General features: G+C 42.8%; 1 protein-coding gene across 1 annotated transcript; it reads left to right on the top strand.

Annotated features, from left to right (window-relative positions):
• Positions 1–12,077: 12,077 nt before the first annotated feature.
• On the top strand, positions 12,078–114,756 carry GNB1L (G protein subunit beta 1 like). Its single transcript, XM_063454449.1, has 8 exons — positions 12,078–12,147; positions 15,292–15,390; positions 62,441–62,572; positions 63,320–63,445; positions 82,169–82,325; positions 104,835–104,933; positions 112,859–113,074; positions 114,323–114,756. The coding sequence occupies exons 3-8, from the start codon at positions 62,445–62,447 to the stop codon at positions 114,578–114,580; spliced, it is 984 nt and encodes a 327-aa protein (XP_063310519.1). The 5' UTR covers positions 12,078–12,147; positions 15,292–15,390; positions 62,441–62,444; the 3' UTR covers positions 114,581–114,756.
• Positions 114,757–144,179: the final 29,423 nt, after the last annotated feature.

Raw genomic sequence — 144,179 nt, forward strand, 5'->3', positions numbered from 1 at the left:
GCAATAGTGACTCACGCCATCCCCTCCACGCCACTGCGGCAAAGCGAGAAGCCGCAAAACTGCACACTCCACTGCATGCAGAGAGAGCCGACTCCCGATCCAGAAGCGCCCCTGAGTGGAACGCCACAGGCAAGACACAAGTAGCAGCAAAGGGCATCGGCTAAGAGGACTAACTCTGTGCCTCATGAGCGGGCACGCCACCATGGGGACAGTAAGCAGCCACCAGTTGGTCCAGTCAGACCCCACCTTGAGGGACACTACGAGACTCTCACTTACCTGAACGTGCCTATATGCATATGCCTATTTTATTGTTACGTCTAGCCACTTTCACTACTCACATGCTCGCACTGCTAGTTACACTACAACACCGTTTTTTCATGCAACAGTGAGTTACCAAATGCACCTACATATACTCCCACAAATTTTATCGCTGTTGATAAAAGCAAAGGTTAAAAGCAACCGTTATATGCCTTGTTATAGGGATAGGCTTTCTGAGTTCACACATGACAGCAACCGAAGCGAATACAGCTGGGCACAAACTAGCATGTACCTAAACGTCTAGACCTAACTAGATACCATAACCAGACAAGCAACGACAAGCGTAGATTGATTTTGTTTTCTCATTTGCTTTACACTTGTTTACTTAATTTAACGCTGACGATACATTTGCACTGTTCAAAGCTACTCTCACAATTGTTATTTAATGCGGTTTAGTATCTCTCTAAAAAAGCTTGCTTAATATAAAATGAGGCTGCCATTCGTAGGAGATGTACTGTTGTGTTAACGTGTTCCCACCCTGTACAACTACTGTGCATCCCCTCTTCTTTATTTTGTACCCCATTCATTTCCTGTCTCAATAAAAGAAAGATTGACAAAAAAAAAAAAAAAAGAAAAGAGAGAAAGAAAGTTAGTTGGAGTTCATAGCGTCGGCTAATGAAAGGTTCAAAGGAAAGTTGATATTGAGAATAAAAAGTAATAGAATCGGCTATAGGGAGCTCGACGCGCGTTTCGGCGTGTTCCAAACGCCTTTATCAAGAGCTAACTGGCAAGTGACACAGAGAGCGCTTATAAATGATTAAATACCCACCCCTTAGAGGAAAACCTCCAATCGGACGTTTTCAAATGACCGGGAATGACATGGTGCTAATCAAGGCGTCCGGACCAATCAGGGACGATGGGCGTGGTTTCACTAAACCACGTGTACGGGTCCCAGAGAGGAGGGAGATACGGAGGGAGGGACAGGTCAAAAGAGTCAAAAACAATCGCGAAAAGATCGCGAATCAATGGTATTTGCTTCTAAAAGAACCAAGCTGAAAAAATGTAGCACAGGGCAATTTGGAAGTATATGTAAATACAACTACATCCTAGTATAGTAAGTCACACTTAGCCCTTGGACAAATTTTACATGATTAAATAATGATTGTTAACAGGTAGCAAGTAATCATATGTGTAAATAAAGTCATTCTACAGCAGAAAATTGTAATGGTTCTAAGTGGACCTTGAGTTCAGATGCCAGAATAAAGGGAATATAAACAACCATAAATAGTGTACTATAAAATCACAAAAGTAGATTAAATATAGAGGCCGGAAAAGTACTTGTTGTTACAAAAAGATTGACTTAAAATTAAATAGATTTCAAGTTAAATTAAAGTGAGTAAAGGTGAGTAAAGCATTTTGAAAAGGTGGACCTCAAATATAAGGGGAGAAGGAAAAACCTTCATTTAAACCCCTTGGGTTGAGGGTGTTAAGTTTGTAGATCCATCTACATTCTCTCTGACGTAAAATTTTATCATAATCCCCTCGTCTCTGTTCGCGTCTGGCGAGTTCTAGGCCACAGAAGCGAATATCCTTAGAAGACCCTCCATGGTGTTCCTTTAGATGTCTTGAAATTGGAGTATCAAGGCGATTTTTTGGGGATCTCACATGTTCCTTTATGCGCTCTTTAAACGGCCGGAAAGTTTTGCCTACTTACAGTAAATTGCAACTACAGGTGAGTAGATAAACGACTCCTGCAGAGTTGCAATTGAAGAACTGTGTGATTGGAAAATATTGTTTCCCTTTACTATCATGTACCTGCTTGGAGTCTCTAAGGATATATTTACAAGCCACACATCTGCCGCAGACATAGGTACCCACTGGGATGTTGCGAGAGAGCCACGTAGTGTTGAGAGGTTGTTTAGCTACAAAGTCGCTGGGTACAAGGATATCCCGGAGGTTCCTACCTCTCCTGGCAGTAATGGTAACTTATGGGCCTAAGACTTCCTTGAGGTGGGGATCCTTCAAAATGATAGGCTATTATCTTTGAATGGACTGTTTGACTACTTCCCAACCGGTATCAAACGTACCGATCAGCCTGATAATTTTATTAGAGTTTTTGTCTGACATTGGTAATTCTGATATAAGATCAGTTCTGTCAGATGTCAATGCTCTAAGGTAAGCCCTCTTAAGGCATCTGTTGGGGTAGCCTTTCTCTTTGAATCTACAAACTTAACACCCTCAACCCAAGGGGTTTAAATGAAGGTTTTTCCTTCTCCCCATATATTTGAGGTCCACCTTTTCAATATGCTTTACTCACCTTTTTTTTTCTTTTTTTTTTTATTCTTTATTTTTGCAGTGCACATGTTAACAAACGGGCCCATGGTGCCACAATAGCAGTCCAGGGCTAAACATACATATAGACATACAACGTGGCTAAGAGAGGGTCCGCACATTTTTTTTTACTTATATGAGTTTGAGTCGTGTGACTGTTGTTCTAAGTGGGTATGTGTGCCATAACAGAGTGTGTGTTGGGTGCCTATGATGTCTGACATACCAATTGTATGCTAAGTTCTAGCCGTGGTCGCAGGCAATGCGTCTCAAGTGAAGCCTATGGTCTGCGTTACGGTGTTAAAACGGTGCGTTTGGTCTGTCGTTGGAGCTAGGGGTGCAGCGCCTGGTTTAGGGGCTGCTTGCGCCGGTCAGCTGGAGGTTCAGTCGAGGTTAAGGGGGGGTCAGGTAGTCTGACTATAGGAGTGAGTGTGCGCTGCTGTGGTGCTCAAACTAGATAAAAACTATAACGAGGATAACATGGTTTGCCAAGTAGGGGTAACTTAGGGTTGTTGCTTGTAATTAGACATAACATGGCAGTAATGAGAGTTCAGGTAGTCCCTTCCGCATGTCGGACCGCAGGGGGCTGTCGTGGGACGAATACGGTCACTTTCGCCGGGTCCCAGTGTTGCTTTGCAGTTTCTCCTCTTTGAGATTCATCTGACAGCAGTGAGTCTAGAGATAGTCCCAGTGTGTGCATTATGGCCGTTGCTTCGGCGGTGTCACGGACTGGATGCCATGTTTCTCCTTGGAGAATCAGTAGGATTCTCGTGTGCCGCCATCGGTATTGTACGCCATTCTGCCGGAGAATAGTGGTGTAGGGCCTGAGGGTTCTCCGCCACGCCAAGATACCTCTGGATAAATCTGGATAGAAGGTGAGCTGCATTCCTTCGAAGTTGTATGGGTCTTGGTTTTTGAGGGCTGCGAGCATTGCTGCTTTGTCCCGTCCACTGCGTGGACTATTAAGTCCCTTGGGGCTGTTGCTGGGGCCTTTGGTGCTTTCGGAATGCGGAAGCAGTCTTCTAGGGACAGGGATTTCGCCTGTCTTGGGGGTAGCAGCGCTGCTGCGAGGCGTCTCAGCATGTGAGGCAATTCCTCCGTGTGTACGGTTTCCAGGACCCCCCTAATTTTCCAGTTGTTCTTACGTCTCGCATCCTCTAGTGTAGCAAATCTGGTGTCATAAATTTCATTTTGCTTTTTGAGCCCCAGTATTGTTTGTTGCATTGAGGCTATTTGCCGTGTATGTTCCCCTGCCGTAGTTTCCACCGTGCCCAGCCGGCCTGTCAGGCCCCGGAGGTCCGCACGCAGGTTCGCCATATCTGCCAGTATGGTTTGTTGTAAGCCCGCCAGCAGGTCTTTAAGCACCGCCGTTGTTACCGGATCCTTGTCTGGGCTGGGCAGTGGAACGGCTGGCGGTGGTCTCGCCATTGTTGCGGCCATCTCGTCGTCCAGTGATAGGTCGTCGGATAGGTTTGAATAGGCCCAGTAGTCGGCCATATTGGGCCTATTGGCCTGATGTGCCTGTCTGAGGAGTGCGCCAATGTCTTGGCCAAGGTGAGGTTTGTCGGGTTTTATTTTTTTGTTTTTCCGACCCATTATGTGATTCGGGTCTCACCCCTGCCTCATCGGTTATCTCGGTCGGGTTTTGCTTCGGTAGGATGTCAAAATTTCTAGCCGTGTCCCGGAGCTCTGAGACCATGCGTCCATTCAGTTCAATCGCTTGGCCACGCCCCCTGCTTTACTCACCTTTACTCACTTTAATTTAACTTGAAATCTATTTCATTTTAAGTCAATCTTTTTGTAACAACAAGTACTTTTCCGGCCTCTATATTTAATCTACTTTTGTGATTTGATAGTACACTATTTATGGTTGTTTATATTCCCTTTATTCTGGCATCTGAACTCAAGGTCCACTTAGTAGTCATTTTTAATTTATGCTCCTAATTTTATGTGAACCATTACAATTTTCTGCTGTAGAATGACTTTATTTACACATATGATTACTTGCTACCTGTTAACAATCATTATTGAATCATGTAAAATTTGGCCAAGGGCTAAGTGTGACTTACTATACTAGGATGTAGTTTTATTTACATATACTTCCAAATTGCCCTGTGCTACATTTTTTCAGCTTGGTTCTTTTAGAAGCAAATACCATTGATTCGCGATCTTTTCGCGATCGTTTTTGACTCTTTTGACCTGTCCCTCCGTATCTCCCTCCTCTCTGGGACCCGTACAAGTGGTTTAGTGAAACCACGCCCATCGTCCCTGATGGGTCCGGACGCCTTGATTAGCACCATGTCATTCCCGGTCATTTGAAAACGTCCGATTGGAGGTTTTCCTCTAAGGGGTGGGTATTTACTCATTTATAAGCGCTCTCTGTGTCACTTGCCAGTTAGCTCTTGATAAAGACGTTTGGAACACGGCAAAACGCGCGTCGAGCTCCCTATAGCCGATGCTATTACTTTTTATTCTCAATATCTACTTTCCTTTGAACCTGTCATTAGCCGACGCTATGAACTCCAACTAACTTTCTTTCTCTCTTTTCTATCTGGGTTTTCAGGGCGATATTTATGCGCCTGCCACTATAAGACTTAGGATTTTTTGTTAGGCTGCCTTGAAGCAGCAGCTAGCTTTGTGGACTTAGACAGTTAGCTTAGGGAAGATCAGGCTTTATTAGGCTTTGTACCTTCTATCTTTTTGGGTCTTAAACCCCTACTAGCTCAACCTGTCTCTTTGTTTTACTGATTTGGATATTGGACTTGTCTCTTTCATTGTGGTTTACCCTTTAGAGACTCCTCTGTATATCTGTCTCAGCACTGCTACTTTTGTATCCATTGCTAGATACTTTTTTCCTTTAGCCTAGACCACTTTGTTGCGTTTTTACTGTAACTCTTTATAGTGACTCCATTGATTAAATTTATATTATCCTATTCACCAGCCCTACCGATTCATAGTTACAGTTTAACAGCTCTAAGGTCTACTTTACCCAGATTTTTATTGGTGTCGGTATCTGTAACTAATTATCATTATTATTATTATTATTATTTATTTATTTTTTCAATAAAGGTTGAATTACCCAATTATTTGTGACACTTTACTTGAGGAGGTATTACATAGTGGGTTGGAGTCTCCACCTGTCTTTTGTGGGTGGATCCCCTATCCCACTTTCTCTGCCTTTTGTATATTACACTGTATGATATTCTGCCACTTGATGAAAATAGGCAAATTAAAAGGAATTAACACAATAACAGTACAAAAATACAATAAAAAAAAATAGGAAGGCATAGATCTTCTAAAAAAATTTAATGAAGAGAGAGAGAGAGCGAGAGAAAATAATGCCTGGTTCTGAGAGAAATATATATTTTTTAAAGACCTGCACAACGTAGAGAAGCTAAACCTTAAGGGGCAGATCATACATCCAAGTAGCAATCTCCACTGATTTCTGCAGATAAATCATTTGGAAAGTTTTTCTTATAGTATTAAATCTTTGGAAAGCTTATTAAATCGAGGCCAATATGTTAAATGTAGGGATTAATGGAATTTCACAAAAGGCATTTTTAGACCTAGAGATGGCCATTTTGGAGATAGAGCACTTTATGCTATGATTTTCACTCTTACCATAGTTACTAAACACATTGTGTTTCCACTGACTTGGACATGTGAGGACAGAATATAGAGGAAACTGGGGGGAAAAACAAAGCTTTGAGAGAACAACAGAATTTATAATTGCCAAGCTTTTCAGTGTGATAATAAAGCATATTATAATTAATAATAATTAAATAATTATTTCTTGGATATGTTCATGCTTCCGAGTTTCCCTGTAGGAAATCATTGCTTTCCAATGGGCTTCCACGTGGCTGAGTTTTGTATTGGCCTTTGCAGCAGAAGCCCCTCTAGTGGCTTAAGCCCTTAAGGACTGGATTGTTTTTGCGATGTTGTACATTTGCGACCAGGCCTCTTTTTACACTTTTGTGGTGTTTGTGTTTAGCTGTAATTTTCCGCTCTCTCATTTACTGTTCCTATACAAATTATATATTGTTTTTTTCAGGACAAAAAAAGGTTTTCTTTACATACCATTATTTATATAATCTCATGTAATTTAATTTAAAAAAAAAAATACATGTTTTTTGACTTTAACTTGAAAAATCTTTTACTCATCTACAAAAGCTAATAAAAAAAACTGCTAATTAGATTGAGAATTTTGTCCTGAGTTTTAAAATACCCAGTGTTTGCATGCTTTCTTGCAAGTTATAGGGCTATACGTACAAGTAGGATATTGCGGTTTCAAAACATAAATTTTTTCAAATTTATCAATAGTGAAATTGGGGGCGAGTCCTGACTGCAGAGCGGGACGGTCGCAGGTCTCTGTTGCTCCTGCACTCTACCGCACCAAGAACCGATTCCCGCGGAGCAGAACCTGTGACCCGATTTCTCTTGGCTCCCAAATGACTTAGGTCACCGAGACCTGCACAATGACACCACTCTCGAGGCTCAGCGCACTGTTCCCGCTCGCACAGCCATTGAGGCCTACACACGTGGCGGAGGCGGGGGAGAAGGACGCTCTCCCGCCGTCCCACCGCAATAGGAGACAAGGCTTGAGCCACCGCCCCCCCCCCCTATGGACCGGCGGGGGTTATCCCGGTCCCCACCAATCTGACACACACAGCCACAAGGCCTACGACTGCCCACCCTGGTTGGGGCCCTGTCAGTACTGAGCCCAACAACCTGGCGGACGAAATACCAAGGCCTCCACCTACACAACCCCAACTTACCAGCCTGGACCTGATCTTTCAGAAGTTCTGGGACCGGCTGGAAAAACGCCTCGCCAAGACCTCCCTCGTCCATGGAGTGCAGACAGAGGGGATGGCGAAGAGGAGACGGAGCGGACCGACCCCGGGTAAAGCCTGTACCCTTACGCCCGCAACAACCGCTGTCCGCCCACCCGAGCCGCAGGTCACTAGTGGGCACCCTCTAAAGCTTCAGCCACCTCGCCGGAAGCCCGCCCGCCACTGGCGGCGGCGAAACACCGGGGCTATCCGCAGCGCCCGTTTAGGGAAAGGCCCGGCTCAATTGCATACCTGAGCCTGTGACACGCCCCAAGCCGACCCACCAAGAAGCTTGGGGCTGGCAAGAGGTCCCTCCTTTCTTACGACTACCCTGCACTCTCCAGATCACCCACGCTCCGACCGCCACGCATCCTATCACGGGCATTGGATGAAGCAGAGACCCGAACACTGGGCCGGCACACGAGACCGATCACCCTACACGAACTGCCGGCGGGAGAGAAAAGTACCCCCACAGCTGAGTACTGCCTAATACCCGGGCGGACATTGACTCTTAGTGACCCAGTCACTTGACCCATGGACTCATACTTAATGACCCTCTCCACACTTTGGCTATACCCTTCTCTTTTACCATGAAGTAGTCCGGTCTGCTCTCTAAGCCCTTGGCAACCCTCATAATGGCAGTTGTTTAGACGCTTCTGTGTGTCCCTAGTCAGACCCTAGCATTTAAAGGGGGCTATCCCCCATACACTTGAACTCCAGCTTGTAACCAACCATGTCTTTCCTGAGCAAAACTTAAATTGAACCCGCGTTACTAACTGTTGCAAGAAAGCTAGTATTAGCCTATAACAATTACCATGAACGTCGCACTAGAATAATCATAAATGCTTATCTAACTTGCTAACCTTATATGTGTTTGCGCTACTAGAAATGTATGTTTAAAGCCTGTAATATAACGCATAGTTTTGATGTAGATTAATTTAGAAATAAACAAATATGTTTAAATGTCTATCTGTTCCTGTCCAAATCTGAGATGATTAAATTGCGTATACGCAGAAGTAAGTTCACACTGACACATGGAGTTCAGGTTAAAAGCACTTCAGAAAATTTAATGGCATCTGGTTAGAAAACGAGTATGCAGACCCTTTTAAAGGCAAAATGACATCATCATTGAATATCAGATAATAACAAATAAACATCATTAATTGGATTAAATGTTAAGTGTCTGGGTTAGTGTCCACCTATCAATATTATTAATTGGCTCAGGGATTTGAGTGACTAGCTAGGTGTCCTCCCACCGGGAGGTGGTATTGTTCTGGACACGGGTGTGGACAGAAGGCTCAAGCGCCATCTTTCCCAGCATGAGGTTTACTCGGTGGAAAGGGGGGCTTGAGCGTCATTTTACACAGTCAGTGATGTCAATCTTTTGGTCAGGTGCAAGGTTCTCTTATGAATAGAACATTTCATTAGTACAGTGTTCTCATGGCCTTGACTCTGGCCTTGGTTATACTTTGTTGCATGTTACAGGAGATTCAATAATTCCGCAGTCAGCTATGTCTTTATAGAAAATACAGTCTCTGTTCATTGTATTAAATGTGCTGGGAAACTCTGTCATGTAATGTAGTTTGAAATGGATCAAAATGGAGGATCTGTCAGGTAATGAGGACAAAATGGAGGGTCTGTCACAATGTGAGGTTAAAATGGAGTTAGTACAATAATTCAATACAAGTTCAATAAAGATTTTTTTAATAATTCTACATCAGTTTAAAAACAGAGTGATGCCTGAATAGCCTATAAATCCCTTACAATTAGTCGGACGCATCACTGTTGGCTAGTAGTTAACCTGTACTGTTACCTTAAAATATAAAAAGAGGCTGACTCAAGCAGGAGTTTACGCACTGAATATGACTTGTATACCATATGTTTATATGCTCTAACCCCCTGATTTGCATTCTGTACTGTCTTAATCTATGCCTCAATAAAAACAAAGATTGACAAAAAAAAAAAATAGTGAAATTGTAACACTATTATCTGTCAAAAATCTCTGAATAACACCCCACATGTACATATTTTTTTTAAAGTAGACAACCCAGGGTATTCAATATAGGGTATGTCCAGTCTTTTTTAGTAGCCACCTAGTCGCAAACACTGGCCAAAGTTAGCCTTCATATTTGTTTGTGTGTGAAAAAAGTAAAAAACTATATTGAACGCTAATTTTGGCCAGTGTTTGTGACTAAGTGGCTACTAAAAAAGACTGGACATACCCCATTTGCAATATATTGGGTTGTTTTCTTTTGCAAATGGTATGCCATAATGGGGGTAATTCTCATTCCTGGGCTACCATATGCTCTCAAAGGCAACGTAACCAACCTGGCCATTTTCAATGTAGAAATATTTGACCCATATATTTGACCCAGTAACTTTCAAAAATGCTATAAAATCTGTACATGGGGGGTACTGTTATACTCGGGAGACTTTGCTGAACACAAATATTAGTGTTTCAAAACAGGAAAACGTATCACAACAATTATATCATCAGTAAAAGTACTGTTTGTGTGTGAAAAATTAAAAAAAAAATCACTTTCACTGACAATATCATCGCTGTGATATGTTTTACTGTTTTGAATCACTAATATTTGTGTTCAGTGAAGTCTCCTGAGTAAAACGGTACCCCCCATGTACAGGTTTTAGGGTGTCATAGAAAGTTACAGGGTAAAATACAGTGCTAACAAATTAAATTCTCTGGAATTTCGGCCTGGGTTGGCAGGCAGGTCCCTCAAATTGCAATTAATAAAATTACTTAATTATGTAAAAATATTACATAAATACGCACGTAGAATTTAAATATATATGCATATTTATATATTTGAAGTCTACGTGTATATTTATATAATTATTTATGTAATTTTGTATATGGACATATGTATATTTCGTATTATTTTTATTTATTTATATATACATAGATATATATACAATTTCATTCTAAGTGTATTTTGATATAAATATATATATTTTAATATCAAAATACAGTTAAAATAAAATTTCATATAGATATGTAATTTGTTTTAAAAATATATTATTTTTATTTATTTTTTATTTAATTTCATTTACTTATTATTTGTATTTTATAATATATATATATACAATATATATAGTTATTATATATATATTATATATACGTGTGTAATTTAATAAGTGTATTTTTATATTAATATATGTACATATTAATATAAAAATACACTTAGCATGACATTATATATATGATATATAGACATATATTATATACATATAATATATGTCTATAAAATTATTATTATTTTATTAACTTTAACTTAATTTTTTTAAATGATTTTACACATGCAGGGAGACTGCCTGTCAGCACAGACAGTCCCGCTGCAGGCAGACACATGGACACCTATTGTGACCATGTGATCGCTGTGTTGAGCGATCACCTGGCCCCAGGGGTCCTAATCCGCCATGGGGAGACTGTCTGGGCTGCAAGCAGTCTCCCCACACCGGGAGCACCGCCGATCGCCGCCGGGGGAACGACGGCGATCGGGTAAGTACATAAGACCATTAGGACGGTTCAGGACCGTCACCGGTCGGCAACGCTAAAATGCCGATGACAGTCCTGAACCGTCCTCGGTCGCTAAGGGGTTAAGATGGATTTAACCCTGGAATGTAAACATTACAGCTTTTAAAAAAACTGCTATGTTTTACCTTGTAGCATTAAAAGGACAAGACCACTGCACCCAGGCTACTTCAGTGAGAAGAATCAGTCTGGGCGACTATAGTGTCCCTTTAAACTTCATCAGAAATGGCTGCTGGCTGTGGTAACGTGTTTCCCTGCAGTAATCTCTGGGTTGAAACAGCCTTAATGTTTCACATGTGGACACAAGCACTCCCTGCACATATTCTCAAACTTAGTGCAGGTTTTACACAAGTTTTTTGTTAAAGGGACACTATAGTCACCCAGACCACCTCAGCTCAATGAAGTGGTCTGGGTGCCAGGTCCCCCAGGTTTTAACCCTTCAGATGTAAATGTTAACATTGCAGGGTTAATCCAACCTCTAGTGGCTGTCTTCCTGACAGCCACTTGATGCTCTTCTGTGATGCTGGATGCGAAATTCGCATCCAGCGTGCAGAACGTCCATAGGAAAGCATTAAGAAATGCTTTCCTATGGACTGTTTGAATGCGCGCGCGGCTTTTGCCGCGCATGCACATTCCGCTCAACTCAGGAGCTGACGTCGGCGGGGGAGGAGAGGTCACCAGCGCCAAGGGAGCCCAGTACTGTTAAGTAGCTGAAGGGGTTTTAACCCCTTCAGTGCCAAGGGAGGGGGATGTTCTAAGGATGATATAGTGCCCGGAAATGGGTTTGTTTTCCTGACACTATAGTGATCCTTTAAGCTACAATTTTGTTTATTTTAGAGAATTCAACCTGGTAGAAAACAAGACCCTTCAGGTGTATAAAATCCCTAATGCTTTGCTGCTTCCTAACACTGCTCCAATCATGGACATTGTTTATATTGCTCAGTACAGTATGGGTCTGTAAAGCTTGGCAGATCCTATATTTTCCTTCCATACAAATTAGAAACCCAGCCATCACAGCCTAGCTAGCTCGTCAGTGACTGCGCATGCGCAATGCGTTTCCCAGCGACCAGGACATGCAAAGGACATGCAGCATAGGGGGCGTTCTGGGGGCGCGATGTTATGACGTTACAGCTAACGTGGGTGGAGCCTTGACTGACGTCGGAAGAAGACTCCGGAAGTGTGGTATGTACATAGAGCAGCTAAGCTGAGTGCATGGTCAGTGCGCCATGTTTATCGTGGTACCTGCACTACATGCCGAGCTCAATACGGGCCACTGTGTGTAATGCCGTGTGAAGGGACTTTTTAGACTGGAAGACATCCACATCCTGTTAGCTGGCATTTTATTTTAGTCCCATAATATAGTGCCCTGCTGGTATCCCATTAACTGTTATAATTCATTACATAGATGGGATAATCTGTAGTATGCAAAGCAACTTCTGTGTGCTGTACCCTATGCTTTAAAAAATAAATACAAAAAATCCATTCTAATGTACGTGCAGTAGCCAATGATGAATAGTTTACTGTATTTATATAACAGTCAATATACACTTAGAGACTTAATAGTACTGAGAAATAGCCCAGCACTCATAGCATTGTGGCCAGACTGGTGCAAGTAGGCAAAGTGCTTTAGTGATATAGTTATGGACACAAGGGTAATTTACAGAAACTAAACTTTAAATTGTAGTAATTTACATTCCAAATGGCAAAACTGAGGGTAAAATAGCCATGCTGTGACAATAACAGAGCTGGAGAATTTTACTTCAGATTAGCTACTGTTAAACAAATCGTCTTCCTGGCACTGCAGGTACCTTCTCCCTCCCACCACCCATCCCATGTTGCTGAAAGGGTGAAAACCCCATCAGTGACTTACCTGAGTCCCCCGCCGATGTCCCTCGGCGGTGGTTTTGGGTCCGCCCATGCTCCTCCCCCGCCGACGTCATCCGGCAGGGGAGACCGATTGTGCGGCTGCCGGCTGGGGAGACCTAATGCGCATGTGTGGCAATGCCGTGCTCGCGCATTAAACCTCTCCATAGGAAAGCATTAACAATGCTTTCCTATGGGGAATTGAGCGACGCTGGAGGTCCTCACATAGCGTGAGGACGTCCAGCGACGCTCTAGCACAGAAAACCTGTGCTAGATACCAGGAAGTGCCCTCTAGTAGACAGCCACTAGAGGAGGAGTTAACCATGCAATGTAATTATTGCAGTTTATGAAAACTGCAATAATTACAGCTGCAGGGTTAAGGGTAGTTGGAGTTGCATTTGATTGGACAATTTCATCGCACACTCTGAGCCAGCGAGGTGAGGAACCACAGAAAAATAAAGCAACATTTCAATCTCCACTGAGATCTTTTTCAAGCCGACACCACAGTGTGAATCCACATATTATGTAAAACATACAATTAACCCCTTAAGGACCAAACTTCTGGAATAAAAGGGAATCATGACGTGTCACACACGTCATGTGTCCTTAAGGGGTTAAACAGAATAAAAAAAAAAACAATTGGGTAAACAATTACAAAACGGTGATACATTTGAAATACACATAAAACATCAATAATTAAGTGCTAAGCAAACAACAACTTACTTAATCAACTGTCCAACTGGGATTTGTCGAGCTATGCTTAAGACATTAGCCCCTGGCACACAAATGCAAACATCTTTGGATGTAACTTTTTATATGTTGTTGTTTTAAGTGTAATGAAAAACACAGTTTATATTTAGGTTAGGGTTAGGACTCATGGGTTCTGTAAGCGAAATGGTTAAAGGAATACCCCACTGCCCAAACTTGACAAAATAGTAGAATTCACTCTTTAGTAGATATACCCCCAATGAATACATGCATGCACTTCTTATGAACTGCAGCCTCTGCAATTCCCTCTGTTTTCCTTTTGGGAAAAGATTAACAGTCTCTTCATGGGGAAATATCCAATCAGGGACTTCTCATTAAGAAGCCCTCACAACATTCTGACCTGAAGTCTGACAATTAGGTATGCGGGGGGGAGGCAGGCACACTCAAGTAGAGTGGGTCTGCTACTTCCTTTAACTCGGGAGCTAGTGGATGTAGGGAAGCAGACCTTCTTGGTAGTCTGACAGCCAGGGTGGAGGTGGGGAGTGTTTCATTGATTATATATAAAAAAATAATTTTTTTTAATTTGTCATTATAATGGGATACCCCTTCCCGCTTTATGGGTATGGAGTGTTCTTTTACGTTATTAGGGTTTATGTAATGTGCAATGGCGCACAGGAAGATGGTAAACCTAAGCTATTGAGCAAAAAAAACGAAACTTTTTTCTAATGCTGTAAAAGAAGAGTTTTGATAATTTGTTTATTTTGCAGATTAATAGGGATTCACTTAATTACTATTCGATATCTAAAGCTTAACCCCTTAAGGACACATGACATGTGTGACATGTCATGATTCCCTTTTATTCCAGAAGTTTGGTCCTCAAGGGGTTAAAGGAACACTCAAATATTAAAACTGATATATGGTTTTAAGTTTTGGAGTGTTCCTTTAATATATTATATGCAGCATCCAGTGGAGAGTTCTGCTGCGTTGCTCTGGCAAGACTGTCCGTGATGAGTCTCCCCTTACTGTCCTATGAAATTGATCTATCAGATACTGATATCAGCTTTGCAATGAAATTGGACATGGGCAGCATGCAGTTAATCCATAATGCACATCAGCAAGCTTTAGTGGTTTGTGGCATCCTATTAAGATTATGTTGTGCATCAGCATGTCCACAAAGTATCACAGCATGTGTCATACTGTTATTTAGAAGCTGGATGTATTTTTAAGAAAGGGAATAATTTATGTTTTCTGCGCTGCTTAATTTAAAGGTAATAATGTGTTTTAGTGTGTTAATCCACTGTTTTAAGTTCTTAAACTCTAAGTATATATGACCCTTCTAAATATGCTAAAACATGACGTAATGTGTGTAACCTTAATAATTACAATAAATTGTGACTCTTACAAATTTGCTTTTGTCCCTTATTTTAGGCTATTCCGAACTTTGAGGGTAATACCCGTGAGGAGTTTGTTCTTACTTTTTTGTATATATATATATTTTTTTAAATATTATTAATTCTCCAAATACGTATCCATTATAAGACAGTATTTTTTGTTTAATTAATACATAAGCAACCCTTTACTGTCGGAGAAAACGCCGGTGCTGCAGGTATTGTTTCTCAGTAATAAGCTCATGCATTATGAGTATATTTTATCGTAAAAAAAATAATAATAATAGAACAATGCTGAGAACTTGCATTGCTGCCTGGTTACGTGATGCTTTTGCTTTTTCAATTTCTCACTGGAATTCCACCTTAGGATCTGCATCTTTGAAGCCGACACTAAAATTACTGCCCCGTCTCTTCCAAAGTCGGATACTGATAGAAGATTCAATGAAATCGAAGGTCGCCAGCCTGGGTAAGTGTTGAAAGATACCTGGCCTATGATACTATTTCTGATTTAATAATGCGAATAGGAGGCTAGGCCTTTGTAATAATTAGGACTAATTACTGAAGAGGTGTTGACAGATAGGCTAAGAGGAAACAAACTGCCTTTATCCACTGGCTTAGAGTCAGATTACTAGTCTTGTCTTATCTGTTTCCCAGAGAGTAGAAGCCTCAATCAGTGGCTATGTCTTCAAAGGGGAAAATATCCTGACAATATGCAGGTTTTGGGATGGAGTTATGAGAAGCAGCTTTTGACTCTGTGTTGTTAAATGAATTCTCTTTCCCCCATTATCATGGTCTCTGATACACAGGTTGAGTTACAGAAGAGGATTTTTCCATTTTAATTCCTTCACAAGTAGTAAATTCTTTGTTTGATAACTTCTCACATCAGAATCCTAATTTCCCCCTCTCTAAGAAACAATTTGGGTCATTTTGTCCTAAATGAATAGTTCTGATGGGAAACATGTTTCATGTTGTTCTCCTTTATTAACATTTTTCTTTTCATGGTGTTTTAATATATTACAAAGAAAATATTGAAACATCTACAATTCTATTATGAAACTAACATTGTTAGGTTAGCATTTTTTACTTGCACCCTGCTAGTTAGTTTTGATTATTTATGTTATTAAAGTATCTACGTATTCTACGCTACTGTATTGAGATTAAACAAAACAAGTGGGTCAGTCAGGAACGTGTAGTAATTTAGCGGCTTTTTTTATACTGTCGACTATTTTATACTGTTTGTGCGCTCTCTTATAGTATATGCTTGTGTGTTTGTATTCCCTTTTTAAGAGTAGCAGAAACTGTATAGACTAGAATGTCTTTATTTACATTCAGAGATCAGTGCAAGATAGATTTAGCTTTATAACAAGATTCAGGGACTTTTTCAATAACGACAGTCACTGCAGAAAAGAAGTATTACTTCTTGAAAAAATACATAACTAAGTAGATAAAACTAAAACTAGAGAAAACTAGCAAAAAGCACCCACGAAAAGGGGGATACCCCACCCCAAACATACACCGGAGGGAACACACACCTCACCCGTACCCCATGGGTCGCAAATCCAAAAAGCAAAAGCCCGACATACCCCGACCGGGCATGAACATCGGGGAGATGTGGAAGCAGGCCCTGAGCGCACAAGGCCCCAACATGGCGTCACTGCACGGCGGCTGTTCCGACTTCGACGTCGGGATGTCGGACGAAACGGAGGGGGAGTACCTACTGGTACCACAAAGGCGATCGCCGGCACGACAGGTACCCCTACCACCCACAGCGACGTCCACGCCGGTCACGATGGAGGCAATCAGCAAACTAATGGCGGACCACCACCAAAAGATCTTTACGGAGGTGGCCACAATTCGGGACGACCTGCGCGGTCTGTCAAGCAGACTGGGAGTAGTTGAAAGCTCGTCCAATGTCCAGGCAGACCAAATCAAAGAGCTGCAGCAGGCGGTCTCGGAGCTTAAACAGCAAAATCTCCTCACGGAACGCAAACTCAACGCCCAAGAAGATAAGCGGCGTCAGAACAACTTAAAAATCAGAGGAGTTGGGGGGCGGGGCCTGACTACTGAACGGAGCGGTCGCAGGTTGCAGAGGCTCCCGAGCAAAGCGACAATACTGACCATATTAGCCTGACCCAAGACAGATTGAAGGTCCCTGGCGGCCACATACCGCCGGGGAAGCCCGAGACGAACCCGCAGACACCAAGCATGACGGGGTCCCGAACCGTGCGATCCGCTAACTGCCTGAAACCACGAGGCGAGGGCGACATGGGAGAGACGGCCGCTCTCCCGCCGCCACGACCCTATGTGGACTCTACACGGAACCCCTGTCCCCCCCCCCAATGGACCAGTGGGGGTTATCCCGGTCCGCTTAAGCACGACATGTGGACTATCGGAGGCTGAAGGCAGAATGCATGAGGGCAACACGGGGCCTAGCAACATGGCGCCTGCAGACCACGCTGCTGAGCCTGACCACACCCAGCCCCTACACGAGCGCTTAGACCTTCTGTTCCGTAGCTTCTGGGCACGACTGGAGCAGAGACAAGCCCAACATCTTATCACTAATTGCAAGGTGATGGAACCGGAGGAGAGCATGTGGCAAGAAGGGCAGATCCCGGGCAAGGCAGCCCCACACCAGCGGGCTGAGCGCCCTTCCAGGCAAGGGGTCAACAGGAGACTACCTCCAAGACACAAGCCACCTCGCAGGAGGGTTACCCGCCGGCGGCGGCGGAAGACCATCAGGACCCTTCGCTGCGCCCAGAATGGGAGAGACCCGGCCCCGAGCAGGACCCGAGTCTGTGGCCACAGGGTGTCGACCCTGCACGAGACCTGGAGCTGGGGAGCAACCCCCTACCGCACGCAAACCTCCCCCACACCACAACACCCACAACCGCTGCTTCAGGAGATGCCCAGTGACGGGGCTACTGCAGCTGAATCCCGGGACATTCCAGCACTGGGTATCGGTTGAAGCACTCGACGCCGAGACCTGCGGCAGACATGCCCTGCGAACGAACCGCGAGCATGTTCCAGCTGAAGAGCGGTGAAGTATACGCCTGGGGGGCCTTACACTTTGCCGATACTCTCACCTCTCCACTCCCCTGGCATTATCTGTGACCCACACTCTGCTGGAGTTGGGTCCAACGTAAAAATGGGTGATCTAGTGACTTTCTGGACAATCTTTAGCGCATACTTGTATTGATAGTATTGTTTCAGCGGACTGCCGTTAAAATACAGCCCCTATTGAGGGAAGGTTCATATAGTGTTTCGCTAGCCAGACCCACGAGACTGTATACATGTATAGCCTAATATGTTCACCACTACTGTTAACATACTGACACTTCATAGCTTGCTCAATACATGCCACGCCAAGTTTCACTACATACTACTCGGCTGAGTACTGTAAGCGTTTGCCGTAACACCTACTACCTTACTAACATAAACCGTTCCACTGGTGCGAGATAAGCTTGTCTATTGTAACACACCAAGCTCCTTACTCAAACACAGATAACTTAACTCACATTTTGCATATACCCTCTCTGGTAGAGCTTTGCTATGCTTTGTCCTGTTTAACACGTCTGCCTTTCATTAAATGCTGATATTAATCAAAATACACTTGATTGGCACCAGGAGGCACTAAACTGTATTTTGTAAAACGCACCACCCTATCAGTCACACATTAAGCACCATTGAAATGTTTAGATCGTTGGGCCCAGGCAGACCAGCAAGGTAACCTAATTTGCAGGCCAGGCAACCAGCACCAGCACTAGGCCTCGTGCCGATGGGTTTTTATGTAGCTCTAACAGAACAGCCCTAGCTCAGGTCATTCAGCCTGTACGTTCCTGTATAACTGCTCATGTTGATAAGGTCACACCTGTCTTATAGCATCTACTGTTAACCTGTTTAAATTGTGTTCCCGTTTACCGACTCATAAAAACATAAAAAATGAGGCAATACCACTCTGGAAATGTAATGCACACTGTTTTTGCTGTACTAATCCACTTTGATGACTACCCATGCATTTCCCCCTTTTTTCTATTCTGTACCCCCCACAAGTGCCTCAATAAAAGAAAGATTTACAAAAAAAAAATCAGAGGAGTTGCTCTGAGTATTACCGGAGCTGAACTACCGCATTTCACCAGGCGGCTCCTAACAGCACTTCTGTCCCCCAAGACGGCCAAAGCGACCCAACTAACGGGCATTTTTCGCATGCCGAAACCAGCCAAGGCACCGATTACTGCCACTGGGGACTTGGTGGTCCAATTTCTAAACCGCAGAGACAAAGCTGCAGTACTAGCTGCCACCAGAGCCCGGCTAACCTACCACTTCGAGGAGATGGAGCTCTCCTTCTATGCGGACCTCTCTGGTGGAACACTAGCGTGGAGGAGGTCGCTGAGACCATTCACATCCCTACTGCGCACACATCAAATGCAGTACCGATGGGGCCCAGCCAACACCCTGTTGGTCGCCAAAGGGGATATAACACACGAGATACATGACCTACAAGAAGCGGCAGCAGCTCTCAGAGGCCTAGATCTCCCCTCGGACTCCCTCGGACAGGAGGCACCTACTAACTCTAGAGGCCTAGACCCCGTACACGCAGCGGAATTCCGGCCCAGACAGAGAACCACGGAGGCCTATGCAGCGGCCACATCTTAACTCTTCTACCGCACGGAACTCACCAACGCCAAACATGGATGGCACTGCCCGCCACGCTGCCTTTCCAAAATATTTTGGACTTGGTCTGGAACGAACTCTTGCTACAGGGACATACCTGACCTTCGGCATCACACGCAGGCCACAGGCGGACTAAGCCTCCATTCCAGCGTGGTCCCAAGCTGACAAGGTTGGGTATGCCACAAAGGAATCTCCGCAGCATATCACTCTATGGGACTTATCCAGAGGTTACTTACTGTTGTTTTTACCGTTACAGTTTTCATATATATCTGGTTAACCTTGGGCAGTCTGCCCTTAATTGCATGCATTTAATTTTATCTCAGCCTCCCCTAGCGGCGCTAGACCGCCACGGTAACCAGTGGGGCACAACCCACACTTGGGGTCGGTCTACACTACTATTGTAGGCGATCAGTAGGAGCCAATAACTTATGCAATTGCTGTAGGCGAACACTTTATGCACCAGTTGTAGGCTAACGCTATATACCACCATCTCACGCAGACATCCTACACAATCATTTACGCGAATAGTAGATGCACACGGTCTGTGCGATTGCTACAGGCTACTATCTTATACAATCGATAAATGCAAACGTTTTAGGCTAACATCCTGTGCAGTCGACATAGACCAAGGTTAAGTGCACGGAGTCTGTTCAATTACCATGGGCAGATATCTTAGGTAGCCGCTCTAAGCAATAGATATAGGCACTTATTTTCAATATACGTTATATGCCACTAAGTTATGCAAATGTACTATATATGTTTTGTTATTTTTTCTTTTTTATGCAACTATTACGCAAATGTTTTGTGCAATTGACCTACACAAATGCTACCCACACTCGTGAAAAGCGAATGGTCTCTATAAGTGTTATGAACAGGATAGGTATACATGGGTATACATATGCAGGTATGGATATAGACAAAAAATGGGATACAGCTGAATAACTAGAAAAAAAAGAATATATAGCACATAGTGAAGTACATTAACAATAATTGGATTTAACCCACAAAGATTGCACTCACGAGATGGTGTAGGGTAATGCGCCTTTAAGCCCACAATGGGCTGAAATGGTATTTGCCTTCCACGGATAGGTTGCTCTGTCTTTCACAGGAAATGGAAGAATGCCAGTTGAAATGTAAAAAAATTTTTTTTTTTTTCCTTTATTCAAAAGGCAATAAATAGCCTTGAAAAATTCAATCAGTAAAATTTTAAAAATAACTGCAATCTAACGCGTTTCGTCCAAACAACTTGGACTTCATCAGAGAAAATTCTGCAGTTTAAACAATCACATAAAATACAAAGCATGCATAATCCCACCCCCAACAGAGTCCCTTAAATACAACCAGTCCGTGTGTTGATTGGAGAATTCTCTCCTGGAACCACTTCTCCCATCAGTGTATATTGCCTCCAGATGGCTCTCATTCTGTAATTTCCATGCGTTCCATGCGCATACTTCCGGTTGCGGACGGCGACGTACGTCGTGACGTCAACGTTGCGTTCCAAATGCGGCATATGCGTTCCAAGCATGGAACAGCCACTCGAGTAGTTAAATAACTGAAAATAATCTCAAAATGATCGCAATCAGTCATCAGACTTTCAAATTAAAAGTAAAAACTTATAAATAACAAAGAGATACATCATCATCCAATAGAGCTGTAGGACTTTCATCTTCTGCCAATTGCTATAGTATAAATATATACATAGACTACAAAAATATAAAAAATATATATAATAAGAAAAATTATATAAATACTATATGTATACAATTAAATAAATAAATAATTAAATAAAAAATAAAAAATAAATATAAATATGAATAAAATAAAATGAACTAGAAATAAACCAAAAATAAATAAATAATATTAAATAAAAATAAAAAAAATATATGAATAAAAATAAAAATAGAAATAAAAATAGAATAAAATAAAAAATAAATAAATAATAAAAAATAAATAAAAAATAAATAAAAATAAGAATAAAAAAAAAAAAAAAAAAAAGTATAAACAAAATTGTAATAATAATAAAAAATAATAAACAGTTAAATAAAATAAAATAAAGTAAAAATAAATGTAAATAAAATTAAAATGAGAACAAAAAACAAAAAAGATAAAAATAATAAAAATAATAATAAAAAATTAATTAAATTTAAAATAAAAAATAAAAAATAAAATATCAATCTAGAGAAAAAGACTATGTGGCAGAAGGTGGAAATCCCCCCTTAGATCCAAAAACATCTTTAGAAAAAAATACCCTTATACCATGAAACTGGCCAAATCAACATCTATATTTAAACCTTTGGGTATTAAGGTATCCAATTGGTATATCCAATAGGTCTCCCGTTGTGCTAATTTCAATTCCCTATTTCCTCCTCTCCAGTGGGCGGGCACATGTTCTATACCACAACCCTTAAAATCTCTCCAATTAAAGGCCTGGCATGTATTGCAGTGTACCGGCACTGAATGAGTTGTTATGCCTTTCCTTATATTATTAATATGTTCCATGAGGCGTATTTTTAGAGGTCTTTTTGTTTTTCCCACGTACTGTTTGCCACACGGACATTGCAATAAATAAATCACAAAATCCGTGTGGCATCCAATACTGGACTTCACTGGGAAAGAAATTCCAGAAATATAACTTGTAAATTGAAGGGTTAAGCCTAGGTTCATTCTTGAGCAAGCCCGACACATTTGGCATCCCTTAGATCCCTTTGTATGTGAAATGACTTTCTTTTTAGGGATATCCTTTCTAGGAAAACTGGGAGCAACTAGATCTTTAAGGTTTTGACCCTTCTTATAGATAATAGATGGCCGGTCTGGAAGGATACTTCCAAGAACTGGATCCTGGAGTAATATGGGCCAATGTTTTTTAAGGCACCTATTAATTTTCCAATGGTCTGTATTGTATTTCGTTATGAATGAGTGTCTAAAATGTTCATTTGGATTATTTTTTGGACGTTTAATCAGTAAATCACTTCTATCTTTATTCCTTAATATTCTAATTTCTTTTTCAATCGTGTTTTTATCATAACCTTTATTCACCAATTTATTTTTTATATGTTTCGCCTGAGTTTCAAAATCTTGAGTATTGGAGCAATTTCTACGTACCCTTGTAAGTTGACTCTTGGCAATGCCTCTCAGCCAAGGTTGGTGGTGGCAGCTTGACTTATGGACATAACTGTTCCCATCAGTTTTCTTAAAGAAACATCTGGACCTAATTTTATCTCCCTCCCAATATAGACTTAAGTCCAAAAAATGTATAGTGTCTTTGTGCCACTCCGGTGTAAATTTCAAATTAAAGGAATTAGAATTTAAATACTGTACAAACAATAAAAAATCCTCTTGAGTACCCTTCCAGATGACAATCACGTCATCGATAAATCTCCGCCATAGGACCAGGCTCGCCCGCCAGTCATGCCCGCACCAAACAAATAGGTCCTCCCATCTGCGCATATAGATGTTGGCATAACTGGGGGCGAACCTGGTTCCCATGGCGGTCCCTGTCAACTGTAGGTAAAATTTACCCTCATGAAAAAAATAATTATGTTCCAATATAAATTTAATTGCCATCAAAATAAAATTTTGAAGTGCATCATCAACCTCAGGATCATTTTCTATGAAAAAATGAACTGCCTCAATACCTAGCTGGTGATGGATGACCGTATATAATGATGTCACATCCAATGTTGCCCAGCTGTATTCCTCCTTCCAATTTATATCTTCAAACTCATGTAAAATGGCTGTAGTATCTTTGATATATGAAGGGGCACCCTGGGCATATTTTTGGAGCTTTGAGTCAATAAAGGCTGACAGATTTGCTGTGATAGAGTTGATGCCACTGATAATTGGGCGTCCAGGGGGAGAAAACAAATTTTTATGTAACTTTGGCAAAAAGTAGAAAATGGGGATAACGGGAAAATTGTTAAACAAAAATTGGAAATTCTTTTGAGATATTACATTATTTTCTAAGGCTCTTAATAACAAACTTTTTAGTAGAGAGTTAAATGTTCCTGTCGGATCTCTATGGAGTTCTACATAGGTTTCTGTTTGACCTAAGATATTTAGGGATTCTTGATGGTAATACTCTGCAGACAGGATGACGATCCCCCCCCCTTTGTCAGCCTCCCTTATAACTATATCCTCCCTTTTAGTTAAATTTTTTAAACACATGGTCTCTTCCTTTGTCATATTAAAATTCTTTTGTTGGTTGCTATTTATCTTTTTGAAATCCTGGCAGACCATATTCTCAAAGGTTTCAAGATGGGAACCCTTGCTTTGGACAGGATAAAATTTGGATTTTGGCTTAAATTTCGAAAAACTATTATCTGTACTTGAATTAGATTTTAAACTAGTGGGTAGATTGGATGTTAATGATGAAACAGCATTATGGTTAGTTCTAAGATTAATGGAAGTATTAATCATTGGTGATGGAATGGTACTTTTTTCAAAATGTCGTTTAACTGTTAATGTTCTTATAAATTTCTTTAAATCTATAAATAAGGCGAATTCATCCACTGTACGTGCAGGAGCAAACTTTAGGCCCCGTTCTAATACACGTATTTCCAATTCAGTTAGTGGTATTGATGATAAATTAAATATACCTACATTTCGTTCTTTTAGTGGGAAGATCTCTCCTTTCTGTACTGATTTAGGGGTTCTTCCTCCATTCTCATCCTTTTGAGGGGAGTTTGTGTTTGGAGGGGGGAGTAACGATTTGGATGTGCCCAAGTGGTTTTGCGTGGTAAAAAATAATCCGTTATCCGCTGATCTTTTTGTATATGGCTTCTCTCTAAAAAATTACTGTTACTGGGAGGAGTATTCTCTCTGTGATCAACTTTTTCCCTTGTAACGTCTACATATGACCTCCTACCTCTATAGTCAATTTTTTCCCTTGTTACATCTGCATATGACCTCCTATCAAAGGACTCCCTCTTTTCCTCATTTCTTTTAGGTGACCTTTTCTCGCCATTCATTCTCCTATTGATAGGGGACTTATAGGAATATGAATTACTTTCATTTGGCCCCACTCTGTTTGTTTGTGATACTCTCTGTGTTCTATACATCTCCCTATCATCAACCTTTGGTCTCCATTTATATTGGTTAGTACTGGTGGAGTTTCTATTTGCTGTTTTCTGGGTTTCAAATCTATTATACGGAATTGTTTTTGTGGACCGTCTCCTACGGGACAGTTTGTTAACTGTAGAAAAAACATTATTGTGTTTATCTTCTTTGTCTCTCCTATATTTTTTACTTTTTGTCTCCGCTATTCTTTCATCTAATGCCTTCAATTTATTATTTAGTTCCTCCTCATGTTTTACAAGTTCAGAACTATCTAAGTCAAATGATTGTTTATTATCCAATTCTTGTAGCTGTGTCTCTAGGTTGCTTTTCATTTCTTTAGAGAATTGGATAATAAGTTCCATGAGCTGGAAAGAACAATTATTTAAAATTTCATCCCATTTATTCATGAAAGCATCATTTTCCATGCCAAACGCTGGTATTTTTTCCACCCTCAGGCCTCTTGGTATAAGGCCTTCTTTGATGTAATTTTCTAAGAAAGCTATTTCCCACCATTTTTTATTTTCATTAATTAACAATCTTTCTTTAGTTTTGAAATAGTCCTCTAATTTCCTAATTGGCTCAGGTTTTTCCCATTCGTTAAATAAAGCCTCAAATTTTTGTGATCTAGCTCTCTGTATCCTAGACAGAAAATTCCCAGCAGTAGCCATATAATCTCACAATATCTTATATTAGGAGGCACAAAAATCAATATATAGACAAAGGGAGCAGAGACCAAGCTCACAATACTGGGGGAAACAGTATATGTTTGAAAATATACTTGAAAATATACATATGCAGGCCTGCCCAAATAGCGGGGATCACTTTTACTCAGATCCACAGCGGTGTAGGTACAAACGTACCTTTGCTTACTGGGGAAAACTACAACGCCATGTCCCTGGATTTCAGCAGCTTGTTTAACTTGCGACACCACAACTGTCTTGGGATGGTAAACAAAGCGTAGATAAGCGTTATTTGTCCACACGCTCATAGTCACCCTACCGTTCTGACTGTACGGCTTAGCTTGAAAAGGTTACATAAAGCAGGGACTCACAGTGTAAATTCACTCACTAGTATCGTTTACTCCACCATTATCACACTAGAGGAGCGGCTAGAAAATGTTTGGGCTAGCTGGTAATTTGAATATACCACATTGAGACCTCCATGTGCTGACTGCATTGTTCACTTTTATATACCTGTAAGCTAATGCACTGATAATATGCATGCTTTCTATTATCTCACCATGTCTAAGCTTTCTGCGCAAAGCTCATTTTCTGTTTTTATAAAAAAAAAGTGCAGTATATCTCGACAAAGCTTGTATCTAACCCTGCACGTCTAAAATAAAGAATAAAAAAAAAATAAAAAAATATAAAACTAAAACTAGAGATTGCATCTCTGGAAAAATATTGGGAGAACTGTATTATTCCACGTGGTCTTAGAATTAGGCTACAGTCAGCCACGGATAAAGACGACCCATAGTATGGGACAAAATATTGGATCATTGCTCTTTTGAACTTATGAATCATATCACATGCAAAAGAAAAAGGATGTTGGTAGCACTAGATGGTGAAATCAATAATCTTAAAGAAAATCTGACTCTCCATCTAGAGCGCCCAGAATATATCTCTTTAATGGAAAAAAATTGAGAAAAAACTGGAGAATACATTTAACCCCTTAAGGACCACACTTCTGGAATAAAAGGGAATCATGACATGTCACACATGTCATGTGTCCTTAAGGGGTTAAAGAGATCATTCATATTAAGAAAAATAAAATTTTAAAGAGGACCAAAGGGATTTTAGTGAAAATATTTGAAATTTCCGTAAGAAAGATAGACATCTGAATAATAGAAAGCATAGTGAGAATGAAAACAATATATTCAGACCAAAGGGTAATACAGAAAAACCTAAGTTTATTCTCTTAAAAATGCTTTCCACCCTAAAGGATCCTCTGTTATTAGGTCCGAACAAGTCGTCCACCTAAAAAATTCTATACTCCTAGAACACCTAGAGAACAGAAATGGACAACGGTTTCATATAATAAAAGAAAATATCCTCATCATCAAAATACCAAACACATAGAAACACCTGAGATTCAAAGGCAACACAACAGGAACAATGCATGGCGCAATAGTAACAGATTTGCAGCCCTGAGCCACACAGAGGAATTTAATGGAGATCAGGAAAGGAATAAAAAAAAACAGAGTAGAGGACAGCTTATTAGGTCCCAGAAATACGTACCTAAATCGCAACATTACCGAAACAAATCATCCCAGATGTAGAGGAGGGAAGAGAACCCAGAAAAAGAACCAAGTGGTAGAAACAGTAGGTAATTTTAACCTGAGGTTGTACTAATGAGGGACCAAATCAAAGTCCTAAATAAGGGTCTCAAATATGCTCCCACTATCAAATCAGATCAGTTTCTGAACTTTTTAGATCTACAAACCTTTACGAGAACATTAACATTAAAACTTTTTTTTTCATGAATAATCTATTCCCACCCACCACCGTGCCAAATATGAGTACCTTTAAACATACTACCCTGAAAAATAAATCTACCTTTTGCCCTAACAACTAAATGAGTGTGTCTATGAACGCATTCAATCTAGCAGTTATGGCTGATTTGGAGAAGATTCCAAGCAAAATTCTGGGGAGTAAATATAATCTTGCATTACAAGAAAAAAAGGCACTGCAGGACCTAAGTGAAAATAAAACCATAACGATTAAACCTGCAGACAAAGACGGGGGCATAGTATTAATTAACACTATTGATTTATGATAAGGAGTGCAACAATATCTTTACCGATAAAGATACGTTTAACCCCTTAAGGACACATGACGTGTGTGACACGTCATGATTCCCTTTTATTCCAGAAGTTTGGTCCTTAAGGGGTTAAAGGTATCCTACAGTGCCAGGAAAACAAACCTGACACTATAGGCTCTTGGAGTGCCCTCCTCCCTTGGCGCAGAAGGGGTTAAAACCCCTTCAGCCACTTAACTTAACCCAGCGCCGGGCTCCCTTGGCGCGGGTGACCCCTCCTCCCCCGCCGACGTTCACTCCCAAGTGGAGCCAAATGCACATGTGCGGCCAGAGGCACACGCGCATTCAAGCCCGCCCATCGGAAAGCATTTCTCAGTGGTTTCCTAAAGGGATCTCTTTTGAAGCTGGAGGTCCGTGGGGATGTCCAGCGTCAAATAAGTGCGATTTACTCTGTGTAAATCGCGGAAGCGCCTCTAGTGGCTGTCAGGGTTTCTCTGGTAACCGCTATGTTTTCAGCTGCAGGGTTAAAACTAGGGGGACCTGGCACCCAGACCACTTGAGCTGAAGTGGTCTGGGTGCCTATAGTGGTCCTTTAAATAAAGATCCCACCATAGATATCAAAAAACAATTTTTTACTCTTTTAGAAAAAGGGAGGTACATGGGAATTTTCACAAAAAAGGAATTTGATTTTGTTACTGTTTTATACCCTAAAATAAACTGTGTTTTATTATCTCCCTAAGATACATAAGTCTGGTACAACCACCTGGGAGACCAATTATCTGAGGGATACAGTCTTTCACATCCAATCTTTCCCAGTACATTGACGTATTACTTCTACCGTTCATAAAACTAGCCAAATCATATTTGAAAGATAGTGATTGCTTGAGAACGTTTCAGGGAATAGAATGGAAAGAAAATCTATGGCTGGTGACTTGCGATGTGTCATCACTATAGACAGTCATTCAACACCATTTAGGGATTAAGGCTGTGAGACATATTCAAAAGAAATGTGTATGGAACAAATTGAATTTTTGATGGAATGTTGTGATTAGTTTTTTATGAACAATATATTTCTGGTACAAGGATGATATTTATCTATAGATGAATGGGACAGCTATGGGGACTAGGTTTGCACCCAGCTACGCTAATATTTTTATGTCCTACTGGGAAAAATTCCATATTTGGGAAGGACATTGCTGGGCTGCAAACCTAGTCCTATATAAACGCTGCATAGATTACTGGGGTTTTTTTTTTTTATATGGGAAGGATCTGAGACGGATCTTCTCAATTTTTTAGCTTATATTAATAAGAATAGTTTTAATCTATCTTTTACTTACAAATACAGTACCAGTAACATTGACTTTTTAGACTTAGTTTTGTATGTGGATGAAGGAATTTTAAAACCCAAAACTTTTTTTAAAACCGTCAATGTCAATAGTTTTATCTGGACATCTAGCTGTCATTATCCCTCCTGGCTACTAAGTGTTCCATATGGACATTTCCTCAGAATGGAAAAATAACTGTTCTGACCAGGATGTATGTAGAAAACAAATAGAAAACGTAAGACAGCAATTCATAGACAAAGAATGTGATCCACAACTTCTATCTACATCTATAGAGAAGGTTGACACCATAGATAGAAATAATCTCCTTGTCCCTGCAATAAAGAATAAAAATAACACTATTCACTCCTGTCCAATTGTTTTTAATTTTAGTGCCCAGTCCAATTTTTTTAAGAACAGTATTTTTAAACATTGGGACTTATTAAAACAAGATCAGGTTTTATCTTCAGTACTACCTTCGAAATCCAGAATCATATTTAGAGCAGCACCAACACTTGGACAAATTGGTGCACAGCTATATGAAACCGACACCTGAAAACCATTTTTTAAATTCCCATATAGGTTTCTTTAAATGTGGAACCTGCAGCATATGTAAAGCAGTAGGTTCACCTTCTGGTAATATTGCAGATTTTCAATCCACAGTGACTAAAAAGGTTCGAAATAAAAAAAATATATCACTTGCAATTCCAAACAGATTATCTATTTACTGAGCTGCTCTTGTGGTTTACAATATGTGGGACAAACGAAACGAATGTTGAAAACTAGGTTGGCAGAACATGTTTATAACGTAAAAAGACAATTGCAAAACCATATGTTTTCTTACTTTGTGTGGTATCCAACAAGTTAAAGGACCACTCTAGTGCCAGGAAAGCATACTCGTTTTCCTGGCACTAGAGTGCCCTGAGGGTGCCCCCACCCTCAGAGTCCCCCTCCCGCCCGGCTCTGGAAAGGGGAAAAGGGGTAAAACTTACCTTTTTCCAGCGCTGGGCAGGGAGCTCTCCTCCTCCTCTCCGCCTCCTCTCCGCCCCGTTTAACCCATTAATAAACATAGCAGTTTCTCTGAAACTGCTATGTTTATAAAAAAAATGGGTTAACCCTAGCTGGACCTGGCACCCAGACCACTTCATTAAGCTGAAGTGGTCTGGGTGCCTAGAGTGGTCCTTTAAGGTACCATGTAGAGGGGTAGACCTGGTTAAAAGTCTAACATGCAGGGAAACATTTTGGATTTATAATTTTAAAACTCTGGTTCCGTTCGGACTGAATGCAGAGCTAGAATTACCCAATATACTATAACCACTATGAAAATCATTTAGTGGAAGTGTGTTTTTATTAGAAGTAGTGTGCTCTTTTATTTTATTTTGATAGAATTTTATTATGATGGATTTTTATCTCCTGACTTTCTTTACAGTTCATTTTAATCAGTTGTAAGGGAAATGTAAGTGAGACTTAAAGGACCACTCTAGGCACCCAGACCACTTCAACTTAATGAAGTGGTCTGGGTGCCATGTCCCTCTAGGGTTAACCCATTTTTTTTTTTTATAAACATAGCAGTTTCAGAGAAACTGCTATGTTTATAAATGGGTTAATCCAGCCCTCAAAGCCTCTAGTGGCTGTCTCATTGACAGCCGCTAGAGGCGCTTGCGTGATTCTCACTGTGAAAATCACAGTGAGAGCATGCAAGCGTCCATAGGAAAGCATTGATAATGCTTTCCTATGAGACCGGCTGAATGCGCGCGCAGTTCTTGCCGCGCGTGCACATTCAGCCGAATGGGAGGAGAGGATGAGGATCGGAGGAGGAGAGCTCCCTGCCCGGCGCTGGAATAAAGGTAAGTTTTTTAACCCTTTCCTCCTCCCAGAGCCCAGCGGGAGGGGGTCCCTGAGGGTGGGGGCACCCTCAGGGCACTATAGTGCCAGGAAAACGAGTATGTTTTCCTGGCACTATAGTGGTCCTTTAAGCTAATGTCTTCTTTTACTTACCATTTATGCTTTATTTGCAATTCTATTTAATTTTATCGTAAGGTCTATTTGACTCAAATCGAAATTTTTAAGTGTGTCTCTCTCTTTTTTTTTTTTTTTTTAAATTCTTTATTTTATTCGTGCATAGTGTGAACAACCATGTTTGCACTGCCACAATATCAACAAGTCAACATGTAGACATACAATATCGTTAGTATGGCATTGAAAAACATTGCACATTTTTTTTATAATCAGAACAGGTAACATGTTAAGAGTTAAACAAGCTTATGCGATTCGCCATGTTGATAGATTGAATTAGGAATTGATTGCCTATATACGAGTTAACTCGCTAAAGTCGTAGTGCGTCAAACTATGTTTTCGTGAGATAGGCATTGTAAAAGGCATTCTTAGTAAACGATACATTGGGTAAACTATGTGTGTAGTAGTATGCTTAGAGAGACTGCGTATCTATACAGTAGTTAGTCATGTTAAGATAGGACATGAGTAGGCGCATGTAGCGGTGTTTAGAACCACCTGATCGGCTAGCGCGTATTATAATGTATCATGGCTCCTATATAAAGTTGCCAAAGGGGCATAGCGATTTCAACAGTGAAATTAAGGCAACATGGGGCATGGCTCACTGCGTAGGCATTTTGGTCGCTGGCAGCCAGTGCTATTAGTACAGTGATATTGGTGTAAAATTGTCGAGCTAGTGAGACATAATGGGGGTGAAGTGCTAGAGAGTGCAATGAGTCAAAGTCTGCCTGTTTGGAACTGAGGAAAGTTCTCTTTAAGTGACAGACCGGATCATGTCCTCCGACCGTGCTGTCAGCCGATCCCCGTGCTTGGCAAGCAGGAAGCTGATGCTTGAAGATCTCGGAGCGTGGTGGTAAACTGAGGGCAGAAAGAGGCCTCTCTCCAGCCCCAGGCCTGATATGATGTCGGCATTTGTTTCCGGCTGACTCCGGAACTCCGTGGGACCGGGTCTCTCCCTGTGTGGGCACCGTGGGAGGTCCTGATCTTATTCCGCCGCCTGCGGCGGGTAGCTCTCCGGCTGTTTGGGTGATGCCGCTGAGGGGGACTCCAGATGACCCTCAGCCTGGGTAGGTTTTTGATGCGTGGGACATATGCTGGGCAAAGTGCTGTGCCTGAAGCAAGCCCATTCCGCCTCCTTGTCTCCGGTCCCTCTCCTTTCTTTCCCTGGTCAGAAGGCAATTGAGCCTTGAAATACTCCTCCAGCTTCTCCCAGAATTGGGTGAGTATTGAGTCTAGTCGTGTGAGTAAGTACTGCGTGGGCACAGGCCTTGATGAATGGTTAGTGTCCGCCATTTTGTGCGGCCCGGTGTAGTCAGAGCCCACGACGCAGCAGGCAATAGGAGCTTGATACTTGATATGTGAGTGCCGGGTCGGTGGGGACCGGGATGACCCCCGCAGGTCCATAGGGGGGGAACAAGAGCCCAATCCGGAGTCTGCAGTGAGCTGTGCCGGCGGGAGAGCGTCCGTCTCCCCCAGGCCGACCATGCTGCTAGGCCGCAAGGTTTGTCTGCTTGTAGACGGCAAGGAAGTCCACTTGTGTGGTATCAGCTTGGAGGGCCGAAAGTCCCCGTTCATGAGTAGGTAAGATTGTGCCGGTTTGTGGGCTCTGCTCCGTGAAAATTAGGTATAGTTATCGGTAAAATGCAGGAGCTGTTGCAGCTTGCGTCTGCTCTGTTCCGCAGTCAGCCCCCGCCCCCCTGTGTCTCTTTTTTTTTTTTATCTCTCAACTACTTGATTGCACTGATCTCATGAATCTACACTATATGGGATCATTTTATCTATTTATGTTATCATTGACGCCAGAGGTAAACATGAGCATTGAATACATAGTGAATATATGTTGGCAGTAATATAAATTCATCTCTGCTGGTCATTTTAAAACAACAATATAATAATCACAATACCATATGTAATGTATAATGTTTGTATTTATATATTTTATACCTTTTTATGTAAGCACATAATTGCCGACATTCATTCAGTGAACTTTAGACATGTCAGAACTGTTACAAGCGATGTGCCTTTAAGAGCAATGATAACTTCATCCATGCGAAGAATATATATCTGCATTGCTACATCCACGGCAACCTATCTTGAGAACGCCAGTCTCACGGGCGAAACGCGTAGATCGTTGTGTTGATGACAGTTTCAAACTTGGAGGCAAGTACCACGAGATTACAGGTCGGCGTCCTCCCGAGATGTTTGAGGTCTGGGTCGGCTCCAGTGCACGCGAGCAGCTCGAAGCATCACACCAACGGAGTGGTAACCCTGAAATCCTCACACTGTACTGCACCATTTACCTGTTTGTGGTCCTTAGAAATAAGCACTACCACTATTTCGTGTGGCTATTTACTTTCCCTTGGACTGAAGATTCGAATTACAAAGTAATGATACAGAATTCTGTGTCATTCTACACTATACCCCCTGCATTTTTGGAATACATCATTTTTCTATTATTATCATTGACTTTGGGACTCTCACTATTTGGGAATTTTACTGGTTATGTTTTTTTCCTACAATCTCTTTAAGGGAAATTTTGCCTAAGAGCCGATACTAGTTATTTTACATAAGTGTAGTGATGAGTACCCAGCAGTACTGACTTAAGTCTTGCAGGGTTATTTTCCAAAGTGATAATTGTCAAGAATTCTTAGTGAATTTAAAGGACCACTATAGTGCCAGGAAAACAAACTTGTTTTTTTTTTGGGTCTCCCCCACCCTTAGGGTCCCACTCCCGCCGGGCTGAAGGGGAGGAAGGGGTTAAATTCTCACCTTTCAGCCCGGCGCTGGGGACTCTCCTCCTCCTTTGGCCGTCATCGGCTGAATGCGCATGCGCGGCAAAAGCCGCGCACGCATTCAATCAGTCCATAGGAAAGCATTTCTCAGTGCTTTCCTATGGACACCGGCGTCTTCTCACTGTGAAAATCACAGTGAGAAGCGCGAAAGCGCCTCTAGCGGCTGTCAATGAGACAGCCACTAGAGGCTGGATTAACCCATAGGTAAGCATAGCAGTTTCTCTGAAACTGCTATGTTTACAGCTGCAGGGTTAACCCTAGATGGACCTGGCACCCAGACCACTTCATTAAGCTGAAGTGGTCTTGGGTGCCTATAGTGGTCCAAATGGCTGAATTAGAAAAGTTCTTCAAGTCACTCTTGTTTTTAATTGGGCTGTTTCGGCCTCATATTAGAAATTCACCTTCATTCCCAGTAATTATCACTTTAGTGAATAACCCTGTTAATAAAGGTAAAAAACAGATAAGTGAGAAAAACGAGTTTGGTAGTTGCACACAACCAAACTTGTTGGTTTGCTTATTTATTTTTTCAAAGTTAGGAGGACACCCTTTTTTTTTTTTTTTTTTAATTTAAATTGTGCCTTCTAATTAATTGAAATGAGTATAGCTTAACAATGGATAATGGTATAACTTCCATTTTATGAACAACATTAAATGTCTTCAGTAGTTTACCTGTCTACATTTTGTATCTTTTTTTTTAATAAAATGTATCATGTTTTTTTTTTTTTTTTTATGCTTTAAAATAGAAGTTAGTTTTTTGTTTTTTTTGTAAATCTTTATTTTTCAGTGCCAGTTCAATATTACAAGTTTGAAATATGCCACAACAGCAGTCGTACAAAACGTTTCAACAATCAATGTATATTGCCATTGGGGCTAGGAGTGATCGTACACATTTTTTTCATACAAGGTTAAATTCTTATAACGACATGGTCTCCAATACCAGTGTGGACTATGCGTGTCATGTCTAGTGTGAAAGTAGGGTGTTGCACCTAAAACGAGATGGTACTGGTACGGGGGTTGTGCTATGAAGCCACCTGTCCCCTTTAGTCGTGGAGAGGCATTGGTGAATGTACTAATGTAGGAACTAGGGGTTTGAGTATCGTCTATGTGTGGGTTGTCTATAACCCAAGATATTTGTGTCTGAGCCGTGTTGAGATGGGGTTCTCGAAGATGGCAATGGAGGTCTGCGTGAGTGGAAGCTTGTACCATTCAGGGCGTAATGTGTTCCAACGGTTGCTACGTCTCTTAACCCCGAGACATTAGGGGGGGGGGGGTCTACGGCAATCCGCTGCCGTGTCGCCTTACGGGCCCCTGGTCAGTTACAACCTAACGTCGTTAGAGAGAGGGAGCTGACTGTATACAGGTTAAACATAACTCAGCATGGTGCGTTAGACAAAGAGTAGAGCATAGAAAAACTTTAACAATAACAGGAACTGAAGGTCTGGTCTTTGAACAGTTCATGTTTCAGGGAATTGGTTCTGGGTGCGAGTCGTCTTCACTGGTAGCGGTGTTGTAGAGTCCCAGTGTGTGCAGCAAGGCCTGCCCTTCTTCCCCGTTAGCGATTCTGTAGTGTTGCTCTCCTTTGGTGACCCAAAGCGTTCTGGGGGTTGCCCATCTGTATATCAAGCCTGCTGTGCGCAGGGTGGTGGTTATGGTCTGCAAACTCTTGCGCCATGCTAGTGTATCTCTGCATAAGTCCTGAAAAAACGTGATTTGGTGAGTCTCAAAGTCATATGGCGTTTTCCCTTTTATGGCCGTTATTAGGGCTATTTTATCTGTGACGGTTTGGCAGCGTAGGATTATGTCCCGTGGGGCCGCCTTGGGTGCCTTTTGGGGTTTAGCAATGCGGTACACCCCGTCAAACGTAAAATGCTTCGCCTGCTTGTTAGGAATGAGCGAGGCCACCAAGCGTCTTACAAAGTGGGGTAGTTCGTCCAAAGGAATTGACTCTGGGACCCCCCTGATCTTAATATTTTTCCTCCTACCCCTGTCATCAAGGATGTTTACCTGCCTGGCGACAGAAGCTTGTGTTGTTTGTAACTGGGCCACTTTGTCTGTCAGTGAGTTCAGGGCTTGGCTCAGGTCTTTTACTTCTTTTTCCGTGGTCTGTGTTCGGGCCGTCAATGTCTGTACCTCTGCTGCCAGCCCTTTCAGGTCAGCTTGCCACATGATTTGCAGGTTACTTTGGAGTCCCATTAACATGGTCTGGATGTCCAGTTTCGTCGCTGGGGTTATTGCACTATGGGCTTGTGCATTCGAGGTGCCTGCAGTGGTCTCAGCTGTGCTGTGTATGGAGTCCTCATCGTCAGACCTTTTAGGTGAGGTTGCCTTGGGAGCCTGGGCCTGTGCGGGCGGATGGTGCTGCAGTATGCCGCTGATGTCCCTGTTAAGTGTGGGGGTACTTGCTGTCAGTTTGTTGGACCTCCGTCCCATATCTGCAGCTATCGGGGAGTCTACCTCTGTGGATTGCGGGCTTTGTTCAAGCCACGTTGTCAGCTCCCTGGTGAGGTACTGGTCGCGTGTGCGATAGGCCCCTTGCCCCTTGCTCCGGCGTTTCGTGCCCGACGGCTGAAAAAAAGACATCTGCGTGTTCAGCAGGGTGCCCAGACGCTGTGCCCGTCGTTGGTTTAGGTCGATGGGTGTCGGGTATGCTCGTTTTTGGGGGTCTTTAGTGCCCGTTGTGTGGAGCGCTCAGAAATGGCGACTGCCTCTGTGCGCCGCTGGCTCCGCCCCCGAAGTTAGTTTTTTACAACAACAATTGACAAGTGATAATTATTGCCGTTTATGAGTGGTTGGTTGTGTTAGTGCATAGCGGCAGAATCCAGAAGCCATGGCTGAGAGCATCAGCTGACATTCTCCCCAAAGACTCTGCCAGAGATGGAGTTACACCTCCTGCAGCAGTAGGGTTAAACATATGTGCAGTGTTTCATTGCAAAACGCTGCACATACAGACTGCAGGCACTATGACCATTTGACTATGACAATTGGTCCTAATTGTTTAGCTCAGTGGAGCTAACCACAGAGAACCTGCCTTGCAAAGACCTCTCATTGAGCTGTATTGGGAAGACTGTGATTGGACAGCTACAGAAAGTCTGGAAAAAGAAGGCTTCCAGAGGCTATAGACAAGAGATCTGAAATCTGTTGATAGATATAACCCAAAATATATATATATATATAATTAAATGCGTGCATGTTTTCATTGGGGGTATATCTACTAAGCAGCGATTTTTATTTTTCCTATTATATATTATTATTTTTTTCCCTTTAATACTGAACGGGGCCATATGCAGTTAACACCACACTTATTAATTTTATTGGTCTTTATATTTAGTCAGAATTCTCTTATATGTAGTCACAGTACGAGCTCAATGTAGAGGTGGAAATCCTAAGCCGTACAACTTTGGGAGATATGCAGTGGAGTGGAACCGGGATGAGCCAGCACTGTAGGGGGCATGTCATTGATTCACTGAGTGTAAATGAATGTCCACTGGGGCCATGAGCTTTGTATGTCCAGATAAGACCAGAGTTTATTTAGTGCAGGACACTTCCACTGTGCTTATTGAGGGCTTACCTCTGGTGTCCCCAGACGTGGGATAGCAGATCAGAGCTGTGACCATCCCACAAAATCTGGTACATTTGGAGAGTATAGTAAAAAAAAACCAGATGAAAAGATTACTTTTCTGAACATTCTAACACTGTTATTTATTCACCTAAGTGACAATTCCAAGTGAATTTTACATAGAAGACCAAAAATAGCCAAACTAGAAGTGTAGCTGACTTGGAGAATTTTTCCTCTTTGGATGTTTTGACCTTAAATTTGAAATTCACTTTGAACTCACTCTGAATTCTCACTTTAGTGAGTTACCCCGTAATTATATTCTCTGTTATATATGGTATTTTGCCCATTTCTGATTTCTAATTTACTTGTATAACCCGGTTCAGACAAATATTTTCTCACACAGTCTCAAAAAAATAAAACCTATATCCTGCACATTTTTCATGGTTGTCCTTTTTCCATAACCCTTTTTTATGAAGCTGTAACTTAAAATATACATCCATGTTATCCACATTAGGTTTAGGAATACAAAAGGCTTCTATTCAGAGGTCTGGGAACAGCATGTGTGACTTTGCCATAAAGCTTTTCACGGCCAATAGCAGAGGTCATATAAACTTGCGCAGCTTGCGTTTTCTGGGTCCGTTTATTTGCTTCTGTATGTTCCTGGGATATTTTGTGCTTGTGAGACACGGGACTACTTTAGGGAGTAATAAACTTGTAACAAGGAGACCACTCAGAGTTTAACTAAACTTAAATTGGCAACAACATCATTTTGATTCAGATTATTATTTTTTTTTTTTTTTTTGTCACACATAGCTGCTATAAAGCTCTCTTTAATTAGTAGCCTTTGTGTACCAATTGATCATCTTCCTGATGCTGTAAGCATAGCATCTCTATAAAAGTTAATCATTTAAAAAGCATTGCTTGCAACGGGGCACTTTTAGTTAATTTATAATATTTTCGTATATAAAGAAAGCACTTTGATCTCCCAGTGGTGGGTTGGGGATCTTGGTTCTGGTAAAGGTTGTCCTAATTAAGTTGGTCAGAACATACTGTAATCAGCTCTCCTGTTGACAGACTGACGTGTCCTTTTCTGCCAGAGCCAATCTCTAACACAATAGTGGGCTGTTTGGTGGATGCAGAAGATGGAAAGGTTCAGGTTCGGGTACTGCATTGATACTAGGGCCTGAAATTTAAGGTGACAAAACAAATGTGGCAGTACACTGCACCTTCTATATTAGCGTATCCATGGAGTCTTTTCCACGAACGGGTGCCAGCTGTCCCACAGACTGAAAGTTAATAATGTGAAAAATGATTGTAAGACTGAAACAATTACATGGAAAATTCAATTCTGTTTATATTTTCTGGTTTTTATTTGCTCGAGAGAGAGAGAGAGAGAGAGAGAGAGAGAGGCTTTAAAATCTATAGATGTGAATCTGACATGGTTACTCCAACCCTAGGATGGATTAAATATGTTTAATAGTACTTGGTATACAGCACCAGGCAAAGCTCCCTGTGCTGGTTTCTACTTCTCTTCTGGTGTCACAGCTCCCTTGCTTGTTCCAGTTAAATGCTTCTCATAGAATTGTCATAGAGAAGCATTTAACTGGAATGTTTCAATGCGCATGCGCACCTTCTGAGTCTGCAAGGGTAGGGAGGGTTTTCAAAAGCAAACAAATGCAATGCAGGGATGAAGGTAGGAGAGATCAAGCTTCCCCTTGCAGGTGCACTGCCTGCACAGGAGAAGATCATTACATCTGTGACCAGCGCACTGACGGAAGATGTAATTTGTGCAGATAATTGATATCTTGTAGCCTGGAGCAGAGTGTCAGTGGGGCAACAAGTCCCCGGCACAAAAGTGGAGATATATCTGTAGACGCAGCATTTCAAGCAAAAATTCAGCACACGCAGGCTCCTACTTCCATGACCACTCCAAACCACTAAAGTGCTTATGGTGGTTGCAGTAACTTTTAAACATACTACCCACATTAACTGTAGTTGTACATTCAAATACACCTGATCCACATAGGTTTGTATTTACTTTCTTTCTGATACAGAGTGTAATATCATGTAAAGTCATCCAATATTATTGGAGTTCCAATCTTGAGTCTATGAAGTTTATCCTGCTCACTATCATTTTGTGTACTTTTTTGTTTTGATTTTAGATTCCTTCCACGTCTAATGGTTTTGTGTTGTTGTTTTTTTATGCTGTGCATGAGAATACAGGTAAGTTTACAATGCCACAAGAGCAGTAATAAACAGTATGGAATAACAAGTTTAGGAAGACAATAGTATGGCATTTTGCGATAACAGCACATTTTTAGAAAATAAATTAATAAAATCAGTCTAATAATCACAAGATATAGAGTATGTCAGAGAAGTAGTAGAAAACAAAATATTAAGTCAGGTTGTACTAACTGATAATACTGTACTACTGCTGGGAATGAAAAATCAACATAAAAAGAAAATAACTTGAGACAGAGCAAACCATGAGACATAAAATGTAGGCAGAGAACTCTGGATTGGGAGCAGGTATATATCACTCATTGCGCTGGGATGCCACTTGATTGGATTGCCCTATGCCACAAAGAGGCCATAACTGAAAGCCCGGCTCAATGCCAGAGCCACTGCTCATCCCACCTTCCACTGGACTGATTAGGTTATGCTGGGTATCATGTTGCAGAAAGTGTAGTAGTCTCCAGTGCCCTATCTCCATAGATCATCATTCTCGTGGTGGCAGAATATTGAGCCCACAGAGTCTCTGGGATACGAGGATCCGTATGGGTGTACGGAATGATGCTTGGATGTTGCTCCAAGCGGGGCCCCTGCCCATAAGAGAATTTGGGAGTGAGATCTGCTGTGTTGGTCATCTGTGAAGCAGGAGGGGTAAGCAGCTTAGGTCCGGTGCAGGTACGATGCCAGAAGAACTCTTGGTAAATAGCCTTAAATCGGGTGTTGAAGGAGTCCTTCCACTCCTGGCTCGTAAGGCCCGTCTGGTAATGCTGAAACTCCAGCACAGAGGCCATTTTGGTTGCATCACGTGTTTCATGAGACTCCTATCATACAAATTGCTGTCTCAAATTCTCTGCGCCCCAATGGAGATCGGGGTATCCCCCACGTCCAAAGAGGGGGAGGGGGTCTAACTGGGCTGCAGATAAGTTGCTGTGGGATGCACTCCCTGTGCAGGGAGATCGACAGCCTCTCCCTGCCGTCGGACACCCACCTTGGGATGCTGCCGGACCAGATGTGGTTTGACCGTAGTTGAGTATTGCGAGGCATGCCGTGGTAGTCGCCCTTCGTTGCGATAGTCACTGCAGTCTGTTTCAGAAGGCATAAGTTCTAAATAGACTAAATGTTTACACTCAGAAGCCGGAGCTACTGAGGAACACTTCGGGCCATCTGAGAGTTGTCCCTTCCAGACCATTTATTTATTTTTTAACCAACTTTGGGCCAGAATAAAGTTTTTATTTGTAGAATAACTTCTTCAGTCCTGCTTTAATTAATGCTACATAAATCTTCATTTGAGAGAATACAAACAAGTTCTATGCTTTTGCACCTCAATACATAAGTTCTTTATCAAATGGATTTATGTTTATCCCATTCCGACAGATCATTGCCTAATCTTTTGCACTGTCCAGAAACATGCTGGAAATTCTTTCTTGGTTTTATCATCACTTTCAATGGGAAGACTATATCCAATTGTCTCTTCTCAGGACAAGTTTATAGGATATGTTCTTCGTGACTAATTTTCTTCACAAAGAAAATACGTGACCATTTAAAGGTTTACCGTATAGCTTCATTCGTGGTTTTTGATTAATGCGGCTGTTTGTGGGAGCACATGCGTTTGGCTACTGTGTTTGTGCACGGTAAAGGAGCAAAATCGCCTCCACATGTGCTATGCAGTGGGAGGGCAGCATTTCTAATTGCAGCGAAGTTTGCCATCACTGCAGCTATAATAATGGCTAGCGGGATAGGGGACTCTTTGTATGCAAGGGGCATAGGTGCTTATGGTGCATGTATGTAGGCATTCTTTAACCATTTCAACAATAAAATGTAGCAATTTCCAAGTACTTGGGAAGTAAAATAGCTGTTTTTTAACTCCCTTCATCTGCCATGTACCACATAACTAAATAAACGTTTTAGTTGTATTATGCATATAACTGTTGGTTTTCTGCTCTCACGTTTTTTTTCTCTCTCAAAGAGTCTTTATGTACTTAAATAAGAAAACAAACACATGCATTTTCCAGTGTGAAACATCTATGTTTCTTGAGTGAAACCCAAGGGGAGCTTGTGCAGAGCACGGTGCTTCAACTCAAGAGGGGAAAAAAAGACTTGCAACTGACAAGTGTATAAACACGGCCTTTATAAATGGAAATCCAGATTCTGCTCTTAGTCAACATGACTGCAGGCAAGTCACAGGCTTGACTGGACAAATGTCAGAAAGATATATATCACAACATTATACAAGGCTAAATGAATAATGAGGTCATTAGAAAAGCATAAATTAGCTTGAGCTGTAATAAACTAGAGACATCGTCATGGTAGAAATATGTGCACAGCATAAATTAGTTTGCAAATAATATTGTTTACATTAATTGCACAACTGACAAATAATGTCATCCTTTGGCAATAAAAACAAAAGTTGTTTGCATTCAGTCCCTTTAACTTAAGATATTGGAATACTTTATTTTTTAAATAGTTTTATATGTACTTTTTTTTTTTTTTTTTTTTTTACTATTGTATAACTTTGCTTATTGACATTTATTCTTCCTTTTTCATAACGCTGCATTGTTTTCTGAGATATAATTTTCAAACCTTGATCTCCTTTCTATAAATACTGTTGGCATTTAATATCTTGGTAGATATTGTACTTTTACAAACACCCATAGCATTTATCTGAAAACTCTTATGCCACTTGTTCATAATGTCCAATGCAATTTAATGTAGCACCCATGTTTTTTGAGGGGGAGGGTAAAATGCCATTTAAAAATTTACAGGATGACCACAAACCCTAAAAAAATCAGTTTTTGCTAGAGTAACCCTTGGGGGCATGGTCCAAAAAAATAAGATAAGAGAATACATACCTGCGATCCCACACCAAAGCCAAATTCTTCCTGCAGCTGCTGGTTGAGGTGTGTAATTTGGCGGTGCAAGGTGGAGAGGTGTAACGGCGCTAGTTGTTTGTCTCCAGCATGCACTCATTTAACATTCGCCAGGTAATGCCTCTGCCAGACTCTCTACAGAACCCATATGGTTTCAAATCATTGACATGGTCATGGTGCTTGGAGTAACCCTTCACAATGTGGCTTAGTGCTATCTAACCCTTTGTTTTTGTAAGGTGGCACTTTGAAAAACAATAGTAGGTTTTATTATTTATTTGTTTGTTTGTGTTTTTTTTTCTAATCATTTCTATCTAGTTAAAATAGAAATAGTGGTAGACCGCGCCAAAAGAAGAGTAATCAAATAATCATATCATACATACATATCTTCTTGAGTAATACAGCATGTAAAAACTTCAAAGGGAAATAACAATAGTAAAATAATAGTGCAGTATGTTAAAAATATTATGGTGGTGTATATATAGAATAAACTGTGGATGAAAAGCAAACTCACACTTTGCAGAGCTGCTAAGAGCTCTGCTGTATAGCGCCTGGACGGTACAATCCCCGTCTTAGGATCTGAAGATATCGGGAGGTCCAAACTCAGCGGTCATATGTATGTGGAAAAAACAAAATACACAGACCAATGGTACAGTATCATAAACTAAAAGTAGTATAGGAAAATGTAGGTATCCTACTTACAATATCCAGAGCAATGACTTGCTCTGGTGATGATAGCTTATGGTGGTATAATCCCCACCAGAGGATATAGCAGGAAACCAGCAGCACCAGGAGATATGCAGAAACCGAAGGATTTGAGGAAAAAGCTTCAATTTATTAATAAAAAATATTAAAAAGTATATATATAAAAGTATATATAAAACATATATTATAGCTTTAAGTCCTTCCCTTGACGCGTTTCGCCCGGGTTTGGGCTTTATCAAAAGTGTGGATGTCCTTGGCATTCCGCCCGGTTTATGAAGGGGAAGTTGATTCTTCAATATCGATCTGGTGTGGTGCTGTTCTTCCTGTTTCCTGTTTGGTCGCGGGCGTCGACCGGAAATGACGCGCCACGACCATTAGTGTGTGCTGGGAAATGTAGTGCATACAGATGTCCGTAATGGTAATGCAGTTAGATCGCGGCCGTCAAACGGTAACCGGAAGTGACGTGCCGCGAGTTATAGTGTATGTTGGGAAATGCAGTTTATCCAAATGTCCATTTAGTGATACAGTATAGTCACGGCCGTCTACCGAAAACCAGAAGTGGCGTGGCGCTGATTCAGATGGTTGCTGGGATCTGTAGTCTTTTAAAGCAACCATGTTAAAGTGCATATTTACAGTGTACAAATACAATAGAATCTATTAACATTCTCTGTGAGGCATGCAAAGCATAGCATATAGTGATCAGTGCTGGAGAAGCAGATTCTAGTAGTATATTTAGGTCACTTATTCGGAAAACATAGCCTATAGTGATCAGTGCTGGAGAAGCAGATTCTAGTAGTATATTTAGGTAACTTATTCGGAAAACATAGCCTATAGTGATCAGTGCTGGAGAAGCAGATTCTAGTAGTATATTTAGGTCACTTATTAGGAAAGGAATTGTAGACATACTTTATAAAATAAAAATAAAAATATACTTCATAGCTATTGAATATGTATGGTGTAAATAAGGAACCAAGTATAATATATACCATAGAATCCTGTTTCTCCCAATATATATAAACAACCAGTATAGGGAATATTCCTAACTTTGAGGTAAGGATGATATAAGGAAGAGTTAAAAAAGAGAAGATTACTTCCAGTAATCACTTTTGGCAATAAAATAAATGTGGAAAAAAATGAAAAATAAAATAAAATAGTTAAGATAATGTGTTAAGTGGAGTGTCAAACCTGTCTGTTCTGTTACGTTTATCATTGTTGTATTGAAACAACGAAAAGAAGAAATACAGAAAAACTCCTTGACGGACAGTGACAAAGATGACACCAACGCTGGAAAGGACATGTCACAGAACAACCACATAGCATGACGATGTTGTACTTACACACAATATATTATGTGGCTTCTGCGTAAGCCCGCACGCTACTGTCATATCACCTTGTCCGCCAAGATGCAAAAATAAAGAATTAAATAAATAAAAAAATAGATTTAATCTGGATGAAAAAAGTATACATATATATATATATATATATATATATATATGAAAAAAAAAAAATATATATATATATATATAAAAAATACAAGTAAAAGGCTATTATAGAAAGTTAAAAAGGTAATTCAGCATTTAATCCTTTAGGGTGTAGAGTAACCAAATAGTACACCCATTCCATCTCTTTTTTGCCCAATCTTTTAATCATATCTCCACATCTCCACCTCTCCAGTATTGAGGCATCTTGGTGATACCCATCAATTTTAGCTTCATTCTTGTGCATTTCAAAATGGGATGATACTAGGTGGTTTTTAAAACCTTTTTCTATATTTCCACAATTTTCCCCTATTCAGGTTTTTAAAGGTCTTATAGTTCTTCCTATATACTGTAGGCCGCATGGACACTCTAAGAGGTATATAACGTTTTTGCTCATATAGGTAATGGTGTCTTTGATTTCATAAATTTTATTGGTGTTATTTGATTTGAAGTTTAGGGTGTGTCTGTCTATCTTTTTCTGTATCTGTCTATCTATCCTTCGGCTTCTGCATATCTCCTGGTGCTGCTGGTTTCCTGCTATATCCTCTGGTGGGGATTATACCACCATAAGCTATCATCACCAGAGCAAGTCATTGCTCTGGATATTGTAAGTAGGATACCTACATTGTCCTATACTACTTTTAGTTTATGATACTGTACCATTGGTCTGTGTATTTTGTTTTTTTCCACATACATATGACCGCTGAGTTTGGACCTCCCGATATCCTCAGATCCTAAGAAGGGGATTGTACCGTCCAGGCGCTATACAGCAGAGCTCTTAGCAGCTCTGCAAAGTGTGAGTTTGCTTTTCATCCACAGTTTATTCTATATTTACACCACCATAATATTTTTAACATACTGCACTATTATTTTACTATTGTTATTTCTCTTTGAGGTTTTTACATCCTGTATTACTCAAGAACGATATGTATGTATGATATGATTATTTGATTACTCTTCTTTTGGTGCGGTCTACCACTATTTCTATTTTCACATTCACCATATAGCAGGCATTGGGAAGTCCTGCAGGTTCACTGCTGCCTTATACATCTTTTGGTTTTTAGTGAGCGCCTATACCCTTCTTTTTTACTCGTATTTCTATCTAGTTACTGGAGTTTTGTCGAAATAATGATAGAGAGGGTTGAGTAGGTTGACTCCATACCTACAAAGTAAATTTACAGCCTAGAGTCCATACAGTCGTGGTAAATTATTATATATTTTTATTTTTTTTAAATAATGTTGTTTTAGGATGGGGCCCAACATGAAAAATTTAGGTTTTAAAGGAAGGCAGTCAATATGTGAGTTATTTTAGATTGTTTTGTACTTACTTCTAGAGGTTTGTAATCACAAAACTTAGCCAAAAACATTGGTACATATTTGCATGGATCAGTTGAACATTTAAAGCATTTGGAAACAGGTTTTCTGCTGATTGCACTCAACTGGACAGATGTAAAATATACCTTAGTTACCTTAAAGCTCATATCCTGATAGCGATAATAATTTGACTTAAAACGTATGTACCTTTAGAATATTTTCTGGTGTTAGTATGAATTGTGTTATGGAGAAGGTAGGCAAGATAATTCTTCCAGTCTGTATCAGTAAAGTGAGTGAATGCAGTGATGGAGTTGCAAATATACAAACCGTGGAAGGCCCAAAAGGCAGTCTTTTGGCTCTAAGTAGGAGAGAACTGACTTGATCGCTTTGTTTATAAAACAATATCAAATGTGGAAATTTTGTAGCCCACGACTGCCCATGATGAGAAAGACTGATTGGTTACTTAATCCTGAAACATAGGATTATTGAGTAAAGAAAAATGAAGAGATTTCATAAACTGAGTACCTATTTTGAGTCCCACAGGTTTCCATGCCTTTATTGTGGTCACTAAAAGCGGGTTTGCTGCTATGTGAGGTAGTACAAAATGAAAGGAAAACTACGCTAAGGCTGGCAGAGCTTTGTCTGAGGTCCAGTCAAATATTTATTGTAGACAAGCATTATTGGATCAAAGGCGCATCAGCTGCAAGCACTGTAACTGGACAATCAGATCATTATGAAAAACATTGAATCTAATGTTGTGTGTGTTCATAAAAGGTTTTTGAACAGTTTGACTTCTTACCTACTCATGGCCTCCTCTTCCATCTCCAGAAACCTTGAGCTCATATGGGGAAACTACTGTTGGCTCATTGACTGAGATGGATCAGATTACACTCTCAGCAAATGAACGAAGTAGAACTTAATGCAGGAGAGCTGATGGAAATTCCTGCTTAAGAACTTCAAGCTGTAGTAGTTATGGTGCTTTAACTCATCAGCTTGAAATGCAGTATTTCTATATCTTTACCCACCTCAAATGTAGGCCCGAGAGATCTCATTATAGGACCCTTGGATCATCACTTCATCTCCTACCCAGCAGGGACCTTGACTCCATACAGCTGTGGGGTGCCGGAAGTGCAGTCATCAAAGCTTTTACCTACATATTTGATGGTCATGCAGTTCAGTGTTTACATTATATGAACTAATAATTTTGTGTGTAGAATTTTTTTCAAAACTCTGCTGGTGGTATCAGAGTTAATCATTCTACAGCTTTCCACCTTGCATTAAATTGGTAGGACATATGTGTCTAGCTATAAACAAGCCATTGTCCATATGTGGTATTCTCTGAATGTTGCCTTGCACCAAGCCAAAGACCCATTTCGATGATATGATTCATCAGAGGGGCACTGGGCAGAGGGTAGGTACTGTTAATGTCTGCATGACGGGAATTTCCAGAGTATAATTTAATATCTCTTCAACCTGCTAAATTAAATGCCTTTATTGTGGTCAGGTGCTTGTGAAAAGATGTATCTGTCTGTTCCTACCAGTTGAGAGTCACAAAAATGACATGATGACACATTTTTGAGTCATGGCCCATATTTTAAGAGCCACAGGTTTAGGCAACCTTCAGTACTCCAAATGCAGTAGACTAGGTCTTCTTTAATGCTTTGTCAGCATTATAACTGTAAGAGCAATATGGGAGATACACAACAACTGGAGTGCCAAAGGTTGCCTTCCCATGTGACAAGTCTAACTGGAACATGAACAGACTTCGGTCCTACATAGCAGTATAGATGTTACACTGGCTCTGTATACTTGTCAAGAAGATGTGGTTAACATTTAGGGAATTATTGTGCCATTTTAACTTATTCCTATTCTGTAAATTTTCTTCCCGTTACCTTTTTTTGTATAGATTATCACTTTATTTTAAAAAGTTTAAAGAGACTGTTAATCTACTTTAGCTTCAACGTATTGTTTAATAAGCCGGCATAAATAATTAATGACGCGCAACATGTATCTTAACCATACGTTCAGTCTAGCATGCTAAACTATTCTATCTGTATGTTTCACTACCTGTATTCCTCATGTCATATATATAAAAAATGTGTGCTGTCTACACTGTTAAGTTATGTAAATGTGCGCAGAAGCTATCGTTGCTCTGCGCGCCTGTTGTTAAGCAGAGCACATGAAAAATAAAGAATTATAAAAAAAAAAAAAGTTCAAGTTGTATAGTATATTAGCACACCCTACAAGAAGTTACAGTGCTCCAATAGTATGTGGGTTTTATATTTTATGGAATAAGTAGAAATAAACATTTTGATAAATTTAAAAAAAAAAAAACGTTTAAAGAGAGACTCTTGGTGTTGTATGTTCTCCCTATATTACAAAGCATTTAAACATGTCTGTAATTCCTTTCTTGGACAATCTGGGGAAAAAATATTTCCAAAGTTTAACTATAATGTATTTTGTACCAAATCCGTTATATAAGTAATGATTTTTTTTTTTTCACTCACTGTTCTTTGGATGATCATGTTTTGATTTGTTTTTTCCTTTGCTTTATTTGTGTTATGGAAAGGATAAATAACTTTTATTGTTCCGCTAGTTAAAACTTTTCAAAACACAGATTAAGTTTTGCACCGGATACTGAAAAAGAGCCATTAAGTAATACATATGTAAAGTAAATAATTCTCTATTCCTTGTGTAAGTTAAAATGTTAAGTAACATCCAAGCGAAAGCTGCAAATTACTTAAAACAACAGGCACATTACTTTGTCATTAATTACCTTAACATACACTACAGTGAAATAAAATATATGTAAATAAACAAAGGCTGGAACGTTTTGCCTGAAGACTGAGATTCTACAAGCAGTGATTCCAGATAACTAGAATGTTTAAACAGAAAAAGAAAATGTACATTCTCTTTGTTGTAACAGTGGGCTGTATGACATTATACATTAGACCAATATCTTTCTTTATTGACTTTCTTTAACACTTTGAGAGCCTATTTCCACTTCACTGACCACTTTAAAGCACTTTGACCTACTGAAAACTGTGCTATGTTGGACAGGCTTTCTTTTTATAACAAAGATATGTTCATTGAATTTTGTTTGAAAGAAAAGAAAACCTATTTTAAAGGGATGAATTAAAACACATTTATATTATTTGTCAGTTTTAAAATTATTTATTTTTTCAGTTCTATCAATATATTCAAAAAGGGTTTGAAACCTTTGTGTGGAAATTATAGACCTATGAGCTCAATGGCTGTGGCTGGGAAAGTATTTGAAGGGTTATATCGCGAGTATCGCGATGTCTAGTAAACAGTGTCTAGTATGTCTAGTAAACAGTGAGCAGCCTGTGGCTGCTCACTGTTAAAAAAAAAAAAAAAAAAAAAATCTCCCCCCCTCTCATAAATGGCCCCACGGTGGCATCTATCAACTAGCGAGTGGGGGCTATTTAACCCCTTAAGGACCAAACTTCTGGAATAAAAGGGAATCATGACATGTGTCATTAAGGGGTTAATTAAACGAGAGACATAGGACTTCATCGGCCCACACAAAGATGGTGGCGCCCAGGACCTAGGTCCGGGTATAAAATAAAGATGAATACAAATAGGTACATTGGGGGGCTTAGGGGCATTTGAGGGTGACTAGGGGGCAATTAGATGTAGTGGAGTCGGGAGGGGGGTTAAAAAAAAAACAATTGATGCGGCCATGACAGTGCCGCTTTAATTGCGTTTTACGAAGAAGTAAGTACAAGGATAGTGGATGTGATCTACTTGGATTTTGCTAAGAATTCTATACAGTTCCATACAATAGGTTAGTGTTCAAACTAAAAGAAATTGGTCTAGATGAAAATTATTCTTCTTTGTTAGATCATTGGCTTAAAGTACAAAGAGTTGTCATTAATGGTACATTGTCAAGCGGGACAGAGGTGGTAAGTCTTGTCCCTCATCTCTTCTGCTACCACTTCTATTTAACATATTTATAAATGATCTTGAAATGGGCATTGAAAGTCATGTTAAGTGTTTGCAGATGACACAAAACTGTAAAAGAATACAATGTGAGCTGTATATTGCTTTGCTGCAAAGGGATTTAGATAGATTGGGCACTCAAATGGCAGATTAAATTAAATTAAGGTAAATGCAAAGTTATGCATTTGAAGTAAAGAATGCGCAAACAATTTACACCCTAAATGGTAGTGATTTAGGGATAAAAACAGGAGAGAGAGGTTTGGGAATTGTTCTAGACAACAAGCTAGGCAACAATATTCAATGTCAATCGGAAGTTGCTAAGGCCAGCAGGCTATAGTCCTGTATTAAAAGGGGCATTAATTCTTGGGATGATAGTATAATTTTGCCTCTTTATCAATCAATGGTAAGACCACACCTTGAATATGCTGTGCAATTTTTGGCATCTGGTCTTAAAGGGACACTATAGTCACCAGAACAACTACAGCTTATTGAATTTGTTCTGGTGAGTACAACAGGCCTTTTGCTGTAAACACTGTCTTTTCAGAGAAAATGCAGTATTTACATTACAGCCTAGTGCTAACTTCACTGGCCACTCCTCAGATGGCTGTTAGACATCCTTCCCGGGCCATGGCTGCCTAAAATGCATCCAAACATTCAGTATCTCCTCCCTCTGCAAGCAGACACTGAACTTTCCTCATAGAGATTAATTGATTCAATTCATCTCTTTGAGGAAATGCTGATTGGCCAGGGCTGTGTTTGAATCATGCTGGCTCTGCCCCTGATCTGCCTCCTTGTCAGTCTCAGCCAATCCTATGGGGAAGCATTGTGAATGGATCAGGCGACCACTTCTTATGATGTCAGCAGACAGCTTGTTTTTCTGAGGCAAACAGCATGCAAATCTTCAGCTTCAGGCTTGAGTAGAGTAAGATTTTGCAATATTTATGGATGCATGAGGGGGCACAGGGGGCTAGATGGTGGTTTTAACACTATAGGGTCAGGAATACATGTTTGTGTTCCTGACCCTAAAGTCATCCTTTAAGATGGATATTATGGCACTATGGCAAGTCTTCGTGTACCCTTTTAAATCGGTGCTTCTTAACTTTTTATGACAAACCCACATAACAGACATGACATTACCATGGCAACCTATTCTTTAATATATTAAATAACCTTTCTTTCCTGATGTGAAATTGTAATACAGGATATAACAAACGTAATTTGATATTAGTAGTAGTAGTAGTGGTAATAGTATTTATATAGCATCAGCATATTCCGCAGCGCTTTACAATTGGAGAAAGGGGTGAGGGAAGGCCCTGCTCAAACGAGTTTCCAACCATGTTATTGCTTTCTTCCATGCATTAAAGGGGTCCTGGTTACACTGGAGGAAAATGTACTGCAGTGGCAAGTTTTTTGGCAGGGTGAAAATTATGTTGTTGTTGTTTTTTTTCCAGGAATTGGGTTCACACTCAGGAGCATCGCAAACTGGTTTTTTAAGAACCACTGTTTTAAAATGAAGCTGGGATCAGATGTATGTGTGCTATGAGATTAAAAATTGGGCTAACCTGACAAAATCTCTACTAAGCATCTTAATAGCAAAACATAGCTTATCAATGTTCTGCTAAATTGCAAAGGTTTATGGAGCGTGTAAGCCTCAATTCAGCAGATAAGTAGATTTTGTTATTTTGGGGGAACTCCAAACAGAGCAGTAATGTTTTTGAAAACATTTCATTTCAAACACTTCTGTTTCATTGATTTATGCTGGTTTTGTGTTCCTAAAGACCAGCTCCTATTTCTCAGTCAATGCAGAAGATTTCCATGGTGTCATATATATATATGGAAATATACATAACGTCATGTTTGAAATTGTTTTAATAGACTACAAATTACAAAAATGTATTTCAAATCATTGTTTAAATAAAAAATAAGTAATCTAATGACTACAAATTGTGTTTTAAAAATGTTATGTTGAGTTGTGGAGGCATGTACCGTGGGCGTGACGATGTGATGCACGCGGCACGTCCGCTCGCCTTCCGGGCCGGTTAATGAGGATGCAAAGTGGAGCAGCGTCCGGACTTAGAGCCCTGATATCGGAGAGAGTTTGCCCCAGTTTGAAGTTTTAAGCCTCGGATTTAGTCCGTCGCCAGTCTGGTTCCCATATAGTACTTGTATATAGTATTAGTCCTGGAGGGACTGCCAAAGGAGAGAAGGGGGAGTGAGGAAGAGGGGAGAAAGAGGAAAAAGTTTGAAGGGTTACATACAATTTAAACATAACCAACCAATAATATGGCCCAAAGAAAGAGAAAGTTATAAATACTGACAAAAATAAACAAAACAAAAATCAGTACGTTCTACTCCCTTCAAGGACCACTATAGGCACCCAGACCACTTCAGCTTAAGGAAGTGGTCTGGGTGCCTGGTCCAGCTAGGGTTAACCCTTTTTTAAATAAACATAGCAGTTTCGGAGAAACTGCTATGTTTATATTGGGGTTAAGCCAGCCTCTAGTGGCTGTCTCATTGACAGCCGCTAGAGGGCTTGCGTGCTTCTCACTGTGAAAAATCACAGTGAGAAGATGCAAGCGTCATAGGAAAGCATTGTAAATGCTTTCCTATGAGACTGGCTGAATGCGCGCGCGGCTCCTGCCGTGCATTCAGCGGAGGAGAGGAGGAGTGTTTTCCTGGCACTATAGTGGTCCTTTAAAACACTGCCTACTGTGCATGTCAGCTGAAATCTCTACCTCAAGATAATGTTGACCTTTTTGGACACCAGACATCTATTTTATCAGAAGAAGCTTTTCCACACCTGCCGACTCCATCTCAGGGAATCTTGCAGCAAGTATTAGCACAAATGCTGGATAATTTGAATATCAAAATTTAAAAAAGATATAGATCACAGCAGGGCCGGCATGTCCTATAGGTGACTTAGGCAGTCGCATAGGGCGCACTGGCCCATGGGGCGCCAGATTGAAGTGACCATATTTAAGTGAGGGGTGAGCACTTTAAAAACGAAAAAAAAAAAAGAGCTGCTCCCCTCTCAGCCCCTATCCTACCCTAAAAATTCTCTTTTACGCTACACACATACACAGTGCATCCTTACACATACACAGAAACACACTGCTTCCCTACACACACACACACACACACACACAGAAACATACAATGCATCCCTACTCACACAGACACAAAGAAACACAATGCATCCCTTACATGCGCCCACACACACACACTGCTTCTCTTACACACACAGAAACAAAATGCATCTCTTGCACACACTCAATGCACCCCTTACAGGCACACACTGCATAAAATTACATACACAGAAACACATCTTGCTTTCCTTACACACTCCCACTCAGAAACACACAATGCATTCCTTACACACAAACACATACTACATCCCTTACACAAATTGGTATGCCTATACACTACATTCCATAATAACACATAACACATTCCATATTGACTTTCCTACAGTTAACACCAACATTAAAATCCTTTTGGTCCATGTCTTTATGGCTACTGAGATAGTTATGGGTAGAAACTGGAGAAATATAGGTTGTTTTGAAAAGGAGATAAGTTTACAGTTGAATTTTCAGTACAGAATGGAAGCGGGGTTTTATACGGACAGGGTTTCCATAGAGAAATCGTCAGGGTTTCTCTGCTGTTTTAAACAGCAATCATTCCTCTCTCTATGTCTGAGCTATTCAGCTGATTTTTAATGATCAGCTCCCTCATTACCGTTTCCACGGTTACTCACCTGGTTGTTAATTGTCAGCCCTTATGCTGATCAGTGCAGCCTATTTAACCCCATCCCAACCACAGATGTATCCGGTAAGTTCGACAAAAAAACGGTCCTTAAGGACCGCGGACGTACCTGATACGTCCGCAGCGAATTAGAGCGCTGGAAGTGATCATGATTGCTTCCAGCCGCTCTAACGGTATTGCAGCGATGCCTCAATGTCAAGACATCCTGCAATAACCCCCTCACTGCCGGGATTACTTCAGGGTTGCCCCACGTGTCGCCCGGCAGTGAGGCAGAGCATCGGAAGCCATCAGGCAGGCTTCCGATGCTCTGCATGTGCTGAGTGCCTCGAGAGGTCAAGGCACTCAGTGAAGATAAAACAAATAATAAAAAAAAAAAAATAATTCACCCATTTCCTCCCTCCATTCCCATGTACTTACCCAATCGCCGCCGTTCCCCGCCGGTGATCGGTCTTCTTCTTTACTTCATTATACGTATATATATATATCTTATATATAACATCATACTAAGTGTATTTTTTATTTATATTCTTTATTTTTGCTGTGCGAGTTATAACAAACTGGCCCTTGGTGCCACAACAGCAATCCAGGGCTAATCATTGATAAATATTTTCAGCGTGGCTAACAATAGTTCTGCACATTTTTATATGTATTAGTTAGATAATATTTGGTCTAAGGGGGTATGTGTGACATAACAAAGCTAATGTTGTGTACCTGTTAAGCCGGGCATACCGATAGAGTATAATTAGGATAGTAGAAAATTACAATCTCAGTTGCGGGTAAAAAATAAGGCAAAGTAAATTGAACTGGTGTGTCATATCTGCAGGTATGGTTTCTCGCTAGTATATGATGTCGGAGCCGCATTGCTAATCTGCTAGGTCTGTATTACGGGTGTTGGTCAGTGTCGCAAGATCTGTTGCTGGATCTAGGGGTGCAGCGCCTGGCTAAGGGGCTATTTGTGCTGTTCAGTAAGTGGCTCAATCGCGAATGTGGGGGTATTAGTATGCGGTCAGGTGGCCGCTCTATGGGAGTGTAGATGGGTTACTGAACTTTGAGTTAAGCCTAGTGTGTATAAGAACGAGTAAAACTTAGTTATATAACTGATGGTGAGTTAGGGTAACTGTGGTTGGTAAGCATAACATGTCCCAATCAAGGTGGCGACCGCTGCGGACGTTCCCGGAGGAGATTTTCTTGGAACGAATGCGGTCACTTTCGCCGGGTCCCAGCGTTGGTTTGTAGGGTCAATCCTTTGAGGTCCTCCTGGAGGCAGTGAGTCCTTTGGGAGTCCCAGTGTGGGAAATAGAGTCCTTGCTTCCATGATGTCGCAGACTGCGTGCCGGGGCCTCTCTGTGGAGGATCAGTAGGGTACGTGACAGCCGCCAGTGGTATTGAATGCCTTTTGGTCGGAGGAGAGCGGTGAACGGTTTGAAGGACCTCCGCCACGCCAAGGTGCCTCCCGAGATATCCGGGTAAAAGGTAAGTAAAAAAAAAAAAAACACGTCAATCACCACTATCACTGCAGCACACTGCCGTGATAGTGGTGCCCCCCAATGTAAGTAGTCAAACCATTTGCTAATTTTTGACTGCTTACCTAGAGTCCAATGTGCACCAGTCACCTCCTCCATTCTGAGCTTGTAGCTCTCTGCTCAAAGGTAGCCTGGTGGTGCAGGGCTTTGCTCATTGACTGAGAACAATCAAGCCAATAGAAGCTCCTTTGTTAGATCATTTGACTTGCAGTGGAGAAAATGACTGGTGCTCTGGGGCAGCAGGTAAGTTGTCACACGTTTATCAAACAGATTAACTGCTTACATGGGGTGCCTTTATTTAGCAAGCCATTCAAAATATTTTCCAAATCCTGTGCTGTTTTTCCTCATTCTTAACACAGTCTTTGCAAGTGTTATATTCAGGCACGGATTGGCCATTGGGCAAAGTGGCAGATGCCTATAACTTGAATTTAAAATGCATCAAATAATTTGAAATCTTATGCTATAAAATCAAGTTACGAGCACTTTGTTTTTCCTCTCCCTGCACTCTGAATCTCTACTCCTCCTCCCACTTTGCATATCCCGGAAGGAGGAGGAGCCGCGTCCCAATTCACTATCCTTCCTACCCCTCTGAATACTCCTTACCTTTCTGTTGAACCACACACTCACTATAACACCTCTCTCCACTACACTCAATTTCCTCAACGGACTTGGAAGACACCAATCACATACACTGAGCCATCAGGAATTCCTCTAGTAAAGATGAGTTACCATGAGATTGCTGAGCTTAAAGCACACAATACACAACACTCTTGAAAACATTCAAAACTCACAAAAATTGCCAGAACTGAGAATCAATAGCGCAATTGAGCGCTCCCCGTTCACACCACCAGGGATGCAATCCCTTTGTCTCCACTCCCTCAAGACATACCAATAGAACAATCATGGAGAGCCAGAATGGGGAGAGCCAGAATCCCACCAACAATGGCAACTGCCCATATCCATATTCATGAACGAGGGAATGCTTAAAATGTAAACTATAATGATTGATTCCTTAGAAGTCTCTGTTAGCCAATGTTCAAAAGCTGTACTGATGGTTCATGTATATTCTTTACCTCGGCAACTATATTTCCTAATTGAATGGTGATTTACTCTCTGCTTATGAATAAAGGAAAGTAAATATCCTTGTTAGGGCCTGGTATCATATAATAAAATACAAGAAAAGGGCATTTCAGAGAGGTAGATTGCAGCTTAGAACACATTTTTAGTGTGCAAAGAGAGCAAGATCAACCACAAAAAGTTGAAGTACGTTATTGGCAAAAAGGTTATGCGTGAAAGTGTTGGTCCATTGGAAAGTGAGATGGGTGCGTTAATTAAGGCGAATCAGGACAAGGCAGAAATTCTAAATATTTTTTTTTTCCTTCAGTATAAAGGAAAGGAGAATTTATGGCTGTAGATCTGCATATCCATGTTACAAAAGCCTTAAAGCAAAACATGATTTGTTAACATAGGATAGAGTGCTTGAGAAATTAAAATGCAAATTTTAACACAGCCCCAGGGACAGATGGTATTCACCCACGCATGCTTAGGGAGCTTAGTGTGGAAATATCTATACCTCTGTTTTTAATTTTTCATGAGTCTTTTCTTGGTGGTGCCTATGTTTAAAAATGGTTTAAAAGCTCAACCTGGAATTTACTGACCAGTGAGCTTAACATATGTGTGAGAAATTATTTGAAGAGCTGTTAAGAGATAATATCTAAAAAAATATTTTGAACAAAAATATCATTAGCAAGATTCAACATGATATTATGAAAGACAAGTCATGCCAAACTAACTTAATTGTGTTGTATGGAGAAATATAGTAGAAATATATAGATTAAGGTTATCCAGTAGATATGATCTACTTGGATTTTGCTTAGGAATTTGATACAGTTACACACAAAAGGTTACTATTAAAACTGAAATCAGTTGGTTTAGATGGAAAATGTAGTTCTTGGGTAGAACATTGGCTTAAAGATAGAGTGCAGAGAATAGTTGTAAATGTAACATTTTCAAAATTGGACAAAAGTGGTAAATGGAATTCCTCATTCTGCCCTGGATCCACTTCTCTTTAATCTGTTTTTAAATGATCATGAAATGGGCATTGAAAGTAATTTGTCTGTGTTTTTAGATGACGCAAAACTATATAAGAAATTACAGAACATGATACAGCTTCACTACAGAAGTATTTGCATAAATTGGGGGACTGGGCAGGCAAGTTAATACTGATAATATGTAAAGTTGTGCATTTTGGAATAAGGGACCCACAAACCACTTAGATGGCATTGAGTTAGGGATAAGATTAAATGAAAAACTTGTACTTGGGTACAATTATTGATCACAAAGTAGGCAACAGAATGCAATGCTCATCTGCCTTTGTAAAAGCTAGTAAGGTGCTTTTGTGTGTAAAAAAGAGTATTAATGCACGTAAAAATATAACTTTACCTCTTTACAAATCAATGGTAAGCCACCTCGTATGTGCGGTGCCATTTTGGGCCCCAGAAGATATTAAAAAAGGATATTGCAGCACTAGAAAATGTACAAAACCAGTAATTAGACATTAGGAAAGGCTTGCAAAATTGAATTTGTTACCAAAGGGTGTATGATAACACTGTACAAATAGATGCAGTGTCAGTACAAACCAATATGTACTAACCTGTTCATTAACAGGAATATACAACAGATCAGACCCGAATTATAAAGACCCCTCCTTAAGAAGGACATAATTATCGCGCTATCATTGCGGGGGTCTCTCCTCCCCCCCCCCCCTTTCTCACCTCTTTGCTCACCCTTTCTTGGCTATATATCTTCTTTCTCTTCCTTTTTCTTAGAATTTCATACCTTTCCTGTCTCATCTGTTTTTGTTCTTCTTTTTTCCTTTTTGGTCCTTCCCTTGGTTTTTCTCGGGAATGAGGCCTTTTTTTCTTTTTCCAGGCATGATCATACTGTCGGAGGAACAAGGTAGCACATGAGTAAGATTAGTTATTGAATAGAATGGGCTACTTATATCGCCTAAATTCCTGTCCTTGTTTAAAATAAAAATCCTCAGTAGACGGCAGGTGCCAATGGTTTTTAAGGAATGGGCATGTATTGTATTTGTTGAACTGCATTATTTTTCCAAGAATTGTATTCAAGTTGGCTTCTGTGTAAGCCCAAAAGTGGATGTACACTTGCTATGTCTATTGAGTGAAAAAAACGAATAACAAAAAAAAAAAAAGGAATATACAACAGACAAGAGGTTGAGACTGAAAGAAAGGTTATTTTTGCTTACAGAAGAGGAAACAGTTCACTAAAGTAAGGACAATAAAGATGTGACATTCTCTGCCTAATTGGTTGTTTTAGCAGATATTATAGATAATAAAAAGGATTGGGTGCTTTTCTGTACAAACAAAATAGTGATTAATATGCATCTAAACAGGTTGTTGTACCTGTTGCAATCTGATTGCCATTATGGAGTCAAGTACGGATTTGTTTCCCTTTTTATAATATAATTGGAAATGGCTGCATTTTTTTTTGCCTTTTTTTGAATCAACAGCATAAAACAATGGGCTTCAGGGTTGAACTTGATGGACTTTAGTCTTTTTTCAACCTAGGCAACTATGTAACTCTTGAGGTGGAGTTAGAAGGAACAATTGCCAACTAACAACCGCTTGGTTAAAGAAACACTATTTTCACCCAGAACACATCATCTCAATTTTTGTCCCCGTCCCCCTCTATGAGCAGTGTTGGATTGGACTATCATGGAAGTAGCCGTGCCTCCTCATTGATGTCACTGGGAGAACTGAGCAGTGCCAGGGATCTTCTGCCCTGAAAAAAGTAGTGTGTTAACTGCCTACAAGTAGGGACAGGAACACTACAGAGTTATATTCCTAACGCTATAGTGTTCCTTTCAACCCCATGCATTTTATTTTTTATTTTAATAGTCATTGTTTACATGGGTTTAGTTATGATCATTGTTTGCCATTTGATTGCTAATGCTCTTTTGTGAATAAACATGTTTGTTCAAGTAACTAATGTTCAAAATATTCTAACATTGCACACATTAATTTTGAGTATGTGTCTGCCCCAAGACTATGGGAAAACCTCCAAAATCTGAGTGCATGTGCCAGCACAATAATTCTCCCAAACTGTTTCTGTTTACCAATGCTTTTTCATTGAAAAGTGATGGAGTGCACTAAAAGGCACTCTGTTTTCAACACATTGATGCATTCTGAAATAAAATCTTGCAGTTTTTGAATAACGTTTTTATGTATAATTAGTTGTTTTTGTATGGTTTTTGATTGGCTTATTGCCGAGTGAAAATGCAATAGATAATCTTATCAAACTATCCTCTATGTTGTTGTTATTTTGATTGCCGATAAAGAAAATGTTTTGGTTCCTTTAGTTATCTTCAAGCCTGACAAAAAAGGCGGCACATGCGGCGCCTTAGTGCTCACTGGGGTGGGGAGGGGGGGGGGGGTTGCTAGGTTGGAGCAACTGGCAGGAGGTGGGCGCACAGCTTTCCCTCTGCCAGGCACTCAGTGTAGCGTGGCTGAGCAGGGCAATGCGCACCGCGGTACAGGAACTTATGTTTCCTGTTCCCGGCCGGATACAGGAAACTGAAGCTCTTGTACCGCGGTCCGCTCGGCCACTCTACAAGAAAGGTAGGAGACACAGCGGTGACAAGGGGGGGAGAAAGGGGCACTAAGGGGGGGGGAGAAAAACTATGAGGTGGGAGGAACACTCTGGGACAGGGGAGGGGGGAGGAGAACACTAAAAAGAGGGAGGGTTGAAGAACACTAGGGGGGAGAGAGGAACATTAAGGGGGGAGCACTAAGGTACAGAGGAGGGAAGGGAAAGTTAACACTGGGGTAGTGGGGGGACCACTAAAAGAGAAGGGAGAGGAACACTAAGATGGAGGAACATTAAGGGAAATGGGGGGAACTAATAGACAGGTAAGGGGGGAGGGGAGAGTAACACTAAGGGACAGGGGAGGGAGAGGAGAGGAACACTAAGGAACAGGGGAGGGAGGAGAGAGGCTCCAATATCATCTTCGCCTGTGTACCCCAAATTCCTTGCACTGGCCCTGGACACAGGTCAAAATTATCAGCCAAGCTGTACACATTTCACATGGTTCCTCTAGAAATGCTTTTGTGAAGTTCTCAGAAGACATAATGTTTTGCAGTGTGTAGAGCATCCAGTTAACTGGTAGCCAAGAGGTACAAATGACAGACAAAAACACTGATTAAGAAAAAAAAAATTGCAGCCTGACACATTTGGAGTATAAGAATGATGAATGTTTATGTTAATGCATGGCTTTTGCATATTAGAATGATTAATGCTTATGTTAATTTATGACTTTTACATATTGATTAATTACATTTGTTTTACTGGCTGAAACAGTGCAAGTGGCAATGAGATCCATATGTTTGCTGGCAAACTTTCTTGAAAAATCATTATGATCGCTTCACCCCCAGCCCACCCCCTCCCTTTTATTCTCTCTGACCAGATCAGTGGTTGTTACGTATATAGCACTCAGACTCGGAAAAATGAAAGAAAAACATGTTTTAGCAGCTCTTTGCACAAATCAAACTATTGTTATGGGGGTTTCTGATCCAAAGTATTTAAGTTGTCTCTCATTGCTAAATGCTGCTTTTGGCTTGCTGCTGTCTGATAAAAATTGTACAATTCATGTTGCTAGATACAAATAGCCTTTTCTCCTGCAGTTATTACATGAACTTACGGTTGGTAAAATATTATAGACTAGACATTTAGCGAGTTTGTTGAAATTTAATGTGATCTGCCCATTATTTCAACGGTCAGATCATATTTTCTAAACCATTATTGCCCAGTGGTTGATATCATCTGTCAACGCAGTGCAGATCACTAATCTCAGGGCAGTTCTTTGAGGTATGTATCCTGACTGGCCAGATATAAGTTAGACTTAAAGGACCACTATAGTGCCAGGAAAACATACTCGTTTTCCTGGCACTATAGTGCCCTGAGGGTGCCCCCACCCTCAGGGTCTCACTCCCACCGGGCTGGATGGAGAGGAGGGGTTAAACTTACCTCTTTCTCCAGCGCCGGGCGGGGAGCTCTCCTCCTCCTCTCCGCCTCCTCCTCAGCTAAATGCGCATGCGCGGCAAGAGTCGCGCGCGCATTCAGCCAGTCTCATAGAAAAGCATTCAGAATGCTTTCCTATGGAAGCTGGCGTCTTCTCATTGTGATTTTCACAGTGAGAAAAACGTAAGCGCCTCTAGCGGCTGTCAATGAGACAGCCACTAGAGGTTGGATTAACTCATTTATAAACATAGCAGTTTCTCTGAAACTGCTATGTTTATAGAAAAAAGGGTTAAACCTAGCTGGACCAGGCACCCAGACCACTTCATTAAGTTGAAGTGGTCTAGATGCCTATAGTGGTCCTTTAGAAACCCCTTAAGGACCAAACTTCTGGAATAAAAGGGAATCATGACATGTCACACATGTCATGTGTCCTTAAGGGGTTAAACTTCCAGCTGTCACCTTTAGTTCAGCTCTCTCTTGATAATGATATCACAAGATAGGACCTGAAGAGACATAAAAAGAGCAATTCTGTCTCCTCTGCTCTTCTGCTGAAATATTACTATTGCGAGGGGGTGATGGATTCATGTTGCACAATACTCTCACCAATTGCAGGCTGATTGAGACACATTTGCATTATGCTTTCCTGAGATTAATGTTGCTCAAATTCTTAACCTTTCTTGAAGCAAGTATCATGGAAAATTGATGGAATTTCTGAATTTTGGTGACATTATTAAGTTTTATCACCTTTGGTCATGTGGTTTTTTTTTTGTTGGTTTTTTTTGTTTCCAGAACCTTTTGATGAATTGTCTTAAATTGATAAGCAGGTTGCACCTACCACATTTTGGTCCATACTCCATTGTTTCTGTTGTAAAGGATTAGTCAGTGATGTTTGAGCACAGGGTTAGTTTATGAATTTACATTGCCTCATAAATTAATCAGACTGGCTTATCCATTAAATTGGGAATGTGTTTTGAGATAGTGATATTTGATGTGAATCCTTTTTATTTTATTTTTTTATTTATTTTTTTATAACTTCTACAAATTATATAGGTATATTTTTAATTCATTTAAAAAAAGTAAATATTTATTATATTTCTGTATCATATTACATGCAATGTTTTTATCACCTGCATATCTCATGTTGGTCTAGTTGCCAGATCACAACCAATGCTATGGTTTGAAATCTGTGCTTAGAACAGCATCAGTTACTAGGACTGTCTGCAGAAATGCAGTATGAAGTCTGGAACAAGATGCCTGTTTGTGCTTCTTTGCATAGTTGTGGGTACACAATTTCTTGAGCTTCTGTGCCCAAGGAAGACTTTCCAAAGTCCAACTTGAGATATGCACAAAGTACACTACAGTATTTTTTTCTTTGCACATGTTTAGTGCTGGTTCTGTTACAATGAATAGAGCATAGAACTTATAGATAAAAAGTGGCACTAAATTAGTATCCGTGTGTTCCCTCTACAGATTAATGAAACTGAAGATGCCTCTTCAACCGCCAGATCCAAAATTTGATCTTAGAGGTATAGGTGCAGAAGTGAATTGCTTGCACTTTAGTTGCACAGCCCCGGCTCCATGCCCCCCACTTCTCTTTTCTGGGTGAGTATACACACTGTCTGCATTGTCTAATAAATGTTTGTGTTATTAAGTAGTTGCCTTTCTTTAATTCTACTTGGTAAATACTAATAAAATGACCAGAAAATTTAACTGCTATGAATTTTAACTTACATTTCTGTGTTGTCTGTGGGGAAATGTTCTAATAGGGCAATTAAAAGAGCAGAAAATCCAAACTTCTAAATTTAATACACTGTGCTGTATAGGTGGTTTGAAAATGAAAAAAAAAATTATTGGTGGCTGTGTGAGTGACAGCTGGGACTTCATAAACAAACAGGTTATCTTCTTATATGAATTCAAAGCGAATTTTAAATATAAGGTTAAATAGCTAAATTGGATAAATTCTTAAAGTCAGCTTCGTCATTTCTGCTACTCTGGCCCATAAATAACCCTTTGGGCACCATGACAACTTAATTTAAGTGAAGTTTGTATGCCCCATAGCACATTCTTACTTGTAATGGTTAAACTGGCCATGAAGCTGTCACTCCAGTGCCATTCCTTCCTATAATCGTCCGTATCCACTGTTATGGTACCCAGAGTGTTCCTTTAAATTTGAAATCTCACTTCAGTAAATAACACTGAAAATGATGTAACATCTAAATGTCAAAGAATTGAGCAGTCAAACTGTAGATGCATGGTCTATATACCAAAACTGCTTCATTAATCTAAAGTTGATTTTTTTTGCACAGAATATTCCTTTATGTTAATTTAACCATTACTTGCAAATTCCAGGGTTGCCAGCGGACTGATTCATGTGTGGAATATTAATACCCGTAGAGTGATAACCATGCTAGATGGTCATGATAAAAAATCTGTTTACTGGACTCAAACACTTTGCAACAAGGATTCTCTTCTAAGGTAACTATTGCAACTTAATATGACCATCTACATTATTTACATGATTAATGTCACAATAGACGCTGCTGAAAGCAATTACTGAGTCAAATGTAACCTTTCTTTCTTCGGCATTCCCAGTAATATCACATGCTGGAGTAAGACTAGTACTGTACTTGAGACCTTGTTAAAACCAAAGTTACCAATGTTAAAATATTGATGAATTTCTAACATTAAAGGACCACTGTAGGCACCCAGACCACTGCAGCTCAATGAAGTGGTCTGGGTGCCAGGTCCTCCAGGTTTTAACCCTGCAGCTGTAAACATAGCAGTTTCAGAGAAACTGCCTCTAATCCAGCTTTCCTATGGACTGTCTGAATGGGCGCGCGGCTCTTGCCGCGCATGCGCATTCAGGTCTGACGCCGGGAGGTGGAGGAGAGTTCCCCAGTGCCGAGGGAGCCTGGTGTTTAACCCCCTTCAGCCCCCTTGAGCCCAGCGGGAGTGGGACCCTGAGGGTGGGGGGAACCTAAAGACCCTATAGTGCCAGGAAAACAAGTTTGTTTTCCTGGCACTATAGTGGTCCTTTAAATAGAAATAAATATATATAAATATATTTATGTAATATATATATATATATATATATATATATATATATATATATATATATATATATATATATATATATATATGTATGTGTGTGTGTGTGATCTTTAATGGATATTTGGACTATCTACCCAGGCTGGAGAATACTCACATTTGATTGAAATGTATAGATAATGCATCACAAATGTGCAAAATAAATAAAAGGGGGATGCCTAACTTTGAAAGTTCCAAAATCTGCTGCACACGCATTGCGCAGTAGCAGTCAGTCACCTCTCAGGTGCTCTTCGGGGTTTTGGGTCTCAGAAAATCCCGTCAAAATTTACTCCTTTGGCTTGCCTTGGGGCTAACCGTGCTCCTATTAGTTGCCTTATGAAGTACGGAAGCTCCGCTGTGGGGACCTCCTCTGGTACCCCTCTGACCTTGAGATTGTTGCGGCACCGGTGTGTTCAAGCATGGCAAACCGCTGGTCTGATCATTCTTGCTGTTTCTTAAGAGTTTGCATTTCCAGCTGGAGGCAGGGCCGGCCTTAGGGGTGTGCGAGCTGTGCGGCCGCACAGGGCGCCATGGCAACAGGGGCGCCGGGCGGCCGACACAGCTCGCAGTCGCTCTGTCACTGGCCGGCCCGAGATTGTGAGAACTGAGCCGCGCCCGCGGTCAGTTTCCGGAGCGTGGAGGAGGAGCTGGGGGCGCAGATGCACAGGCGCAGGGTCCAAGTGCTGCGCCTTCACAAAGAGCCGCGGAAGGATCCGCTCAATGTGTGAGGGCGGCGCGGCGGCCGGTGCTCTGCAGACAGGGAGAGGGGGGGGAGCAGGCGAGCAGCAGCCTTCAAAGTAAGTACCGCTGTTCTTATTTATTTATTTCTTATTTATTCTTATTTATTTATTTTTATTAAATGGGGGCAGGGTCTAATTAAGGGGGGCAGGGGTCTAGGTGTTATGGTACTTTTTGCAGTAAACCAAAATGTTTAAATGTCTATCTGTTCCTGTCCAAATCAATAAAATAAATTGCGTATATACGCTGAAGTAATTAAGTCTGACACACAAGGTTCAGGTTAAAATAACTTCGAGAAAATTTATTGGCAAGTGATTAAAAAGCGGACACGCAGGTCCTTTTAAGAGACATTTTACGTCATCATTGCTTATTAGAATATCAGTAAATAAACATCATTAATTGGATTAATTGTCAAGTGTCGGGATTAGTGTCCACCTATCAATATTATTAATTGGCTCAAAAGACTAAGTGGTTAATCCCGTGTCCACCCACCAAGAGGTGGGATTGTTCTGGACACGGGTGGGGGACAAGGGGTCTTGAGCGTCATTTTACACGGTCGGTGATCTCAGGCCTCGTGGCCAGGTGCAAGGTCTCTTATGAATAGAACATTTCATTACTACTGTGTTCGCATGGCCTTCAAATTATACTTTGTTGCAAATCTAAGGAAAAGTCAGCAATTCCTGTGTTAATCATATCTTTATAGAAAATACAGTCTTTGTTCTATTGTATTAGATGTGCTGGGAAATTCTGTCATGTAAGGTGATTTTAAAATGAACAAGTTAGGTTATGAGGACAAAATGGAGGATTGAAGAAGTCAGGTTAGGGGGACAAAATGGAGGATTGTCACAGTATAAAGTTAAAATGGAGTTAGTGCAATAATTGAATACAAATACAATAAGGTTTTTTAAATAATCCCACATCAGTCCCCCCTATGAAATGTTAGATTCTAAGAGATAAAACTTTATTAAGTTAGTACCAGGAAGACGTGTTAACCCAAAGGCACAGAAACCCCGTGGCCGCTAGCTAGGTGTTAATGCAAAGTGCAAGGCTGTCCCTAGATCTGACCCTAATAGGCTAACTCATCCGTCAGTATGGCTCTCGAACACTTCACACCCAAGGGTATCCCATGGCAGCTAACCCACCACTTCTCCACATGGGGCCTTTACCATTCACTGACAGATGCTGTCCCTGAGCTAGTCCCTTCCTAGAATTCCTGCACTTTATCAACAAAAGGGATTGTTTGCAGCGGCAGACAGGGTGAGTTGATGTCTTGGAAATCTTGGTCATCAACTTCAAGATGGGCGAAAGTGGGTGCCGCTTGGTCAACAGTCTTCAGGAGGGATTTTCTCAGACATGGGAGAATACAACAAAAGAGAAGAGCAAAGAGAAAAAGAAAAATTAGTATAGCCATACCAATATGCATTAAAGCCTTTTGCCATCCCGTCATCCAGCCAAACCATCTTTCCCAGGGATCTTGTATCCCAGAATTCCTTTTCAACTCTATAGACAGGTCATTTAATTTTTCTATGGCTAATGTAACTTTACCATTAGGGCCTGTGTTTTCTGGGATATAGGTACAACATGTCAAGGTGTCGGGCAAAATTTTACAAACCCCTCCTTTTTCGGCTAAGATCATATCTAGGGCCATTCTATTCTGGAAAGCCATTTGGGATGTGGCCTGCAATTGTTCGGCCAATCCCTGGAGGGCGTCTCTGGTATAATTAACAAAACGCTGTTGATTATAATAAATGTAGTTTATCCAATTTAAATTCTTGTTTGTGGTAACTATGGCAAAAAGTGATTCAAATCCTGCAGCAACTTCATCTCTCGCTTTAAATTCATTGGGCACCCCCCTAGGCACCCCAATGGCATCAATATAAACATGAGGATCAAAACTTCCTTTTACTGGGGCGTCACGCTTAACCTTAGTGTGCCTGGACTCATGGGTGACGAGGTGTGTGTCAGAGATGATATGTATAGGCATAATAGCTTTAGCCAAAGTACACTCCCCCCACCATTCCTTGTCCATTCTGGATCTTAGCTGTAAATCCCCACACAACCAGTAGATATCCCCTAATGACCTGGTGTGAAACTGCAACAAGTTCATAGAGACACTCCTGTAGGTAGCACAATACCCCTTAGAGAAGTTACCCAAGAATTTACCAATTCCATCATAATTAGCATAACAAGTGTAATTACCTTTATACACGGTAATACCATCTGGGGGTTTGACATCCTTGGTTAGGAGAGGATACTCCTTTGTCCATGCAATACATATGGACCTGTTAAAATCATAGTGATAGGCAAAAAGGCTTAAAACACATTCCTCTATATCTACTGGCAGGATTAGAGGTACAGTACCCAGGTGAGGCCGGGCACCACCACACACATAGCATGCAGTCTTATTATGCTTATTAGCATTATATTTCATCCATTCTAACCATAAATTTACATCATTAAAACCTGTTTCAGCGGCCATGGTATCTTCAAAGGTGGGGTTAGCAATGGCCATCATGTCTTGAAAGGTCTGGATGTGAGGTTTTAATGGGTTAGGGACCATATGGGTGGCCCCTTGCCACTCAGAAGAGTTGCACATATCTTTTAAGAAGAAATGCCCTAATTTACGGTAGGAACCCTTTTTCCAATACATTCCCATCACATACTGGTCTGCATCCGTTGGGCTTGGATGCTCAATGTTAAGGATTAATTTCATTGGTGTACCCCCCCCAGGCTTTCTCAAAGTCATTCTCTGGAGAAGGGATCTACCTTGATCATCTACTTTAGATAAGGCACTTTTTGGCTTGTAACCCCAGGCAGGCCCGGCATTCCATCCCGCCGCCCCCCAATGATTACAATTGTGCCCCCATTGCTTGTCAACTACACAAACATATGGATCTTTTGAATGAGGGATATCTCTGTAAATACTCTGGATTTGTGATGTGGGGAACGGGCATTCTACAATATCACAATAGTCAAAGGTGTAAGTAGCCACATGGGTGCATGATGAATTGTACCAGAAGGTATACCCACTAATATCTTTGGTGATGGCTACTTGTTGGGCCTTTATGAGGCTGATTAAGGAGAAGATGTGCCAGAGGTACATGCTTGTGCGGTATCTGCTTCCTCTGGGGCAGGAGATTTCTTGCAGTGGGAAGCGTGGATCCAATTTGGCCTACCGGCCAGTTTGACGGAAGTTGCGGTAATCAGGAGAACTTGGAATGGACCGTCAAATCTTGGTTCCAGGGTATTTTTCCGCACAAACTTCTTGACCAGAACCCAATCTCCGGGGAGCAGGTTATGGGCACCTGTATCCAATTCGGGATCTGGAATTGAAGAGAAAACTTGGGCATGTATTTTGTTTAAGGCACTTGCAAGTTCAGTTACATAATCTACTAAAACATCTGATTGGAGCTGTAACTGCTGCGGATAATAACAACCTAGTCTGGGTGCTGTCCCAAATAGAATCTCATATGGGGACAGTGAATGCTTCCCTCTAGGTGTGTGCCTAACACTAAATAAAGCTATTGACAGGCTTTCTGGCCAGGGCATCTTTGTTTCTTGTGACATTTTTAACATTCTGGCCTTTAGAGTGCCATTCATGCGCTCTACTTTACCACTACTTTGTGGGTGGTAAGGGGTGTGGAAGGCTAAGGTCACCCCTAGAGCAGTCCAAATTTCTTTAGTCACTGTTGCTGTAAAGGCTGGGCCTTGATCACTTTCAATGACTTCTGGGAGTCCGAACCTACATACTATCTCTGTAAGTAGGCGTCTTGCGGTTGTTTTCGCAGTGATATTGGCCACTGGGTAGGCCTCTGGCCATCCTGAGAACATGTCCACTATGACTAGTGCATATTCATGGGGCCCACTCTTGGGCATCTGGATGTGGTCAATTTGAATTCGCTGGAAGGGGTACATGGGCTTTGCCAGGTGTTTTGCAGGCACCTTGATTGGTCTTCCTGGATTGCATTTTGCACAAATGACACAGGCCTTACAGAAGCTGCTGATCAATGTTGTGATTCCGGGTGCTTCATAATACTTCTGTATGAGGGCGGCCATTAATTCCTTTGACAAGTGTGCAGGCCCATGTGCCCATTGGACAACTGCTGGATATAAATTTTTGGGGAGACAGAATTTGAAGTTGTTGTAATATACTCCGTCCTTTTGGACAGCTCCTTTCTTTTTCCATTTCTGGATTTCTTCAGGAGTGACTGCAGCTTGCTGTTCTCGCAAAATTCGCAAATCAGTAGGAAGAGTTTGCAGAGCAAAAATAGGGACTTCTTCTTCTTCTTCTTGTCCGGACACGTCTTCATCCACTTCCTGCAAATCCCTGGCTGCTAGCTTAGCAGCCTGATCAGCCAAATGGTTGCCCATTGCTTCATCTGTATCCAACTTCCCATGGGCCTTTACCTTCAAGACGGCCACTTCTTTAGGGAGTAGGAGGGCATCCATTAGCTCCTTGATTGCAGTACTATGCTTGACTGGCATACCGGCGGTGGTAAGAAATCCTCTTGTCTTCCAGATTAGGCCGAAGTCATGTGCCACGCCTAGAGCATATCTTGAATCTGTATAGATATTGGCACGTTTTCCTTCGGAAATTTTGCATGCTGAAGTCAGAGCCTGTAATTCAGCTTCTTGCGCAGACATTGCTGGTGGTAAGGATGATGATTTGATAACTTCATCTGTTGTGGTTACGGCATATCCTGTATGGTATCTTCCTTCTTCATCAGCATATCTTGAACCGTCCACAAACAGGGTAAAATCCGGATCTGGTAATGGATTCTCGTGCACGGTTGGTAGGTGCACTGTCTCCATTTTCATCTGTTCAAAACAGTCATGAGGTGTTTCGGGGTCATAATCATTCACTATGACCAGATCTTGAAATTCTTTTTCTAGGAAGTGGCGTGGCCATGCTTCCAGAAGGTCAGTTGTTGGGTATTTGACAATACCATTTTCCTGTAGCTGTTCTTCATCCATGGTGGCCCATAACTTTGCCATGGGCCCAAGATCATTCCATGACTTTGTCTTCAATTTGGTAACAGGAATATGTGGGATAGCAGTATCCCAATGGCGGTAGAGGTAGTTAAGTTGTTGAGGTAGTTGGACCAAGACCATGCTATTGCCTTCAGAGTCACAATAGAAATCTTGAGCAGTGAGCTTAACATCAGTCCAATGGTAGAGCTCATCTTCATAGCAAGGCTCGGGAGTAATGTCTGGTTTGTACCACATGGTACAGAAGGCGTGATCTGGGCCTTCACAGAGAGGCTTTTCACCTTCATAAAATGTCAAATGTGGATGCATGACTTTCTTGATACATCCACAAAGCAGGTAAATGTAGGTTTCATCTGTGATAAATCCATAATAGATACCCCCCTCAGGGAGTGGAAGAAGAGTGGATGGGTTAAGAACTTGACATCTTTGGATGGAAATGTTGTCAGGTAGAAGAAGATGGCACTGGAGGCGTAGGTGTCTGGCTGGAGACACGTGCTTGAGCTGGACTTGGTTGATGATGGCAGAAATGTCATGAGGGGCCAAAACAACCAGGGGGTGGCCAAGGACCAGGTCTGAGGTTCTTTCTATGAGCTCTCTTGCAGCAAAAACAGCCCTGAGACAGGAAGGAGTCCCTCTGGCCACAATGTCCAGTTGACATGAGAAATATCCAATAGGCCTCTGGCGGCCTCTTAAGTCATTAGTTTGGGTGAGAACTCCTGTTGCGTGGCCTTGTCTTTCAGAGACAAATAATTTGAAAGGTTTGGAGTAATCAGGTAGGCCCAAGGCAGGAGCAGAAGCAATGGCACGCTTGAGAGCATTGAAATTGTCCAGAGCTTCATTAGTTAAACAGAAAGGGTCAGACTTAAGTGCGTCATAGAGGGGTTGCATGAGCAGGGAGGCTTCTGGGATCCATGCTCTGCAGTAGGAAATGAGGCCTAGGAAGGCATGGAGAGATTTTGAAGTTCTTGGAGTTGGAATATCCAGTACGGCTCTTACCCGGTCCCGGGTAAGATGTCTGGTACCTTGAGATAGGCAATGTCCAAGGAAAATTACTGAGGGTTGGCAGAACTGTAGCTTGATGAGTGAAGCTTTGCATCCTTGTTCTGCCAAATAACAAAGCAGGCTAATTGAGCACTTTTCAGTAGTGGGTATATCATCTCCACAGAGCAGCAAATCATCCACATACTGAAGCAGAACAACTTCTGGGTGCTCGGCTTGCCATGGGTCAAGGATGGTGGCCATGGCCTTTGCAAATTGACTTGGTGAATTTTGTGCCCCTTGGGGCATGACAGTCCAGGTATACTGTTGCATCTCATGGGTGAAAGCAAACAGGTATTGGCAGGATGGGTCCAGTGGAACACTGAAAAAGGCATTTGCTAGGTCAATGACTGTGAAAAATTTTGCAGATGGTGGGACTCCAGAGAGCAGAGTATGGGGATTTGGTACAAGAGGGGTGTCCAGGACGGTAGCTTCATTAACAGCACGGAGATCCTGAACCATCCTGTACTTCTCTGGCTCACCTTTTGGAGTTTTCTTTTTCACAGGGAATAATGGGGTGTTGCATTCAGATTTGCATTTCACTAGGGCACCCTTCTCCAAGAGTGCCTTGATGTGGGTAGAAATGGCAGCAGCCTGTGCTGGTTTTAATGGATATTGTGGTTTTCTTGGTAATTTAGCCCCTGGAATAAGCTTTACCACCACAGGGGGAACATTTAGGTGACCTATGTCCTCTGGGCCTGAGGACCATAACTTGGCGGGCACCTGTGTTTTTAATGCCTCTGGGAAATTGGACCTTAATTCTGCTGCTTTCTCACGGGGCTTTTCTAAATGCAGCATTAGAGGCAAGGAGCACAAGGCTGAGGTGTCTGATTCAGATAGAGGTGTGGACATTTCTACCTGCCCATCCGGGGTGAAGGTAATGGATGCTTGCAGGCGTGAGAGAACATCAGCACCTAACAGGTTAATTGGGCATGTGGAGGATACCACAAAGCGAGCTAGCAGGCTGGAGCCAACTCGGAGTGGAGTTGTTAAAGGGCTATGTCTTGGCTGGCCATCCACTCCGACACAAGAGACATCAATATTTGACAGAAAGGATGGATCTGGCAGGTCTTGTTCACGGAGAACACTACGGGCTGCACCTGTGTCAACTAGAAAGGTGGTAGGGTGGCCTTCAATGGGCAAAGTCACTGTGGCAAGTGGCCCCCCTTTATCCCCTGTAGACACTGCCATTACAGGGGTTACAGACACAGGCTTGCCAATTTCCTAATCATCGGGTTCCTCAATTATCGGAACCTCTTTTTCGGCCTTAGGGGCCGGGGCAGGCCTGGATGGCTTTCTTGGCTCTCTCTTGGGTTCTGGACAGTCACTTTTAAAATGTCCCTTGGCTTTACAATTAAAGCAGAAACCATCCTCTGGTCTGGTGCCCCTGGGGACAGGGGTACTGCGTGATACCATAAGAGGGGCAGAGCTTGGCCTTCTGGGGGTCTGGGCAGATTCTAAGCCCCTAGCAACTAAAAGTAGGGTATCCAGGGGAACAACCTTATATTCAGGGCGTGCAGCAATGATTCCCTTGCGTATAGAGTCCTTAACACCTTGGACAAACGCACCTGACAGCATTTGTGAATGAATTTTGTCAGTAAGATCAAACCCCAAATCTGTAAACATTTGATACAGTCTTGCATGAAACCTTTCCACTGATTCTCCTTTATCTTGAATAACATCAGTAAGGCCAGCAGCCTGATCTGCAAGTTTGTCCTTAGCCCATTCTTTTAATTGGGTGCAAAAAGTTACTCCAGAGGGGTAATCAACATCACTGTTGAGCTGATCTGTACTGAGGTGTCGGGCCATACTTGGCCAATATGCATCCCCTGCTTTAATAGCACAAATGCTCAATAGATCACGCCATGCGGCTGAATAAGTCTTTTGAATTTGAACTATCCCTCGGTAGAAGGGCATGGGCTGCTTTTCTGGGTCCGGGAGTGATTTCATCAGAGCACTAGCTTGAGTGGGGTTAAAAGCTACATATTTAGGAGGGGCCTGTTCTCCCTGACCCTTGTGGCCGAAGGGATCATCGATAGAACGATGAGATGGGGCTCCCGCAGCAAGTTCCGATGAGACATGGGACACCCTGTCCATCTCGTCATCATCGAATTCTATGATATTGACTCTTCTACGCGGTGCAGGTCCCGCGTGAGGTGAAAGGGTCGGTGGCTGGGAATGAGCCCCAGATGCAGGGGTGGCTAGCGAGTCGTAACCTGGGGACAGGTAGTCGCCGGGAATTACTGGCATCAGGGCTGAACTGGGAGCCGCCATATTGGAGGCGGGGAAAGGAGTTGCTTCAGGATTAAGGGAAGGAGCGGCGGCCATATTTGATATGGGCACTTCCGGGGTAGATTGGGCCGGACTGGGCATGACCGGAACCTGGGGAGTGGCTTGGGGAAAGGGAGGGTAACCGGGGTAGGGCAGGGCCATGGGATATGGGAAGGGGTAGGGCCAGGCAGGGGAGGGCAAAAGAGTAGGGTGGGCAGGTACGGTTAAGGAGGTAGGATATTGGACTGGGGCGGAGCTGGTTATCGGAGGAGACAGGACAGGATTAGTAGGGATGGATGCAGAAAGAGGAGTCGTAGCATGGGAGGGAGGGGTAGTTAGCTGGACGGGTGCTGATGGAAGGGGATTAACCATAGAGAGGGATTGCAGGGAGGAGGCGGCAGATGAGATGTTAGGATTAGGCATGGAAGGAAGCGTGGGGATGGCTGAGGATGATGGGACCGTTAGAGAAAGGGAAGGGGTAAAGAAAGATCCATCAGAATTCAGGACCGGGCAGACAGGGGAGGTGATGGGATGGGATTCGGGAGGATCGGGAGTGGGGAACATAGTCAGCTGGCTATCACCTATGGCTGACTGAACCTTGGGGACGGACATCCCCTGGGCGCCATTTTGGGGCGCTGGCTGAGGGTAAACCCCAGCAACACAATTTTTATGATACACAAACAATTTTACACCTTTGTGATTTACTTCTTCCTCAACCCAACCTTCTAACTGAATAGCCTTCGCTACTCTGTACCATGCTTCAGCAGTCTTTAATAAACCATTATCTGTAAGCTTGCCTTTCATTTCTGCTAGTAACTTGCGCCAACTTTCTGGTTGCAATCTCCCACATGTCGGTACAGCAATTTTACATACTTTTGCAATCTTTTCAACACCTTTAACCATCTCTTCACCCTCTCTGTTCTCTACCAAATCACATGCTAACCAGCCCTTGCTGGGCTTATCTAAATCCTGTCCCATAGTCCCTTTACCCCTATACCAGCGTCCTAGATATAGAGAGAGAGAGGGAAATTTGAACAAGAACGTCTACAATGCTCGACTGCCACCCGAGAATCGTGGGACTTTCTCAGGTGCGTCTTCCCAAAACGTAGACTAGTCACTGAATCCGCCTACCCGGGGTGGTAGACACGGATTGGAGCGAGGTGAGAAGTGTGTGACCAATCACTTCTCTTTTAAGAGGAATGGGAGTGGATAGTATAATAATATAGAAAGTGTAGAAAAGATGAAAGGCAAGGAAAAATCCTTAGAGACAGACACAGGAGTACATGAGACTCCTCATTAAACAACCAAGACAACAATACAGTTGAAATACAGTGCATGCATCACAGTTCAAATAAAATCAACAGTAATTCCTTTCCTTTACTCGTGTGCTTACTCCAAAGTCACCTCCCTCAATCCCGTAGTATCTTACTACCAACGGCCAAGGATAACAGCTAACACCGGTCCGAAATCCATATGCCTCCCTCGTCACAGCAGCCCACTAATGGTGTCTGCGCTACCCTCACCCTTGTAGTGCCCCTATAAAAACCCACTTTATAAGTCCCACTACTCCGTGGTGATGAAGACAGCAATGCCTGCCCGAATTCACACACCACAAAATAAAAAGTGGAATAGCTCCAGCTCAGCGCTCAAAGCTGGAGGGTACCACCACTCTGCAAGCAGAGTAACGTGCACAGAGAAGCTAGCAAGGCTATCAAAGTGACACAAGAAGGATCCCCAGGAAACTATGAGTCTACACAATCTCCACAGATCCAACACACCTCTTTTTCCCTACAGCCCCAGCCACGAGGCTCCTAAAAGAGTTAAACAGGAAAAGATGACCCCCAGGAACACATCCACAGGTCAACCCCCCTTTTTCCCTACAACCACAGCACCGTGGTTCCTAAAAGGGGTAAAACAGGCAACAGAAGACCCAGGCAAATCCCCTCAGGTCCACCCCCCTTTATCCCAAAAGAGGTAAAATACAAACAGATAAACAGACAAAACAGAAGACCCAGGCAAATCCCCTCAGGTCCACCCCCCTTTATCCCAAAAAGGGGAAAACAAGCAAGACAGAACCCCAGGCAAATCCCCTGCAGGTCCACCCCCCCTTTATCTCAAAATGGGGAAACAGGCAAACAATTCAAACACAATTCAAACACACCCAGGCAACAGATAGACTAAAATGCAGGTAAACAAATGAGTAACGAGACACCGGGCAAGATATTACCTGTCTTTGATGTCCTCCCGGGAAGCAGTCACAGACACGTGGACGGGTCAATCAAAGGGGCCGGAACGTACCGGTGGCTCTGCAGAAGTCTCTACCGTGTATCTGGAGGTGATCAATCTCCCTTCCTTCCCCCTGGATTCCTCCGTCCACCCTTGTCTTCCTTAGGACGGCTCACCGGCCGGACATAGCCCGATGCCCCACGTTGGGCAGCCAAGTTGTTATGGTACTTTTTGCAGTAAACCAAAATGTTTAAATGTCTATCTGTTCCTGTCCAAATCAATAAAATAAATTGCGTATATACGCTGAAGTAATTAAGTCTGACACACAAGGTTCAGGTTAAAATAACTTCGAGAAAATTTATTGGCAAGTGATTAAAAAGCGGACACGCAGGTCCTTTTAAGAGACATTTTACGTCATCATTGCTTATTAGAATATCAGTAAATAAACATCATTAATTGGATTAATTGTCAAGTGTCGGGATTAGTGTCCACCTATCAATATTATTAATTGGCTCAAAAGACTAAGTGGTTAATCCCGTGTCCACCCACCAAGAGGTGGGATTGTTCTGGACACGGGTGGGGGACAAGGGGTCTTGAGCGTCATTTTACACGGTCGGTGATCTCAGGCCTCGTGGCCAGGTGCAAGGTCTCTTATGAATAGAACATTTCATTACTACTGTGTTCGCATGGCCTTCAAATTATACTTTGTTGCAAATCTAAGGAAAAGTCAGCAATTCCTGTGTTAATCATATCTTTATAGAAAATACAGTCTTTGTTCTATTGTATTAGATGTGCTGGGAAATTCTGTCATGTAAGGTGATTTTAAAATGAACAAGTTAGGTTATGAGGACAAAATGGAGGATTGAAGAAGTCAGGTTAGGGGGACAAAATGGAGGATTGTCACAGTATAAAGTTAAAATGGAGTTAGTGCAATAATTGAATACAAATACAATAAGGTTTTTTAAATAATCCCACATCATAGGTAAGGGTGACCCTGGGTATAATTAAGGGGGCAGGGGACTGGATATGGGTGACCCTGGATCTAATTAAGGGGGGCAGGGGACTAGGAAAGGGTGACCCTGCGTCTAATTAAGGGGGGCATGGGACTGGGACTGGATATGGGTGACCCTGGGTCTAATTAAGGGGGGCAGGGGACTGGGACTGGATATGGGTCACCCTGGGTCTAATTAAGGGGGGCAGGGGACTAGGTAAGGGTGACCCTGGGTCTAATTAAGGGGGGCATGGGACTGGGACTGGATATGGGTGACCCTGGGTCTAATTAAGGGGGGCAGGGGACTGGGAATGGATATGGGTGACACTGGGTCTAAATAAGGGGGGGCAGGGGACTGGGACTGGCTATGGGTGACACTGGGTCTAATTAAGGGGGGCAGGGGAATGGGACTGGCTATGGGTAACACTGGGTCTAATTAAGGGGGGCAGGGGACTGCGACTGGCTATGGGTGACAATGGGCCTAATTAAGGGGGGCAGGGGACTGGGACTGGCTATGGGTGACACTGGGTCTAAGGGGGGCAGGGGACTGGGACTGGCTATGGGTGACACTGGGTCTAATTAAGGGGGGCAGGGGAATGGGACTGGCTATGGGTAACACTGGGTCTAATTAAGGGGGGCAGGGGACTGCGACTGGCTATGGGTGACAATGGGTCTAATTAAGGGGGGCAGGGGACTGCGACTTGCTATGGGTAACACTGGGTCTAATTAAGGGGGGCAGGGGACTGGGACTGGCTATGGGTGACACTGGGTCTAATTAAGGGGGGCAGGGGACTGGGACTGGATATGGGTGACCCTGGGTCTAATTAAGGGGGGCAGGGGACTAGGTAAGGGTGGGGGTGGCGGGGCGCCACAAAATTAGCTCGCACAGGGCGCCTGAACACCTAAGGCCGGCCCTGGCTGGAGGTCTATGATGGTTTGCATGTCTTGAGTCACGGAGTTCTCCATCTCCCCTAGGCGGCCGACCAGACCCGTGAGGTCGCTCTGCAGCAAGGCCATGTCTGCCTGCAAGGTTTTCTGGAGGCTGCCCATCATCTCCCTGAGCATCGCTGCTGCCACCGGTTCGTTTTCTCTGGGTTTTGTGGTTGGCTGTGACTGTGGTGGAGGTGGGATCCCGCTTATACCCCTGTTCAGGTCCTCAGAGGAGTCAGTAAAGTCCTCGAGGTCGTCTGCCATTTTGGGGCCCATATGCGCCTTGCGCTTGCTGGAGGAGATTTCCAATATTCATGCCTATTCTAGGTTTGTCCGGCTTCTGTTTTTTTATTTTGCAGACCATGGTGAGTGGTGACTTTGTGTGTGGGTTTTCCGGCTGTTGGTACTGCTGAAACCTGCTATTATATCACTTGTGTGTACGGAGTCCATTGAGTGTCCGTCCAACTGGTTCAGTGGCTAAGCCCTTAGATTGTCCCTTTTAATGTGTAGATTTCCTATACTTCTAGAACGTGTGAAGTTCTTTTCTGTCTGATTGTATAGTCAGTCTTGGATCTTCCAGATGCTGTCAGTAGTATCCAGAGCCTCTTATACAATGGGCTTGCAGTTGCCTAAACCTAATTTAAGCAGTATTAATGTGCCGTTTTGCAGCTTGTTGGAAGCAATTTCATGGCTCCTTGTACAAAATGATTACTGGAGGGTAGAACCACAATAATTTATGTCCAATCTTTCAGTAAATCAATTTAATGAAAACGATGGTCTCAATGTGTGCATGGTATTACCTGTAACTTTACCCTGGTAATTAGCAAGTTATTGCTTTCTTTGGTAATATCCAGTACATGATGTTTATAAGCTTATTTTTTATGATGCATATTGATTTCATGATACATTAGTGTAGAAAATTCGATATTGATTATTGCTGTGCTTCATATTTTGTGCAAACTGTTAGAATTCCAGAGCCAAGTTTAATGATATCTACATAGGTAAATGTTCTAATTTGTCTTTCTATCAAACTCCTTTCACAGCTGTAACTCTGTGTTAGTGAAATGGTCCGTAGTGCAACTCTGTATGTCCAACATGATTTCTGTCAAGCATACTAATCCAGTTGTAAAAATCTGCTGGTAGTCTGCTATTTGAGAATTTGAGAAGAAATGATCCTTACAGTCAATGTAACCACCAGCCTTTTGTTGAATCTGTGTATATTGCATTTCTGGATGGTTGGTTCAGTTTTGGTTTTCTTTCTTGTTTTGTCTATGGCAATCTTATAGGTAGACCTTTAGTTTTTCTTGAATAAACAAATGCTATTTACAGTAAATAATGTTTAATTATTGCAGTAAATACAAACTGTAATTTAGCAGGATTTTGCTAAACACAAGTCTTGTCAACTAGTTGTCACGATTCCGGGAACCAAACACGCTAACACACACACAGAACAGGTGCAGTACCGGACCTTAGAGTGGCCAGGCTAAGCACACAAAGAATAGTCAGGAGACAAGCCGAGTAAGGGGAACCAGAAGACAGAATAACGAGAAACGAGCCGAGGTCAAAGGGTAGGAGAAAGTCACAAAGTCAGATAAGCAAGCCAGAGAGTACGTAACCAGAAACACAAGTTCAGTAGCAATACTAGCAAGCAAAGACCACAACAGGGCACTGAGAGACAGGAAAGGTAAGTATTTAAATCCTGAGCTTAATTCTGATTGGATAACTTCCAATCAGAATTAACAATCACACGTGGGGGATATCTATACCCCCCCACTGTGATTAGTGTGCTGTAGCTTTAACGCCGGGTCACGTCAGTGACCCCGGCGTTCAGATATAAGTGCTGGATCCCAGCGTGCAGCGTTATACATGCTGCCGCTGGGAGGAGGAGAGGAGGAAGCGAGCGGCGTGTCAAGAGGAGAGGACGCCGCTCGCTGACACAGGGCCGGACTGGGAATTAAAAGCAGCCCTGGAAAAAAAATATTTACCAGCCCCATAATGCGTCACACCAGCATAGTGTGCAGATACAGAGTTAGAAAACATAACTTAAAATTAAAATTATTACTCCAACGTGAAAAAAAGCACATATAGGCTTAAAAAAAAAAAGAGTGCAGATTTATTTTAAGCAGACGTGCCTTTGCATATACCGTATTTATTCGAGTATAACGCGCACACGTGTATAACGCGCACCCCTAATTTTCTATTAAAAATCGGTATAAAATGTTGTACCGATTTTTAATCTAAAATTAGGGGTGCTCGTTATACTCGAATAAATATTAGCCCAGCAGAAGAGGGAGGGGGTGCTCCGATAATACCTCCCAGGACCGCCGGGCAGCAAGCGTTTACTCACCTACCTGCAGCTCCTCCAGCTCCCCAGTGTAAATCTCGCGAGACCCGCGGCCGTCAGAGCTGGCCGCGGGTCTCGCGAGATTTACACTGGGGAGCTGGAGGAGCTGCAGGGAGGTGAGTAAACGCTTGCTGCCCGCCACCCCAGGACCGCCGGGCTTGTAATGAGCCCGGCGGTCCTGGGAGGTATTATCGGAGTACCCACTCCCTCCCTCTTCTGCTGGGCTAATATTTATTCGAGTATAACGCGCACCCCTAATTTTAGATTAAAAATCGGTACAAAATTTTGCGCGTTATACTCGAATAAATACGGTAACCAATGTTTCAGTCCAACTACCTTGACATATTAAGGAAAGCTTGGTAATGGGACTGAAATGGTGAATGTATGTAGGGCACAACTGTAAAAAATTACGTTATCTTGTTTATTTTGAGGTCCTGTGGGTGCACTCTTCACTTTAAATATGTTATTGTGCTGGAGTATGTACCTAGCAACAAGACTGGGCCAATATCTGCTTATTACATATTGTACACATCAATGACATTTCTCAGTGTATTATGCATATATAAATGTACATTAATATATGTGTAAATATTATAGGCATAAATATATGTATATATATATAAAAATCAGTGGCGGATCCAGAGCCTGATCTCAGGAGGAGCACCTATAGATTATTTAAAGAAATAATCCATGCACAATAACCACTACTGCTCTGTGTAGTGGGTATGGTGCCAGGAGTGCCGGGACCCGCTCCCAGAGTAAATAGTCAAACCATTTAAGTACAGTTTGACAACTTACCTGGGGTCTGCTGGGATATGGGGCTGTAGTAGGGTATAGGAGCAGTGGTGCAATGTGTGAGGGGTGCAATGTGTGTGAAAGGTTCAGTGTGTAGGGTGCGTGCGGCAATGTGTGTATGGGTGGCTGTGTGTATGGGGGTCTGTGTGTGTGTATGGGGGGGCAGTGTGTGAATGTGTATGGTGTGTGTGTGGGCAGTGTTTGTATGGGGCTAGAGTTCACTCTCACCACTTGGACCACCAGGAATCCCTGGTGGTCGCAGTGGTGAGAGTGAACTCTAGCCCGTAGCTCCAGGGCTAGAGTTTCCCTGTGGCACTCTCCCTCCCCCTCTGTCTCTCTCTATTCACCCCTCTTTCTCCCCTTGTGTCTCACTCTCCCCCCTCTGTCTCTTTCTCCCTCCTTTCCCTGTGGCACTCTCCCTCCCCCTCTGTATCTCTCTATTCACCCCTCTTTCTCCCCTTGTGTCTCACTCTCCCCCTCTCCCTGTGGCACTCCCCCCCTCTGTCTCTCTCTCTATTCACCCCCCTCTGTCTCTCTCTCTCTATTCACCCCCCCATCCCCTCTGTCTCTCTTTCTCTATTCACCCCCCCATCCCCTCTGTCTCTCTCTCTATCACCCCCCCATCCCCTCTGTCTCTCTCTCTCTATTCACCCCCCATCCCCTCTGTCTCTCTCTATCACCCCCCCATCCCCTCTGTCTCTCTCTCTATTCACCCCCCATCCCCTCTGTCTCTCTCTATTCCCCCCCCCCCCCCCCTCTGTGTCTCTCTCTCTATTGTTGGCACATCTCCCCAAGTTTCCCCACTCAAAGTGTCTTGAGTCTTAGCAGCTGGGACAAGTCCGGACAGGTATAGAAAATCTGACCTCCCCCCCGATCCCCCCCACCCACCTTAGAGGAGTCAGGGGGCCAGCAGCATTCCACACTGCAGCCTCGCCGGTCCGGCGGCACTCCTACTGCTGAGGGCTGAAGGGGGAGGGAGCATATCTCTACCATACTCCCTCGCGGTTCCCACAATCCCCAGCAGCATCCGTGCTGTGAATTGTGGGACCCGCGAGGGAGCATGGTAGAGATATGCTCCCTCCCCCTTCAGCCCTCAGCATTAGGAGTGCCGCCGGACCGGCGAGGCTGCCATCTGGCCCGGCGGCTCCAGCCTGGAACGCGGCCGCCGGCCCCCCTCTGAGTGTGCCACCGGACCGGCCACCCGGTGGCACATACTTGCGCAGCCCCCAGATGCCGCGGCCCACCGGGAAATTTCCCGGTATCCCGGTGGGCCAGTCCGGCCCTGCGCTGACAGGCAAGGGGACCGCGGGCGGCGACGGACCGAGGGTGAGTGCTGCAAGAGGATTGCAGCCTCCCCTCACAGCTGCCCGCGGAGCCCTGACACTAGTACTGAAACATTGGAAATATCCAGTGTCCTCATATGCAGTAAAATTAGCTATCCAAAATATTTGCTTCCTTAATGGCAATGACTGGTCGTCGGTGTCCTCTGCTTTGCTGAACGAGCTGCTATACAACATCATTGCATAAAACATTTCAAAGCTGAGGTAATGGAGAAGAATTCCTTGGGCATAGTTCTGAAATTCTAATTATATTTTAGTAAAGGACGAATAGTTTCTGTACTACACACTGTATGTAAAACGGAGATTCAAAAGGTTTGCACAGAGTGTAGTTTGAGAATTTGAATACCAACATAAATATAAATATACTGAAGGGTTGGGTTCACATTCATAAGATTACAGTCCTACAGACCTGGATTTTGGATTTGAAAATAACACTTGCTCTTTCTCAGCCAGGGAAGAGATCTTCAGATCTGTACGTGGAACTTATCAGAAGGAAGGAATGAAGTGATAGATTCTATCCCTACGGAGAGCTTTGGATTCTGTAAATGTTCCTTGTTAAACACTGACCCTTTACTCTTGGCAATGCCAGGTAAAGAGAGCTCACAGGTAATGGATGACACATTTTACTTCATAAAAATCTTCATTTCGCTGGATTTGCTAATACTGTTCTGAAGATTTGTTTGCTATGATAACCTATATATCCAAACTTTTTTTCTTATTTAATATTCAACAACCGGTTATGTGTAGTTTCTGTATTATTAGTCCAGATCCTTGCAATACAACCTGTTGTCTTAAATGGAGTCTTTCTTATACATGAATGCAGAGATCTTGTACCCAGGCTTCCCAAAATCTGGAACCCTACTCTTGTAATGAATTGGCATTTTCACGTAGTACAAAAAGAGTGCAAGAGACAAAATGTAATCCTTGCCCATTTCAAGAACTAATGGCTGTCTACGCCCAATTTCTTACTGTGTAAAAACTAGATAAAATGTCCATTAATGTCAGCAGTAATGAGTGGATTAATAACATTGCAAATTACATGCATATCTCCAATGTGTTCTTGAATTTTTGTTAAGCCCAACTGTTGTAATGGTTATTCGCACAGGTTGCTCCCTCATACTTTAAAAAAAAAAAGCAGTTACTCCTTTTTGTGTTCACAGAGCCCAGCAAACTAACTTCTATCCCCCGGCATATGGCTGGCAGGCTACACTCTTCTTTTTTTCACTTAAAGGGAGACTCCATGCCCATGAATGAATTACATGACCATTAAAGCTTTCTATGCATGCTATTTCCAGTTTTGAGGAAAAAATTGTGGCTTTTGTGCATAGTAAAACAGGGAAGCACTTGTTCTGACGCCTGTGTCAGGCCTTGCTTGGTTACTGTGCTTGCCTATATTATTAACAGGGTTCTCCAAACTCTGGCCTTCCAGATGTTGCTGAACTACAGCTCCCATGATTCTCTGGCTTTCCATTTCATTCAAAGAACCATGGGAGTTGTAGATCAGCTGTAACTGGAGGGCCAGAGTTTTGAGAACCTTGCTGTAGCTGATGATTCTTGCAGATTGAGGAAGATTATGCTCTCAGAATAACACATGCATGGTATAATTGAAGATTTTGCTAGCTTTAGTGTACAGATAATCTTAATTTTAATAATGACAGGAGGCGAGTATTTTGCATAATCTTTCTTTACTAACTCCATAGCAGCAAAGAAAAGAGTGACATAACTGAGAACCAATCACAATGCAGTATAGAGTATAAGAGGTGTAACATATGACCTCATTTCCTCTTAAAGCATGCAACATCACAAGATCACAATGCAGAATAACAATAGAGATAACTCATAAAATGAAAATTGAACATAAACAGATAGACTCCAAGGGAAGACTTCTTGATGTCAAGTGACGATCTTCCATGACAAGACGATGATGACATCTTGAATGGAGTCTTTAGTGTCTTGATTCATCTGGTTAAACTGAAACGAGAATATAAAGGGTATTAGGTTCCAAAAAATGGTTGTGTAAAACAATGAACTGTCTATCCTTTATGATTAAGTAAAACCAGCATTATTAAAATAGAGCAAATACATTCCTCCCATCTATCGATGCTAACTAAACATCCCACCCACATGGCATATCTGTATTAAATGTGCGACAAATCCAACTTAGGCAATAGAACAATAATAACAGAAACAAAGAGAAATATGCATGAAAACAGAGGGAGGGAAGAGCGAGAGAGAGCAGGGAGGGAAAATACACGCCTCCTGTCATTATTAAAATTAAGATTATCTGTACACTAAAGCTAGCATAATCTTCAATTTTATCACATGACAGGAGGCTTCGTATTTTGCAATTTCAATGCTGAGAAAGTAGAGCAAAAGCTGGATTAGATGGAGGACGGAAATAGAACGCCCTAAAGGTTGGTTCTCTAGTCCAGTCCGACGCTCGCAAAATATCTGGAAAAGAGGCCCCTGCCGCGTAGGCGGAAGAGGCCGCGGCCCCTCGAACTGAGTGTGCCCCAAAAGCCTGGTCTATCCCGGCAAGGGCTAAGAGCCATCTAACCCATCTGGCCAACGTAGTGACCGAGACTGGAGCGTAGGGGCGGACGTAGGAGATGAGAAGTTGACGACGCAACGTCGCAGTAGCTTCCACGTATTGATGGAGAGTAGAGACCACACAGAGCTGGGGGTCTGAGGGAAAAAAGGGGTAAAAAACAGAGGAAGAGTTGGACTTAGTGCGTCGAGAGACCTGGAAGGTTACTCCCGCTGGACAAAAGGTAAATGCGTCGGCATCAAAAGCGCGTACATCGGACACCCGACGAAAGGAGACTAGGCAAAGTAGGAAAGTGAATTTCGCCGTAAGCTGGCGAAGTGATAAATTCTCGTTAGAAGGCCAGTCCCATAAAAACTGTAAGACTATGCCAACGTCTCAAAGTCTCGAGTATTTGGGTTCCGGGGGGCGCCGAAGGCGCATGCCGCGGAGGAGTCTACAGATGAGTGGGTTCTGGCCCACTGGTGTCCCTTGAGTCAGCGTATGAGCCGCTGAGATGGCCGAACGTATCACGTTGATGGACCGGTATGATTTCCTGGCTGTGAATAGAGAGGTGAGGAAATTCATGATGGAGGGAATAGGTGCCGTAAAGGGATTGAGATCCCGTCCCAGACACCAAGTTGTCCAGAAGTGCCATGATGATAGGTAGCACCTCCTTGTACCTGGCGCCCATGAATCCCATAAGAGATCCCTAGTTTCCTGCGATAAATCCTCGGTTCGCCAGGAACCCCTGAAAGAGTCCAGGCCGCTAAAGCTAGCATAATCTTCAATTTTATCACATGACAGGAGGCTTCGTATTTTGCAATTTCAACGCTGAGAAAGTAGAGCAAAAGCTGGATTAGATGGAGGACGGAAATAGAATGTCCTAAAGGTTGGTTCTCTAGTCCAGTCGGACGCTCGCAAAATATCTGGAAGAGAGGCCCCTGCCACATTGGCGGAAGAGGCCGCGGCCCCTCGAACTGAGTGTGCCCCAAAAGCCTGGTCTATCCCGGCAAGGGCTAAGAGCCATCTAACCCATCTGGCCAACGTTGTGCCCGAGACTGGAGCGTAGGGGCGGACGTAGGAGATGAGAAGTTGACGATTGGAAATAGGCCGCAACGTCGCGGTAGCCTCCACGTATTGATGGAGAGTAGAGACCACACAGAGCTGGGGGTCTGAGGGAAAAAAGGGGTAAAAAACAGAGGAAGAGTCGGACTTCGTGCGTCGAGAAACCTGGAAGGTTACTCCCGCTGGACAAAAGGTAAATGCGTCAGCATCAAAAGCGCGTACATCGGACACCCGACGAAAGGAGACTAGGCAAAGTAGGAAAGTGAATTTCGCCGTAAGCTGGCGAAGTGATAAATTCTTGTTAGAAGGCCAGTCCCATGAAAACTGTAAGACTATGCCAACGTCCCAAAGTCTCGAGTATTTGGGTTCCGGGGGGGCACCGAAGGCGCATGCCGCGGAGGAGTCTACAGATGAGTGGGTTCTGGCCCACTGGTGTCCCTTGAGCCGGCGTATGAGCCGCTGAGATGGCCGAACGTATCACGTTGATGGACCGGTATGATTTCCCGGCTGTGAATAGAGAGATGAGGAATTCATGATGGAGGGAAAACTTGCCATAAAGGGATTGAGATCCCGTCCCAGATACCAAGTTGTCCAGAAGTGCCATGCTGATAGGTAGCACCTCCTTGTACCTGGCGCCCATGAATCCCATAAGAGATCCCTAGTTTCCTGCAATAAATCCTCGGTTCGCCAGGAACCCCTGAAAAAGTCCAGGCCACCAGAGGAAGCCGGTCCTCCCTGACCAGCGGATGGTGTAGTCCCATCGGGTTCCTGAGGATGGTCGGAGTATCTGGTAGGAGGAGGGGATCCCTGTTCGACAGTTCCAGAAGATCCGGGAACCATGGTTGTCTTTGCCATTGAGGCGTGATGAGGGTCAGTGTCACCCTCTGTGTGCGGATTCGGTGAAGAACCCTCGTTATCATTGAGAATGGCAGGAATGCGTAAGCTCTGTGTTATGGCCATTGTTGCAGAAAAGCGTCCGTTGCTAAACCGTCGTTTGACGGTTGTTGCGGGAGGCGAATAAATCCAGGGAGAAGGGACCCCTTTGTGCATCCAGTATCGTGAAAATATGAGGGTCTAGTTGCCAGTCGCTGGCGTCCTGCCAGTGGCGTGAGTACCAGTCTGCTGTCATGTTGGATTCCCCTGGTAGGTGTTCCGCTAACAGTGTGATGTTGCGAGGCAGGCAATAATCAAATATTTCCTTTGTGAGTTCTACTAGTGCCTGGGAGCGGGTGCCTCTGAGTCGGTTGATGTATCTTACCGCCGAGACATTGTCCATATGGAGCAAGATGCAGCAGTTGGATCGTTCCTTTGCCAGGCTGCGAATGGCAAACGATCCTGCCAGGAGCTCCAGACAGTTGATGTGCATAGAAAGTTCTTGGGGAGTCCATACTCCTCCCGTGGAGGAGATGCCGTCTGTTGCTCCCCAGCCTGTGCGGCTGGCGTCTGACTCCAGTATGAAGTCTGGTTGGTTTCCGAATATGGCCCGGCCGTTCCAAGCCTGCATGCAGTTCAGCCACCAGTGCAATTCTTCCCGAACCTCGTCCGACATAGGGACCGGTTGATCGTATGTTGGGTTTTTGCGAAGGAACTTTGCCTTGAGGCGTTGCATGGCTCTGTAATGTAGGGGTCCGGGAAAGATGGCTTGGATGGATGAGGAGAGAAGGCCCACGATCCGTGCCAGCAGTCATAAAGGTATGGATGTCAGTCGAAGTACCTTCCGAATTTCTCTGTGGATGGTGGCAATCTTTGCGGCCGGAAGGCTAGAGTTCACGATGTTGAGTCCATCCCAAACCAAAGGAATTCGATCAACTGAGCGGGGATCAGAGATGACTTGGGGCCGTTGATAACGAAGCCCAGTGATTCGAGTAGGTGTACAGCGTAGTCTGTGTGACTCTTTAGGGTCCTTGCATCCTCGTCGAATATCAAGATGTCGTCGAGGTAGACGATGCATCTTATGCCTTGGGCCCTCAGTTTCGCCATTACCGGCTTCATAATTTTGGTGAAACACCATGGGACTGAACTGAGGCCAAACAGGAGACAGGTGAATTGCCAAGGTGTCCCGTGCCAGTAGAAACGGAGATATGATCGGCTCCTTTCGTGCACGGGGTTGGTAAGGTATGCGCCCTTGAGGTCTAGACGCGTGAACCAGTCGTTGTCTCGAAGTAGGTCCCGGAAAAAAGGTGGATACCCTCGATTTTGAAGTGGCGGTACACCGCGTAGGAATTGAGTTCCCTGAGGTTGATGACGGGTCGGAATTCCCCGGTCTTCTTCCTGACCAGGAAAATGTTGCTGTAGAACCCGGAGGAGTCCGGAGCTGGTTGGATGGCACCTTTGGAGTGTAAGTCCTGGAGTTCCGAGTCTATCAAACCAGCGTTCGCCCGTGAAAGTTGGATCGGGCGTGGTGGGGTGTCTGTTGGAGTGGCGTCGTCTCGAATTCTATTTGATAGCCCCGCACCGTCTGAAGTATCCATGTGTCGGAGGATAGGTCTGCCCAATTCTGGGAAAAAAGAGCAACACGACCTGCGATATGACAAGGGGTTAGAGGTAGGATAGAATGGTGACTTACCGTTGGAGAATCTCACTCTGGAGCGTCCTTGGCCGCCACGACCCCATAACTGGTGGAATCGATGGCGGGCAGATGAATCCATGTAGAATGGCTGTGTCCTGGTTGCGGGGGCCGGATGGCCAGAAGCGGCTGGTTGCACGGCCCCTCTGTCGACCAGCCCTCCCAAACACACCTCGGGTGTTGGAGCCGCGGAATACTTTCCGCATTGACGTTTGTGCCTTATTGAGGGATGTGAATATATTGACCCTCTTATTAAGCTCAGTAAGGAAGGCCTCCCCAAACAGCTTGCCCTGTGCCAAGGGGTCCAATTCCTTATCCCCCAGTTCGACAAGCTTGTCGTCAATTCGGAAAAGTGCTGCTCGGCACCTCTCCGAAGAGAGGGCCACATTAGTGTTCCCGAGGAAACAGAAGCACCTCTGTGCCCACTGTCGGGTATCCCGTGCCCACTCACGCACCATATCTGGGGTGAAGTCATCAGCCCTTTCATAGACATCATCTGCCATGTCCATGATCCTCGCCAATGGCCTGATGGCATCTAACAATTTGTCTTGGGCTCTCTTTTTTTTTTTTTAATTCTTTATTTTATTGTGCATGAAAAATACAACGATACCAGCAAAGCCACAACAGCTATTGACAGTTTTTAGGTCTACATTTACAGACAATTGTATGGCTTATCTGAACATTGCACATTTTATATTTTAAAGCAGTTTCAACAATAGTTAAATCAACATGTCAGTTGTAAGGTAGGGCAAACGAGGTACGGATTCTGGTTAACTGACTGACTTATTGTGAGGTGCTAGTGTCACCAGCTTAATAAACTGTGGCATATCCTATTTGTGTAAGTTTATGAATCAGAATTAAAATACAATGGGTATCCCTAAGCATAACCGTGCTAACAAACCGAGGCGTGCAGGCTAGGTGTAGCGAGGCTGTGGCACAAAGTATACCTGTCAAGAGTGGTGTATGGCATCTACATTTTCAAGATGAAGGATACACGCTAGGTTTGTGGTATACTGTCGTCTGAGTATAGGAGGGAAATCTACATTTTATTCTGACATGACTCTCATACAAGGCTGCAGTGAGATAGATATATATGAAGTTTGCATATGTCGCTAATCATATTGCTTATTGGTAAGGCTTATAACACTGCGGGCTAATACACAAAGCTAAACAATTGCTAGGCAAACATGAGTAATAAAAGCAGTATGCTTTTGTGCGCGAGTTTTCTGAGGCTGCAGCTGCATTCCAATACATTTTTCCCTCTCGGTCCTCTGAGGGTCTGGGTCAGCCATCGTGGTGAGCTTGGTGTCACTAGCGTCTGTTCGTCGGTTCGTGGGTCAGTTTATTGCAAGCTGGGTGAGAGGTAAGTAGGTGGTCTGTCTTCCAAGCCGTGGTAACCCCATTTGTCAGCATTCTGGCGGGAAAAGACGGTGTCTTGGTAATGGGCGGCTGTGGCTGCTGTGCCTCTGGTCCAGACTTTTAAGTAGGGCTATTTCTGGCAGTGTGCTGGGTGGGTGGTAAGCTTGTTCGGCCCCCCAGGTCAGTGTTTGCTGGCCCCGCGGCATCGGGGGTGCGGTGGTCGTTGTGGCTTAGTGTGATAGGGGTTAGCCTGTAGGGTGTTACTTTTTAATGCCCCCTTTTTCTATGCTCATCAACTGTACCTTTGGTGATGGTCAGCCGGTATATCACTGGGGCTGCAGTGTTGGAAGGCTTCCCCTTCGCTCCGTTTGCGGGTAGGTCGCGCACATGGCTGGCGTGCGGCGGCCATCTTAATGAGGATTGCCCCGTGATCTGCGGCAGGGTATTCATTAGCTTGCCACACCTCCGGTTGCCCATGCAGACCGGGATAACCCCCCCGGTCCAGAGGGGGGGGGGAGGCCAGGCACCGGCCGGAGACCCGGGCGAGCGGCCGTCTCGTCCCGGCTCAAGCTCCCATGTGCCCCAGGCCCTTGTCGGGAAGGTGCTGGTGGTCTTGGCGGGTGTCCCCGTGTACCTCTGCAGCTGGGGGTCAGTTTGCTTGCCGTTTCGGAGTGCTGGGTGAGCTATTTCTAGCGGTTTTCGCCGTTTTTCCAGTCCCGGAGCAGGAGCTCAGACAGAACGCGTCTGATCCCGCCGGCGGCCAGGCCCCGCCCCCCGTCTTGGGCTCTCTTGAAGCCACGTTCCACGCCCTTTCATGGGTCCCGACCCCCGCGGGACATGAATCTGGTCACAAGCGGGTCGAATTCGTGAATGTGTGCTACCTTGTCTGGTAGGCTCGGGCGAGGACATTCAGATCTCATACGTTTTCTCACCTCCTTGTCTAGAGACTTCCGGAGCCAGAAGTGCATGAATCTGGTCAAGTGTTCGGGTGGTGTCCATTCTTCCGAACGGGGATGGTGAATGTTCCTTGGATCGAACATTCGGTGGCCAGAGTTGTCCAGAAATATCTCTGAACCTTCTTGTGGAGTATCCAAGGATGTGAAGAGGAAAAGAGGAGACGTCTGTCACTCACCTAAATAGGTGTATATACCAATAAGATGGAGAGGTAGTCGAAAGGTAATAATACTTTATTAATAATAGTAAAAACACATAGTGCAGAGACTAGAGCACGAACACAAAAATAATAAAGAATAATAAAGAATAATAATCAATCCACCCAATCCTTTGCTCCTTATCTAATCCTAATCTAAGTCTGGATTAGATTAGGAGCAAAGGATTGGGTGGATTGATTATTATTCTTTATTATTTTTGTGTTCGTGCTCTAGTCTCTGCACTATGTGTTTTTACTATTATTAATAAAGTATTATTACCTTTCGACTACCTCTCCATCTTATTGGTATATACACCTATTTAGGTGAGTGACAGACGTCTCCTCTTTTCCTCTTACCAACTTAACTAGGGTTACCCCCTCGTCTGTTCTCCTATATATATTATCATTTGGCCATTCTCTCTCTTTCTATCCAAGGATGTGGCCACGGAGTCCTGGGGCTCACCCAGGGTCTGTTCCCTTACAAGATAAGGGTCAGAGTTGGCAGCGGAGTCCCAGTCGGATTCCTCCTGGTCGGAGGCAGCCACCTGCCATTCGTCAACCACGGCTAGGGTGTGTGATGGTCCTGCGTCATCTTCCCCAGAGGAAGCCTGAGCGGGTTTCTGGGATGACCTGCTCGTGTCTCTTCTGCGTTTAGCAGGGGCCTTTCCTTTGGACTTGGTCCCATGGCCTCGCCTTTCCAATGGTGCTTAGGGGGGTGGGAGCGCTCCCTGGAGGAATCGGAGTCCTCAGAATCCGCCCCATAATGAGCCCGTTTGGGAATGGGCTTAGATGCATCTTGTTCCAATTGGAACGACTTAGCAAAGGCCTTTTCCATGGACGCAGCTACAGCTGCTGCAATCATGGCCTGGAGATCTGAGGGGTTTTGCGATTCTTCCATGGTGTTAAAATCACACTCAGGGCTCACCCGGTGAATATGCATGAGGGCACTTGTGGCACAACACTTGGAGAGGCCTGGGGACCAGGGGGTGGTATAGAAGTAGGTATGGTTAGCCTGAGAGGATTATGTGACTGGTAGGTCAAGTGAGGTGATGAGGGCTGTCACTGGGGCTCACCCAGGAATTCGGAATCCTGCATGGACAGGTCCGTTCAGAAGCACATGAATGGGGGCTCACCCCTGCCAGAATAAGGATAAACCAACTGGCTTAAACCGACCCCAAGTGCAAAGCACTAATCTGATACTGGTCCCACAGTGAGCTGTGATAAGGAAAGTAGCGTTCAGGAGAGTATTCCAGAGTATCTGGCAGTAATAACTGACTGGAGTCTGCAACAGGACAGTAGTAGCCGTTTAAAATGGCCGCCGGACTGAAGGCAGTTAAAATGGGGAGGTTTTAGTACCTCCCCTAGATGCCGGTAAGACCTCCTGTAAAGGGATAGGGATATTAGAAAAAGTCCCAGAGCCAGGGAGGGGACCTAAGAAATAGAGGGGATAGCCCCCCAAAGGGTAATAACAGAAATACAGAAAATAATAGTTATACAATTATGATATGAAATACAGTAGAAGTGTAAGGACAGAGAGGATAAACCAAAATCTGTACTTATCTTGTGATGGAGCAGCAAAGAAAGAGGAAATTATGTAATATGTTACACCTCTTATACTCTATACTGCATTGTGATTGGTTTTCAGTTATGTCACTCTTTTCTTTGCTGCTATGGAGTTAGTAAAGAAAGATAATGCAAAATACGAAGCCTCCTGTCATGTGATAAAATTATAATTTTCTGTGTCAAATGTACCTGTATTATATGTAGTTCAGTAACATCTGGAAGGCAAGAGTTTGAAGGACCCTATTCTAAAGCATCAAATTCTACAGCAAGTTTAAGTGTGTGTGCTCACTGATACTCTCATAAGTTTGTATGACCAAGCATTGATATTTATACATGTATTGTTCATTAACTTCTTAAGAACACATGACGGAAATTTTCTGTCATACTAACCTTTTACTTCTGAAGCTGTGTCCTTAAGGGGTTAATTTTATTTTTGGTGCATTATCTGCATAATGCATTAAATGGAATAGAGACAATTTTAGCCTGGAGTATCCCTTTATTGTAGCCATAGAGCCTCAAAACATCTAAGCCTATTTTAAGTTATTTGCATATATCCAAACTCTTCAATCCCTTGGTCTCTGTGACACTGTCCTATCGTGGTTCTACTCCTAAATCTCCCAATGTTCGTTCAGTGTCTCATTTTCCAATGACCCCTCATCCTGTCTCAGTTGGAGTCCCCCAAGGATCTGTTCTTGATACACTTCTTTTCTCTCTATACTGCCTCTCTTGGCAAACTCATTAATTCCTTTGGATTCTGCTACCATGTATACGCTGATGAGACCGAGATATATCTCTCCTACCCTGATCTCTCTCCCGCTGTCCTACATTGTGTCACTGCTTGCCTTTCTTCAATCTCTGACTAGATGTCCTCCCGCTTTCTGAAACTCAACTTCTCTAAAACGGAGCTAGTTATAATTCCTCCTCATAATACTGATCCTCCTCTTTTGCCTTTCCCTGCAATTTGATAGCTGCATCAGTCTCTCTTTGCAAGTTCTTTGCCTTGGTGTTATCTTTGATCCTGGCCTCACTTTTGCCCCTCATATCCAGTATGTTGCTAAAACCTGTCGATTCCACCTTTAAAACATTGCCCACATACACCCCATTCTTCCACAAGATTCTGCCAAGGAGCTTGTTCATGCTCTGTTAAGCTCTTGCTCTGTTAAGCTCATGCTCTGTTAAGCCAAATTGCCCTGCTACAATCTGTAATGAAGGCTGTTGCCAGGCTGATCTTTCTCACCTATCGCTCCTCCCATACCTCTCCCCTCTGTCAACCCTTACACTGGCTTCCTGTACCCTACAGTTGTCAATTCAAAATACTAACCCTTACCTATAAAGATCTAAACATGTCTAGCCCATTTTATATTTCTTTACTGATTCATAGGTATGCCCCTTCTCCGTATCTCCGCTCTGCCGGTTACCTTTTCTGCTTGCACCCTTACTGTTAACTCGCGCTTGCAGAACTTTTCACAGGTTGCTCCTTTCCTGCCTACCCCTATAATACTCTCCCCTAGTCTTCAATTGTTTAAGAAGTCCCCCAAAACCCATCTCTTCAGGAATGCTTATGGCCTTTCAGAGTAACTTCTATATCACATATCTGTCTCTGTCCTAAAGAACCACACTCCACTCTCACCTCCAGTTCTGCTACTTTCCAACCTTGTTTGTTTGCTGTACACTTTGATGGCATTCCTACTCTTTACACCCTGTTCCAAATTATTATGCAAATTCTATTTAAGTGTCACAAAGATTGAATATTTTGTTTTTCAGTTTAACTCATGGATGGCATTGTGTCTCATGGCTCTTTTGATCACTGAAAACAATCTCGGACACCTGTGATAATTAGATTGCCAGGTGAGCCCAATTTAAGGAACAACTACTAAAGGAGGGTGTTCCACATTATTAAGCAGAGCACCATTTTCATGCAATATGGGGAAGAAAAAGGATCTCTCTGCTGCCGAAAAGAGTGAAATAGTTCAATGCCTTGGACGAGGTATGAAAACATTCGATATTTCACGAAAACTTAAGCGTGATCATCACACTATTAAGAGATTTGTGGCTGATTCAGAGCACAGGCGGGTTTGTGCATATAAAGGCACATTGAGAAAGATTTCTGTCAGATCCATGCATCATATCAAGAGAGCAGCTGCTAAAATACCATTACATAGCAGCAAACAGATATTTGAAGCTGCTGGTGCCTCTGAAGTCCCACGGACATCAAGTTGTAGAGTCCTCCAGAGTCTTGCAACTGTGCATAAACCTTCTATTCGGCCACCACTAACCAATGCTCACAAGCAGAAACTGCTGCATTGGGCAGAAAAATACATGAAGACTAACTTTCAAACAGTCCTGTTCACTGATGAGTGCCGTGCACCCATGGATGGTAGACATGTGCAATTCGTTTCGGTCCGAATTAAAATTCGCCAGAATTTCAGGTAATTCGGACATTCGAGTGCTTCCCGAAATGCCGGAGTTCCGAAGTTGCCGAAGTTCTGAAGTGTCGAAGATCCGAAGTTACGAAGTGTCTAAGATCCGAAGTTGCCGAAGTGTCGAAGTGCCGAATTCCCGAATTGATGAAGTCCCGAATTTCGGGATGCCGATCCGAGCCGAATATTTTCCCCATGCACATGCCTAATGGATGGTCCAGATTGATGGAGTAGTGGATGGTTGGTGGATGGCCACCCTGTTCCAACAAGGCTGCGACATCTGCAAGGCGGAGTCATGTTTTGAGCCGGAATCATGGGAAGAGAGCTGGTCAGCCCCTTTAGGGTCCCCGAAGGTGTAACGATGACCTCTGCAAAGTATGTGGAGTTTCTGACTGACCACTTTCTTCCCTGGTACAGAAGGAAGAACTATGCTTTCCGTAATAAAATCATCTTCATGCATGACAATGCACCATCTCATGCTGCAAAGAATACCTCTGCATCAATGGCTGCTATGGGGATAAAAGGAGAGAAAGTCATGGTGTGGCCTCAATCCTATTGAGAATCTTTGGAACCTCAAGCAAAAGATCTATGAGGGTGGGAGGCAGTTTACATCCAAACAGCAGCTTTGGGAGTCTATTCTGACATCTTGCAAACAAATTCAATCAGAAACTGGCCAAAAACTCACAAGTTCAATGGATGCAAGACTTGTGAAGCTGCTATCAAATAAGGGGTCCTATGTTAAAATGTAACGTGACCTATTAAAATGTTTAAAAGGTTAAAATGTTGTTATAAGTTTGATTGAAATAGCTTTTGATTTCAGTAAATATGCTGCAAACACAACAAATTACAATTTTCAGTTCTTTACAACCTATAAAGTGTTTTGAAACTTACTATGCGTAATAAGTTGGAACAGTGCATTGTAAGTTTTTTATGTTTAAAACAATACTGTTATTATTAGAAGGTTTGTTCAATACAATTTGAATTGTACTCTTAATAGATGATAACATGAGAATTATGCTGACTGTTATTTACATCAATTATTTAGGTAAATGAGAAAAATATAATTTGCATAATAATTTGGAACAGGGTGTATATTCCACTCCTCTAGACTGTAAGCTCGTTTGAGCAGGGTCCTTATCTACCTATTGTTCCTGTATAATTTTGTAATTGTCTCATTTATTGTTAAGTTCCCCCCTTTTATAAAATTGTAAAGCCCTGCAGAATAAGTTGGCGCTATAAAATAACCAATAATAATATGACAAACCTAATTCTATCTGCAATATTTAGCGAGACCCTGCCACACAGATTTAACCTCTTCCCGACTGTGGATGTACCAGCTGCGCCCGACAAAAAATGATCGACCTCGGATGTACCTGGTACGTCCACGGGACATATGCATTTACCTTATTGCTGGGATTCCGCCCGCCGGCGATTCGCGATGTGGGGACTTGCCTTGCATCCCAGGCAGTCCCACTGCGGCTTATCCGGCCCCCTCCCCCGTGCCATGTAATGGCGGGGTCCTCGCAATCAGTGGCCGGAATTTGCCTGCAAAAAAGTTTAGAAAGTCAATAAAAGTTATTAAAAAGTTTAGTAAAGCTATATATATGACCTAAGTACTTTTCTATACATATACACAATCCATTATTTTAAGTGTATTTTAATAGTAATATATTATTATATATATTAAAATACACTTAGAATTATGTTAATTTTAAAAATATATATATATATATATATAATAAAAACAATAAATACATGAATTGAAAAAAATGAATAATAAAATTAGTATTAGAATTTAGAATGACATTTTATGACAATGACATATGTACACACACATTCTACATATATATTTAACTATTAACTTCATAATTCTGTAATTGTATTAATTATAATTTGAGGAACCTGCCTGACAACACAGGCAGACAGTTCAGAGAATTTAATTGACATTCCATATATTTAACCCCGCAACTTTCCAAAACACCATCAACCTTTACATGGGGGGTATTGTTATGCTCGGGAGACTTCACTGAACACAAATATGAGTGTTTTAAAAAGTAAAACTTATCCTGACGATGATATATCATCCGTAAACGTGCAGTTTTCTGTTTTAAAAAAAATACAAAAAACAAAAACTTTGGCAAGCGTTTGTGGTTAAGTGGCTACTACAAAACACTGGACATACCCCATTTTGAATACCGTGGGTTGTCAACTTTTTCAAATGGTATGTCATGGTGGGGTTAATTTTCATTTTGGGGCAACATAGGCCCAGTACACCAATCAAATTTTAAATAACAGAAATTGGCAAATCTTATGTTTGACAATGTAACCCTCCAAATCACCATAAATCATCATAAAACCTGTACTTGAGGGGTACTGTTGTACTTATGAGACATTACTCTACACAAAGATGAGTGTTTTAGAGCAGTAAAATGTATTATACTGATAATATCATCAGTGAAATGGCAGTTTATGTGTGACATACAAAAACAAACGTTAATTTTGGCCAGGGCTTGTGACTAAGTGGCTACTAAAAAAGACTGGACATACCCCATATTGAATTCTGTGGGTTGTCTACTTTTACAAATGGTATGTCATGAAGGGGTTAATTTTCATTCATGGGCTGCCATACGGTCTCAAAGGCAACATAGGCCCAGCAAACCAATATAGCAGAAGAAAAAAATGCCCTACATTCAGGGGCGGACTGACAGGTCGGGCAGATCGGTCACTGACCGAGGGCCCGAGTCAGTCAGGGGCCCGGCAGCACAGCCATGCTTCTGCTGTGGAGATCAAAGATTTCCACAGCAGAAGGAAGTTAAAGAAAGTGCTGTAAGAAGGTTGCAGGGGGCCCATAATGAGTCGAAGGGCCCCTGCAACCCATCAATTTGCTAATACCTCCCCCCATCATTCAGTGAGAGACCTGGCAGCATACCTCTCACTGCCACTCTGCCAGGTCTCCTCTATCTCTGCCTGCTCAGTGCTCCGTGTGAGGATGGGAGGGGGGCAGGAAGTGACATCATCCGCTGCTTCCCTCTCACACGGAGCACTCACAGCATGGATGGAGGGTGAGAAGAGGAGCCTGGCCTGACAAGTGCTGCTTCAGGAGATGGAGGGAGAAAACATCAGATTTTACAGGTAAGCAGGCCCACACTGCCCCCCCATACACACACTGCCCCCCCCATACACACACTGCCCCCCCCCATGCACACACTGCCCCCCCATGCACACACTGCCCCCCCATGCACACACTGCCCCCCCCATGCACACACTGCCCCCCCATGCACACACTGCCCCCCCATGCACACACTGCCCCCCCCCATGCACACACTGCCCCCCCCATGCACACACTGCCCCCCTCTATACACACACTGCCCCCCCATACACACACTGCCCCCCATGCACACACTGCCCTCCATGCACACACTGCCCCCCCCATGCACACACTGCCCCCCCCATACACACACTGCCCCCCCCATACACACACTGCCCCCCCACATGCACACTGCCCCCCATACACACACTGCCCCCCCACATACACACACTGCCCCCCCACATACACACACTGCCCCCCACATACACACACTGCCCCCCATACACACACTGCCCCCCCCATACACACACTGCCCCCCCATATATACACACTGCCCCCCCATATACACACACTGCCCCCATACACACACTGCCCCCCATACACACACTGCCCCCCCATACACACACTGCCCCCCCATACACACACTGCCCCCCCATACACACACTGCCCCCCCATACACACACTGCCCCCCCATACATATACTGCCCACCCATATACATATACTGCCCACCCATACACATACACTGCCCAACCATATATACACACTGCCCCCACATACACACACTGCCCCCACATACTCACACTGCCCCCCCATACACACACTGCCCCCCCATACACACACTGCCCCCCCATACACATACACTGCCCACCCATACACATACACTGCCCACCCATACACACACACTGCCCACCCATACACACACACTGCCCACCCATACACACACACTGCCCACCCATATACACACACTGCCCACCCATATATACATATATACTGCCCACCCATGTACATACACTGCCCACCCATGTACATATACACTGCCCACCCATGTACATATACACTGCCCACCCATATATATATACACTGCCCACCCATATATATATATACACTGCCCACCTATATATACACTGCCCACCCATATATATATATATATACACTGCCCACCTATATATACACTGCCCATCCATATACATACACTGCCCACATACATATATATATATATATATATATATACATACACACACTGCCCACCCATATATACGCATACACTGCCCACGCATATATACACGCACACACTGCCCACCCATATATATACACACACACACACTGCAGACACTGCCCACCCATTGATATACACACACTGCCCACCAATATATATACACACACACACTACATACACTGCCCACCGTTATATACACACCGACTGCATACGCTGCCCACACATATACACACACTGCATACGCTGCCCACACATATACACACACTGCATACACTACCCACCCATATATGCACACACATTGCCCACCCATATATACACACACATTGCCCACCCATATATACACATACACTGCCCACCCATATATACACATACACTGCCCACCCATATATACACATACACTGCCCACCCATATACACACACACACTGCCCAACCATATACACACACACACACACTGCATACACTGCCCACCCATTGATATACACACACTACATACACTGCCCACCAATATATATACACACACACTACATACACTGCCCACCGTTATATACACACCGACTGCATACGCTGCCCACACATATACACACACTGCATACACTACCCACCCATATATGCACACACACTGCATACACTGCCCACCCATATATACACACACATTGCCCACCCATATATACACACACATTGTCCACCCATATATACACATACACTGCCCACCCATATATACACATACACTGCCCACCCATATATACACATACACTGCCCACCCATATACACACACACACACACACACTGCCCAACCATATACACACACACACACACTGCCCACCTATATATACACCATACACACACACGGCCCGCCCACACATACACTGCCCCCACACACACCATACACATACATACATTGCCCCCACACACTGCCCTCCCCATACACACACTGCCCCCACACCATACACATTCACACACTGCCCCCCATACACACATACACTGCCAAAACACACACACACCCTACACATTCACTCACTACACCCCCCCCCCCACACACACACACTGAACCTTTCACACACACTGCACAACTCACACACACCACTGCACCACTCACACACACCACTGCTCCTATGCCCTACTACAGCCTCATGTCCCAGCAGACCCGAGGTAAGTTGTCAAACTGTTCTCACACGGTTTGACTACTTACTTTAAAATTCTTTTTAACATTTACTTAGTCCTTAAAGGACCACTATAGGCACCCAGACCACTTCAGCTCAATGAAGTGGTCTGGGTGCCAGGTTCCTCTAGTTTTAACACTGCAGCTGAAAACATAGCAGTTTCAGTGAAACTGCTATGTTTCACTAAGGGTTAATCCAGCTTCCAGTGGCGGTCTCACTGACAGTTCGTTAGAGGCGCTTCCGCGATTCTCACTGTGAAAATCACAGCGAGAAGACAAGCTGGACGTCCATAGGAAAGCATTTAGTAATGCTTTCCTATGGGCGGTTTGAATGCGTGCGCGGCTCTTGCCGCGAATGCGCATTCGAATCTGACGTCGGCAGAGGAAGGAGAATTCCCCAGAGCCGAGGGAGCCCGGCTCTACTCTAATATTATAGTGCTACTTTAATATTTTGTCTTCGAAGGGCCCTGGACCTAATTTTGTCCGGGGGCCCAGAAGACTGTCAGTCCACCCCTGCCTACATTTGACCCCTGTAAGTTTGGGAAAAAACAATAAAACATGTACTTAGCACATATTGGGGTGTTCTTTGTCAGTAACACATAACAGGAACTGAAAATCCATGCCTAATGTGTGTACAATGTCAGAGAAAAATAACACAAAAAATGACTACCCCAAAGTTTGACAAAGACTGGTGGTAGAATTAGTGCATGGAAAGTGCACCATTTGAAAAACCCTAGGGTGTCTACTTTTCAAAAATATATGGTTTGATGGGGGTAAATTACATTAACCAGCTTCAAAAATGTCCCGAATAGGACATGGGTGCATGACGATCAGTTGTGAAAATTCCAAGTTGGAAAACTGGAATGTGTACCCTCTAAATAAGGTATTTTATCCCTCAGAGAACCCGACACTGTACTCAGGAGATGTTGCTGAACACATATTGGGGTGTTCTTTGGCAGTAACCCTTAAAGTTTTCAGTACATGTATTCTTAAATTGTTATGTGTGTCAAAAAAATCACCAATTATTTGTATTGTTTTTTTTAAATTTGGCATAGATTGGTGGTAAAATGGTTGCATGAAAAGAGTCAAAATACCCCAAGTTTAATACTTTAGCTTGTCTTCTTTTAAAAAAATATGTACATGTGAAGGGTTATTCAGGGATTCCTGGAAGATATCGTTAATTTTGGGGGGGAAATGGTTTGGAAATAGCAAAGTACTTAAAGCCCTATAACTTGCACACACAAAAAGCTAAGAACATGTTAACATTGGGTATTTCTAAACTCAGGACAAAATTTAGAAACTATTTAGCATGGGTGTTTTTTGGCGGTTTCGATGTGTAACAGATTTTGGGGGTCAAAGTTAGGAAAGGTGTATTTTTTTAGAATTATTTAATCATTTTATAAAAAACAATTATAGTAAATTATATGATATGATGAAAATAATGGTATCTTTAGAAAGTCAATTTAATGGTGAGAAAAACCGGATATGATATGTTTGGCTACAGTAAATGAGTAAGAGAAAATTTACAGCTAAACACAAACACCGTAGAAATGTAAAAACAGCCCCGGTCATTAATGGTAAGAAAATGGAAAAATGGTCTGGTCACTAAGGGGTTAAATGAACACTGTAGGTCATCTTTACCCCTACTCAGGATTTTTAATGGGGTGTTGGCAAAGCAATAATGACTTAACACAAGCTCACAATTTTCCCTGTAGTGGGTCATATCTTTCCCATACTTTTTATTAATAGAAATCTATCACAAGACCTAAAACTGTAAATATTGTTTTGTGGCAGCATCTCTGCCTTCACAAATCCTCGATATGACACTTTCTAATGCCAAGATCTGCTTGGCTGTCGCCCAATAAATGATTAATTTTATCTGTGAGGAGACTTATCCTGAGTTATGTGATACAGGCAGGCGTTTGTTTGTTGCTGTTGTTTTTTTTATGAGTTACACACACCATTCTCTCATTCTATCACCAAATGTATTTAAAAAGTATATTAATTTGAAAAAGGGTGTGCGCTTCATTTTAGGCTAGTATAGTCTCTCAAGAACATGTATAGCCTCCAGCAAAGTCAGCCATTTTTCATTTTATTTTTTAAACTTTTTTTTTTTTTTTTTTTTTAAAGTAACACTAATCTAAACATATAATTTAAGATTTATATTACTGGTGAGAACTGATTGGGATACCATCGCCTAAATACATGCAGTATGGTCTAATTTTGGCAGCATGCTAGAATGGTTTCTGTAGGACATTAATCTGTTAGTCAGTAAATTAGTATTTTAATTAACTTATCTCTATATATATTTTCTATTTTAATTGTGACTGCTCTGTGTGAAGTGTAGAATTCCCAACAGTGGCAGACAAAATATAAATATTTCATACTACCTAATTATACTGACACCACAGAAGGGTAACTTAGCTAAAATGTGTTATATTTTATCTCCCCTTTCTGTCTCAGAACACACACACACAAAAGACAGTGTATGTGGGAAGTGATAAAAAGGTATTACCCTTTTTAACTAGTTTGTTGCAAACAAATGTGAGAAAGGCTGTACTTGATGGACACTTCTCTTTTCAGCTATGTAACTATATAACATCGTAAACCTGTAGGTATTTAGATTTCCTCAATGCTCTATAGATAAAACATCACAACACAGTAATATCTACAAATGTAAAAAAAATTGACATACATTGGGTAGTACAATATAAAGGCTGTAATAAATTAGTTTACTGGTTAAGCTCACAGGATGGCAATAATTGTAGGCACGTCAACGGTTAAGTGGTTCCACCAAGTTTAAAGATGGTAAAGGACATGTAGGGGGAGGAGTAATCATAAAACTATGGTGCAGTATATCAAAAAACACACTCAATATAATAGTAGAACGCTTACAAAAAGGCAATATGTGAAAGACCATCAACATAAACCAGAAAGCGAAGAAATACATATGTTAGTCTGTATTTTTAAATTGGAATTTCAATCTTATATAATTTGGTCTTTTGTGAATAGATCTGAAATCTATTTTTAAGAAGCTACGAAATAAAAGCAATGTCATAAACCTCTACAAAAAAGAAACTTGGGATCGACCGATATTGATTTTTTTTAGAGGCGATACCGATAATCTGTGAACTTTCCGGGCCGATAGCCGATAACCTGTACATTAACCATTTTGAAAAAAATAAACTATTTATACACAAATCTACTGTTAACTGAACATATTATTTATTTGTTTTTGCAAATCTTTTTTTTATTAAGGTAAATACACATGCCAGTCAGAATTGTTATATGTTTTCAAGAATATGTGTGTGTAGTGAGTGCAGTGTATGTTTGTGTAGTGGATGCAGAGTGTGTTTGTGTAGTGTTTGTATAGTGAATGCAGTGTGTGTTTGTGTAGTATGTATATAATGAATGCACAGTGTTTGTGTAGTGTGTGTATATATAATGCATGCTGAGTGTGTTTGTGTAGTGTGTATATAGTGAATGCAGTGTGTTTGTGTAGTGTGTATATAATGAATGCAGTGTGTGTTTGTGTAGTGTGTGTATATATAATGCATGCTGAGTGTGTTTGTGTAGTGTGTATATAGTGAATGCTGTGTGTGTAAGTGTAGTGTATATGATGAATGCATAGTGTGTGTTTGTGCAGTGAGTGTTTGTGTAAGTATGTTAAGTGTGTAAAATGGGGGGCTTTTTATTTTTTTACTTTTTTTTTAAATATTAATTTTTTTTACATTTTGTTTTAGTCCCCCCTCCCTGCTTCTTACCTGGCCAGGAAGGGGGGATATGGCGTTCCTGGGGGGGCCCACGGCGGTCCTGGAGGGCTCAGCACACTCTTACTTACCTTCCCAGCAACTCTCTTCAGCTCTCCTGTCTAACTCTCGCGGAGCATTGCCATGGTAACCCGCAGCATCGCTCTGACGGCCGTGGGACTCATGAGAGTTAGAAAGGGGAGCTGAAGGGAAGGTAAGTAAGAGTGAGAGTGCGGTGTGCCTTCCCTCCCCCCCTATCCAGGGCCCTGGTCTGCAATATCGGTATCTTTATTGGCCGATACTGATATTGCTGAAAATACAGAATATCGGCCAGACCAATAATCGGTTGATCCCTATAAGAAACAGTAAATAATCCAGAATAACATGTTCTTTTCTTATTGGAAGACTAGAAAAAGAATGCCAATCTCCCTCTTGGTATTCTGACTATGGACAGAATGTTAACGATTTTGGGGTCCTGTCCTGCCATCCCTCTTTAGTTCCCTGGTGTTCCTACGCAGCACGAGCACATATTAGATACACTCTCATTATGCAATGGGAACTAAAACCATGCAAGAGCACTAAGTCCATGCTGGGAGTGCTTCAGCAGCGCTCCCTGAATGGTCCTGAAGGCTGGGGCCAACTAGTCAGTGGACTGAAGTAGATGTTGGATCAGCCTAAAGCTGAAATGTCAGTGGACTGGCCTGCCAATTATAGAAATGACTCTTCTAACTGTTCATGTCACTGGCAATGCCCCTTTAGGACCCATCCCATTTCTCCCCTCCCAATTTGTTGGAAGGTATCTATTTATACCTTTCTTCTCAAGCCATTCATGTTATATCCCACCATAGGCATTGTGAAATCCCAGTTTTTTAAGTGGTAGCCATGTGTTTGTGTGCTGGGCATATATACCATGCACAGCCACAGAGCATTGTAGACATGGTTTCTGCATGTGCATCACAAACTTTATTTGGTCCTGTTATTCTGTAAAAGATACATCTCATTGATGCTCTAAGCATCCTTGCACTGCATGCCCGTTGCTTGAACCACACAGATTTTTTTTCTGTTAAAGTACGTGTTAAACCAGTATATAGCAAAAAAAATAAATAAAATATTAATTTCTACAGTTTTACAGACCTACATAAAAATGTATACTGATACTCAACATGGTTGTTTCTTAAGTGATACCCCTGCTGTGTGTGCAAATCAAAATTGTATTGAAGCATAACTAATGGTCATGCATCCTGCTTACAGGTTCAAGTTTTGGATCTGCTGTCCAAGAAGACTGTGAGTTCAATGAATCCTAATGCAAATAACAGATGGGGAATGGCTATGGCCATGCATTTATGGAAGGTAAATAATGCAGTCTTTATGATTACATATTAGTAAATGTTGCTCTTGCCTGGCTTGTTTAAGTCTCAGCCATAAATTTGGAGTAGCAGAGTTAGCCCAGTTATGCAACGGCTATATAAATGAAGCAGTATCTTATCATATTGTTTTTTATTGCAACAATATTTTGGAATCTCCAAGTTTTTAAGTGTTCTTTTTTATCGAGTCTAAAATGGTGCTGATCACTTGCAGTGGTCAACAGAGCTTCACACTTTACAATGTGACCAACATCCTTAACCCCTTAAGGACCAAACTTCTGGAATAAAAGGGAATCATGACATGCCACACATGGCATGTGTCGTTAAGGGTTTAAGGGGACACTATAGTCACCCAGACCACTTCATCTCAATGAAGTGATCTGGGTGCCAGGTCCCTCAGGTTTTAACCCTTCACATGTAAACATAGCTGTTTCAGAGAAACTGCTATGTTTACACAGCAGGGTTAATCCAACCTTTATTGGCTGTCTTCCTGACGGCTGCTAGAGACGCTTCTGCGACGTTGGATGCGAAATTCACATCCAAGTGCAGAACGTCCATAGGAAAGCATTGAAAAATGCTTTCCTATGGACTGTTTGAATGCGCGTGTGGGGTGCTCTTGCCGCGCATGCGCATTCCGCTCTACTCGGGAGCTGACGTCAGCGCGGGAGGAGAGGTCACCAGCGCCGAGGGAGCCCACCGCTGGATTAAGGCTGAAGGGGTTTTAACGGGAGGGGGACCCTGAGGGTGAGGGACCCCCAAGGAAGTATATAGTGTCAGGAAAAAGAGTTTGTTTTCCTGACACTATAGTGATCCTTTAAGCTTGTTTTTCCAAAAATTATTCCAAGATGCTGCTAGTTTAGAATTTGTTTGCATCCAATACTCTAACAGTTTGGCTGCAAGTATACGAACGTCCATGTCATGCAATATAAAAAACTTTTATTTGGAAACAATAATGCCATTCTGGAGACATTTATTATCTACTCTACCTTCAGTCTCATCAGTATGTCTTTAAATACTTAATTGGGGGGGGGGTAGTTTTTATATTTTTTTCATTACAATGTTTATTGCCATTTTAACTAATAGATATACAGGTAATTATTAACCCGTATAGGGCCAGTTATATGGCATGCTATTTCCTCTGTCTAGTTCTTAAAATAACACTTCAGCTCAATGCAGTTTTTATAGTGCCTTGAGTCAACAGGTGCTGTCTTCCCTTACAATGTTCAAAAAAGTTTTAACCCCAAAGTTCTCTTCCAGCTTCCAGATGCCCATCATGCTGCCTCCTCTATCCATGGCAATTTAGCTAGTAGAGAAGCATGGGCCTATCACTGGCCATCAAAGCCAATGCTTCATCATCCATTAGCCTGGTGGCCAAGCAGAAAAAAAAGAGGTGGTGGGACAAGTGCCTGGGGACAGAACTTTGGTGTTAAACCGTTTGAAAGCAGTTTAACACTGTAAGATAAGGCAGTGCCAAGAGACGTTAGAAAACAACTTAATTGAGATGAGAGGCTTAATGTTTTTAAGTAACTATATGAACCCCATCACTGAAACATACACTATTATCAAACTGTTATTTTGTTTTCTTTTTAAATGTCTAATTGTGGCATGTGTGTTAAATATTTAGCACCGTGTGCAATTATCAGTCAGCTTTCAGACAGGTGTTATGCAAGTAGTGAACATTCAGAATTGTGTGATGAAAAGAAAGGTCATTATGAGACTACCGTCCACCATTGGTGGTTATGTGACCATCATTGTTATAACCTCTGATTCCCATTCAATACAGAGATTGTAAGGTATTATGACTATTTCTGCCTGAGCACTGCTGAGTTAATATGTCACTTTGACGGATGTGTGTTAAACACTACTTTAATAAAAGTTAATGCTCTAATAAAGTCTATTTAGGGGGATTTTTATGTATCACTCATTTGTATTTGGGCGTTTAATTTATAGATACTTAGATAAGACTGTGAATAATCACAGCTTTTCAATCACAAACTGGAAGGTACATGATGTTTTGTAAATGTGCTGTTGAAAGCTTTATAACCTCCAGGTGTTTTTCTAATAATTGTAAGTATAAGAGAAGTAGGTAGAGGAGGGGTGGAAATTAACATAAATTGTGAAGTTGGCAATATTAAATATGCAATGTGGGTTACATCCGGATAAACAGATTAACTGAGACCTGTCTGACTAAAGAAACATTAGGGCACAAGAGGGAGTTGTTAATACTTTTATAATGTAAAGTATACTTATTTGAGATTTTAATCAATTTAAAGGGTTTCTCAAAGCATCATGACATGATTTCAAGGTTTCAAAGTGGTTGTGGTGGTTGGAGTCCGTACCCGAGAAATGCTGCACATTCTGAGATGTTTTATAATGCTGTCAGAGGTGAAACTTAACCTCCAGCAGCAGCATCAACCAGCACGGAAATAGTTACAGGATGGCTGATGTCTGTTCTGTGTATGTTGTATACACAAAGGGTGAGAGTCATTCATTGGCTGTGAGTGCTCAGCTGATTCTCGCAACTACTGAATGACTGGCTGTATAGGCACCTGGCTTCTGTCACTAATCCGGTGCACTTCACTTGGCATTTGCGGAGACTGTGCACTCGGCAGGACCTAGGTAAAAGATTAAACTTTTCCCCCATTGCCAGCAAGAAGCACTAGAGTATTCCTATCATCACAACCACTGCAGTGTTTAACAAGAGAAAAAGAAAAATACACAAAAGTACTCTGCTATCATGGATATCAAACAACTGCAAACACAACACAAGTTTTGCCAACAAAAAATTATTTCTTAAATATATGTGTGGCACAATCACTTTTGTAGTCAATACTTTGTAAAGGGGCAAATGTTTAAAAATAATTTCAGGAAGTATTACTTTACTGAGAGGGTAGTGGATGCATGGATAAGCCTTCCAGCTGAAGTGGTAGAGGTTAACACAATGAGGAAATTTAAGCATGCGTGGGATAGGCATTAAGCTATCCTAGCTATAAGATAAGGCCAGGGACTAATAAAAGTATTTAGAAAATTGGGCAGACTAGATGGGCCGAATGGTTCTTATCTGCCGCCACATTCTATGTTTCTACTACCTCTATTTGCCAAGATAACAGCTCTGAGTCTTTTCCTATATTGTCTGATGAAGAATGCATGGCAAGGGATCTGAGACCACAGAATCTTTACAGAGCCTTTAAATATGAGGTTGATGCTGGTGGTCTCTCCTCTTCATTTCACCCCACAGGTTTTCTATAGGGTTAAAGTCCGAGGACTGGGATGACCATGGCTGGACCCTGATTTTGTGGTCCGTAAACCATTTGTGTGTTGATTTTAAAGTATGTTTTGGATCATTGTCCTGCTGGAAGATCCAGCCTCGGCCCATTTTAAGCTTTCTGGCAGAGGCAGTCAGGATTTCATTTAATATCTCTTGATATTTGAGTCCATGATGCCATGTATCCTAACAAAATGTTCAGGTCCTCTGGCAGAAAAACTGCCCCAAAACATTAAAAAGCCACCACCATATTTAACCGTGGGCATAAGGTACATTTCCATGTGGCTTCCTCTCTGTGTGCGCCAAACCCACCGTTGGTGTTTCTTGCCAAGAAGCTCTTTTTTTTTTTTTTTTTTTAATCTGATCATAGAACACAATCGCATTTGAAGTTCCAGTAGTGTTTGTCAAACTGAAGACACTTGAGTTTGTTTTTGGATGAGAATAAAGTTGTTGTTTTTTCTTGAAACCCTTCCAAACAACTTGTGATGTAGGTGACATTAGACAGTGGCGTACATACCAGGGTCGCAGGGGACCGGGCCCGGCCCACCAGGGGGCCCGGCCGCCCCTGCGACCCGGTATGTACCCATAGGGCCAGCCTCTTCTGCTGGGGGGCCCAGGAGCCGGCCACCTCCGGGCCCCCCGAGGCTGGCCCTGCTGGTCACCCGGCTGGCGGGCGCGCGAGGGAGCACTGTCCCCTGGGTGCTCCCTCTTCAGCTCCCTCGCGCACCGCACTGAAACCGGAGCCGGAAGATGACGTCATCTTCCGGCTCCGGTATCAGTACGCGGCGCGCGAGGGAGCTGAAGAGGGAGCACCCAGGGGACAGTGCTCCCTCGCGCGCCCGCCAGCCGGGTGACCAGCAACACCACTGGACCCCAGGGAATCCCCCCAGCTCTCACACAGGTAAGGAGGCTGGGGGGATTAAATTTAAAAAAAAAAAAACAGAAAAAACGTGTGTGTGTGTTTAGTGAGTGTGTTAGTGAGTGTGTGTGAGTGTGTGTTAGTGAGTGTGTTAGTGAGTGTGTGTGTGTGTTAGTGTTAGTGATTGTGTTAGTGAGAGTGGTAGTGAGTGAGAGTGTTAGTGAGAGTGTTAGTGAGAGTGTTAGTGAGAGTGTTAGTGAGAGTGTTAGTGAGAGTGTTAGTGAGAGTGTTAGTGAGAGTGTTAGTGAGAGTGTTAGTGAGTGTGTTAGTGTTAGTGAGTGTGTTAGTGTTAGTGAGTGTGTTAGTGTTAGTGAGTGTGTTAGTGTTAGTGAGTGTGAGTGAGTGTGTTAGTGAGTGTGTTAGTGTTAGTGAGTGTGTTAGTGTTAGTGAGTGTGTTAGTGTTAGTGAGTGTTAATGTGAGTGTGTTAGTGAGTGAGTGAGTGTGTGTGTTAGTGAGTGTGTTAATGTGAGTGTGTTAGTGTTAGTGAGTGTGTTAGTGTTAGTTTGTTAGTGTGTGTGTGTGTTAGTGTTAGTTTGTTAGTGTGTGTGTGTGTTAGTGTTAGTTTGTTAGTGTGTGTGTGTGTTAGTGAGAGAGTGTGTTAGTGAGTGTGTTAGTGTTAATGTGAGTGTGTTAGTGTTAGTGAGTGTGTTAGTGTTAATGTGAGTGTGTTAGTGTTAGTGAGTGTGTTAGTGAGTGTGTTAGTGTTAGTGAGTGTGTTAGTGAGTGTGTTAATGTGAGTGTGTTAGTGAGTGTGTTAATGTGAGTGTGTGTGTTAGTGAGTGTGTTAATGTGAGTGTGTTAGTGTTAGTGAGTGTGTTAGTGTTAGTTTGTGTTAGTGTGTGTTAGTGAGAGAGTGTGTTAGTGTTAGTGTGAGTGTGTTAGTGTGAGTGTGTTAGTGTGAGTGTGTTAGTGTGAGTGTGTTAGTGGTAGTGTGTTAGTGATTGTGTTAGTGAGTGTGTTAGTGTGTGTTAGTGAGTGTGTTAGTGATAGTTTGTGTTAGTTTGTGTGTGTGTTAGTGAGTGAGTGTGAGTGAGTGAGTGTGTGTTAGTGAGTGTGTTAGTGTGAGTGATTGTGTTAGTGAGTGTGTTAGTTTTAGAGTGTGTTAGTGTTAGTGTGTGTGTCTGTTACTGAGTATGTTTGTGTGCGTCTGTCACTGAGTGTGTGTCTGTCAGTAAATGTGTGCGTCTGTTCATGAGAGTGTGTGTGTCTAAAGCACTTACCTTTCTCCAGCGCCGGGCTCCCTTGGCGCTGGGGATCTCTCCGTCCCGATCCGCCTCTCAGCTCCGAATGCACATGCGTGGCAAGATCCACGCGCGCATTCAAACCGCCCATATAGGAAAGCATTACTCAATGCTTTCCTATGGACGTTCAGCGTCTTCTCACTGTGATTTTCACAGTGAGAATCGCAGAAAATCCTCTAGCGGCTGTCAATGAGACAGCCACTAGAGATGGATTAACCCTCAGTGAAACATAGCAGTTTCTCTGAAACTGCTGTTTTCAGCTGCAGGGTTAAAACTAGAGAGACCTGGCACCCAGACCACTTCATTGAGCTGATTTGATCTGGGTGTCTGTAGTGGTCCTTTAAGTGTATGTGTTTATGCATGCACTGGCGTACATACCGCGGTCGCACGGGTCGCAGCCCTGCGACCAGGTGCCCGCCCGCAATGTGTTGCGGCCCCAGCCCGCGCAGAGTAAGCGGGGGGGGGGGGGGGGGCCCACAGATCAGTTTTCGCACCGGGGCCCCATGGGTTGTGTGTACGCCACTGACATTAGATTATAGTTTTGGAGACCTCAAGATGCAACTAACCTGCAATTATCCAGCTGTGACCCTTAGATATGTTTTCAACCACTTGAACCATCCTCTTCTTAGTGCATTGAGACAATATTTATACACGCATCCTCTTTCAGGTTGATCATAACATTTCCAGTGGACTGTAACTTCTTATTTATTGCCCTGATGGTGAAATGGGCATTTTCAATGCTTTTTCTATTTTCTTATTGCCTTTTCCCATTTTGAGAAGCTTAACAACATTTTGCTGCACATCACAGCTATATTCCTTGGTCTTACCCATTGTGATGAATAAAAAATGTTAAATATCAATGGGAATATACTTCAAATGCATTTTTCTCATATGAATTCATAGGGGTGCCAATAATTGTGCCACACATGTTTTTAAGATTTTATTTTTTAGTTTTGTGTTTGGAATTGTTTTTTTAATATCAACGGGACAGAATATTTTGTGTATTTTTGAACAAAAGATCAACAAGCTAAACAATAAAGAATTTTTTTTACAGCTTTCTGTATAGTGTGTGCATATAATGTTTTTTTCAGCTTTCTGTTAAGGCATGTTTGTATATTAGTTGCTAGATACTGTGAACAGCTTTTTAAAAATTATTATTATTATTTGAGTAAAATGTTGCCGAATACATTCTGCATCTCATACTGTGAGATATAAAATGAATTAGTCTCTGTAAAAATCATTAATCAATATGGGAAAAGCACGGCCTCCGCGTTTTTTTACTAAATAAATCTGAGAAAGAATTAATGCATACATTGTATTTAGTGCTTGACAGGCCTACAGCAGCATCTAAAGTTTTAAACTTCATGTTTCTCCTGAGAGTTTTATTCTGACTTGACCAGTTCCTGTCGGACTGGTTATTATAATTCTTTCCGGGAAGATGAGGAATCCTTTTCTCTAGAAAGTGACACATTATCCACTGAAGTTCCATCTCCTCTGAGTTATTTCAGAGGCTAAAATAGATGAGGTGCCTGGTCAGAATGTCATGCCCTTTGACATGTGAAACCATTCATCAAATTATCCATCTGATTTGATACAGTTGAGAACAGACTACATTTAACCCTTTGGAAGATACTTTTTACAAGATAACCTCAGTTTAAAGGAACACTTCATACACCTAAAGCACTTCAGCTTGCTGAAGTACTTTAGGTGTCTGGAGTCTGTCAAATTTGTGACCGTTTATAAAAGTGCTGATTTCAATAGAAATCGCCACTTTTATAATTGGGTGCGGAAACACCTCACTGGCTGTCACAAAGCCAGGAAGGTTGTTTTCAGCCTCAGTTAGCTCTGCAGAGCGAATGGAAGCAGCCGGCGCTCTTTGCTAGAGCTCGTCTGCCTACCCCACTTTTCAATGAGCTATATTACAGCTCATTAAGAAGCGTAGCAAAACCATAATTGCACTAGCAGCTGCAGGAGAGAGGCTTCTCAGTGAAGCCTCTGATTGGAATATTTCCTGGTCTGTACTTGGGGAATAGGGCAGGGCAAAGGCTGCAAATAGCATATCTGCAGCTTTTTACAAGCAAAACAAGAAAACTTGCTGAAAACAATACATGCAGGTTTTCTTTGAGGATATACTTACAAAATTGTTAAAACAATAACATTTTCAATGGAGTGTTCCTTTAATGTTGTAACTGCGTCAAATCCAACCTCAGCCAAGTAGATTGTTGTTTGAGTAAACTTCCAATCTTTACTCATTCCTAAAATATTTCTGTTTCAGATGTAGTGTTTTGATTTTCCTTCTTTGATGAAGAGCAGACAATAAAGTGTCAGATTAAATGAATGTGAGAAGTTGCATGATAAACAACGTTTAATGCTTAATTAGGAATGTTTGTTTTTCAAAAAGACAAACATTTGATTTATTATATCAAACAATCTTACGTTTGGACCAAACTTTATTTAATACGTTATTTATTTTTATTTTTTCCAGCCCGAGTCCGGTTCTAGTCCAATGCTTCTCGTTGGCTATGAAAATGGGTCAGTGGCCCTTTGGAATGTCTTGGAACACAGGCTGGTCAGCCACATCACTTGCCACACGGATCCCATTATGAGTCTTGACTTTGACTGCAGGCATTCCAGAGGGGTTTCAGGATCTGCAGAAAATGTACTAAGTGTATGGAACATTGATGAACAGCAGAACCTTAAGGTAAGGACATAATCTCTACCAGTCTACTCATCCAAGTTTTCATCAGTTGTCTACCAGCTAGAAGAATAATTAGTTAGTTTTCCTAAAGAAAATACAGATAGGTGTGGGGTTATTGGTTATTTTTATTTTTTTTTCTATTTGATGTTGCCATTTTCTGGTTTTGTTTTTCTCTTTTTACTTTAGTTATTTAATTAAATGGGAAGATATTCAAGCAGTTATGGACTGCTACCTTATAATTACTCTTCCCAATTACCTGTTCTAGTTGGGGCTTTTTTGTTACATTTTCTTCAGGTTCTTGGTGTGAAATAAATACCTTTATTTTAAAGATACCTTTATTCCAATATATATGTCTGTACATACACACTTTGGCATACATGTGATTTTTATTTTAAAGCATGACTTTTTACAATTCTTTTGATTATATGTGTGTAGGCTTCTGCATAGCTGTAATGCAATCATGAAATCTGACCGCTTCCATGAGCCTTATCTCATGAGGTTTTTTTTAATGGTCTTCAGCAAACATTATTAAAATAAATATATGGTCCTCCCACATAAATGATAGTCAGAGTGAAGGATTTCAGTTTTTCTTTCCCACTTTTCCACTAGTAATTGAAAGCAGCTGTTTGAATGGCACATTCCACGTACCTGAGCTAATGACATCACATCAAAATAAACACAGTGACACGTTATGTTAGGTTCCAACAAGCACCCAGCTGCTGGACCTTTTAGGCCGGGTTTCAGAATTTCAACATCAATCAAAGCACAAAATGTGTGCTTAATGGCACTAATTGCACAAAGCATGTAGAAGATACTGGGTTATATGGGAGACTATTAGTGTCATTCGAACATTTCTTTATCCTGAATTATTTTGCATAACATTTTGCAGTGATAAGAAACACATTGACAATGAGCCCTCCTGTCACACACACCATGTGCAGTTGTCCCTTTACTGAGTTGGTTTTTGTTTTAGTTTTTCCTTGTGCTTTTCTAAGGGGAATCAAAATCATCATCAATAGGAGAAAAATATGTGGAATTAAGTATTTTTAAAATTTTTAAAAATATATTTATACGTAGTGCAATAAAAGAAAATAGATTAAAATAAGTTTGCTAACACTTTCATCCATTTGTGCGTTGTGCTCTATCTGCCCTTTTGCCATCTTTGCAAATGCTTTATGTACAAATTAACGATTATGAGTAATACATTGTAGCTTATGAATTTACTCATATTACTTGGTTCTTTTTCTTAAGGTTTACAAAACTCAGGTGATCGTCAATCCAGGAATAGCTGATATTGCCCTACGTCCAGATAGAAAGATCTTGGCTACAGCAGGCTGGGACAACCGAATCCGAATATTTGGTTGGAAGACTATGAAGCCTTTAGCTGTCCTACAGTATCACAAGGCAACTGTGCATTCGGTGTCATTTTCAGACCACATCAGTCCTGAAGACAGACTGCTCGCTGCTGGTTCTAAAGACCAACGCATCAGTGTATGGTCAATATATTAGCAAACTTGAAAAAAATGGCGCACGATTTGAAGGGATCTTCAGAAAACTATGCTTAATGAATACAACAAGAACACCTGAACATCTGCCTTATATTTAACAACCACCTGTTTTTTATGGCTTCAATTTAGCAATGCTAAAAACAAAGAAATTGCCACATTGGTAAACTAATTAAATTACTCCTAAATGTTGTATATATTTTAGCAGGCTAATCGGTGAATCAGTTCTACTTATTCTGCATTAAAAGAATATAGTAGTTGGTATATAGCTGGGATTTATTTGCTTGAGAGAGCCACTGAAATGATACTCCGTTACTCTCTGCTCTATAGCTACAATCTAGTACAAAACCAATTACAAATTGATCAGGGTACTACTCGACCTATAGTTCCTGTGACATTTTGTAATTGTCTCATTTGTTGTTCAATGTCCCTCTTTATAATATTGTAAAGCACTGCAGAATAAGTTGACACTATATAAATGCCAATAATAATATAAGTTGTTTTCCCATCTTTTACTTCCTCTTTTTTCTTATTCTTCTTCAAAATTGTGTTTGAAAGAATCCTATGTTGCACATCACTAACCAGTGCTGAAGAATTATGTAGGTTATACAAGGAAGCAATGTTCAATTGCCTATTTACTGTTACTTTTTATACTTCCGACATTGTACAAAAATTAGTACTTTAATTAAAAAAAAAAATCTTTTTATAATTCTTTATTTTTGGTTTGCCGTCATAAATTTTACAGTTGTGACAGTACAGAGTTTATACAGTTGTTATACATCATATGTTGTACATGTGGTTTTTAACAATTGACTTTTATATGACTATTGATGCTGTATGAGGTCTCTGTTTCCATTATGACCATCGTGTATTCTGACGACAAAGGTTTATGCAATTAACGAACTAAAAATATCAACATATAAACAAATTCAGTTCAAATACGTAGCACTTTAGTACTTATTGTCACAGACCCTCAAGAGGGAGGCGAAGAGAGAGAAAAGGACAGCAAAGAGGAAGGGGGTTAGGTGTTGTTTAAGTGCTTTTACAGTCGGCATATGTACACACCTCATGGAGCAATCGATTACGGTTACTGAATCGGGGGTTGGTGGTTATTAGAATATAAGTTGTCGTGTACTTTCATTTTTATTTTGTTTAGACTTAGTCTACCCAGTAAATATAAAAAAAAAGCAACATTTTTTTTTCTTCTTTTTCTTTCATTTTCCATACAGAGAAAATTAAGCTAAAGTGACCAAAAGAAGTAATACATGTCATTGCAAAAAAAAAAAAAAAAAAAGCGGATGAGTACAAGTGAAAGTGAATTTGCAAATATCTTCAGTAGCTCATAGAAATCATACAATTTATTGTCTACACTGTAATATTATGTGAATAAAGAGAGGCAAGTATCACTGTCACCAATAAGAAATAGCAATAGAGGATCCATTAAGGTCTGATAACTTCTCTTACCATTCCCAAGGCATAGGGTACATGCGTCTCACAATGTGCCTAAAAATGGCCATCCTCAAGTGTACTTGAGTTGTTTGAAGACTCTGTGAGCCATAGGACTCACTGACCAGGATAATGCGGATTCAGTCTCTGTCTTGTCTTGAGCTGGAATGAAGGAGAGTTAACGTGAGATGGATGAAATATGGATTCACTGTCCTTAGCACATCTGATTCTAGTCTACAGATGACAGAGACAAATTCCTGAACTCAATAATAATAATAAACAAATTTTCATATCCCCAAACATGATAACACTTACAAGACCTGTTAAAGATTGTTTTCGTATGCACACACAGAAAGAGGTGGTGTACACCAGTACATGCTCTGTGGCTTTCAAACTCCGTCATAGGTTGCATACAAATGACCAAGCACCATGGAAATATCCAAAGCACTACTGTGAGGCAAAAAGCTGCTTGTGTTGTTACCTGTTCCTATATTACGATATATGATTTCATTATGTGATAAGATGCCACAATTCATGGAGGGTATGTGTCATCATTGCATGTCATTTCACCAATATTTGTGCAAACATCAATCACCATCATTGATGGCATTTTAACACATTTTTGAGAAGAAAAGAAAAAAATACTTAAAAAAAAAGTATATGACTTTGTTAAATGGAACTATATACTGTGAAATATGTTTAATTTTAGTACAGCTATCTCTAATGTGGAAACCTGCCTCAATATTGTTTTTCTATGTTTTCCTTTGAAAGTAATCAGTTGTTTGAGATGGGATCTAGTTGTAAACGTTCCTTTGGGTCAGTACCTCTCATGTGTACTTCTAATATATAATGGACTATTTTCAGCACACTGAATTCCAATTCCTGCAAATTCCTGTATAAAAGTTGTATTTGCATGTAAAACATCAGTACTTTGGGCAAACTGCCAATCAACCTGAGAGCGGTTCTCAGACCATATGGCAACATCAATATACCTTTGTGCAATGCAAGAGTGCTGAGCTACTGCGAAAGGGAGTGAATTTGCTCCCAAAAACATTTGGCACGTCTTGCTGTGTTTATAAATGTTATCACTCTTTAATTAAATAGTTGTGCTGGATGTGGCTTATTTGGGTTTCTGTTAAATACAGCTTTTGAACACCCTCTCTTCCAATGCGTAGGGTTTACTGCTATTAAACTCAGACGTTCTATATCATTCCTTGTACATACGTAACATTCCACATGATTCTGAGCTCTCGTAAATAGATAAAGTTGCCTATAGTTCTACATCTAATAATTGAGATTATATGTAGTTTATGGGAGATTATACACTATAGACACAAATCAATGTGTTTGTTTGCATGTGTCATAAATTTCCCTTATTCTATATTCACTTTTTTGCTACTGTACTTGATGGTTCTAAGAATGACATGCTGAGGCAATGAATGAACCAAAACGTGGATAATGTTTTGACAACATTGACTGGCTTGAATTTTTATTTTGGGTCTGTATTTACGGACAAGAGGAAAATCTTCTAAGTGTACTTTTCTCTTACTATAAAGTGGTTGGATTTTGTTACTTTTATTTGCGTGATAAAATCTGGGCGTGTAGCGTAAGGACATATTCTTTGATTGTCTGTGTTTAGAGTGTATTTTTATAGCTGTCATTTGTAGGAAATATGCACCAGTGTTCTTTGTACAGCATGCATGGAAAATCTTGCGGATAATACTTGATTTTTGTTCTGTTTTTCTCTCCTGCTCACTCTTTGTTCCTTAGATTGTAAACTTGTTTAAAAGCTACCCTCGTCAGCTATAGTTCTTGTTAGTCCAAATGGTCTTGCTGAATTTACTTACTGTCTCATCCATTACTGTCTCATCCACTGTGTGGTGTGTTGTCTTTTTGTAAATAATTACCATAACAATAGGAAAACTGCCCCTTCGTATAAAAATAATCCCACCCTGGTTTGATGGAAAGTCATTTGGATTAAGAGATGTAACACCAAATGAAGCGTTTTTATTTTAATTTGCTTCATGGTGGTTTTCACTTTATCACCCTTTCAACTTTTGTGCATGCAATTAACTCTTTCTAAGTAATTAATCTTTAGCATTATACTCCCCTAAAGACACCTACTGATGTCCCTTTAATTGAGTGATTAAATGAGATAATGAACTTGGCAACACATTCTGCAATGTGGAATGATTCAATTACACTCACAGTTGATGACAAAAGGCAAGTGGCAACATATAATCTATAGTTATTTACCATACAGTACCCCTAACAGTCTTGCATTGTGTTTCATCATGTCTATGTCAGTGTGGTAATTAAGAAAATGTTGCCTTATTTAATATCTGGCAGAACTATTCTCTATTTCTTCTTTAAAAAAATTAAAAATAAAATAACAACCCTACAGACCAGTAATGGCTAACCTTGGCATCTAAAAACCTTTAAACAGAGAGAATCGGCGTATTCCCTGGCAAGAAAGGCCTCAGGAGCGCCGGAGGGAGGAGCTCTGCAGCTGTTGTGCTGCTTTAAATAAACGTCTAAAATTGTTTGGAACACTCTGCTATAGTATGCAGAAACCAGGAGCTAACCTATGATACTGGCTGAGTGTGGTGAATGGTGAAGGATTGCAAAATATAAGAGGTGGACTGTGCCTTTAAGGTGTAAAAAATATGTGCTGTGCCTTTAAATCTCACATAATGTGCGTGCTAGATCTGCTGGTAAGAGAGAAAATGAAACAAAACAGAGCAAAACAAAAACAAAAATGGATAATCCAATAAATCACACAAAGAAAGAAAGTTGAGAAAAATAGGAAGAAGAGAGATGAAAAGAAGAAAAGAGTGAAATAAAATAGAATACAGAAAAAATGAGTAAAAAATGATAGTACTAAAAAGATGAGTAGTGGAAAAAGCAGCCGATGATATGTGCAGTGCAGATAACTCTATCCCTAATGGGGTATAGGGTAGTTGGTATCTGCTCCGAATATTATACTTTGTATATATCAAAGATCTGGTTCAAATAATAATAGCAATCCAGTATGTGGAACTGGATGCTAAGGTGATAGTCTATTCAAAAAGTGTCACTCGATATAGAAAGCAATGGTCCAAACTGGATGTAAATAACAAAACCAGTTTATTGGTAAATTTATAAAAATATATAAAAATATTGAATAATAAAATGCAGGAACAGTTCATACAGAGGTTACCAGTCTGATGAGTTTCAGAAAAGTGCAGGAACCCTTGGATTTGGCTGGGATTGATGTGGATTGACTCGGGCCGATGAGCTTCAGAAATCCTGCTGTCGGTGAGGACGGCGGGCTTTTCGGTGTGCGTCCCGATAAGGATCTCTCTCCAGGGGACGTGCTCTGTAAACGGCTCCACTCGGCAAATACACAAAAGGTCCTGTGCGAATACTGTTCTCTGCTGGTAAGCGCTTGCTATTGGAACCAGATGGATTGCTATTATTATTTGAACCAGATCTTTGATATATACAAAGTATAATATTCGGAGCAGATACCAACTACCCTATACCCCATTAGGGATAGAGTTATCTGCACTGCACATATCATCGGCTGCTTTTTCCACTACTCATCTTTTTAGTACTATCATTTTTTACTCATTTTTTCTGTATTCTATTTTATTTCACTCTTTTCTTCTTTTCATCTCTCTTCTTCCTATTTTTCTCATCTTTCTTTCTTTGTGTGATTTATTGGATTATCCATTTTTGTTTTTGTTTTGCTCTGTTTTGTTTCATTTTCTCTCTTACCAGCAGATCTAGCACGCACATTATGTGAGATCTAAAGGCACAGCACATATTTTTTACACCTTAAAGGCACAGTCCACCTCTTATATTTTGCAATCCTTCACCATTCACCACACTCAGCCAGTATCATAGGTTAGCTCCTGGTTTCTGCATACTATAGCAGAGTGTTCCATTTTTTGTATAGGTTTTAGTGAATCCCTATTTTTCCAGTTTTTGAGCGACCTATTGTTAAGTCGGACTCCCTCTCCCCTGGGTATTACATTAGGTATACCAGTACTATCTATTTACATGTCTAAAATTGTTTAATCGCGGGTATCATTCAAAACATGATCCCAAATGAAAAATAATAAATGCACAAATAAAACTTAGAATACCATCACCGTATTATACATATGAGTAGTATAGGTGGTGCTGGCAGGGGACACAGCGATTGCTTATACAGTATGGTGCATGAAGGACTGCCAATCCTGAAAAGCCCAACCAAACATAAGCTGTCTCAGGTCCCTTAACATCAACGTGTAGAAAACACCCCGCCAGTGAGACAGGTACAAATCAGGCTACCCCCTCTAAGGAAATAGGGTATCTCTAAATGAACAGAGAGACACCTTCTTACAACTTGTTGCGCACAAACCCCAGAGCGTCAGCCCAATGAAGATTAGGGACCAGCCCGGTAAAGTCACTGCAAAAGTTGCCTTAATACTCATAGAGGTTCTAGTCGACCTGATTCATATTAGCCCAATTATTAGCTATGTGGATTCAGTACTCTCTAGTAAAGTCAAGTAGCAGCTTATCTAGAGCATCTAGTAAAGCATCTAGTGAAGTCAAGTAGCAGCTTATCTAGAGCACAGTATCTTTTCTGTGAACCAGGAGATACACAGTGACAACTTTCTGTATAAAGAGCATAACGTGTCAGCCCAATATAGGTTAAGGGCTAGCAGGATCCAATAGCTGCTAACGTCGCCTGTTTTCACATAGAGGACTGTAGTGGACCTGTTAGGGAAGGAAAAAGATTTCTATCCTCATATCTGCCTAAGCTCTTGGGGCGTTTTTGGCCGTTATTAACCCAAGATCCACATTTAAAGGACACAATCTCCAATAAAGTGTCCATCACAGCGAGGAGGGGAAAGAATATGAAAGAAATGCTCGTACCCAGCTACCTCTCCACATCCAACAAAACTAACAAGACCTGGATGACTGTACACGGCACGTACCAATGTGGGAAATGTGTTGCGTGTACCTTTATAGCTAAAGGGTCGAAAACTCTCACTAACCATAATAACTCCGTGGAAATTCCTATAAAACTGTTTTTTAACTGTAATACTCAAGGAATGATTTACCTACTCACCTGCAAATGTGGGATGAAATATGTGGGCAAAACCATACGCCCATTTAAGAGACGGATTATGGAACACGTCCATTCCATAACTTCCAACAGAGACACGTCAGTTGCCAGACACGTCAGATCCAACCATATGGACACCCCCAGATGTATCAGATTTGCGGGGATAGAGAAAATCCAACTGGGTAAAAGAGGTGGAGATTTAGACCAAACCCTTAAAAGAAGGGAGTGTTATTGGATATACAAATTCGATACACTAGCCCCAAAGGGTCTAAACGAAGGGTTTACCTACACACCATTTATTGAAACATGATGAGCCTCACTGTGTATATATGTATATAGATTTGTGTTGTCCAGTCTTTAACTAATGTCTCCATGCGCACAGATATTACTCTATGTATACATGAAGCGTGATTTACCGGGTGCCTATTCATTGACCATATAGCAAGTAACCAGATAGTGCCTATCCACTTATATTGCTGTCCTCTATGCTCTCCCTTTTACTGTAACGGGTGGAAGCCCCTATCCCCAAATAGGATTTTTTCCTATTAATATATAAAGTAAGGGCTCCCCATCTATACTTAGCCCCCCAATAATCACAATCAGCGACACTGTGATAATAAGAATAATAGTATGCTCCCTTCTTTACATATCTATGATGTGCAATGGTAGCAAATATTCCCCCTTTTTTTGAGGTCCACAGGCTCTGTGAAACATTGATAATATGTGTGTGCAGCCATATGAATGTTCATCTGCTTAATTGCATAACAACGGTAGTGACATGGAGGGGGAGTATACTGATAAGCCCATCACCGCTGTTTGGGGTACATATACAGGACAGCTTGCAATGTAATAGAGGTAGGCAACAACGTAAAGTATTAGCCGTCGATATGTTTACATATGGGGGAGGAGTTTCTCTACTGTCAGTCAGTCACTGACACCTTCGTGAGGCTCCGCCCCCCGTCTACACCCACGTGGGCGGACGTAAACATGATTGACAGGCGCCAAAGCGTTAGGTTATTGGGCGCGAAAGGGCAAGACACGCCCAGCGCCGTGATTGGCTACTAGCACGAATGGTCTGGGTATTTAAACCCTGTAAGGCACAAAGCCGGTTCACCTTTGAAAAAGGCGCTCTCACAGCGCCGAAACGGACGTTAGGTCGTTTTTTCGTTTTTCATTTTTAGATGTTTCACCAGCACGGTTGATGTGACCACTGAGGGAGGGCTGAGAGTGTTAGTGATGCCTGACCCATGTCAGCGTTATCCAGTTGTAGTGTAAAGAGTAAAGTGTAGAAATCCTTTTTTACTTTTCAGCAGCAGTATCCTGGCTAACTTTCTGGACAACCAAACGCATTAAGCAGAGGCTATTTACACAAGAGCTTAGGCAGATATGAGGATAGAAATCTTTTTCCTTCCCTAACAGGTCCACTACAGTCCTCTATGTGAAAACAGGCGACGTTAGCAGCTATTGGATCCTGCTAGCCCTTAACCTATATTGGGCTGACACGTTATGCTCTTTATACAGAAAGTTGTCACTGTGTATCTCCTGGTTCACAGAAAAGATACTGTGCTCTAGATAAGCTGCTACTTGACTTCACTAGATGCTTTACTAGATGCTCTAGATAAGCTGCTACTTGACTTTACTAGAGAGTACTGAATCCACATAGCTAATAATTGGGCTAATATGAATCAGGTCGACTAGAACCTCTATGAGTATTAAGGCAACTTTTGCAGTGACTTTACCGGGCTGGTCCCTAATCTTCATTGGGCTGACGCTCTGGGGTTTGTGCGCAACAAGTTGTAAGAAGGTGTCTCTCTGTTCATTTAGAGATACCCTATTTCCTTAGAGGGGGTAGCCTGATTTGTACCTGTCTCACTGGCGGGGTGTTTTCTACACGCTGATGTTAAGGGACCTGAGACAGCTTATGTTTGGTTGGGCTTTTCAGGATTGGCAGTCCTTCATGCACCATACTGTATAAGCAATCGCTGTGTCCCCTGCCAGCACCACCTATACTACGGGTTGCCTACGGGCCACTCTCCATTGTTCAGACCCACCCTCATATGTATAATACGGTGATGGTATTCTAAGTTTTATTTGTGCATTTATTATTTTTCATTTGGGATCATGTTTTGAATGATACCCGCGATTAAACAATTTTAGACGTTTATTTAAAGCAGCACAACAGCTGCAGAGCTCCTCCCTCCGGCGCTCCTGAGGCCTTTCTTGCCAGGGAATACGCCGATTCTCTCTGTTTTTTGTGTATTCATACAAGGGTTACCCCCTACGGAGTTCTACAGCCACACTCTAATTCCCCTCGTTGGGAACCAAGCACTTCGGTGCATTTCGTTTTTTGTTTATCTAAAAACCTTTGCAAACTAAATTGCACATGGGTTCGCTAAACATAATGAAAAATGCAGTTATCAAACATCTGGAGTTAGTTTTTACTGTTATAGACTTACCCTATACAATTATTCCCATTAAACATAAGATATATATTCCATTCACCTGATGAACCATGTGAAATATTTTACTCCGCTTGAAAACCAAAATCCGTCAACCTTCCAGGTTTGGATCATCATGCAGCATTTGAGGACACATGCCTTACAGAGAGGACTTATTTTAGTCTATGTCCCTGACATCAGTAGTTCTCCTACCACCCTACCCTTTTTCCCATGTTCCATATAATATCCACATTTCAACTGCCAGCTTAATCTTACTAGATGTGTATCGAACGGGCTGTCTTTGTCAGTTTAAACATTCAATAGAATGCATATAATAGAAAGTAGAAATTTGCAGTTTAATTAGTGGAGGCTCGTGAAATTAATGTATGATGGGGCACTATACGTTGCTCTTCAGAATTTGACTCTGCTCCCTGAATGATTGTGCTCTGTCTGTTTAGCCGTATGTACTCAATCCCTGAACCATTGATAGATCATTACTTGTTCAACTCCATACACATATTGATAATGTATTTGGAAAACAACAGTCATGTTAAAGAGGCCTGATTTTACAGCTGTTACTATTGCCCAATGACAGTGGTAGCAGACAGGACTATTAACAGGCCTGTCTTTTACAGGGTCCAGGATCTGACGGCCCAATGCTAAGTCAATAGGTGACTCTTCAGAAATAAAGCAAAATAAGAATGTCCTAAAGGCTCTATACCCCAAAATGTGATTTTTTTTTCTCAAAGATACTCCAAAATCTTTACCCATTTATTACACCAATATGGTCTTAAGCCTCTCAGCTCCTGAGCACTATGCTGCGGATCACAATTGACCTCAATCAGTTGAATGGCCTTGGCAGTAGGGAGGTTGAGAACCCATCACTCTTAAGATCCTCTAAGTTGATCCAACGCATCTGCAGTGCCACTCACGTGAATTGTGACACATTGGAAATCCACTGCCCCAACTATTCCTTATACTCCGAAACACATTCCTGCCAATTCCAATAATTCTTATCCAAAATCTCAGGCCTGTAGTCCCTCAGGCTAGATTTGCAAACAACTCCGGATCATATTAGGTCTCTTCACATTCAACTTTATTATCACTGTACAATGTGCATACAAGGACAATGAAACACAGTTGGCCTCTGATCATAAATGCAGCAGTAATTAATAAAAAAAAATGTACTCTGTGTAAGCTTTTAGCAGTCTATACCTATTACCATAGTACCTCTAGTACTTAAAGGACCACTATAGTGCCAGGAAAACATACTCGTTTTCCTGGCACTATAGTGCTCTGAGGGTGCCCCCACCCTCAGGGACCCCCTCCCGCCGGGCTGGATGGAGAGGAAGAGGTTAAACTTACCTCTTTCTCCAGCGACGGGCGGGGAGCTCTCCTCCTCCTCTCCTCCCTCTTCTTCTGTCACCGACTGAATGCGCATGCGCGGCAAGAGCCGTGCGCACATTCAGCCAGTCCATAGGAAAGCATTCACAATGCTTTCATATGGACGCTGGCGTCTTCTCACTGTGAAAATCACAGTGAGAAGCGCAGAAGCCCTCTAGCGACTGTCAATGAGACAGCCACTAGAGGCTGGATTAACCCATAGGTAAACATAGCATTTTCTCTGAAATCGCTATGTTTATAAAAAAAAAAAGGGTTAAACCTAGATGGACCTGGCACCCAGACCACTTCATTAAGCTGAAGTGGTCTGGGTGCCTATAGTGGTCCTTTAATGCCAAAACAGTTAGACTGGACACCCTGTTGCTTATTTTAACTTTATTTAATTCTGTTGATCACATTTTTACACTTACCTCTTTCTTGGAAATTTTGTATTCCTTATGTTATTTATGACATTCTTGTCATATTTTATACTGCTATTATACTGCTATTGTCTACGGACAAAAAGAAATAAGTATAATCTACATTGGAGCTCTGTGCAGTGTATACTTAAAATATAATATAAAAAAGTTCTATTTGACATGAATGTACTAACTTTTTTTTTAATTGATTTCTCTTTTCTGTCTCTTGATTGATTGATTTATATTTGCACTGTAACCTATATAGCCACTACAGCCTGTTGCGGTGCTTATGTTGCTAACAGGCTACTTGTACAATTTGTTTCCCGGTTCTGTGTTTCCAAGTTTCCAGCTCAATTCAGGCATAAGAAAATCAGATTTGGGTGGTGTTGAGTGTCAAGAATCATCAGACTTAGCTACTTAATGCCATTCAAATTACCAACAAAATATGAATGAAATAGGACATGAGGAAGCTATGGTCACAGTTACTTGTTTTTCTGTTTTCAAACCGTTCCCCACTGAGAGCTTCCCATTGCCAAAACCAATCTACTTTACTTCCAACATCGTAAGAAAATCTAACTTCTCCATAGCATGCCCACAATACTAGCCGCAATAAAAAGACCTTCTCTGGTACTCTTATCTGAGATTTACACATTATTTCTTAAGTAGCTCAGGAATAAAGTTGCACTAGCCTTCATACTCTTGGCTAATGTTAGATCATGGTGAGATTATATTTACAGGTATTTCTCTGGGTTTTAGCATTTGATTCCCCCTGTATAAATAAATGAACAGGTATTTTTAAATGTACCCTACCAGATCTTGGCTCACTATCAGGGTTTACACTTAAGGGAGAATTGTTGGGAATTAAATTTCACATTAAATTCAAATTTATGTTCAGAAAACCTAAATTGGAAATAATATCCAAGTCAGCTATGCTTTCAATTTGGCTACTTTGGATTTAAATTTGAAATTCACTTTGAATTCCTAACCAATCCTCACTTTAGTAACTCATGAAGTGAATTTCATATTTAAGGTCAAAGTAGCCAAACTGAAAGCACTGTTGACTTGGAGAATCCCCCCCCCCCTGCTATTGTGGCCTTAAATTTGATCATTTTGGGGGGGGCGGAGCCAAGCGATCAAGCAGCCCAGACGTGCCCAAAGCGAGCTCCCACGTCTGGGGCCGGAAAACGGGGTACTACACCCAGCCACAAGCACCCACAAGCTGCAGACCGCAATAACGGTGACAGGGAGGGGCTGCCGATTCGAAGGGTACCTCTCCCGAACCCCGGTACACTCGTCCGGACACGCCGAGGTTTGCGGCCTACCTCATACTCAGCCACGGAGAGACGGCCGCTCTCCGGGCGACGCACCGCAGACTGGGACCCCAGTGACATCATTCCCCCCCCCCCCAGGACCGGCGGGGGTCATCCCGGTCCGCAAATAAGCAGCTTCACTCACCCTGCTAACGGGAGCTGCGGACAGAGTGAGACGAGCATTGCATAATTGTAAACGACCAAAGATGGCGGCTGCCCAACAAACCCTGGAAATGCTGGCCCATCTGACAACATTCGAACAGCGACTGGAGGACCTTCTTAACAGCTTCTGGCTGAAATTGCAGAGCAAAGGGTTCCACACCTCAAGGGAGAAGCAACCGAGAGCTGAGCAGAGATACCCACCCTCACTCAAACCGCACCATACCCATGGCGGGAACTGGAGGCGGCCTGTGCCAGACAACGAGAGGAGAACAAAGAAGAAGAAACAACCCACTAAGTCCAAGACCCACTACCGCCTTCCTGGGCCGAGGGCACGAAGGGGATGCCCCCCGACGCTTATCCCACACATCCGGACGGCCCGATGCCAACCTGCGACCGCCCGAGACCTCGCTTACGGAGCTGTCAGCAACCGGAGCGGTGGGAACTGCATAAGAGCCCTCGTGAAGGCCTGGGGCTGGCAGAGTGGCCACACATGGACTACCGGGACACTGTCACTGTATACCGCACTCCTCTTCAGCAAGGGTATAGGGTAAATGCCAGGGGACATCAGGGCAGGAGACCCATGCTCCCAATATAGCCGCCTAAAATTACCACACCGGCTCCATTGTCATAGGGTTCCCCCACTTGTTCAGTTTATGTTTAGATATGTTTGTGTTATACTTACTACAGGGGTGGCCGCCAGGGGACTTAATCTCTTATTTTTGTGTCATTTCCCTAACCATACTCTTAAGGCATGTGTATTGCCACCTTGGTTTTGTGGTCAGTCGTTTACCCCTTAGCCGGCACTGAACAGCGATATCTTAAGGTTGCCTATTGCTATCATTAGCGTAACTGTACTAATGTTATTTGTTAGGCCCATGGCCCATATATACCTTAGCGCTAAATATCATCATGTGTTAATATGACTATGGGCTATTTAAGCTGCGACCTTGATGGCGAACTAGCCTGTTAATTTGCTGCTGATGGCTATTTATGCACCCAATGCTAATCTGGCTGACATAGGCTGCCATTAAATGACATACCATGACTTAGCTACTCGAGACACTAACTTGTGTACTGTACACTGTATTGACCTACCTGTCTTTAATTTCTAATGCAAAGCTCTTACTCGCTGTGCTGCATTATATTCTAACATGCTTACAACTTGTCTGCAACAAGCGACTCACAAAATATAAAAAAACAAGGCATTGCTTTTCTGGAAATGTCACTAACTATGTTTTCGATGTACTAGCACCAAGATATGTAATACATATACATTTCCCTTTCTTCATTTTGTATCCCTCATATATGCCTTAATAAAAGAAAGATTTACAAAAAAAAAAAAATTTGATCATTTTGAATTTGCGACAATACCCACTTTAGTGGATAATTCTACAAGTGTCATGTTTGGTGGAATCAATAACACATACACACACTGGTATATGACATACAAACATTAACTACAAATATTCTGGCCAATGCAAACCCACCCACCCAGTGGTGTATCCTGTTTTTGTGCTGCCCTAGGCATGACAAAACTCAGGCGTCATATTTCGGCTCCCGGCATCACTCTGCGGCGCGCGATGGAGCTGAGCAGAGAGCTCAGGGGAAAGTGCTCCCTCGCCAGCGCCGCCCGCCCGTCCGGATTTTTAGTTAGCCACCAGGCTAACAAGACATTTGCCTAAGCATTTGGGGGTGGCTTTTTTTGCCGCCCCCTGGAAAGTGCCGCCTAAGGCAAATGCCTTATTTTCCTCGCGGCTAATATGTCCCTGCACCCACCCATGGATCAATTTTTACCCATTCGGAATATAATTTGGTGGTTTGGGACCCGAAATTGGTTTCTCATATTATTTTAGTGGGTCTCCACTGGTTAGAACAGACACCTCTTATTTATCTCACCCCAGGACATTGCTGCCAATGAACTGTGTTCCCAGTGCAATGGTGTTTGTTCAGAAGTGTATTTTGTGTTTATTGGGTCACTGTTCTTGTTTTACAATTAAAGAATGGGGCATCAAACTAATGCTCTTTACTCAACTAAATTGTAAAGTGCTACGGAATCTGTGGGCACTATATAAATGGCAATACTAATAACTACTAATGTACATTACTTAGGTCCATGTAAACAAAATGTAAAGAACCACTGTAATTTACATGGGGATGGTGTTTTGTCTCCTGATATTTAGTGAATAGGACATATGGAATGTCTTTAAATTAAGACATAAACACATTCTCCTCACCTGTCTAAGAAAGAAAGAGGAGAATAAATGATGTTACACAACAAATTCCATATTAATTACAAATCTTTCAAGTCCCCTTGGGAAGACGTAAAATGCCTCATTCAAATGTGTATTTACACAAGCCGGAGCAACATTTGTATTCTTTCTACATAAACCCCTTTCTTCACCTGGCTTGCTCTCAGGTATAATGGCTATTGTCCATGTTCTATTCCCAGATGATCACTTTTTTTCCGTGGGTTTTGATGGCATGTAGACTTGGCATCGAAGTAAATAGAGACATTGAATTCTGCCTGGATTATCTCCAGAGTGCATCTGTTTTGCAGTATCTTTCCCCAACTAGCAGGAAAGGGAATTGAACTAAGGATAGATTGTATGTTTCTGCTGAAATAAAAGAAATGTGTGCGGCAGTGCTGAGAAAAGACAGTCAGATGAAGTCTCCATACTGCGGGTTGCTTGTCTCTCTTCTTGCTCGAACTGATGAGATGTGATAGATAATAATGGGGTCTCCTGTGCCTGTCTTTGGAAATGAGAAAGAGCTGTCAGGAACAGCTCATGCAACGCAGAACGTATGGTTTTTAGTAATCGCATCCAACCCAAGCTGGTCACGAATTCGCACAGAGTCACCTAGAGGAAGTCAGTATGAAACCCATGTATTAATGAATCAGCCTTTCTAGTTTGGCACTGAATTGCTGTATACTGAATATTGTTCCAACTTGCCTCTTGTTTAGATTTATTGAAAAATTCATTTTGAAACACAGATCTTGCAAGAAACAATATTTTAGTTTAGTGAAGTCATTCCTAAAATCATTGGACACAAATATCAGTGTTCTAATTTGGAAAAAGCCTCAAAGCCCTCTTAAGCATTGTACAGAATTCAGACATGGGAGTCTTGTTGTTATAAAATTACCTGATACAGTTATAGAACATGCTTTTATCCCCGTATCATATAGAACAATGTGAGTCACACAAATACAGGGTTATTCGATAAAGTGAATTTCAAAATTTGGCATCAATAGCCAAATAAGGGACATTCTCCAAAGCCATGTGTTCAGTTTGGCTATATTGGTCTTACATTTTGAATTCACTTTGAATTTCCAACAATTCGCAATTTAGTTAAGAACACTTTGTTTTTTCCCCCCTGAATTTAGATTTATAATAGAAGTAAAACCATGTAGTAAACATGTAAAAACTGAATTTAACAGCAGATAACAGAATCGCAAAACCGTTTTTTTCCCAATCATAATAAAGCATCCATTATTACCTGGTCCTTGGAAATAGTGCATATCTACGACAGCAAATACAAATACACAAAAATATGTCCTGTGCTGAAACTCCCACTACTTCTGGGTGGCAGCAATGACCATAATGCACATCAGCCCCAATACATACAATAAAAACCTTTGGGATTTTATTGTATATATCTACGATAGCCCTATGAATGTATCACGAAATAATACAATTGTACATTTCAAACTTTAGACCAACATAGACAAACTGATATCAAGCTGACTTGGAGATTTTTACTGATTTATTTTAAATTCCATCGAAAATTTCCAATTTGGTTAATTCGTCCCAAAATGTGAAATCCACTTTGACAAGTTTCACATTTTAGTGAAAGGCCATTAATGTAGCTGTTACACTGTTACTGTTTTATCACTGCTACAAGTAACATTTTGCTGGAAATACAAAACACACGAATGGATTTATACCGAGGTTCGGCAAACGATCGACGGACCCCCCCAGTTCTCGGCGTGTGCCGCCATTTAACCCCGGTCACCTCTGGAAGTACCGAACGGCCGACCACCCGGCTGGGGACGTGTGCCGCCAACTGATCACCCAGGGAGTTGCGGTTTGCGGTTAACCGCAAGCTAATTGACGACTCTCGACGAGGCCCGTTCGTGTCGGATCTCCCGATATGGAAACTAACGAACAGGACATGAACGGGGACCACCTACGACCAGGCGTGTGGCCCCAATCAGTAGGTGGAATGTTGTGGTTAACCGCAGACTAAGTACCCCTTTATGGCGGTCCCCATTCATACACAGAACAGTAATAACATCCAGACAGAGAGCAGGGATTCGTACATTATTCTAGCCGTGGAGAGTTCCATAAGATCGCGCTGAGGTACCGCTGCCTATTGTCACCGCTAAAAACATGGCCGCCACCTCGTGTTCGGGACTAGTAACACACGAAAGACTTTGTATTCAAGAGACTGGACATGCTATTCGTGAGGTCTGAGCGCTATTCGCATGGATGATGCGCTCAGACCTGAGCTATGTAATGATGGGTAGAATGTGAAGGATTCTTAGTAAAATGTGATAGTTGGATATTTTATACTGTTTTCACTTATGGATATTCCACGTGGGATGTTGGGCCCTTGGGGATAATCGAGGCACTCCAGCCGTTGGATTCATTATCCCCAAGGAGGGAAGGGACTTATTTAAAAAGATACAGTATATTGTCATTGGTTGATTGTATGTTTTGTCCCGACATGCCACTCGGTCCAGAGGGGGCTGTCACTGGGCCGAGAACGTTTGCATAAATATCGCTGTACTGTGTCAGTAAAGGCAGTTCTTATTTTGACCCTCAAATCGCAGCCTCGACTCGTTTTGTGGGGAAAGGGTATCCTAGCTGAGCTATAGTGTCAGGATCGGGACAGGGATCCAACACGCAGAGTACAAACAGGTGGTAGGTACGTATACCGGACCTTAGAATGGCCGGACTAACGTAAGGAGTAAGCAAAGAATGGTCTAGAGACAAGCCGAGGTCGGGGGAACGAGAGAGCAGGTAAGCGAGAGACAAGCCGAGTCAAAGGGTAATAGAGATAAGCAGGGTAGAACAAACAAGCCGGGTCAGAACCAAAGAGACAAATAGAAAACAAGAGCACTGAGTGACTAGACAAGCTAGAACCACGACAGGGCAATGAACAAATGCAGAAAGCCCTACTTTATACCCTGGTTCTAGATAGGAATCACGCCCCCGACGAGTCCTGATTCGTGCTCGGGACTTGATTGACAGGTCGGAACGGATTGTCGTCATGACGTCGGCTGCTGAGCGCCGCGTCATAAAAGGAAGCTGATTCCTCGCGGCCGGCGTGTAAACGGCCGAGAGGACTGCGAGGAACGAGTGAGTCAGCCCCTCTGAGAGGATGAACATCTAAGGGTCTCACCTCCTCCGAGGTAGAGACAACAGGTACCCTGACAGTACCCCCCCCTCTCAGAAACGCCCACCGGGCGGAAGGAACCGGGGCGAGATGGAAAACGAGAGTGAAAAGTCCTGCGGAGGCGAGGAGCATGCACATCCTCCTGAGGTACCCAAGTCCTCTCCTCAGGACCATATCCTTTCCAGTCAACCAGATATTGTAACTTCCCCCGAGAGATTAGAGAATCGATGATGGAGTTGATCTCATACTCCTCCTGACCCTGAACCTGAACAGGGCGAGGAGAGGATACAGCGGAGGAGAACTTGTTACAGACTAGGGGTTTCAACAAGGAAACATGAAAGGAGTTAGGAATGCGTAAGGCAGGTGGAAGAGCCAGGCGATACGCAACTGGGTTAATTCGAGTCAGAACCCTGTAAGGACCAATGTAACGAGGGGCGAAATGTTTCTGGTACTCAACCATACCCTATCACCTGGTACAAAAACTGGAGCCGCCCTTCTGCGCTTATCAGCGTGTTTCTTGAACAACATGGAATTATGCAGGAGAATTTGTCGAGTTTGATCCCACAACTTCCTCAGATTGGCAACATGAACATCAACCGACGGTACCGCTTGGGAAGGAGAAACCGATGGAAGAACGGAAGGATGGAAGCCATAATTCATGAAAAAGGAGCTAGAACGAGTAGAATCACAAACGAGATTGTTGTGTGCAAACTTCGCCCAAGGAATCAAACCGACCCAATCGTCCTGGTGTTCGGAAACAAAACAACGCAAATATTGTTCAATCTTTTGGTTGGTGCGTTCAGCAGCTCCGTTAGACTGGGGATGATAGGCAGAAGAGAAATTCAATTTGATGCCCAGTTGAGAACAGAAGGATTTCCAAAAACGGGAAACAAATTGGGAACCTCTATCAGAAACCATTTCGGAAGGTATCCCATGTAAACGAAAAATCTCTCTCGCGAATATCTCAGCCAATTCGGGAGAAGATGGAAGTTTAGGTAAGGGCACGAAATGAGCCATCTTAGTAAACCTGTCAACCACCGTGAGAATAACAGTCTGTTTTTTAGAAACAGGCAAATCGACAATGAAGTCCATAGCCAAACAGGTCCACGGTTTCTCGGGAATTTCCAAAGGATGCAAAAACCCACATGGAAGCGTATGAGGTTGTTTAGTTTTCATACAGACCTCACATGCTTCGACGAAATCCCTAATATCTTTACGTAATGAAGGCCACCAGAAATCTTTAGAAATTAAGGAACACGTCTTGCGAATGCCAGGATGCCCAGCCACCTTACTGTTGTGAAAGCACTGTAACAGTTCCAGTTGGAGTTCAGGAGGAACAAAATACCGTGCCCCAGGGCCCTGTTTAGGAGCCAGGTGCTGTAACTTCATGATCTCGGCAAGCAACGGAGAATGAATCCTGAGACTCGTGTTGGCGATAATATTGCACTTGGGAACTATAGAAGACAAAACCGCCTCAGATATAGTAGAAGGTTCATGTTGGCGAGACAAAGCATCGGCTTTAGAGTTCTTAGAACCAGGTCTATAAGTGAGCACATAATTGAAATGAGTGAGGAACAAGGACCAACGAGCTTGCCTGGCGGACAAGCGCTTGGCCTCCCCAATATAGGACAAGTTCTTGTGATCCGTCAAAATAGTAACAGGATGCAAGGTCCCTTCCAATAGATGTCTCCACTCCTTTAAAGCCATGATAACCGCTAGTAGTTCCCTGTCACCAATGTCATATCTGCTTTCAGGCCCAGATAATTTCTTGGAAAAAAAAACACATGGATGTAAGGGTTTATCCACACCTAACCTTTGAGACAAGATAGCACCTATACCTGTCTCTGAGGCGTCTACCTCGAGTAGGAAAGGCAAAGTCGTATCAGGATGAACTAAGATCGGAGCAGAAGCAAAACGTTCTTTGAGTGTTTTGAAAGCAACGAGAGCTTCAGTAGACCAAGTCTTAGTGTCAACCCCCTGTCTGGTCATATTGGTAATAGGAGCAATAATAGAAGAGTATCCTTTAATGAAGCGCCTATAGTAATTGGAGAATCCAATAAACCTCTGAATGGCCTTGAGACCCCTAGGTAATGGCCAATCTAAAATAGACTGGAGTTTATCCGGATCCATCTTAAACCCGTCCCCAGAAATCACGTAACCAAGAAAGTTTATCTGAGATTGGTCAAAACTACATTTCTCCAATTTGCAGTACAACCCATGTTGTAGAAGTTTGCGCAATACCCTTCTGACTTGTCTGTGGTGGGTCTCAATTTCTCTAGAGTGTATTAGTATATCATCCAAATATACAATAACACAATCATGTTGAAATTCCCTAAGAACTTCATTGATCAGGTCCTGAAATACTGCCGGTGCATTACAGAGCCCAAAAGGCATTACCGTGTACTCATAGTGCCCATAACGGGTATTGAACGCTGTTTTCCACTCGTCTCCCTGCTGAATTCTCACTAAGTTATAGGCCCCTCTGAGATCTAACTTGGTGAAAATCTTGGAGCCTTTTAGACGATCAAAGAGCTCAATAATCAAAGGAATCGGGTAGGCATTTCTAATAGTTATTTTATTCAAGCCTCGGTAATCAATGCAAGGCCTTAACGTGCCATCCTTCTTATTCACAAAAAAAAAACCGGCCCCGGCAGGAGAGGAGGATCTCCTAATGAATCCTTTGTCTAGGTTCTCACGAATATACTCCTCTAAGACTAAGTTCTCCTTAGTGGATAAAGGATATACATTGCCCATCGGAGGCATAGTACCAGGTAGGAGATTAATCTTACAATCAAAGGACCTGTGTGGAGGTAAAGTATCAGCATTCTTCTTGTCAAAGACTGCCTTTAAATCCAGGTACAGAGGCGGTATTTGTACGTCTGTAGACTGGGTAGAATTAACCGGTGCGTTAACTACGCAAAGCGGTGAGACTTTCTGTAAGCACCTGTTCTGACAACCCTGACCCCATGAGGTTATCTCCCCTAGTTCCCAATCAATAATAGGGTTATGTTTCTTTAACCATGGATACCCCAGGACTATAGGAACAGAAGGAGACGAAATAAGCATAAGAGATATACCCTCCTCGTGTAAGATACCAACAGTTAAGTTAACAGGTATGGTCTCACGAAAAATAACAGGTTCAGCTAATGGTCTACCATCAATGGCCTCAACGGCCAAGGGAGTGTCCCTTAGCTGGGATGGAATAGAGTGTTTAGTAACAAAAACTTGGTCGATAAAGCTCTCAGCAGCTCCGGAATCTATCAACGCCATAGTTTTTAGTACTCCCTTCTCCCAAGCTAAAGAAACAGGTAGCAGAAGCCTGTGATCTTTATAATTATGTATAGAGGACAAAATAGAAACACCCAAGGCCTGTCCTCTAGAGAAACTTAGGTGCGAGCGTTTCCCGGGCGATTAGGACAATTTAGGCGTAGGTGACCTCTAACTCACAATACATACACAACCCCTCCCTTCTCCTGTACTGTCTCTCTTCTTCTGAGAGGCGAGTATTGCCTATCTGCATAGGTTCTGGAAAAACTGAGGTTGTGGACTCAGGACTTTGAAATGAGGGAGCTAGTTTAAAGGAAGGTCTACGGGTTCTATCTCGAGTGTTCTGCCTCTCTCTTAAACGTTCATCAATACGAGAGATAAAAGAAATTAAATCCTCCAAATTTTCAGGAAGCTCTCTTGTAGCAACTTCGTCTAGAATTTCATCTGATAATCCGTTTAAAAATACGTCTATATAAGCCTGTTCATTTCACTTAACTTCTGCCGCCAAGGACCTGAACTCTAGTGCATAATCCACAAGTGTTCGGTTATCTTGTCTAAGGCGCAACAGTAATCTAGCTGCATTGACCTTTCTACCTGGAGGGTCAAAAGTTCTTCTAAAAGCAGCGACAAAGGCATTATAATTATAGACTAACGGGTTATCATTCTCCCACAATGGATTGGCCCATCTCAGAGCTTTCTCAATGAGTAGTGTGATAATGAATCCAACCTTTGCCCTATCTGTAGGATAGGAGCGGGGTTGTAATTCGAAATGGATACCTATTTGGTTTAAAAAACCACGACACTTATCCGGAGAGCCACCATAACGTACAGGAGGAGTAATACGGGAAGAAGCACCTACTGTGGCTACCTCTAGACCTGAGCTTACAGGGGAGATGGACGTAGTACGCATCTCTTCTGGTTGATTACTAGAACGAGATAATAAAGCCTGCAGCGCTAGAGCCATCTGATCCATTCTATGATCCATGGCGTCAAATCTAGAGTCGGAAGAACCAACCTGAGTGTTTGTACCTGCAGGATCCATTGGCTCTGTCGTAATGTCAGGATCGGGACAGGGATCCAACACGCAGAGTACAAACAGGTGGTAGGTACGTATACCGGACCTTAGAATGGCCGGACTAACGTAAGGAGTAAGCAAAGAATGGTCTAGAGACAAGCCGAGGTCGGGGGAACGAGAGAGCAGGTAAGCGAGAGACAAGCCGAGTCAAAGGGTAATAGAGATAAGCAGGGTAGAACAAACAAGCCGGGTCAGAACCAAAGAGACAAATAGAAAACAAGAGCACTGAGTGACTAGACAAGCTAGAACCACGACAGGGCAATGAACAAATGCAGAAAGCCCTACTTTATACCCTGGTTCTAGATAGGAATCACGCCCCCGACGAGTCCTGATTCGTGCTCGGGACTTGATTGACAGGTCGGAACGGATTGTCGTCATGACGTCGACTGCTGAGCGCCGCGTCATAAAAGGAAGCGGATTCCTCGCGGCCGGCGTGTAAACGGCCGAGAGAACTGCGAGGAACGAGTGAGTCAGCCCCTCTGAGAGGATGAACGTCTAAGTGTCTCACCTCCTCCGAGGTAGAGACAACAGGTACCCTGACATATAGCTAGTGGGAGATTCGACACTTGCAGGTCTCTACCGATTACAGCTCCGTTAGACTCTTTGTGTTCGGGAACCAGGACATCTAAACGATCCAACCTCCTGCTAGACCGGAGGCAATCGTAACAATTGGTGGCAGCGGCGGGATCATCCTGGAATTCCTAAGAGAGGTACAGAACGGATGGAGAGTAACTACGACAAATTAAAGCGCACCACGCTAAAATACTTACTTGAGAGCCGAGGTGGACACGTGAACAGCCGCCCAAGGAGAGAGTTAATCGCGGAACTAACCGAGATGGACCAGAGTTTCACCATGGCAGAACCCACAGCAATCCCCATCGATGAGAAAACCCGGCTGTTCATGGAAAGGCTTCCCCTGTATGGGTCGAACCCTTCCATGGAACTAATACGGCAGACCGCAACTCCACAGAGGCGGCGGGAGTCCCAAAGATCCCCTTTGCAGCATTCAAGCCCTTCGTGGAAAGTGAGATGGGGATTGACGAGTTCTTAGCCGACTTCGAACGGCAATGTGCGTTACATCAAATCCCCACCACAGCTTGGCCAAAGATACTAGCCGGGAAACTGGCGGGTCAAGCTACAGAGGCTTTCCGGACTCTCAGCACTGAGAAAGCAGAGCAATATCAGCTGGTGAAAGACACCTTACTGAGGAGGTATGCGGCAACCCCCGACACATATCGTAGGCAATTCCACAACACTAGCAAGAAAGTCAATGATACTCATGCTGAATGGGCCCACCACATGCGGAGAGCAGCTACCCACTGGATGAATGGGTGCCGTGCCGCAGCCGAAGTGTTGGAACTGTTTTTCCTAGAGAATTTTTATGATGGGTTGGAGCCAAAGGACAGAGAGTGGTTAAAAGATCGACACCCGAGCGATCTCAATGAAGCAGCGAGACTGGCTGACGAACACCGGGACGCTCAGGTACACAAATATCACCACTCCCGAACAGCCGCCTGTGTCGAACCAAGAGAAGCGAATCGACCAAGCACACGAACTGAATTTTGTACCCCGGTGCCGGCCGGACCTACTCGCTATGCCGGGCCACCCAGTCAGTACCCTCAAGAACGTTCCCGCCCCACTTGCTACAAATGCAAGCAGCCAGGGCACCTCATTGCCAACTGCCCCCTCAACAACAGCTACACCCCAAGGAATTCTCACCCCAACTCCTCGGGCAGTAACCGCCCCGCTCGCGCTTTCTGTGTTGACCAAGAAAGCCCTCTGGAGGAATATCTGGGACCCTTACATGAAGCCAACCCCGTATATGCCACAACCGACAACCGACAGCACCATCGACAGGAGGTACTATTGGAGGGCCGTCCGGCGCAGGGGTTGAGGGACACGGGGGCCACTATTACTCTTGTCCAGGGGAGACTCGTGCCGGCGCATAAGCGCTCCACGGACACTGTGGCGGTCTGAGTGGCTGGAGGGGACATATACAAATTACCCACAGCTCAAGTGCATCTTGATTGGGGTGCGGGAAAAGGACTTGTGAGGGTGGGGATCATGGATAGCTTACCCGCTGAGGTTTTACTGGGCAACGACCTGGGACCTATGACTTCTGCCTTTGCCCCATCATATAACGCAGAGGCACACCCGGTCACCACCCGGTCACAAGCAGGACGTGCTCGAGACCCTTCACCAGTGCGGGAGACTCAGGTAAGACCGAACCCGACTGTGCCTAACCTCCCTTCCCCATTACCCTGGGATACTCCTGCAGCCTTCGAGGCTGAAACTAAAACCGACCCCACTCTCCAGAAATACAGGGAGAGAGCCGACTCAGGGACAGGGGGATCCGACCAAGAGATGTTTGTATGGGAGCAGGGCAGACTGTAAAGACATACTGAAAAGAAAGGGAACCATAGGAGGCAGTGAGTAATCTCTCACAAGTATAGACGAGATATTCTCCGGGTATCCCACTAGCGGGACATTTAGCGGTAACCCGGACCCTCAAACGTATTACCCATACCCTCATCTGGCCAGGTGTACATGCAGATGTACGCACGTATTGCAATACTTGCGAAGTGTGCCAGAGGGTAGGCAAAAGAGGAGACCACCCTAAGGCACACCTCGTAAATATGCCTATCATAGAAGAACCGTTCAGCAGGGTGGCCATCGACCAAGTAGGACCCCTCGTCACTCCTAGTCCCTCCGGGAAGAGATATATTCTCTCTATTGTAGACTACGCCACCCGCTACCCGGAGGCTGTGGCACTGTCCAATATCCAGGCAGACACCGTAGCCAATGCGCTGGTACAGGTCTTCTCTCGTGTAGGATTTCCTCGGGAGATCCTATCTGACAGAGGCACGCAATTCACGGCTGAACTAACGCAACAGCTATGGCATGTCTGCAAAATTAAATCCCTGCTCAGTTCCCCGTATCACCCCCCGACCAATAGACTATGCGAGAGGTTTAATGGAACCCTCAAACAAATGTTAAAGACCTTCACCCAGGAATATAGGGACTGAGAGTGTTTTCTGCCGCATCTCCTGTTCGCTTATCGGGAGGTGCCCCAGGAAACTACCGGATTCTCTCCGTTCGAACTGCTTTACGGACGCAAGGTACAGGGCCCCCTGAACCTGATCCGGGAGCATTGGGAGGGAGAGACGGAGAACGCTGGGGTCCCCATCATACCATATGTCCTGGAACTTAGGGATCGCATGGAGCAATTAGCCCGGTCGGTCCGGGCTAACCTCCAGGTGGCCCAGAGGCGACAGAAGGTCTGGTATGATAGGAGAGCGAGGAAAAGGAGCTTTGAGCTAGGGCAGAAAGTGATGGTACTCAAACCCGTTAAAGCCGACAAGTTGCAGGCAGCCTGGCAGGGACCTTACCAGATAGTGGAGAAAAGAGGAGACACCACATATGTGATTGCCAGCTGTCACAATCCCAGCCTAAGGAAATTATTTCATGTAAATATGTTAAAAGAATATCTTCAACACCCCGAAGATGTATTGGCCATTTGTAGCCCCGCAGCCGAAGACCCCGATAACCTGCCCATCCCCGACTTGCTCACCCAAGATAGCCCGGCCGATATAGTGAGCCAAGTACAGATAGGTGAGCGGCTTGACCCAGTAGAGAGGGAGCAATTACACCAATTGCTCCGAGAGAAACAGGCAATGTTCTCCCAGAAGCCCGGGTACACTAATCTAGCCACCAACCAGGTAGACACCCCCGGACAGCAACCCTTAAGACAGGCTCCATACCGAATCCCCGAGGCGGTCAGAGCCGGGATGAAACAAGAAATCACTGAAATGCTTAGACTAGGGGTCATTGAGTCCTCCGATAGCCCATGGGCATCACCGGTAGTACTAGTACCCAAGAAGGACGGTACTACCAGATTCTGCGTGGACTATCGGAAGCTTAATGACAAAACTGTGACAGATGCCTACCCCATGCCCAGGGTAGACGAGTTACTGGATCGCATAGCCAGGGGAAACTATCTAACCACCATTGACCTATGTAAAGGTTACTGGCAAATTCCCCTGGCCAGGGAAGCTATCCCTAAGTCGTCATTCGTCACCCCGTTTGGCTTATATCACTTCAAGGTTATGCCATTCGGGATGAAGAATGCCCCAGCCATGTTCCAGCACTTAGTGGATAGACTCCTTGATGGCTTCCAGGATTTTGCTTGTGCATACCTGGACGACATAGCGATCCATAGTACGTCCTGGGAGGAACACTTAGCCCACGTGGGGATGGTCTTAGATCAGATTCGGGCCGCTGGCCTGACTCTGAAACCTGAGAAATGCCATTTTGGAATGGCTGAGGTGCAGTACCTGGGTCATAGAGTGGGGTGCGGGAAGCAACGACCGGAGCTTGCTAAGATAGAGGCAGTCGCCAATTGGCCCACCCCCACCACTAAGACGCAGGTACTAGCCTTTCTGGGCACAGCGGGGTACTACCGGAGGTTCGTGCCAGACTATAATGCCATTGCCAAGCCCCTGACAGACTTAACCAAGAAAAACCTTCCTCGAAAGGTCCTGTGGTCTCCCCACTGTGAAACAGCGTTTCAAACCCTAAAAACTGCTCTTGTGAATGCTCCAGTTTTGGTTGCCCCAGCCCCTAACAAACGTTTTATCGTTCACACAGACGCTTCCATGTTTGGGCTGGGAGCTGTCCTCAGCCAAGTAGGCGAAGACGGAGGGGAGCACCCTATTGCCTACATCAGTTACAAGCTCCTACCACGCGAAGTTAGCTATGCCGCCGTGGAAAAGGAGTGCTTGGCGCTGGTGTGGGCACTAAAGAAATTGACTCCTTATTTGTACGGACAAGAGTTCACTCTGGTTACAGACCACAACCCGTTGGTATGGCTGAACCGGGTCTCTGGGGATAATGGCAGACTGTTACGGTGGAGTCTGGCCCTACAACCGTTCAATTTCACCATCACTTACAGACCCGGGAAACAGAATGGCAACGCCGACGGGTTGTCTAGGCAAACAGACATCAGCCCAGCATAACCAGAAGTCTGGACAGCCTTAGTCTGCCCCGAAAAGGGGTCAGACGGTGTCTGCCAGAGTGTTCCACAAAGCGGGAGCACTGTTACACTGTTACTGTTTTATCACTGCTACAACTAACATTTTGCTGGAAATACAAAACACACGAATGGAATTATACCGAGGTTCGGCAAACGATCGACGGACCCCCCAGTTCTCGGCCTGTGCCGCCACTTAACCCCGGTCACCTCTGGAAGTACCGAACGGCCGACCACCCGGCTGGGGACGTGTGCCGCCATTTGATCACCCAGGGAGTTGCGGTTTGCGGTTAACTGCAAGCTAATTGACGCCTCTCGACGAGGCCGTTCGTGTCGGATCACCTGATATGGAAACTAACGAACAGGACACGAACGGGGACCACCTACCACCAGGCGTGTGGCCCCAATCAGTAGGTGGAATGTTGTGGTTAACCGCAGACTAAGTACCCCTTCATGGCGGTGCCCATTCGTACACAGAACAGTAATAACATCCAGACAGAGAGCAGGGATTCGTACATTATTCTAGCCGTGGAGAGTTCCATAAGATCGCGCCGAGGTACCGCTGCCTATTGTCACCGCTAAAAACATGGCCGCTACCTCGTGTTCGGGACTAGTAACACACGAAAGACTTTGTATTCAAGAGACTGGACATGCTATTCGTGAGGTCTGAGCGCTATTCGCATGGATGATGCGCTCAGACCTGAGCTATGTAATGATGGGTAGAATGTGAGGGATTCTTAGTAAAACGTGATAGTTGGATATTTTATACTGTTTTCACTTATGGATATTCCACGTGGGATTTTGGGCCCTTGGGGATAATCGAGGCACTCCAGCCGTTGGATTCATTATCCCCAAGGAGGGAGGGGACTTATTTCAAAAGATATTGTCATTGGTTGATTGTATGTTTTGTCCCGACATGCCACTCGGTCCAGAGGGGGCTGTCCCCGGACCGAGAACGTTTGCATAAATATCGCTGTACTGTGTCAGTAAAGGCAGTTCTTATTTTGACCCTCAAATCGCAGCCTCGACTCGTTTTGTGGGGAAAGGGTATCCTAGCTGAGCTATAGCTAGTGGGAGATTCTACACTTGCAGGTCTCTACCGATTACAGCTCCGTTCGACTCTTTGTGTTCGGGAACCAGGACATCTAAACGATCCAAACTCCTCCTAGACCGGAGGCAATCGTAACAGTAGCTATTACCTTTTTGGTGAAGTTCTAGCTGTACATGACTTTTCCTTTCCATTTGAGCAGTTAGTTGGTCAATTTGAGGACTAAAATAGAAGGATATTTAAAGATAGTGATAACTGGATTGGGTTAATATTTGACACGTGAAAATTAAAGGTATTCTCTAGTGTCCACGTTCCTCCCCCGCCAACATCCGCCCCCCTCCCCCTTCAGCCACTTACCTGAATCCAGAACCAATGTCCCTTGGTGCTGGGTCAGGCTACGCCCATGCTCCTCCCCCCGCTGACGTCTGACAGCGGGGGAAACCCTAATGATTGCCACGTGTGCGCATTAGACCTCCTCATAGGAAAGCATTATTCAATGCTTTCTTATGGGGATTCCGGCAACGCTGGAGGTCATCATGCATAGCGTGAGGACGTCCAGCATCGTTTAGATGGCCAAAAGTCGACTAAACGCCGGTAGTCCTTCTGTGGCTGTCAAGGTAATTATTGCAGTTTATAAAAGGGTTAACGGTGATGGGAGTTGGCTGAAGTGGTCTGGGTGCCTACAGTGTCCCTTTTATGTGTACATTTATGAATATATGAGTAACCTTGATATATGTTTAAAAAGTTCAACACTTGGGGCGGGGCCTGACCAGCATGGCGTACGGTCGCGACTTGCTGGAGCTCCCCAACAGGCTGAAGGCCCAAGCGATGCATAGAGACTCCTGCGACTCGCGACCTGACCCAAAATGGGACATAACTGTCACAGTTGGTGGCTGGAGTGCCGCGGTCCGGCAAACCGGGATGCCGACCGCCAAAAGCTTTGGAGAGCGGTTGCAGCCTAGCGAGGGCTATGGGCGGGAGAGACAGCCAATCTCCCGCCCTTTGTCTCTTCCCCCAGCAGGACCACATAGAGTCCCGTTTCCCCCCCCTCTGGGCCGGGGGGATATCCCGGTCCACACTCCACTGCCTAAGGAGAATGTAAGGAGAATGTAACCCAACGCACAAGATGGCGGACCCACTCACCTGCCACAGCCAAGCAAAGCGACAAACCACCCAAAGCAGACCGGAGTCCCAGGAGAGCCTAACGGCAAAACTGGACGCTATTCTGGAGGCCTTCTGGACGAAGCTGGCGGCAATCCCCAAAGGGGACCCCCAGGCACAAGACCAGAGGCGGAAAGCACAAAATGGCCGCAGATCGAACAACGGCATCCGGAGGCGTCCGGCACCCATCTCAAGCGGCAACCACCCCCCCGGGCCGAGAGTCGCCAAGAGAGCGGCCCGCTGGCAGCGACCACGCAAGTGGAGCACACTACCCACATCTACAAGCCGCCATATAGAGCGTACAGCGCTAAAGGAGGGGAGACTCCCGCAGGGGCGCTCATGCAGGTGGCAAGGTGCAGCGACATGCAAACTG

The sequence above is a fragment of the Pelobates fuscus genome, chromosome 5 (assembly GCF_036172605.1).
Source record: "Pelobates fuscus isolate aPelFus1 chromosome 5, aPelFus1.pri, whole genome shotgun sequence".
Lineage (NCBI taxonomy): Eukaryota > Metazoa > Chordata > Amphibia > Anura > Pelobatidae > Pelobates > Pelobates fuscus.

Coding starts and splice junctions, on each gene's coding strand:
- GNB1L (XM_063454449.1), top strand. CDS start 62,445: ATGAAACTGAAGATGCCTCTTCAACCGCCAGATCCAAAATTTGATCTT. Junction 104,934..112,858: donor TGGCCATGCATTTATGGAAG/GTAAATAATGCA, acceptor TATTTTTTCCAG/CCCGAGTCCGGTTCTAGTCC. Junction 113,075..114,322: donor ATGAACAGCAGAACCTTAAG/GTAAGGACATAA, acceptor CTTTTTCTTAAG/GTTTACAAAACTCAGGTGAT.